The sequence below is a fragment of the Myxine glutinosa genome, chromosome 4 (assembly GCF_964187855.1).
Source record: "Myxine glutinosa chromosome 4, kmMyxGlut1.1, whole genome shotgun sequence".
In the NCBI taxonomy this organism is placed as follows: domain Eukaryota; kingdom Metazoa; phylum Chordata; class Myxini; order Myxiniformes; family Myxinidae; genus Myxine; species Myxine glutinosa.
Window position 1 is genome coordinate 113,687,704 of NC_136264.1, and position 144,179 is coordinate 113,831,882.

At 45.6% G+C, this 144,179-nt stretch overlaps 2 protein-coding genes across 6 annotated transcripts in view; both read left to right on the plus strand.

Annotated features, from left to right (window-relative positions):
* The first annotated feature begins 8,709 nt into the window (after positions 1 to 8,709).
* On the plus strand, positions 8,710 to 58,594 carry NTN4 (netrin 4). The gene is made up of 10 exons (XM_068113123.2): positions 8,710 to 8,861; positions 10,010 to 10,545; positions 25,657 to 25,920; positions 31,136 to 31,262; positions 33,487 to 33,675; positions 43,461 to 43,671; positions 48,083 to 48,225; positions 54,210 to 54,278; positions 55,564 to 55,734; positions 57,230 to 58,594. Exons 1-10 carry the CDS (start codon positions 8,792 to 8,794, stop codon positions 57,364 to 57,366), a joined length of 1,917 nt encoding a protein of 638 aa, XP_067969224.2. The 5' UTR covers positions 8,710 to 8,791; the 3' UTR covers positions 57,367 to 58,594.
* A 36,303-nt stretch (positions 58,595 to 94,897) lies between these two features.
* LOC137425092 (interleukin-17 receptor B-like) overlaps positions 94,898 to 144,179 on the plus strand; it is a 68,619-nt gene continuing 19,337 nt past the window's right edge. Inside the window, exons 1-14 of one of the 5 annotated variants that reach the window (XM_068113124.2) lie at positions 94,899 to 95,176; positions 114,035 to 114,163; positions 115,060 to 115,090; positions 115,318 to 115,452; positions 120,280 to 120,404; positions 121,823 to 121,934; positions 128,823 to 128,864; positions 129,069 to 129,208; positions 129,379 to 129,444; positions 129,806 to 129,860; positions 129,970 to 130,139; positions 132,076 to 132,132; positions 135,677 to 135,734; positions 136,038 to 136,121. In XM_068113124.2, the coding sequence (XP_067969225.2) occupies positions 95,042 to 95,176; positions 114,035 to 114,163; positions 115,060 to 115,090; positions 115,318 to 115,452; positions 120,280 to 120,404; positions 121,823 to 121,934; positions 128,823 to 128,864; positions 129,069 to 129,208; positions 129,379 to 129,444; positions 129,806 to 129,860; positions 129,970 to 130,139; positions 132,076 to 132,132; positions 135,677 to 135,734; positions 136,038 to 136,121 (1,339 nt within the window). In that variant the 5' untranslated portion in view covers positions 94,899 to 95,041. Of the gene's footprint in view, positions 95,177 to 104,497; positions 105,245 to 114,034; positions 114,164 to 115,059; positions 115,091 to 115,317; positions 115,453 to 120,279; positions 120,405 to 121,822; positions 121,935 to 128,822; positions 128,865 to 129,068; positions 129,209 to 129,378; positions 129,445 to 129,805; positions 129,861 to 129,969; positions 130,140 to 132,075; positions 132,133 to 135,676; positions 135,735 to 136,037; positions 136,122 to 144,179 lie in introns of those variants that run through there. The other 4 variants (XM_068113126.2, XM_068113125.2, XM_068113127.2 and 1 more) reach the window with 4 other exon arrangements.

Here is a 144,179-nt window from a genome sequence, read left to right on the forward strand (position 1 = left end):
TTGGCAGCTATATTGAATTTTATCAAAAACCTCTCAAACCGCTGAAATGAATGACGTGAAACCCACCATCTTGTTTGTGTGAAGTTGAGGACCACATGTGCGGTGTGTAATAAATGAAGCCATGGCCCTGCAGGGAATGATTATGGTTGTTGTTGTTGTTGTTGTTGTTGTTGTTGGGTGTGGGGATGTTCCACTCAGTCCTGTGTGACTTGAAATATGCTATGGAGGACAGGTAGCCCATGAAATTGGCTAAGTAGCTTGAAATTGAGTATTTGGGCTCAGCTGACAGCTGGAGCAAGTGACAATTTTTGAATTATTGTTTGAAACTAAGGGGGTAGAATGGTAAGGAGAATAGGTAAGTTAGCTATAACTCGCTTCCCACAGCCCCTCATGATTTTTTGATTTTTTTATTAATGGGATATTGCCCGCCACAAAGCCAACAGGGCCACTCGAGGTGGGGGCTACACAAAGAAAACAAAGGCAGAACAACCAGCCCTTTGGATTGAAACATGACAAATATAGAAAGTTGTCTCTTCACAGAACAAAAAAGGGCTGGGAGCGGTAAACTAGTCTGCTTTGAGACAACTGCGTCTACCCCCATTAAAAGGTTAAGGTGAGGTTAATTAGGTGTGTCTTTAAGTGTTAAGGCTGGAGCTGTTGCACCGGCATTGAACCTTGCAAGAGCTGCATTTCCAGAGGGTGAGGGGGCTGTGTTGCATTTGTGGGGAAGTTTATACATTGCTATAGAACATATAGAAGTGTACAGAGTAGTATGGGCCTTGTACGAGTAGTTAACCAATCTCAATGTAATAAGTAGGGATACGTCATCTTAAGGATTGTTTGTTTGAATATGCGCCATATGGAGGGTGGGGTGATGTAATGAATAGCTATGGATTAAAGTGAGAAAAAATGTGTATAAATCCTCTTGTAATCCCCCAAGTGGGGAGAACTGGTTGTGGCTCAGGAGAGAGAGGCGGAGCAATGAACGCCTTCAAGGGCAGAGTGGTGTCCAGACAGCGAATGGGAGGAGCTTGAGAGGCGTGCAGGAGTGGACACTTCTTTTTTTCTTTTTTTGTATACAAGATCGAGGCTCATGAAAGAGCTAACATTAATCACACAAAAAGTCAAACCGACACATAAAACACAAAAAAATAAGGAGAGCGGCAGACAAGATGGGGAGAGAGGGGGAAGGACACAAACACAACATTTGAGAGCAGGGACATCGGGAGAAATGTGGGAGGGGGAGGGCTTGAGGGGAGGTGGGAGAGGTATAAAACATATGAACACTGCAAGGACATCCAGGAAAGAAGTTGGAATTTCCAAAAAAAAGTGTATCTGGGATGAATTAGCGGGGATAGAAAAGATCAAGGTTTTGGATGAGGGAAGATAAGAGATGGTGGTGAACAGCTGTTTTAAAGACCTGGAGGGAGGAGTGGGATTGAAGGGAGTGGGGGAGTTTGTTCCAGAGGCGGGAGAAAAGGGGAAAATAGGATATTGACGGTAGGGTAGGGTAAAAACTGACGGTAGGGTAAAAAAGAGCGCTCTGAGGAGAATTGGCAGTGTGCTAGATGGAGGAGCCTGTGTCACGTGGGTTTGGGCGCTTAAGTATGGTGCTGGTCTGAGGAGAATTGGCAGTGTGCCAGATGGAGGAGCCTACTGTCACGTGGGTTTGGGCGCTTAAGTATGGTGCTGGTCTGAGGAGAATTGGCAGTGTGCCAGGGGGAGTTTCACCTCTGGAGGAAAGTTCGTTCCCCTGAAGACAACTGTTCATCTGCTTGCTTGCTCGTGTTGTTCCTTTCGCCCTGTGACTGTTTCTGCTGCCTGTTTGTCGTCCTGCCCACCTCCTCATTGCCTACTCGTCCCGCCTACTAGTGGTTGCTGAGTGCCACCACCTCCTTTGACGTGCCCACAACAACAGACAAGCCCAGGCATGTTGTCGTCCCTTAATGCCAGTCTGTGATCGAATCTGGAGTGAGGCGCCTTAGATACCTTTACATTTATTTTACCTCACTGTGTATAGTTATTTATTTGTTGCATTCTCTTCCTTCTATTCCAACCTGCCATCGTATTCTTCCGCCAGGTCAATCTTCCCCTTGTTTGTTGTTTCGGAAATAAACAAGTTGGTTTTAGAAGAGCTGAGGTTTTCATGTTTCTCCTCTCACCCACGCACGTGCAAAGCGGCCATAATTGATGCAATTTGAGGGAGTTAAATCCAGTTGTTTTTGTTTGTATACTTGGCCGAGGCTTGTATGAGAGCTACCACATAGAACATGTAATAAAGGGAGCAGGAGACAAGAGTGGGAGAGAGAGGGAAGCACAATAACAGTAAGGAACAGGTACACCAGGAGATCTGTGGAAAAGAGAGGATTGAGGCGGGCTACCCGGAATAAAGAAGATGGACACTACAGTGGCTTTCAGAAAAGAAAACGGAATTTGAAGGAGGTGCGTTTGGGGTGGATTAATGGGGGTAGAAAAGATCAAGGTTTTGGACGGGGGAAGATAAGAGATGGTGGTGAACAGCTGTTTTAAAGACCTGGAGGGAGGAGAGGGATTGAAGAGAGTGTGGGGGTTTGTTCCAGATGCGGGAGAAAAGAGGAATGAAGGAGTGAAGGTGAATAGAGAGTCTTGATTTTTGGCAGTTTCACCAGAAGACGGTTACTGACAGATCTTGTGTGTCCTGCAGGGATATTTGAGGGACAGAGCACAGACGAAGCAAGGCTAGACAGGGATCGATAGAAGACAGAAAGACCACTAACCTGCCTGCAGTGAGAGAGTGAAAGGCCCTCAGAATAAGCTTCATTGCGGGAGATTCCAATGATTCGAAAAGCTTTGATTTCTACAGTGTGCTGTTGAGCTGGGTGTGAAGAAGGAGGACCAGCCCAGGAGGGAGGGCAGTACTCCATCAAGCTGCTGATGAAAGCTTTGTAAGTGGTGAGGAGCTCAGTTGTTCCAAGGGTGGAAAGACTTCGCACGACGGAGGATGCCCAGTCGGCGACTGGCTTTGGAGGCCAGCTTGGAAATGTGGTTTTCCCAGGAAAGATCATGGCAGATAGTGAGACCCAAAAGCTTGAGTGACAGAACTTCCTGGAGAGGATTATTCAGAAAGTAGATGGGAGGGTTGTCCAGACGGTCTTTTCGGAGAGACAAAGTGAGAGTGTGAGATTTGTCAGGATTTAAAGACATGTTCCACGTGTTTGACCAGCTTATGCTTTTATCCAGGTCTGCAGAGAATGAAGAGGCATACACACATACACATATACATACACACATACATGCATGCATACACACATAAATACATGCATATGCACACAGACACACACACATACATTCATGCACACATACATACACACATACACATATACATACACACATACATGCATGCATACACACATACATACATACATATGCACACAGGCACACACACATACATTCATACACACATACATACACACATATATGCATACATACATACACACATACACACACACATTCATACACACATACATGCATAGATACATGCATAGATACATGCACACACACATACACACATACATGCATACATTCATACACACATACATACACACATACATACACACATACATGCATACATACATGCACACACACATACATTCATACACACATACATACATACATACACACATACATGCATACATACATACATACACACATACACACATAAATACATACATATGCACACAGACACACACACATACATTCATACACACATACATACACACATACACACACACATTCATACACACATACATGCATAGATACATGCATAGATACATGCACACACACATACACACATACATGCATACATTCATACACACATACATACACACATACATACACACATACATGCATACATACATGCACACACACATACATTCATACACACATACATACATACATACACACATACATGCATACATACATACATACACACATACACACATAAATACATACATATGCACACAGACACACACACATACATACATACATGCATACATACATACATGCACACACACATACACACATAAATACATACATATGCACAGACACACACACATACATACATACATGCATGCATACATACATACATGCACACACACATACACATATACATGCATACATACATGCACACACACATACACACATACATGCAAACATATTCCACAGCTCCATTTTAGTATGATGATGATGATTTTTTTTTTTCTAATGTTCGGCATGTCCATTCCTGAGATGTTTGTCCACACCACTTGTGGTTTGCGGTGCGCTGCAAGGCGTATGGACTCAATAAGTGTGCCTGACCGCCGCCCTGAAGCACAGTTCGACAAAGTAGACTAATTTAAACATAACATTTTTTTCTATCCATTTTAACCACAAGTGGATGTTTTTTCTTGATTTTGGATTAGGCCCAAGTTAACCGCACATGTTTCCAAGAGTGTGCACACTCAGATGTTTGTCCGCACACAGATCTACTCTCATCGATGTCATTCATTCTAAAACTATATACATTTGCATCACAAGAACTCAGATTTGCACAGCAATGAAGTTATAATTTAATGAAGTTAAATACAGGGTTTAAACACATTTGCGAAATAATAACAATGTTTTAATATATGTATAAGGGACTTATAGGAAGGACTCAGTGGCTTGTTGTGTGAAAGGCGTCACCCAAACAAATACCCCGGAAAGACTGCATTGTTTAGTGCTCTGTCTTGTTATTCCAGATTCCAGATTTCTATTTCTATGGACTTCACCAAATGGTAGAGTTGGTTATGAGGAGGAAGCCTATTGATTTTGAGGTGAAAATGTCAATAGGCCAAAGGTCAACAACATTGTCGTATATCTAAAATCCACAAGTTTCATCCGATTGACTTGAAATTTGAAGAGGATTTGCATATATGTTCAGTGAATTCCACCACCAACGATTTTTGAGGTCAACACAGGCCAATAGGTCAGCATAGGCCAAAGGTCAACAACCTAGGTGGAATGTCTAAAATTTTCAATTTTCATCCAATTGACTTGAAATTTGAAGAGGATTTGCATATCAGGTTACTGAAGTCACCACCAATTATTTTTAAATTCAACATAGGTCAAAAGGTCTACATAGGCCAAAGGTCAATAACTTGGGTGGAATTTCTAAAATCCTCAATTTTCATTTGATCGACTTGAGATTTGAAGAGGATTTGCCTGTTTGGTCATTGAATTAAACTACCAATTATTTTTGAGGTCAACAGAGGTCAAAAGGTCAGCATAGGCCAAAGGTCAATAACTTGGGTGGAATTTCTAAAATCCTCAATTTTCATCCTATTGACTTGAAATTTGAACAGAACTTGTGTATCAGGTCACTGAATTCAATCATCAATTATTTCTACGGTCAAATTTGTTTTAAGGATTTCACAAGTATCATTCTTTGCACGACATTTCTTGTTACGTGCAAAAATCAAAGATTAAAAAAATATATTGGTTGGTCTTGTGCGTTATCCTGTCTGTTTGTCTGTTTGTCAATCACCTGCAGGTCACAATTTTAAACCGATCTTTACAAACTTCACTAAACGGTGGAGTTGGCAATAGGGAAGAAGCCTATTCATTTTGAGGTCAAAAGGTCAACATAGGCCAAAGGCCAACAACTTTGTCAAATTTCTAAAATCTTCTATTTTCATCCTATTGACTTGAAATTTTGAAGATTTGCATATCAGGTCATTTAATTCAACTACCAATTATTTTTAGGCCAACTTTGGCCAAAAGGTCAACATAGGTGAAAGGTCAACAACTTAGATGAAGTTTCTAAAATCGTCAATTTTCATCCAATTGACTTGAAATTTGAACAGGATTTCCATATCCGGCCACTTAATTCAACCACCAAATATTATTGAGGTCTAAAGGTGAAAAGGTCAACATACACCGAATTTATAAAATCATCAATTTTCATCTGATTGACTTGGAATGTAAGGAGGATTTGCATACTTCATCAATGAATTCACCCACCAATATTTTTTACGTCAACATATGCGGAGAGGTCAACATAGGTCAAAGGTCAACAACTTAGGTGAAATTTCTAAAATCCTCAATTTTCATCTGATTCACTTGAAATTTGAAGAGGATTTGCATATCAGATCACTGAATTGAACCACCAATTTTTTGTGGAGTTAACATAGGCCAAAAGGTCAACATAGGCCAAAGGCATAGAACTTATTTTAGGGATTTCGCAAGTATCATGCTATGCAGGACATATTTCTTGTTTGTTATTTGTCTGTTTGTCTGTCTGTGAGCAGGATATCTCAAAAAGTTGTGGATGTATTCCAGCTAAATCTGGTGGAGAGGTTGGGTGTGTGACAAGAATGAAATGGTTAGATTTTGGTGAAGTTCCGGATCCCGATCCGGATACTAAATTTTTTAAGTGATTCTTCAACATTGAGCGATAGGGCCAAAATCGATATATAGCATGACATCTAAAAATTTTATGGACGGATTTTATGATTTTTAATTTTCATGGACGGATTATGGATTTAATTTTTTATGGAATAAATGTAATTTTATTTATATTTAATTTAATTTTTAATTATAATTTTATTTTTTAATTTAATTTTTATGGAATTTTTATTGAATTTTTTATGGATTAAAAAAATTTTTTATGGACGGACTCAAACGAACCTTGATGGACTGGTTAGGTGTGTGACAAGGAAGAATTTATTCCATTTTGGTGAAGATCCAGATCCGGATCAGATAATTTTTTAAGTGATTTTTAAATTATGATTTTTGAGGGCCTTTCACTCACTTATCTATCTCTGAGGGCCTTTCACTCACTCACCGCAGGCAGGTAGGTGGTCTTTCTGTCTTCTACCGACTCCTCTCCGGCCTTGCTCCCCCAGCTCTCTCTGTGCTCTGTCCCCCAAATATTCCTACAGGTCGCACAAGATCTGCCAGCCACCCTCTGATGGTTAAACTGCCGAAATCTCGGCTCTCTGCTCACCTTCACTCTTTCATTCCTCTTTTCTCCCGCCTCTGGAACAAACTCCCACACTCACTTCAATCACACTCCTCCCTCCAGGTCTTCAAAACAGCTGTTCACCACCATCTCTTATCTTCCCCCATCCAAAACCTTGATCTTTTCTACCCCCACTAATTCACCCCAGATCCACCTTGTTTGAAATTCCAACTTCTTTCCTGGAAGTCTTGGCAGTGTCCATATGTTTTATACGTCTCCCACCCCCCCCCCCCCTTCCCATGCCTCCCCCCCAAAGCCCTCTCCCTCCCACAGTTCTCTCGATGTCTCCATGTCTCTCGGTCCCTGCTCTCAAATGTTGTGTTTGTGTCCTTCCCCCTCTCTCCCCATCTTGTCTACCGCTCCCGATGTTATTTGTTTTGTGTGTCTGTTTGTCTTTCTGTGTGATTAATGTTCGCTCTTTCACGAGCCTCGATCTTGTATACAAAAAAAATAATAATAATAATAATAATAATTCACTATTGAGTGATACGGATAAAACCGATATATATCGGGATATCTCAAAAAGTTGTGGACGAGTTATGACAAAACTTGGTGGATGAGTTAGTTAGGTGACAAGAACAAGCCGATTCGATTTTGGTTCAGGTGCAGATCCAGATCCGTCCTATCGTTGGGATACAAAACGTAAACTGTTCAGCCTGGCGGAAGTATGCTCTCTATCGAGTGCCATTCTGGTTTAGTTTATGAATTGTCCATGTTTTTCGTTTTTGGGGCATCATGAGATTTAACATGTTAAACCTATAACACACATGTCATTGCCCTTGTCATTGTTTTCTATTTTCCATTCAATAGACTTTATTCTTACTTACATTGATTAATGCTCCTGCAGACTGGACCTTTAACAGGGTATAACTACCACATTGCACCACTATTTTGATTCTAGGCCTTCATATCACTCACAACCACTATACAGTATACAGTCTTGTGTTATACAGATGCTTCGTGTTTTTTTTGTTTAAAAAAAAAAAAAAAAAATTGTGCACACGATTAAAAAGAAACCATCATGGTGTCATTTCACACTATACCATGACTTAAAGCCCACCTGCTAAAATCAAGGTACCGTGACTGTCGGGTAACCTTTCCTTGACCCGAATTGAAATTAGTTTTTAACAGCTGCTTTACGAAGTGTAAAAATAGAAGAATTCGCGCCTCTTCCACATTTAAAAGTCTCCATTGCTTGATACAGTTCCTTAGTATCTGATCTCAGGCTGTGACGTCCAAGAAATGGCCGAAGTTGCACGAAAGTCGTGAAAACGCAACTGAGGATCAAAAAGTTGGACTGTAAACCGATGTCGATATTCTTAATCTTCCTGGCATCTTAAGTCCGCAATTCATCAATCGACAACTGTTTAAAATCCAGCGTAAGCCATCATGTGAGACGATGACGTCATCAGAGGCACCCTAATCAATGAGAATATGTCTCCACCTGAATCCCAAAGCACAAAACCACCAAAGGGTTCGAAAATATCAACCTTTTAACGGCACAATTGAAAATATTTTTGCTCACATCAGAAATGAAAGTCACAACGGAAGACTGATAAACGCGCGCTCTCACGTCGTTTACTATCTGAGGTAAACGTGCAAGCGACGGCACTCGGCACCCCGTGCCCCTCCCCTCGCACACGCGCTCCCTCCTCGCCCCTCCCCTCCGGAGCCAGAACCCGCGCACTTCGACCCGCCGAGCACGACGATCAACGGAGAGTCGTCGCCCGGGGCTGCGGATCGAGCGGCGTCGGCCCGGCCCAGGTCTGCGGCATGGCCCGTGGTGCCGCGCTTCTCGTGCTGCTCCTCGTGCTCCAGGACGGAGCCGTGCCCGCGCACGCAGGTCAGGACGCACCGTAAAGAGGGGTCCGCAGGATAACGTTGCGCAGGTCCTCCCTTACCTCTCGCTGCACGCTCTACCTAGTTTGGTACGTTATATTAATCGGACATTTGCCGCAGCACGTACGCTCGCTCTCTAACGTCTGACCTTTAACATGGTAATGAATTTACCTTCCGAACCCAGTGTGTCCCACTTCGACTGCACGATCTGCACACATTTGGAAGCGCGCGTTCCGTACACGAAAGCGCGCGCGCCGGTAGAGGGCGCCGCGACCATGAACGACCGTTACATCGGGACCACCATTGAATCCACAACACAAAAGGAAGCTTGAATGACGTGACATGAGTGGCGTATTCATTGGTTCATAAAGTGCGCCGTCCCTCGGTATCCTCGGAGAAACGTTAAGCCGGGTGTCCGGTTCGCCAGCAAAAGTTGGTGCACATTTTATAAACATCCTCCCATGGTGTCTGTCGCGAAGAGTACGTGAGCTACATCCCCAGTACACTGACCTAATTACAAATTCCCGGCGAAATCACCTTCTGTTTATCTAACATCAGGTCGTGTACGAATCAATTATTATTAATTAATTTATTAATTCTTTCTTTATTTATTATTATTTTATTATTTTATATTATTATATTTAATTATATTTATATTAATATTATATTTAATTACATTATTTATTTATTAAATTATTATTAATTTATTGATTAGTTGAATTAATTATTATTGGGTGTCAGGATTTATTTATTTTCATGATTTATTGCCGTTCTGTTTTATATATATATATATATATAACGTCACATGACGTCACATCATTACATGACGTCACATATATGACGTCACATCATTACAGCTTGACATGTAATATAGTTGCTTTAAAAAATCCAAGCAGGGTCTTGGCTGAGCTTGTGGTGACGTCATAGATGGTCTTGAACAATTATTTAGCCTCCCTTTTTTTGTACCTTTCCGAATTATGTTATATATAATAATGACGTCTTATCTTTACAGCTTGAAATGTAATATAGTTGTTTTTTTAAATCCGCTGCAGGGTCTAGTCTAAGCTTTTGGTGACGTCAGAGATGGTCTTGATCACTCTTGAACAATTTAACCTCCCTTTTTTGTACCTTTCCGAAATCTCATCCCTTTAGATCATCGTTTCAGTACTAAGGAATCACGTTGCAGAGACCAGCCATGTAGTCCTCCAATTGGAAACCTTGCGGCAGGTCGCAAAATCGTCACTCTTACACAGTGTTGGACCAACAGGGTGCAATCGAGGCAGACCTGCAGCTTTCTGTCTGACACAACCACAAACAGGACAACTGGAAGGTGCTTGGCCCATTGCGAGAGGTGCAAAGCTCGAATTCACGGTCCCTGGGCAATGACAGACTCTCCGTTTCACCGACCGTGGACATGGTGGCAGTCAAAAACAGGGGCAAAGCACGAGGTCCTGAGCTTGGACCTCGGAAAACCATTCGTCTTCACACACATGGTCGCCATCTTCCGATCATCGAGGCCGGCGGTTATGGTGCTCGAACGGTCAGCTGATGGTGGCAGATCCTGGCACGTGTATAAGTTTTTCGCCCCAAACTGCCTCCAAGAGTTTGGCCTCGCGGATGATGTTGAAGAGACTGGAGCACCTTGCACGTCACGGTACTCCGACCCCGAACCTTGCACGCAAGGGGAGGTGAGCAAAGCAGGCCCGGTTATTCATAGCACAGCCTAACAGAGCATCTGTACGTGGCTAGAACAATTGTTCTACAATGCCCTCTAATATATAATCTGACCCACAGTTAATGAACAATCCCTTCTAAAAATATTTTGGATGATGACATCATCGCTTAGTTACAACTGGAAATAGTGATAAACAAGAAGCTAAGATCTTCATGATGTTATGAATGTTTGAAAGAGACTTGTAAAACAAGGTTCTTTGAATCCAGCAAGTTTTGAATGTGCAGCTAGATTCAAGGCCGAAATACATTTTTGCTCTCCTCGATTACCGACGATGCAGGGTAGAACTGTGGTGGCGTTGGTAACGAACATTTAAATAAATATTGGGGAAACTGATTTACCTAAAAGTAATTCTGTTGCATTAGGTCCAAGTACCCGGTGCATTGTCGTGGTCCTGATTCAGGAGTTTATGCTGAAGGCTAAACGATGATAATCCAGGCAGTGGAAAATGATTCAGAACCTACGATCCTTGGAGATTAAACACGTCCTGCCATCCACATGACTCACCGGTGCCTTGTCCCTAAAACATGTGTGTATACGAGTCCTGCCAGATGGTGGAGCGTTTGCAGAAACTGCTTGCAGCGGATGCCACAAGCATTAACGTGTAGCCACAACAGAACTAGTAAGTGACCAAACAGGAGAAAAACAATCTTTTCTTTACTCTTTGACCATCCGTACCCATGCGCTCGACTTAATTTTGATGTTGTACTTCGACAAAGGACTTTCCCTTTCTTCCTTTTTCTTTCTGAATTTCCGATGTCTCTTCGACAGAAAGATGCCCTCTGACATCCATGAAAGATTCTTGTGATTTTAGGGCTCCATGATTTTCAACTGCAATATATATATTTTTCATACCTGCCCATCAAGGAACCCTTTGTATTTTACTGTTTATCAAAAGTTCCTTGAGGTGATCTTTCCTGACCCCAAATGCCTCGAAGATTCTGAGTTCCCAGACCATTACTGCGTGTCTCTGTATGGTGCCGCTCACAGCAGTCTAAAAGTGCCAAAGGCTGCAGTCTGATAACACTTGATAAACGTCGCGCCAAGAATTTCCTACTGTGAACCTCAAGTTTATCCTTCAAAGCCATACACTTTGCCACAAGTAAATAATTGCTGTGGTTTGATGAAGGCGTTTCACCACCCCCCCCCACCCCCCGCCCCCCCCCCCCCTCCACCCCATCCCAACCCCCCTCACCCATGCTGCATTCCTGAACATGCCACAACAGCAAAAAAAATACCATGAGGGCAAAATTGCATGCTCATAGCAGAAATGTGTGGAACGCTCAGGATTCCACGTCCCATCAACTGCTTTCCTCTCGATCCGATATCCTTACCCACCGTGATTCCAAGTGTTTTGTAGACTTATACTCCAACTTCCCGAAAGTCGAAATCACGGCACCCCAGCCGCACTTGGCTAGGACTCTACGCCTGTACAGCCTTTTTTACTGGTCCAAAAACAAATACATACAAGTAATAATTGCCATGGGGCTGAAATGTCAAATCACTTGTTTCCAACATTTTAATTTCACATATCTCTTCGCTTTGGATTCCATCCAACTGTGCGGTCTTGCGTTTTTTTTTTTGTTGTTCAATAGCAGCACATTTCTTACTGTGAATGTGTAATGAAGAACTAGTCTTGTTTGTGAAGGCTAGTGCCGATCTGCGTCGGCGGACAAGTACAACGCCGAATGAACTCAACAGGACGTTCATTGAGACATGCCTGTTGTAAGAATCAGATTTACAACATTGTCTCGAATAGTGAGTTTAATTCAGAATCGATCTCTAGCAATACCTGTAAGAAACCAACAAGCCACATATTGTAGCAGCTGCCGCTGAGTTTTCACAATCGCCTTGCACCTATCAAGGACGCGGAGCGATCACCATGCCGGGCTCGTCCAGGACGCCCAGGCCCGCGCTCAACTTGCCAGGCCGCAGCCAGGACGCTGGGCCACGCCCCCTGGCGCCGGGCCTGGGCAAACCCCCTGGCGGAATAGATATATATTGCTGACTGATAAACGGTTTTTCAGAGTGCCTGAGTGTTTGATTTCATTAAAGCAACTCAGATGAATTCTAGCTTTTTGTCGCGTCCATTCTTCCGATCGACGTGGGAGCCCCGGCTCCTTCATTGGTGACCTATCGACATGGACACGGCAGTCGCCCTTAAACTGCCTACCTTCTGGGAGGCTCACGCGGCAGTTTGGTTCGCACAGGCGGAGTCCCTGTTCGCCCTGCGAGGCATCACGGCCGACGACACCCGCTTCCACCATGTGGTAGCTGCGCTCGGGTCGGTTACCGCGGCCCGCGCCCTGAGCCTCCTCGAAAGCCCGCCAGCCGCTGACAAATACGGCGCGATTAAGAAGCTGCTCCTCGATGCTTTCGCCCTCCCATCAGCGGAACGCGCACGGCGCCTGCTCGATCTGCCTGAGCTCGGCGACACGCGCCCTTCCGAGCGCATGGACTACATGCTTTCACTGCTCGGCGAGCACTCTCCGGCATTCCTGTTCCGGGAGCTGTTCTTCCGTCAGCTGCCTAACCCGGTACGCCTCGCCCTGGCAAGCACGACGATCACAGATCCCCGGGCCCTTGCCAGAGAAGCCGACAAGATCTCCGCCGCAGGACAGCGCATCGTAGCGGCGACATGGGACCCACCGCCGTCCGACGCAACACCCAGGGCGCCCGAGCACCCGGCACGGTCGACGGCCGAACTGCCGACGCCATTGGCGGCCGCTCTACCGAGCCGACCACCTCCGGCACGACGACCGAGGCCTCCACCTGACCAAGCGTGGTGTTACTATCATGCCAGGTTCGGACAGAAGGCCCGGACATGCCGACCCCCGTGCACCTTCGGCAGGCCGGGAAACGGCCGGGCCGGCGTTCATTACCAGCCATGAGCGCCGGCCACACGGGCAACTTACTGTTCATCACGGATAAAGCGTCCGGACGGCGCTTCCTGTGCGACACCGGCGCCCAACTGAGCGTCATACCCGCCTCTGACCAGGACAGGCAATCCGCGGTTTGCGGCCCCTCCTTAGTTGCGGCCAACGGATCGACTATCCGCACCTTCGGCCCGCGCAACGTCACCCTCTGCTTCGGCGGCCAACGCTTTGCTTGGACGTTTGTAACCGCCAACGTGCCCGTGGCTCTGCTAGGCGCCGACTTCCTCTGCGCACACGGACTGCTGGTGGACGTCCAACGGCGTCGTTTAATCAACGCTGAAACCTTCAGCTCCCTGGTATGCACATTGAGCAGCTCCGCGCCGACCGAGCTGGCATGCGCCGTCCCGGCGGCGAACGAGTTTGCTCGCCTGCTCACGGAGTTCCCGGCCCTCACGCGGCCGACGTTTTCGGCCGTCGCAGTACGGCATGGGATCGAGCACCACATACCAACCACGGGCCCGCCGGTCTACGCCAGGGCCCGCCGCCTCGACCCAGCCAAGCTCGCCGTAGCGAAGGCCGAATTCGACGCGTTGGAGCACCTCGGCATCGTGCGGCGCTCCGATAGCGCGTGGGCCTCGCCACTGCACATCATGCCAAAGCCGGGGGGTGGATGGCGCCCGTGTGGTGACTACCGCCGTCTCAATGACGCTACCACCCCCGACAGGTACCCGATCCCGCATATCCAAGACTTCTCCGCCCGTCTGGCGGGACGGGTCATTTTTTCGAAAATTGACCTCATACGGGGATATCACCAGGTACCTGTCAGGGCGGCCGACGTCCCTAAAACGGCAGTCATCACGCCGTTCGGCTTATTCGAATTCTTGCGGATGCCGTTTGGTCTCAAGAATGCGGCTCAGGCGTTCCAGCGCTTGATGGACGGCGTGCTGCGTGACCTGCCGTTCCTTTTCGTTTACCTGGACGACATCCTCGTCGCCAGCACGTCCCGGGCCGAGCACCTCCTCCACCTCCGGACGCTGTTCGAGCGCCTCAGCGAGCACGGCCTCATCGTCAACCCGGCCAAATGCCACTTCGGCACGACGGCCGTTGATTTTTTGGGCCATCACATCACCAAGAACGGGGCCGTGCCGCTGCCAACCAAGGTCGAGGCCATCACCACGTTCCCGCGTCCCCGCACCATAAAGGCCCTGCAGGAATTCCTGGGAATGGTGAATTTTTATCACCGCTTCGTGCCCCGCGCTGCTCAGCTCATGCGGCCCCTCTACGAAGCCCTCCGGGGCATGCCGGCCAAGCACGACATCGCCTGGTCCGCAGCAATGGATGCGGCCTTCCAAGGCTCAAAGTGGGCCCTCGCCGACGCAACACTGCTCGCTCACCCGGTGCTCAACGCTCCCATCGCCCTCACCACGGATGCCTCCGACTACGCGGTGGGCGCCGTACATGAGCAATGGGTGAACGGGGTTTGGCAGCCACTCGCTTTTTTCAGCCGGCAGCTCCGGCCGAACGAGCTCAAATACAGCACGTTTGACCGGGAGCTCCTCGGTCTACACCTGGCCGTCCGCCATTTCCGCCACCTCCTGGAGGGCCGACCTTTCACGGCGTTCGTCGACCACAAGCCGTTGGTTTACGCCATGGCCAAGGTCACGGAGCCATGGTCGGCCCGCCAACAGCGCCACCTCTCCGCCGTGTCGGAGTTTACCACGGACATCCGGCACGTCGCCGGCAAAAACAACGCCGTGGCCGACTGTCTTTCCCGGGCCAGCGCGAACGCGGTCCACCTGGGCGTGGATTTTGCGCTTATGGCGGCGGACCAAACCACCGACACCACGGTGCAAGCCCTCCGGGCGGCGGACACGGGCCTCCGCCTGGCCGACATCCCCTGCGCGGACACTGTCCTGCTCTGCGACGTCTCCCAAGGCCAGCCTCGCCCCATCGTGCCCGTCGCCTGGCAACGCCGCATCTTCGCCTCCCTCCACGGCCTTTCCCACCCGGGCCGGAAAGCTTCCCAGAAGCTGGTGTCGGCGCGTTTCGTCTGGCACGGCCTTCGTCAGGACGTCCGCGATTGGACCAGCGCCTGCACGGCCTGCCAACGGGCCAAGGTCCACCGACACACCCAGGCCCCGCTGGCACCTTTCACCGTGCCCGAACGACGTTTCGACCACGTCAACGTGGATCTGGTGGGCCCCCTCCCCCCGTCACGGGGGTTCACACACCTGCTCACCATGGTGGACAGGACCACCAGGTGGCCGGAGGCCGTTCCCCTCGTCTCCACCACCACCGCCGACGTGGCGCAGGCTTTCATCGCCACCTGGGTCGCCCGCTTCGGCGCACCGGCGGACATCTCGTCAGACCGCGGTCCACAGTTCACCTCCGAGCTGTGGGGCGCGGTCGCCCGCAACCTGGGGATCAAGCTCCACCATACTACGGCCTACCACCCCCAAGCAAACGGGTTGTGCGAGCGATTCCACCGCTCCATGAAGGCCGCGCTCATGGCCGGCCTTCAAGACGTCGGGTGGGCCGACCGGCTGCCGTGGGTCCTTTTGGGCCTTCGCACGGCCCCCAAGGAGGACCTCCAGGCATCCACCGCGGAGCTTGTCTATGGCCAGGTGCTACGCGTCCCGGGCGAATTTGTGCCCGACGCTACCAGTCCCTGGTCCGCAGCTCACCAGCGCTCGGACCTCCAGGAGGCCGCCCGACGGTTTGCCCCCGTGCCAACATCCCACCACGGTGACCCCCAGTCCTACGTCCCCCCAGCACTCCGCACAGCGGAGTATGTTTTTGTGCGTCACGACGCACATCGGTGGCCACTCCAGCCGCCGTACGACGGGCCCTTCCGGGTGCTGCGACGGGACGACAAGTCGTTCGTCATCGACATCGGCGGCAGGTCGGACCGGATTGCTGTGGACCGCCTCAAGCCGGCGCACGTGGACGTCGACCACCCACCACGGGTGGCCCTTCCGCCGCGGCGAGGCCGTCCCCCGTCCACGGTGCCCCCCACTCGACCGCCCACCACCTCACCGGACCCCCTCCCACGACCCGCCAGGGGTCGCTTCGGCCGGGTCATCAGGACCCCCCTCAAATTGACCCTGCCGGTGCAAGTCGATTCTGGGGGGACGTGTGTAGCGGCTGCCGCTGAGTTTTCACAATCGCCTTGCACCTATCAAGGACGCGGAGCGATCACCATGCCGGGCTCGTCCAGAACGCCCAGGCCCGCGCTCAACTTGCCAGGCCGCAGCCAGGACGCTGGGCCACGCCCCCTGGCGCCGGGCCTGGGCAAACCCCCTGGCGGAATAGATATATATTGCTGACTGATAAACGGTTTTTCAGAGTGCCTGAGTGTTTGATTTCATTAAAGCAACTCAGATGAATTCTAGCTTTTTGTCGCGTCCATTCTTCCGATCGACGTGGGAGCCCCGGCTCCTTCAATATCAGTATTCAGTAATTATAGAAGTATGTAATTGATTTGCAATTAGTACAAGCAAGCTTAGAACCAAGAGTAACACGCACCATCTGAGTATGCACTACATCACACAGAATAAATGTCACAGGAATGATCGGAGCGCTGTCCGTCCGAATTCTTATAGAATCCCCTCAGTGGACAGAGGCGGCATAACACCTGGGTTCAACTTAGACACAATTTCATTACATTCTCCCCGACGTTAAAACTACACTAACTCTAGTGGCGGAAGTCAAGCTAGCAAGTCATAGCAGCATAGAAACATTAGTTAGCAGCAGAGTAATATCAGGCAGCACCAGTCCATGTCAGTCAGTCCAGCCATAGCGGTCGGGGCGGCGAATTTCTCTCCCGGCACGTGTCTGATAGGCACCAGGTGCCACATCCACGGGACCGAAATCCCCCGCATCGGAATGATCACCAAACTCGGGTGACGGCGGTGGCCCCACAAAGCCATCTGGATCGGGCACATGTGGCGGTGGGATAGCCGGTAAATTCTCCATTGTCGGATTAACCGTGCCGTAGTCTGGCTCAACAGTATCCCCGCATTTGGCAAGATGACGTACCGAGATGGTAGACTCACATCCATTCGGCATCAGCACTCGAGTGTGCTTGGGGTTGGCTTGGAGAATACGAACCTTGTCGACGAGGGGTTCGTACTTACTCAAACGCGCGGTTCGCTCGAGGAAAGCCGGTCCGGGCACAGCCAGCCAGCCCGGCAAAGGACGGCCACCTCCAGAACAACGTGAAAAACGAAACATACGGTCGTGGGGAGTTTGATTAGTAGCGGTGCACAATAAAGTCCTGATCGAGCTGAGCATGGTGGGTACCACCCAGGTCCATCGGTCCAACCCTAGTCCGTTAGACCTAAGGGTCAGAGCAATGGCTTTCCAAATAATGCCATTAAAGCGTTCCACCTGACCGTTCGCCTGGGGCTTATACAGAGTAGTATAGCTTGAAGCGATATTCCGCTGGAGCAAGAATGCTTTCACATCCTGGGACAAGAACACTGCTCCACGATCAGTATGGACATAGCCGGGTTCCGGGTTCCCAAACATAGAAAACAACTCCCGCAGACACCAGATAACTGTGGCAGCGGTGATATCGCCGCACAGGAAGGGAAATCTGGAGAACTCATCAACTATCGTGAGAAAATAACGAGAACTGCCCGAAGCCGGTATGCCCTGACAAGACGGTAGACACGAAGGCGGCAGGGGCCCTTTGAAGTCCATAGCCAATCGCTCCCACGGCCGAGTGGCCTGGACCAGCGTACCCATCCGAGGTTTGTAGAAGCGAGGTTTGAGTTCAGCGCAAACGGAACAAGTCCGACATAGCCGACGAATATCCTCAATGGAATAGGGCAAATTACGACTGCGCACATAATGAGCTAAACGCGTCACGCCGGGATGACACAATGTGTCATGAAGGACGCGCAGATCCTCAAAAGAGGTGAGGCTTGCACACACCGCTGGCCGTGATAATGCATCCGCTACGAGGTTATCCCTCCCGGGCGATACTTGATAGTGTAACAAAAATCGGCCAACTCAATCCGCCAGCGAGTGATTTTCTCATTCTTAATGCGTTGAGCATGGCGTGTGTCATACATAAAGGCAACACTCTGTTGATCCGTGATGATCTGAAAACATCTGCTAAGCAAATATGTTTATGTTTTCAAATACAAATATTGTTTTCGTCAATCGTCGACACAGCGGCGCCAGCTATGTCGGACGTCAGGCCATGGAAAGCAGCCTTAGCAGCGTGAGCCATGGGGAACTCTTTGCAATCCACAAGTGGATGAAGCTTCTCAGAGAAATTTTGTGCCCACTTAGAGTAATGAGCAAAAAGCCCAAGAGCACGCTTCAAAGAAGCACGATCATGGGGTGGGGCCATGTCGAGCAAGGGTCGCAGTCGCTCCTTGTCCGGAGTGATAGTGCCGTGGGTCACGGTGTACCCCAGGAGATCTATCGTTTGAGCGGAATAGCGACATTTAGCCTTGTTCATAGTCAGTCGATACTTGGGCGCAACCTCGAGGAAGCGCTTCAGATTAGCATCATGATGTGCTTTGTCATACCCATAAACCGTGAGTTTATCCAGATAAACGAAGACATCGGTTAAGTTCTCCTTAGCAATGAGGTCGTCCATGGCCCTTTGGAAGCAGGAACCCCATTTGCGACCCCGAAAGGCAGACGGGTGAACTGGTATAACCTTTGTCCGGATTCAAACCTGGTGTAGATGCGATCGGCCTCGGAGATTGGAATCTGATAATACGTGCTACGAAGATATAAAGTACTGTAGACCGAGTACTGTGCAACCTGTTGAACCAGAGAATCCATTCCCCGGAGTGGGTAGGCATCCAATTGTGTAAACCGATTGATCGTCTGCGAGTAGTTGATTACCATGCGTTTGCGGTGCATGGCGGTCTGCACTACCAAAATTTGGGCCCTCCAAGGCGATCGACTAGGTTTGATTATACCCTCCTTTAATAGTTGCGCCGTCTCCTCAGCAACGAATTGCGTGTCAGCCCGGGAATAGCGTCGCAATTTAATGGCAACCGGTGTACAGTCAGTAGTCATATTTGGGAACAGCGACAGCTGTTCAATTTCCATCCCTGCAAGAGCACACACAGCAAGAGTATCAGCACCATCAAATTCCATTTCCAAACGCTCATGCCGTCAGAGAAAATCATGTCCCAGCAACACTTCCGCACATAACGCTGGTAAGACCATTAAATGCACATTTGGAAACATGCGACCATTAATCACAAGCTTTAGTCGGCATTCTCCTCGAGTGCGGAGCCATAGCCCTTGGGATGCCATGAAGATTCGGCGTGTTGTCCTGAGAATCGGCCACCCATGCTTTTGAACGAGTCGTAAATCAACATAGCTATCCATCGATCCCGTGTCGATTAAGGCATTTGCATGTTGCCCCGCAATCAATAGTGGAATAACCGCGCTGGACAAGCCAGGTGGTCCTGCAGTCGTCAAGTCGTCGAGAGGGGGCGCTCGAGCCCCGCGTGTGTAGCCGACACCAGCTAGCGTCTTTCGTGAAGTCAAAGCCGAATGTGCGTCGGTCGAGCCGTCGATAGGTGGCACTCGAGCCACGCGTGTGGAGCCGACGCCAGCTAGCGTCCGCCGTGAGGGCAAAGCCAAACGTGGGTCAGTCGAGCCGTCGATAGGTGGCGCTCGAGCCACGCGTGTGGAGCCGATGCCAGCTGGCATCCTCCATCAGGGCAAATCCGAATGTGGGTCGGTCGAGCCGTCGATAGGTGGCCGCTCGAGCCACGCGTGGGGATCCGACGCCAGCTCGCGTCGATCGTGCCAAAGTCGGACGTAGGCTGGGCGTCGAAACAATTCCAGTCAAGGACGGTCGGGCCGCGAACAGGCATGAGCGCGCCACTTGTTTTGTCGGGGCCTCGGTCACAGTCAAGGTTGCGCGTGCAACACGGGGCCCGCGTGCAGGGGTGATCTCAATCAAAGCCGCGCGTGGCGCCGGTCGTTGTTCGGGCGGAGAGAGAATCACATTCAAAGTCGAGCGAGGTCGCCGGCCCCGTGACGAGCGACAAACCTTCGCAAAATGACCCTTCCGAGAACACGAATGACATTTCGGCTCTCTAGCCGGACAAACTGACCTTAAATGGTTCTGGTTCCTGCAGAAAAAGCACGTAACGTTATTTCTGGCTGAGGGAGTGGCCGCGGCAGTGGCTGTCACACTCGGGTCGAGATCCTCGAGAGTGTCTGTTGTCCCCGATTCCGGTGGAGGGGCAGCATCCGTGTGCTCCATGGTAGCTCTCTCCGGTCATGTCCCGCCGATTAAACCTGCAGTGACGTACGGTCGGTCGTACGTTTCGGCTTGAACTTGAGCTTCTTGGTACAAGAGCGAGAGCTTATGAGCTCTCTCCAGCGTCAACTCTTCTTCTTCAAGCAATCGTTGTCTGATGATTGGGGAATAAATCCCAGAAACAAAAGAATCTCTCATTAAATCATCAGATACTTGTGCAGGGGTTCGTGTCTCAGTAGCACAGTCCTTCTCTAATCGGCGTAGCTTTTGAACGAAATGGTCGATGGTCTCCGATGGATCTTGTCGCTGAGATGCGAGCAGATATCGAGTATAGACCATGCTTCGAGTCTTGATGCAGATGTGTTTCAATTCCTCCATGGCCGCATCGTGCGTAGCGCACTGGGATATGTACGTGTATGCCGTATGGTTCACGTGGGAGTGCAGCACCGCGAGCTTAGTTACATCGACGAGCTCCTCCTGTGCGTCCAGATGGCTGGTCAGTAACTTCAGCCAATGCAGGAGCTGAGCAGACGTGTCCGGCGCCTGAGGGTCCGCTCCAAAGATCGGAACTTGTATCAACTTGTGAGTCATGATGATCCCGTTCAAGACAAGAGAAGATTCTGAATTAATTGTTGTAAAAATCAGATTTACAACATTGTCTCGAATCGTGAGTTTAATTCAGAATCGATCTCTAGCAATACCTGTAAGAAACCAACAAGCCACATATCAGTATTCAGTAATCATAGAAGTAAGTAATGGATTTGCAATTCGTACAAGCAAGCTTAGAACCAAGAGTAACACGCACCATCTGAGTATGCACTACATCACACAGAATAAATGTCACAGGAATGATCGGAGCGCTGTCCGTCCGAATTCTTATAGAAGCCCCTCAGTGGACAGAGGCGGCATAACACCTGGGTTCAACTTAGACACAATTTCATTACAATGCCAACAACATGGGAACGAAGCAGAAGCTGACCTTTCAGGCGTTAACCCTTCAGCTCCGATGAGGGGTTAATGCCCGAAATTTTTCTTAACGCCCCCTTCCCCTCACCTTCCCACTCTCCATAAATTGCAAAGTTTATGGTCAGAAAGCATTTGCTTTTATGTCAAACCTCAACTGATTGTGGTCAATCGCCAGACTACATGGCATACTTACGGGTATCTGCACTACAATATTAGCATTAATGCAGATGCATGTTGGGAATACAGAATGGGACTGATACCATGCCATCTCGTGCCTACACGTGGTTTTTGTTTATTAGATGTTCCCATTTTATTTACAACCTCCACCAATTCCTGTATCATGGAGTATCAGTTCTTCCACATATAGTACCCACTGGATCCTGTCATACCCCTTCAGCAATATTCTTTCCGATTTAGGTGACTCGTTCCTTGATATCAAACATGCTGTGTAGACACAGGACCGGATGTGTAGACGTACCACCTGTGGTAAGACCGTGAGTGTTCAGGGAAGTTCTATCTGCCTCTGGATATGGAATAATCTTACAGTATTGAGCATTTCTAGATATGGAACTATCTTATATTTACGAGAGGAAGGGTCTTTTGTGTATGTTCATTAGCAGTCCATACAAGTGGAAAAGCAGAGCCAAGATCGACTAGAAAGTGAGTCATCAATTGCTTTTCTGTGTGCAGTGCCAACCCAGTGTATTCATGTATCGTTTGTGTTTTATCGTTTGAATAAACACAAGTTTGGACTATGCCTGATTATTGGTTGGACATTGATTCATCAAAGACATTTGGGGGTTCATGTCAGATCGATCTTTTCACTGGCGGCGTTGACTGTGACATGGATTGTATATGAGCGCGACAAGAGTTCCCGCAGCAGCACAGATAGAGCACGATCTTTCATTTCTCCTCGATGGTTCGAGGATTCATTGCAAGCATGTCAAGGCCGGTAGAGCCTTGTGTGTGTTTTGTACTTATGCGAGGGGTGACGGTCTGTGTATGTGGAGGAGAAGGCGAGAGGAGCATTCTAACGGTGGTGGCTGTAGGGCTTATCAAACTGGCACATTGTTTAGTGGAAAGGGTGTGAGCCGTGTGCTGTCCCTGCATCTGCTGACTGTGCAGTGGTGTTTGGGAAAATGTCCATGAAATGAGTGATCAAAACGAACCCTAACAAAACTTTGGAGAGTGAAGGTAACAGGAATGCACTGTTATGAGTGGTCATGGCTATAGTGTAGATTTCCATCTAAGTGTATAAGTTTGTGCTGAGGTTATGTGAAGAGGTTGTTTGCAATCTGAAGCAATTTGGGATTATAAGGCAAATAACTGCTACAGTTTGTGGTTGAACAGCAGGATCTTGAGAGGGAGAAGAGAGCCCTGAAAAGCGACAATGGATGGCTCAGGCTGAAAGAGGCCAAGATTACTGAAGCTGAAAGGCGTGTTGAACGTAAAAGGCTCGAAGCTGAAATGTAGACCAAAAGGTTCAACAGGGAAACAAGATAAAGGGCGTGAGGCAGAAAGAAAAGAAAAAAGGATTGAGGCCGAAATGGAGGCCAGAAGGTTAGAAATCGCATTGGAGATGAAGCCTCTCAAAGTCCAGGTTGCTCAAGTCACCTAGAGAATGTGAATACCTTTAATCACACTAGAGCTCGAAAACTCCCCACCTTTGTTGAGCGGATTAAGGAATTGAAGAACAAATTTCATAAAAGCTGGTTCATGAAAGATTTATGTCAAAAACATTCCCTGCCCGACCCACAATAAGATGGGAATAATTAGAGCTGTTAGTGAAGTAGGAGTAGTAGTAGTGGTAGTAGTAGTATTCCTTCCCAGAACTCAGGCCTTGTTCAGCCCTTGACCACTGTGCTAGCAACAAACCATGCTCTCCTGCTCTGGCACCCACTGTACCCAACTCTGCAAACTATGATGATCTGCCTCCATTATCGGGTGTTTCCCAGTTACATCACACTCGTTTTCTGTTCCATTTGTCATATTCATTGATTGGTGAGCTCATATTCTGTTCTCTCTGCTGTGCACACATCAGGCACTGCTGTGTGCTTTTCGGACACACAATGGTAAATAGGTACCAGTCATATTTCCAATTGAACAGGATATGCAAGTTGATTTTTGAGTGAGATGTTAGTTTCTTTCCTCCCTCTCTTTTGATTGTGGCATCTGGCACAGCAGCACTTGCCTGTCACTTCCTCCTTCATTCACCCAATGCCTATTAAAGGTTTTCCCTTTTTTTCTTTTTCCTTTTACAGTATCCAAGGCTCGTAGTAGAGCTGCCACACATGCACATCTCGCACACATGGATGTATAGACAAATACACGAGACACAACACAGAACTGTTATGTGAGGCAAACACAGCCACTGAGCTTGGGGGAAGTGCCCTCACTTCCCGGGGCACTCTGGGTACCAGCGACGTCACAACACTGGTGCCACATTTCTCACCGCGCTCAGTGGAGCATTTCCTAAGGAAGAATTTCCTCCACCCCATGGATACCAACCTATGGGAATTGTCCGTGCTCTATCATTTTAACTGATGAATCCCAAGCAAGGAAGCAGCACGTACCATTTTAAAGTCTTTCATACCATTCGGCCAGGGTTTGAACCACTGACACCCAGACTCGGAGCGTACGCTCCAACCATTACACCACCGATTCTGGCTTAACTCGAAGTCAGAACAATTGTTTTTAATCTTTGGCATGTGAAATATCTATTGCAATTAAATAAACTGGATTTTGAACATCCTATTTCTACCGAACACAGCAAACAATTAGAGGTAATAAAATGTAATCCTATATCCATTTAAATGCAACAAAGCCCAATTCCATGAACACATCATGCAAATATCGAGACATAACCCAAGAGAATGGATTTTTTTTTGGTTTTCGCCATTCTGCAAAGCAGCATGTCTTTATAAAACTGTGCAGTATCTCTTGAAACGCAACTGCAATACGATGCTACAAGGTAAAGAGATGGATGACCTTCAACATGGAATGGTTAGTAGGTGCCAGAGGTTCAGATAATTGTGCCCTTTCAAGTCACCTATGAGTAATGTTCTTAGAAAATGTAAGACAACCGGTCACGCTGAGAATTAAAATAATACAGGCAGGCCAAAAGTATTGAAAACCTGTGCAATATTGTTCCTGATTTCTCCCACACTTTGATGCAAAGTGATTATGTTAAAGCCATTATTTTGGAAATCAAATGAATAGTTATGAATTGATAACCATGTTTATAAACTGCCAATTAAGGTGGATGGAGGTATTGTTTTCACCCTTGTCTGTGTTGTGTGGTTGTTTGTCTGTGAGCAGGATATCTCGAAAGGTTGTGGACGGATTCAGGCGACATTTTGTGGACAGGTTGGGTGTGTGACGAGGCCAAATTAATTCGATATTGGCGAGGATCCGAATCCAGACATGACATTTTTTAAAATTTTTAAGTGACTCTTCAACATTGAGAGATGGGGCCAAAAACGATATCGAGCAGGATATTTCAAAAAGTTTTCGGCGAGTTATGACAAAACTTGGTGGATGAGTTGGTTAGATGACAAGAACAAGCCAATTAGATTTTGGTCCAGGTCCGGAACCAGATCCGGCCTATCGGTGGGACACAACCCGTAAACTGTTTAGCCCAGCGGAGGTATGCGCTCTACTGAGTGCCGTTCTAGTTTTCTCATTGTCATAATTACTTTGGTAATGTAGTTGCTTCATCACGGCCATCTATCAATAGAAGCAGCGATTTCCATTTGACACAATGGTGTATTTTTTGTGCTCCAACTGTTGCTGTTTGATAACACCATGAGTTATGAGTCTATTCCTCAGGTCAACAACGCCATCTCCTTCCCTTTTCTTCTCTTCACTGCCATTTTTTCTCTTAAAACACAAGGAATTATCTTTGTATAGGCTTCTGAAATGTACTTGTATTTGTCACAATCTTTTGAGTATGGTTCTACAAACTGTCCTTGTGCAGGTGATATATCGTGCAATGATGCCAAACAATCACTTTGAGAACCCATACAGTGATACTGCCCAGAAGCTGCTGGTGGTAACTAACCTCCGTCTACGGGTGCTGCGACCACAACCTCTTCTGCATTGCTTGCAAAAGAAAGGCTGCCAGGACCCTCTTCCTTTTTCACACATTTCCTTGTATGACCTGATGTTCTTCGGGACTTGTTTTTGCAACGGGCATGCCCAACGGTGCATCCCAGCCCCCGGTGAAGGTCATCATATCACGGTATGTATATATTTTTTTCATTGGTTGCCCTTTTAAGGCAACTCATGTTAGATTGTGGAAAAATTTTCTGCTTCTTACTAATACGCGGACAGACCTCGGCCAAGATATACAGAACACTTTCTCATGCTACGTACTATCTTGGGAGATGTCGCGAGATCACGGCGAGGTCACGTCTTTTCGAAGCTGTTCCATGCGCTCACGCTTTCGAAGCTAAGTGATCTTTCACAATTGTGTTTTTGTCGAGACTGTATCTATCTTTCGGTGTATGTACCTATAGCGTATCTTTTGGAAAAATTTCGGTGCTAATTTTTCGTACATGTATACACAATCGTCGGTTAATGCGTATCGAGTATTCTGCGGCCTAGTACTCGTAGGCTTAGGCTACCGTACCGTCTCCGACCTTGTGGTTTTGTTTTTCTCTCAGTGATTCGTCGAATGCGCTGCAATTATTTTCGTTCTCTGTTTCGTCCCAGTCGTTCACCCCATACCTCCTTGTTTAATATCTCTACTCAAAAAAAAAAACCCCCAAAAAAATATTTCCTTCCCAGGTCTTATGCGTTTATTTGTTGTTCTTATTTGTTCGTTCGTTCTTCGTTCACGTTGTTCGCGATCGCACGATCATGTGGTTAGAAATGTATAATCTCTCCCCTGAACAACTATTTTCTCTCATATATTATAACACCCTTTTCTTCTTCTCCTACAAAAGGATGCTTTCGTCTTGCTCACCAAATCTATTCATTCCAAAAAATATATATAATACCATCTCTTACAGTTCCTCCTTTCTACATTCCCTAAACTATCCAGAACTCCACCCCTCCTTCAGTGTCCTCAAACGTATTTTTGACTCGAAGGTCTCAAACTCATTTTGCAAAAAATGTTCGTTTCCCATGAATCATACACTTTTCAAAATCGAATCTCACCCCTCCCCTCCAAATCCTCCCCATCACCCATCCCTTTCAAATTTCCCCCCTTGCCCCTTCCCTCCCCTCCCTCCTAAACTCCCCCCACACCCCTCCCCTCCGAGACTCTCCCTCGCTCCTCCCCTCCTAGACTCCCCTCTCACCCCTCCTCCTCAAAGCATCCTCCCTGCTTCTTCCCCCCTCCAACTTTCACCTTCATCTCCCCCAACCTTCTGCCTCGCTCTTCCCCCTCCTCAAATAACACCTCACTGTGCCTCACCCAATCTCCATCAAACCCTTTGTCCGCCCCATTCTTCCCTTTCTCCAAGCTATTCTGAAATCTCTGAAATCTCTGACACACCTTCAACAGCTCTCCCTACCTCTTCCTCCTCTTCCACATCTTACCCTACCCCCCCCCCCCCCCTGTTCTGGACCCGATGCTCCCCCTTCCTCTTCATTAACGGTATGGACCTCAAACATCCGGGGCCTTCGCTCAAACTTGACTGATCTCTCCATACAGGTTGCTTCTGACAAACCAGATGTGATCTGCTTAACAGAAACTTTCCTCCTTCATGATGTCTCTGATGCCTTGGTATCTCTCCCAGGTTACTCCCTCCTCCGGTATGATAGACCTGAGCCTCGTCCTGGAGGTGGGGTTGCTATCTTTATAAAAAAAACTCTTCCTCACTCGCCCTCCACTGCTCTCTCTCCACCTCACCCCCAGGAATACCTTTGGCTACGGCTTCCCCTTCGCTCCCACCTTTTGTTCATATGTGTGTTGTACCGTCCACCAAACAGCGATGACTCCATCTACATCTCGCTGTCTGATAATATGGACCAACTTCTATCGACCCATCCCAACTCTCTCTTCCTCATATGTGGTGATTTCAATTGTCACCATGCCAGTTGGCTGGGTGTGGGTACCTCTCTCACCAGCCATGGCTCTTCAGCAAAGGACTTCTGCGACTCACTGGGACTGACACAATCTGTCAATTTCCCGACCCGGATCTCAGTCAACGGAGCATCTTCTCTTCTGGATTTGGTTATGACTAACTTCCCTGAAAATGTCTGCTGCTCTTCATCTGCTCCAATCGGCTCATCTGATCATGTGCTTGTCAAAGTGGACATCTCTCTGACCATTCTCAGAGAGCCTCCTCAGCGTCGTCGAGTCTGGCATTTCACTCAGGCCAACTGGCATGGTCTTCAAGCAGCCATCAATCATCTGGACTGGTCTCCCATCTCTACTGCCTCTGACATCAACTCATCCTGGGAATTCTTTCAAAGTAAATTGCTCTCTCTCATGCACAGATTTATCCCATCTCGTCTTCAGTTGTCATACCCTTCCTCCCGTCCATGGTACACGGAATCTTGTGGTGAGGCTGTTGCCCTGAAACAACTTGCTTTCGTCTCCTGGAAAGCAAATCCAACGGAAGGAAATCTCATTTCCTTTCACAAAGCCCGAAACAAGTGTGTGTCCACCCTCAGGAGAGCCAGGAAACAATATCTCACCGTTCTCAAGACCGAACTCTCTTATCTGTCTCCCTCTTCCAAATCCTGGTGGCGTCTGGTCAAATCTGTTTCTGGTGTTTGTTCCCCCTCCATCCCCTCCCTCACCTCAAACGGCGTAATGGCTGACTCCGCAAGTGAAAAAGCTGAATGCCTCAACTCTGTGTTTGCCTCTAAATCTTGTGTCCCAAACCCATCCCTCTCTGTACCCACCGTACCCAGTCGTACCCAGCTGCTCCTGGACTCTGTGTCCTTTCCTCCTGACAAGGTGGAAAAGTTTCTGTCAACCCTCGACTCTGATTCTGCAACTGGTCCTGACGGCATCAGTCCATGGGTCCTAAAATCATGTTCTTCCGCTTTTTCACTCCCTCTTTCTGTTCTCTTCACCCTCTCTTTTGCTCAAGGTCATCTGCCATCTGCTTGGAAATCAGCCAACATCACCGCTTTGCACAAAAAAGGTGCAAAAACAGATCCCAGCAACTACAGACCAATCAGCCTTCTCCCAATTATCAGCAAAGTCATGGAATTCATCATTGCTTCAGATATGAAATCTTTCCTCTTCTCCAATGGCTTGATCTCTGATCATCAATTTGGTTTCAGACCTGATCACTCTACTCTGGACATACTGCTTCTGCTTTCTCAACAATGGATGGAGGTCCTCAACGCCAAACAGGAAATTAGAGCTGTCTCCCTTGACATTTCACGTGCCTTCGATACGGTCTGGCACCCTGCTCTGCTCACCAAACTCTCCTCCTTTGGTATCCATGGAAATCTCCACGTATGGCTGGCGGACTTCCTCTCTGGTCGTAGTCAACGTGTGGCCCTGAATGGGTTTCTCTCATCTCCTCTTCCTGTTCAGGCTGGAGTTCCCCAAGGTAGTGTTCTGGGCCCTGTGCTTTTTCTGGTCTTCATCAATGATCTCTCTGACTCTCTTGAAAATCCTCTCTATCTCTTGGCTGACGACTCTACTCTCTGTCGCTCCATTCCTCATCCCTCAGATCGGCAGTCTGCAGCCTCCTCACTCTGCAGACCTGGACAAAATCACAGACTGGGCAAACAAATGGAACATGTCTTTCAATCCTGATAAATCTCACACTCTTACGATGTCTCTCCGAAAAGACCGACTGGAAAACCCTCCCATCCACTTTCTGAATAATCCTCTCCAAGAAGTTCTGTCACTCAAGTTTTTGGGTCTCACTATTTGCCATGATCTTTCCTGGGAAAACCACATTTCAAATCTGGCCTCCAAAGCCAGTCGCCGACTGGGCATCCTCCGTCGTGTGAAGTCCTTCCTTGGCACACCTGAGCTCCTCACCACATACAAGGCTTTCATCCGCAGCTCTATGGAATACTGCTCTCCCCTCTGGTCTGGTGCTCCTGCCTCACACCTAGCTCGTCTTCACGCTGTTGAAACCAAAGCGTTCAGAATCATTGGAATCTCCCGCGATGAAGCTAACTCCAAGGGCCTTTCACTCACTCACCGCAGGCAGGTTGGTGGTCTTTCCGTCTTCTACAGACTCCTCTCTGGCCTTGCCCCCCCCCCCCCAGCTCTCTCTGGGCTCTGTCCCCGAAATATTCCTACAGGTCGCACAAGATCTGCCTGCAAGCCTCTTATGGTTAAACTGCCAAAATCAAGACTTTGTGCTCACCTTCACTCCTTCATTCCTCTTTTCTCCTGCCTCTGGAACAAACTCCCTCACTCTTCAATCACCTCACTCACCTCACCTCACTCACTCTTCTCTTCAATCCCACTCCACCCTCCAGGTCTTTAAAACAGCTGTTCACCACCATCTCTTATCCTCCCCCATCCAAAACCTTGATCTTTTCTACCCCCGCTAATTTCGGTCCCCTTGTGTTTTATACCTCTCCCCCCCCCCCCTCCCCTTCCCATGCCTCCTGCCCCCAAGCCCTCTCCCTCCCACACTTCTCCCTGCTCTCAAATGTTGTGGTTGTGTGCTTCCCCTTCTCTCCCCATCTTGTCTTCCGCTCCCTCTTTTTGTATATTTTGTTTGTCTGGTTGATTTGTTTGTGAAATAAATGTTAGCTCTTTCACGAGCCTCGATTCAGTATACAAAAAAAAAAAAAAAAAAAAAAAAATTTTGTGGATTACAGTCACTGATGTTCCAAGCCACTTAGCAGGTGTAGATAAAGAAAAGTTGAATGAATGAATGAATGAATGATCGTTTTTTTAAGGCCATTTTCCCTGCTAGAGCAGGGGTTAGCCTTGTGGGCCCCATGACAATCATGGTTTCCTGTTTGAGGAAATGTTTTTATGGTCGGATGCCCTTCCTGGCGCCAACCCTTAGTCGCCTCTTACGATGCGCGGGGATACGGTGTACCTATTCTAAACCGGGGTACACACCGGGAAGATAAAGAAAAGAAGAAAAAAAAGTTGAAGTGGTAAAAATTTCAGTTTACTTCACAATAAGTGAAAGAGAAGAATCAAAGTGGCCACGTGGTGCAGAATGATGTGAACCCAGCCAGCAAAATTGTTCATCAATCTTAGATATACTTTTAATGGGAGAAGTGAGAGACTAATCTTTGGCCTGTCAGATTGTCACATCAGGACTGATCTACATCTTCATCTACTTTGAAGGAAGTAATCCCATCCTCCCTATAGGAATAATATCAAGTGGAATTGATGGCACATCCTTTTGCTGATGTCATTCAGTCCAGAGGTGATCCAACCACCTGTCAGATACATTGTGTAATTTATTTGGCCAATCAATGTGCATGTTTCTCAGCAACCAATGCTTTTTAAATTAAATTATGAATTGAATAACTTCTAAAGATCTCTTTCTCTCTTTTAGGTGCATGGAAGGTGTGAATGCAAACATTACACCACAGGATATCACTGCCAAATGTGCAAATCACTGTATAATGATCGACCATGGCAACCGGCAAATGGAAAGACTGAGGAAGTGAACGCATGCCAAGGTAAAATCTTGGCTGAAGGTTTAGAGAACCAAATTTCTTTCAATTATATTGCAGTTGATTTTATGCGATTAAAACTTTTGATCCAAGCAATATTTATACATTCAGGTATGTGAACCAAGTGTTTTTAAGTGGGCCTGACTAAGTGTGCCTTTTGTGTTGGGTAACTCAACCAGGTTTAGGAAAGGAAAATAGAGCATTGGCATCAGCACCTCAACAAGCAAACATACAGTGCCTATAGAAAGTCTACAACCCGTTTCAAATTTTTCACCTTTTGTTGCCTTATAGCCTGGAATTAGATTGCATTAAATCAGACTTTTCCCACCTTTATTTACACATCGTAAACCACAACTTCCAAGTGAAAAATAAATTCCACAAATTTCAGAAAAGTAATTAAAAATACAAAACTAGATTATCTTGGTTGGATAAGTGTCCATCCCCCGGAGTTAATATTTGGTGGAAGCACCTTTGACAGCAATTACATCTGTGAGACTGTTGGGATAGGTCTCTACCAACTTTGCACACCTTGATTAGGCAATATTTGCCCATTCTTCTGCACAAAACTGTTCAAGCTCAGTCAAGTTGCGTGGGGATTATTGATGGACAGAACTTTTCAAGTCATGCCACCGATTTTGGATTGGATTTAGATCGGGGCTCTGACTGGTCCACTCGAGGACATTTATGTTTTCGTTCCTTAGCCACCCCATTGCAGCTTTAGCTGTGTGCTTCGCGTTGTTGTCATACTGAAAGGTGAACTTCTGTCCAAATTTCAGCTTTCTTGCAGAGGACAGCAGGTTTTCCTCGAGGATTTTACTGTATTTTGCTCTATCAATTTTCCCTTCTATTCTGACAAGTGCCCCAGGCCCTGTTGATGAGCAACATCCCCATAACATGATGCTGCCACCACCATGCTTCACAGTCGGGATGGTGTTCTTTGGTGATGTAACGTTTTGTAACGTTTGCAACGGGGTTGTGCCAAATGTAACGTTTTGCATTTAGGCCAAAAGTTCCATCTTGGTTTCGTTAGACCACAAAACGTTTTGCCAGATGGCTTCAGAATCTATGGAGTGGTTTTTTTTTTCACACCTCAAACGGGACTCAAGGTGGGCTTTTTTGAGTAATGGCTTCCTTCTTGCCACCTTACTGTACAGGTCAGACTTGTGGAGTGCTTGGGATATTGTCACATGCACACAGTGACCAGTCTTTGTCATAAAGGCCTGTAGCTCTTTCAAAGTTGCCATAGGCCTCTTGGTGGCTTCTCTGATCAGTCTCCTTGCTTGGTCATCCAGTTTGGAGGAACGACCTGATCAAGGCAAGGTCTTGGTGGTACCATACGCCTTCCATTTCTTAATGATTGTCTTGACTGTTCTCCAAGGCATACCTAAGGCTTTTGAAATATTTTTTTACCCATACCCTGATGTGCCATTCCACAACTTTATCCCAGAGATTTTTTAAAAGCACCTTTGGTGCTCATGGTTGAGTCTTTGCTGTAAAATGCACTACTCACAGAGGGAACCTACAGGAACAGCTGATTTTATTCTGAAATAATCAGAATCACTACAGTTTATCACAGGTGGAGGTCAATTAACTTTGTGTGTGATTTTGAAGGTGATTGGTTACACCTGAGATAATTTACAATTGCAATTATAAGGGGTGTGGACACTTATTCAACCAAGATATTCTAGTTTTGTATTTTTAATTAATTTGCTGAAATATGTTCAATTTGTTTTTCACTTGTAAGTTGTGGGTTACTATGTATAAAAAGCTCTGTTGTGCTTTCAGCTTGCCAGTCAACAAAACTATCAACTGTATTTACTATTTTTGTGCACATTTGACAACGTGGATACAAGCTCCCCTATCTCCTTCTCCAACATCTCCCCCTACCATATTTTATCTTCAACTCCTTATTGATACGCAGGAAGGAAAAGCACAGCCAGAGTGCGACAAAGAGAACTGACCTTGACAACACCCCCAATACCAATTTTGTTAGTGGAATAATGGCTGTCAATTGATTGGCAGTGATGCCAAGGTGAAATAAGACAGTTTGATCGGCTTGGTATTCATTATTTTGTCACGGCCATCAAGTCAGAACGAGGAATGAGAATGCGTCAAGGCAATTCAGGGAGACTGCATCCTTAGGATGACTTTCAACTGTTTTTTTTCAAAACTTTGACCTGGTAACCCCTTTCACCCACTGCCACATGCCTGGTACCCACCTTCTACCCAGCCTGTCATTGCCACAACCATGCCAGTCTTTGCCACTTTGATCCCGCTCTTTGGCGAGCATCACAAAACCGGAGTGGCGGGGTATGTGACGGCTGCCGAGACAACACTCAAGGACGGCACTGCCATCGATGTCGACCTGGTTTCCACCGTGATCCGTCCCAACCTCTATCCTCGATCCACGTGTGTAAACGTAAGCTTCACATACATTTCTCAGTGGCGAAAAGACCTGGGTTGCTCAATCTGTTTATTCTTCATTCACAAGTAATCCTGCTCATAGTTTTCGTTCATCTTTTTGCATGCTGTATTCACTCTGTGCCTATGTTTTATTCTCTTTCCTGATTTATTCATTTTAGCCAATCAACTCACACAACAATATGGGAGGAAACTTAAGCACAGAAGGAGACCATTCGGCCTATCCCGAGATGTATCCACTTATTAGTGGGGTATGCTTACATATTGTGAAGCAATAAAAAACCGTGCTTCGTACGTAGGTACATAATAAATAGAAATTTTATGATTATAGGCAAGCATCACCAACCTCCTGCCAGATATCAATTTAGGTTTAATTTTATTTTATGGATGCGTTTACTGTTTTTACCTAAATTTTCATTGCGATTTTTATTTCACAGTTTACAGTTATAGAAATTACAATTTTCAAATGCTAGATATCGATTGGTTTTTTTAACGTATGGTTTGTAATTTCATTTACGGAAGCTTTCCGACGGTTCTGGGATTTTCCCAGTGTACCAGCTTTGGTGTCCATCGGCACGCTAAATTTCAGCTTTCTATGACACTCGGAAGGTACCAAACATTAATATCAGCCAGTCAGTGGTTAGAAAAGGCTTTCCATATATGATTATGAACTCTGTCAGTTAATATAACTTACACTTTTACTTAACCCAATTAACATTCCATTACCATAACTTAAGTATACTCACTGTCTCGCTTTTATACTCACTCGAAAAAGAATTAACATCTCCATCCTTTCATTTCAAGCTTGCACATCCCATTTGCAGGTTATTTGAAGTCCACATGGCTGACAGGACAGCTGACTTAAAGTGCCACCCAAAGTATTGTATATTCCGTGATGCGGCGCTACCTTTCACCCTGAACCAGTGTTTGTCGGATTGAACTTCACATGTGTTCAAACGCAAAACCAAGTTGTTTAAAGGTAGACCCACCATTAGATCTTTACCTTTCAATACACAGTCGCATCAGGGTTGGTGTGACACACCAACAAACCATTAAAATGTTTGAGGAAACATTAATATCAAGGATTTGTCATTCTTTTGGAAGAGAAGCTGCAGAATCAAATTATTATGGCATAGGTAAATAACAAGAGAGTTAGACTATGTTAGAGGCTATTCAGATAGGCCTTGCAGCTTGGTATTATGCTTACTTTTTGCATAATGCAAAATCGCACCCCGAGATGGAAATCTCTATACGCATACAGTATATACCCATACATACTTCAGCATTCCCCCAAGTTCGCAGGATGATGTTTCAAGCGTTCCTCCATTCCTGGATCTCACCTTGTAAAGTATTGCACAATTGAGACAAACTTGAGGCATAAATCGTGTTCTGGACTCACCAAGGAAAATCTTTTGGGAAGAAGTAGCCGCTTAAATGCAAAATAAAATGATTTTAAAGTCCTGATTTTCTGCTCATATGCATTGAGGATGCCTGTGGAGTTGTACATACCTCTTCCCTGCTTCGGGTGGAAATATCTTGACATGCAGGCTCGAGAGAATAGCGGAACGCAGGCTAGGCTAACCACGTGAAGGCCTGAGGTCGAGGTATTTAAATCCCATTTTGCAGGATCGATGATCACGCGTGTCAAGAACACCTTGTGATGACCACTTTTTCCTTGCAGTCATGCCAGTTCATCTGTAAGAATAACTATACCTCTATGAGAAAAAAAATGAAAGGAAGAGGGCTTATCCAGAATTCTGTTAAATATACACGTTCCGGGAAACCGGGAGGGTTCCGGGAGGGTTTTTTTTTTTTTTTTTTTTTTTTTATACACGTTCCGGGAAAGTAACCAAATACATACCGGTACTTGGCAGAACATGGAAGTGAAATAAGGAAAACAAACATCGACGGTTTGAGTTACGCATTCTGTAGTCATGGAATTTTCCGTATTGTCGATTGCCTTATGTTAGCAGTATTCACAATTGCATCCACATGTCATCATCTCATGATGATTTCCTCCTCTTTATTAGAATCTTTTATTCTTTAGAATCTCAAAAAATGGATATCCTTCTAACCTCCATTTTTGACATCCCTTCATTGCTTTAATATCAATTGGCAGAACAGGATCAATAAGCATTAAAAACTTTCCTTTTATTATAAACCGACTCAGTGAATAATAAATGTTATTTGAAACACAAATGTCAAAACATCACAAAATAAAACATTGGGGCAATACCCCTGGCGCACACCTTGTAGAATAAACAGTATACTGCACTGACAAAAGGTATTTTAAACCAATTTCAATGGTTGCTAGAAGACAGTGCAGCATGTAGAATCATACTGACATAATCATAAGACTTTAAACAAACAAGCAAAAAATACCTATTCTGGGGGACAATACCTATCCAAACGAAACCAAAAAATCCAAACCAAAAAATACCAATCCCCGCCCGCCCCCTCTCCCCCTCCCACCCCGTGTACCTCCTCAGAACCCAATGTTTCCAATGCCTTGAACAAACATTGGTACATCACGGATGATAAAGGTTGTGGTGAAGTTTCTTCAATATTGTGTGTGTATGTTCTGAGAAAAAAAAACAAATACCTATTTTGGGGGGCAAGCCCCCCCCCCCCCCCCCAATAGACCACCTTAGACCCCGATTTTTTAAATGCCAGGAGCAAACTAAGGTACAACACGGGGGATTAAGGTTGTGGTCAAGTTTCATCAGAATTGCATGTGCAGTTTCTAAGAAGGCAAATACCTATTTTGGGGGGCAACCCCCACGTAGACCCCCAAAGGACCCGATTTTTTTTAATGCCGTGAACAAACTTTGGTACGTCACGGGTGGTGAAGGTTGTGGTGAAGTTTCATCGAAATTGTGTGTGTAGTTTCAGAGAAGAAAGTAAATATCTATTTTGGGCGGTAAAACCTAGATCCACTTTGACCCCGGTAAACCGCCTTAGACTCCGATTATTTTAATGCTGTGAACAAACTTCAGTCACAACGCAAAAACGTCACTTGTGCCAAATTTGGTCGCAATCCCATCAGCGGTTTCAGAGAAGACATTTCAAGTGTTTACGGACTGACGGACGGACGGACGACGCGCCATTGCATTAGCTCCCCTGATCTTCGTTCCAGGTGAGCTAATAATGTATAAATTCCCTACAAATAGGTAACCCGCTACAAGACAATATAGCATTTTGCAAGATAATAAAGTCACAACTGTAGGGGGGAAATAGGATTTAATTGAAGAGGAAACAAACTGGATGAGAAGAGGAAGCAGTTAGACAGCATTTACAACTGGCTGTAAGTACCTTTATGGCATCAACATATTGTAACGGTTTTGAGAAGTGTAACGAATTTGAGAAGTGTAACGGTTTTTGAGAAGTGTAACAATTTTGGAGGAAGTGTAACGAATGTAAAAAGTATGGTTTTGTTATGTGTAACACCCTCGTAATGTAAATAATGGTCGCAGCCGTCCTCCTAGTTAATTCCATGAAACTTACACACAGGCCACGATATATCTTTTTAAATAGTTTATTTCCTTATTCCATGTAGGTTAAATATGTGTTTCCCACTAGATTGACTCTGCATTGTATCAAACGAAATAAGCGTAGGCCCTTTCAATTTCCCCAATCATCTCCGCTCTCCAAAGTTCCTTTCAAAAGCGGTGCGAGTGGTGTTCAATCCCGCAAGCCGCCATTGCCCATGTGCTAATCTCGGAGAAGAAAGGCGTGTCTCCACCTCGTCATAGAGGGGAGGAGTGAGCCAACCCCACTTGGCCAACCAGGACCGCGGTTAGCGACCCGGTAGGCGTGCCCTCGCAGCCGGCGGCTTGATTCCGCCCGGAGTAATAAAAGCGACTGGAAGGGACTGCTTCGGCAGATGAGATGGGAGATGAGCGAAGAGGCGACATAAGAGAGGAGCGGTGAGATGCGAGACGCTCCAAGCCAAAGAGGAGAGGTACTCGGAGAGGAAACCAGCTTTGGAGAGACGCGCTGAAAGGAGGGAGACGGCTCCACCAGAAGGAGAGGAGCAGGTGTGCCCGAGCCAGCGCGTGACGTCTACAGCATCGGCAGCGGATACGCGACGGAGGGTTTTCCCGCCAAAAACGCGAGGAATTGAGAGCTGCTGCCTCCGACCCTGCCTCCCTCTCCAGCAATCCACCTCAAGCCCTACCTGCCTGCAATATCCCCCGTGTAAGTGTGAACGTCGTCTGTCCTACTCGTTGTCCTGGGGTTAAGTAAATTGAATAGGATAAGCTAACGATGCACTGTGTGACTGTTTCTTCCATCCATTGCTGTAAATAATTTTGGTCGCTCTTTCTTTTTGCTTGTGTGTGTATAATAAATCTGTTCTTCCTCCGTACTCTGTCTTCTTCTCTTTTCCTTCTCTTTCGGTCGCTTTAGAGGTTTCCCGATTGAATATCTGTGGGGCGATCTGGTCAACGTCGGGTGGAATCGGGCTAACCGGGGAGTAACTGTTCGGTCGCGGTTGGACCATCCGCTCGGCCCATCATAACATCTAAACCACGTCCGTAACAATATTATGTACTCAAAAATGGTGGGAGTTTCTTCATCCTTCCTCCCTCCCTTCCAGCAGCCCCTCCTCCTTTGCCCTCCAAACCCCTTTCCTTTTACTCGCCAATGCACATAACCTCTATATTGTCTCTTAATCTCCCTTCTCTTCCTCATCTCAATTTAGTTGTTTAGTTCAACTGGAACATAGTTCAGGTGAGCATAGCTCATCAATCCCTCTGTCCACCCATAAACACATGCAACGTCTTCTTCGAAACCATTGATGGGATTGTAACCAAACTTAGTTAACTCAAGTTAACTCAAGAACTCAAGCTTGTTCATGTATTCTCCCAACCCTCCCTCCCCCGTCCCTCACCTCCACCTTATAAGTAAGCCATTGTAAGATTTAAAGGTCCCAAAAGTACTTGAATTTCAACCTAGTTTGGCCGATATTTTGGATTACAGGAAAACCTCCAACAATCTTCTTCTCTCAAACTGCTTAACCAATCAATGTGAAAGTATGGATTTGTGATCAACTAACTAAAGGAAATATATTTTGTTAGCAATGATGTCATCAGTCACATGGTATGGCAGCCATATTGGATAATAAGAAAACCTTTAAAAACCTTCTTCTCTGAAACCACATAACTGATCGATGTGAAACTTAAAAGTTGTCATCGACTTCCAATCATAAAATAATCTCTTGCAATTACATGGCTTGGTCCATTGTTCAACCCTCACTGGTCACAGCACCGATACATTACTGAAATCAAGACGAGGAAAAGTTGGTGTTACTTCTCAACAATGACATATGAGAAGCTGTGGACAGTTTAACATGGCAAGGTCATACAGTAAACCCTGCTAAATGGCCATCTTGGTACAATGGATTTGAGCCTTGGTTCTGACCATCATGAGCCGTTGTATCAATGTGCTACACAGGTCAACCTGGGGTTCTGTGCATGTTTTCCAGTACATGTGCTAATCCAGTTCTCCCTTGTGATGTACAATGGCTATCTTACGAAAGCATTGCCTTCGATCTGGGGTTTTCAAAATAACATGTTATTTACCTTTGAGAATGATGCCCTTCATTTTTCTCATTCTTCAAAAAACATTTTTTGTAGTTCTTGGCAATAAAAATGAAAACGGCACATAATTTTTTTGCCTCTCTGTAATAGCCGGCGAAGCCGGTGTTGTGAATGAACGCATACGTATTATGTTGAAAAGCCAGATTTTGCTGAATCCTTTGAGAATTTCGAAGCTTTGACGCACCAAATCGCTCCATGGAGGCCGCCATCTTGCGGATGCGGAAGTATGCATATAAAATTGCGAAAAAGTTCAATAGGAGTTTGTTTCATCCATCTTTTTTTGATTCACAATCTTATGCACCTCTAATTTGTAATTAAAATACTTTAAGACCAACCTCGTTCCCCGGGCCCGCATGGGCCCTGGTTATCTTCAACGAAAATCGTCACCAAACACCGGAACCAATGAGATTCGAGCATTTGAAAAAATATTTCAAAAACCAAATCGCTCCATGTAGGCCGCCATCTTGCGGATGCGGAAGTATGCATAAAAAATTGAGAAAAAGTTCAAAGAAAATTGATAAAAATTTCCTTCTTGATTAATTCGGTGAATTCCGTCTCAACTTCGGATATTTCCGGCCATGAAAAACTATCCCCTACGGCCGCGAGATTTCTAAAAAATAATTCTTCGTCAATTTTAGAATATTTGATGCCGTTTTCAGCCTCCGAAACGCAGTAATAAGCTTTTTTGAAATATTCTTTCAAATGCTCGAATCTCATTGGTTTCATCGTCTGTTTGGTGACGATTTTCGTTGAAGATAACCAGGGCCCGTGCGGGCCGAGGAAAGAGGTTGGTTTGAAGTATTTTAATTACAAATTAGAGGTGCATAAGATTGTGAATCAAAAAAAGACGGGTGAAACAAACTTATTTTTTCTTAACAAAGCGAGGTTTGGTCATGTGTTGAGGAAGGATGAAAGTGACTGGTTGAGAAGAGTGATGGAAATTAATGTAGAAGGAAGTAGAGGACGGGGAAGACCGAGAAAGACTTGGCTAAAGATGGTGGAAGAAGAAATGCGGTCAAGGGGGTTAACAAGGAGAGATGCAGAAAATAGGGCAAAATGGAGAAGATTGTCATGGGGACCGCAAGGCTAACCCCCACTCTAGCAGTGAAAAAGGCCTTAAAATGCATGTTGTGTTGTTTTAATTCTCCTTCTGGTGTTATTTTTTTAATTTAACTTAATAATAATTTTTTTACTTCATTCATACTTCCATGGGATAGGGTGTCACTCCACTGTACCTGTGATCTGTTTTTGTCCCCCGTCGCACTGCGGAGCGAAAGGGGGACTATGGTTTTCCCCTCCGTCCGTGTGTGCGTCCGTCCGTGCGTGCGTAAGTGAAGGACCGAATTCTAATTTGGTGTGTGGCCGCCGCTCCAAATCCAAGATGGCCGCCGCCATGTATGTCTGAACATTGTGAGCGGAATATCTTGAAAAATAAGCGAAGTACCAACTTATAATCTGGTGTGTGGGTGTGTCTAGGCATAAGGAAGAAGGCTTTTGAAAATTGGGTCGCCACGTCAAAATCCAAGATGGCTACCACCATATATATGTCTGAACCTTGTGAGCGAAATATCTTGAAAAATAAACGAACTACTAACTTCTAATCTGGTGTGTGGGTGTATCTACGCATAAGGAAGAACGCTATTGAAAATTGGGTCGCCACGGCAAAATTCAAGATGGCCGCCTTGCGTCTTCCACTTTGTCAACTCACATCACTTCACCGGCGGGGGACCTAGGCGTAACGCTTGTTAAAATTCCCTCTAGGTCTAGATGGACCCAGATTGCGTATATTTTAAAGTATTTAAGAAGTGGTGTCCTGAACATTTTCGGCCATTTCAACCAGAAGCAATCAGCTTGCTATCGCTTGCCAAGCCAGCCGTTCCTTATCACCCATTTCGTTGGAGTGCTTGCTCGAGTGGTTAAGCTGATTGGCGTGGGCTCTACAAATGAAGTGAGAAATGCCTGTGTACTTAATTAATCACAAGGCTGGGGAAATTTGGGTGTGGTATAACACCCTTTTTGAATATGATTAACGAGGTGAACCACCGCTTGGTGAATGCTATATTCAAGCTGCTTTTGCAAGCCATGGCGTTACAGTAGACAGAGCTCCCTTTTTGTTTTTATGTACTCATTTTTTTATTGACGAACATTTTTGTGCGATATACTTTTATTGTATTAATTGTTATGTGCTCCTCCCCAAACCCCGGTCACGGTGTACCTCCAAGCCCCGAAAGGAGTCATGACAGAAAGATGTGCTATTATGTGTGCCAATGACCAATGGTGAAACCACACCAATCAATCGTTACAAAACCAAAGTATTGTATTAATATCACACAATAATAACAACTTGCACAAGTACAATAAAACCTCAATTGCACAACAAATACCATATAATTCCAATGATGGTACCACCAGTTTCTTAACTCAATAACTCACGGTACTCCACGTGAGCGAACTGTAACACCCCCAAAGTCACTGTCACGACACCAGGCCCAAAGTCGATCCACGCTCCGGTGATCACAAAAAAACAGGTCGTACTGAGACCTGAACCCAGGACAGCTGACAGTCGACGCTGCCGAAGAGCCGCTTAGTGAGGTGTTGGGCCAACGTCGGCCAGGCAAAAGTTCACCCAAAAGGCGACTGGGAATTCACACCTTCAGTTCACCAGACAATGGCGCTGACATGAATGATCAGCGGCTCCCAAGCGGAGAACTGCAAATTCCCAAGCGAAATCCACAACACACACGAGAACCCGGCTAACGGCTGGTGCGAGGTGAAATGGCTGGCGCGAGGTGAAATGGCGGACGAGCCCATAATGGAGGCGTACCGTCTCTCCCGCGATGATTCACTTTTGGAACCAACCGCAAAACCCGTCACGCAGGTTTATCTGCCACAGCGATAACGACACTGTCACAGGAATCCCTTTCCCGGGGAAACCAATATTCGCTCGTGACCAACGTCCACCAGCGTCCGCTCGACACCTCGAAGCAGATCGGCCTTTCTTTCCCGACCTCACTTGAGCCGCTTCAGCCTCCTCTTCTTCTTCTTCCGGTTTCTCCCAATCCATTTCGTTTTTCTTTTGAAACACTAATTTTTACTTTTGAAGACAGTTATCTCCATTTCACTCAAACTGTAGCAATAATAGTACATGAAACTAAAAATGCTTCCAGTGGATGAAAACCACAAAGACGGGAGTGACGAATCCGTAACATAATATATAGTTATAATCAATATACCTATAAAATCAATCAATAAAAATATACTTGTAAAAACAAAAACAAATCAAACGTGTTTGGAACTCAAATGAAACGTCTGCCATGTCGAACTGTATCATTGCAAATGTAAAGTCGACATTTTGTCTGCTCCAAGTGGTTTCCACGTTTCACTGATTTGCTGCGTGATTTCCACATTTATGGAAGACTATTTAAAGGTAAATCTTTGTGGTTGCCGTTTTTGTTTGGTGTACTTCATCTATGCTGTCCACCTGGAGAAAAAATAAACACTTTTTAGCAGTCAGAACTGCTGCTAAGCTCAATTCCGCATCTTTGCACAGAAGGAGACCACTCCTTCCACACACCTCTTGTGCCCACCCTTCTCCTCACTCCCCTCCCTTCTGGAGTTTATAGTGTAGTGACATGTGGTGAGGCATCATTCTCCACCTCTCCCCCCCTCCCGCTTCCTCACTCCACCCTCCTTCCCTTCTCTCTCTCCTCCCTGCTCCTCCCCCTCCTTGCTCCCCCACCCCTCTTTGCCTCCTACCCCCTCTCCCCCTCCCTTCTTCCCCTTCCATCCCTCCCCCTTTCTTCCCTCCCCCTCTCTTTCTCCTCTCCCCCTTCCCTCTCTCTCCTCTCCCTCCCATTCCCTTCCCCCCCCCTCTTCTCCTCCCCCTCTTCTTTCCTCCTCTCCTCTCTTCATATTCGGCAACGCCGGGTACTTTTGCTAGTGTAAAATATATCTTGACAGCTCCATAATGGCACCACCAGGGTATCTCCTGGGTACATGTTCATAGTTGCCTTTTGCCTACTGGCCATCATATTAAGTGTCAAATATCCTACAGTATCCTACATTTTAGTGATTTATCCAATCTGTCGAGAAAATCCATAATTTGCACTCAAAGTATCTACTGCAACTTATACTTAGGTTCATAATAGCTTTTCCCTCTCTTTTTGCCCTATTACATCAACAGCTTGCTCTTGCCATCCTCTGGGTTCTCTCTCTTCTGGTGACCAAGGTTCGACATGCGACCCTATTACTGGAAATTGCTTCTGCCAACCTGGTGTCGGGGGACGTGACTGCCATCAGTGCCTCACTGGTTATTGGGGCTTTGGCCCATCTGGATGCAGGCCTTGTCACTGCCCAAGCTCTTGTGATTCAAACACCGGTTTTTGCACCAGTGGGTGAGTATGTGGCATAATCTCAGTCGAGCTGCTATTGGAACACGATTGGGGGAACTGATCATTGGGGCTGGGTTGAAGTATATGAAGTTTAAAAAGTTCATCAATGAAAGTTTAAAAAGCCACGAGGAGTTTTATTTTGTAGTGAATTTTGATATTACAGGAAAATAATTGCTATTTTTGAATAAATAAATTATTTTTATGTTTTCAAGTTTTAATCAGTTACCCTAACTTGTAAAAAAAAAATCAAGTTTTAATCAGTTACCCTAACTTGTAAAAAAAAAAATCCTCAACAAACAGATATCAATAGGGAAAGAAATGAAAACATCTATATTTGCTAGATTAATATGATATTGTTTTAACACATTCCAAACATCACAATGGTCTTCCTATGATATTATTAAATAATTGTATTTTCACTTTCGGCACTGATAACATCATCATCCACAAACAATCCTTATTGGGATGTTCCTCATTTATGAGAAATTGTATTATTTCAAATATCATCTGACAGAATGGAGATCAGAGGTAGCACACTTACATTTGAGCTGTCTATGTCTGGGTTTGAATCACCGACCCAACCATAAACCTTTGGGTTGGTGCTTCACAGGCAGTTTGTTACACCGCAAAGTACACCATTCCTCAGATGGATAGTAAGCTGAGTGTCCTCTCTGTTAGCATTCGTCAGCGGACGTTAAGGAACCCACGGTATCTTATGCGAAGAGTAAGCAAGTTATTGTCAGTTCCACAGCCGACTCCGCTCGTGAGAAGGCCAAATGCCTCAATTCTGTGTTTACTTTTAAATCTTGTGTCTCCAACCCTCGCTCCCTCTGCCCACCCTACCCAGTCGCACCCAACTGCTCCTAGACCCTGTGTCTTTTTCAACTGGACCTGAAGGCATCAGATCACGTGTCCTAAAAACCTGCTCTACCGCTCTTGAACATCTCTCTGTCTGCCCTTTTCATCCTGGATTTTGCTCAAGGTTATCTTCCATCTGCATGGAAATCCGCCAACATCACTGCATTACATAAGAAGATGCAAAACCAATCCCTTTAAATATAGACCTATCAGCTTACTTCCAATCATCAGCTCGGTCATGGAATCCATCTTCACAGTTTATATTAAATCCTTCCTTTTCACCAACATCCTCACCTCAGGTCAACAATTTGGAGTCAGACCAGGTCACTCTACCTTGGACATGCTGCTTCTACTCTCTCAATAATGGATGGACGCCCTCATTGTCAGACTTGAGATCAGGACTGCCTCTCTGGACATATCTCGAGCTTTTAATACAGTATGGCATCCTGCCACGCTCTCCAAACTCTCAGCCATTGGTATCCAAGGCCAACTCAACTCTTGGGTTACTGACTTCCTCTACTCTCATAGCCAACATGTAACTCTCAACAGGATCCTTTCTTCTTTTCTTCGGATTAAGGATGGACCACCCCCAAGGCGTTGTTCCTGGCCAAGTCCTATTCCTGATCTTCATCAATGATCTCTCTGACTTTATGGAAAACCATCTTTATCTATTTGCTGATGACTCCATCCTCTGCCATGATATCCCTCATTCTTCAGAAAGGCAGGCTGCAGCTTCTTTCCTCTCTTGAGGCCTTGACAAAATCAGAAGCTGGTCAAACACTTGGAATATGTCTTTCAATCCTGACAAACCTCACACTGTCACTCTCCGAAAGGACCGTAATGCAAACCCTCCTGTCTACTTTCTCAAAAACCATCTTGAAGAAGTTGTCACTCAAACTCACACTTGGGCCTCACGCCCTGCTATGATCTTTCTTGGGCAAACCAAATTTCTAAGTTGGCCTCCAAAGCCAGCCGTTGACTGTGCATCCTCCGTCGTGCAAAATCCTTCCTTGGCAAAACCTGAACTCTTATCCAACTGCAAGGCCTTCATCCACAGCTTGATCGAGTACTGCTGTTCCCTCAGTGATGGCTGCCCTGACTCACACCTTGCTCAGCTTGATGCCATGGAAACCAAGGCCTTCGAGATTATTGCAATCTCCCGCAATGAAGCTGAGACTACAGGCCTATCCCTTTCCCATCGTAGACAGATCGGTGGTCTTTGACTTCCGCAACCTCCTTTCTGGTCTTGCACGCTCTACTATTTCCGTGCTTTTTTCTCCCCTCCCCGTGCCCCCCTCCCATGTTTTTGCATGGCACACACAGTCCACCATCAACCCCCTTCTAGTGAAACTACCTAAATCCAGGATCAATGCTCACCTCCACTCATTCGTTTCTTTTTCCCAGCTGTGGAACAAACTTTCACATTCTCTTCAACCTCATTCTTCCCTCCATGTCTCCAAGCCAGCTGTTCACCACCATTTCAGGTCATCCTCAATCCAAAAACCATGATCTTTCCTGCCCTCCCTCACCCACAAGTGTGCCTCCTTCCAATTTTCCAGTTTCTCCTTCCTGAGAATTTGGTTCTGTATCCATCTTGTTCACCTCATGCATCCTTTCCTTCACCCCCCACACCCCCTCAATTCCTCCCCACTTCCCTTATTTGTCCAAGTCTTTCTCTATACTTTATCCTTCAACTCAGCTGTTGGTGTCCCTCCTCCTCTTTCTACTATTGCTTTTGTCCGGTTTTGTTCTGATCCGTTCATTGTTGTCGCTCTTCCAATACCCTTGACTTCATATACAAAAATAAGCATTCTGGACAAATTCCAAATTTCAGTTGTTTCCAATCAAATTCCAGGTTTGTGATCGACAGGTTAAACTTATCTCTCAGCTGATCCCACAATATAGCATAATTTTATCTCCGCCGCCGAAGATATACTGTATGGATCAAGTTATGTTTTAATCTCTGTTTGTCTGTGGCAGGATATCTCAAAAAGATATGGACGAATTCAGACAAAACTGGGTGGACAGGTGTGTGGCAAGGACAAGTTGCTTCGATTTTGTTGACGATTCGGATCCGGATACAATAATCTATTTTTTTTCACCTCCACCAACTAAGGTGGATGGAGGTTATGTTTTCACCAGTCTGTTTGTCTGTGTATGTGTCTGTCTATGAGCAGGATGTCTCAAAAAGTTATGGACAGTTTCGTGCGAAATTTGGTGGAAAGGTTGGGTGCGTGACAAGGACGACGATTCAATTTTGGTCGAGATCCAGATTTGGATGCACATGCTTGAATTTCTTGAATGATTTTTCACCATTCAAAGATAGGACCAAAACAAGAAAAATCACTATATCTCAAACAGTTAAGGACGGATTCAAATGAAACTCGGTGGACAGGTTGCGTGTGCGACACGGACGAATTGATTTGATTTTGGTGAATCCAGATCCAAAGATATTTCAAATGATTCTTCACCATTGAGAGATGGAGCAAAAACGATATACATTACATTATCGCAAAAAGTTATGGACCGATTATGCCAAAACTAGGTGGATGAGTTGGGTAGGTGACAAGGTCCTGATGGTCCTGATGCAGATCCGGCCTATTGGTGATATACAAAACGTAAACTGTTTAGTCTGGCAGAGTTATGCGCTCTACCAAATGGCATTGTAGTTGTGGCTGTTAATCTCTCAAACAAGTTAATCTCAAATAGCATCAAAATACAGCAGCTTTATTCATACTAGAGAAGCATATGAAATGCTTAAAATAACACATTTCTTGCACATGCTCCTCATGAGCCATCACTGGCCATTACTACTTAAATTATTGCATTCTCTCTCCCTTTCTTCTTTACAAATGCTAAGCCTCATGTAAGAGCTGCACAATAGTAAATGAAGGGTTTACAGCGATAAACAGTAATGTCATCGTCGTCGTTTGTATGCAGTATGTGGCTGCGGATTGGCATCAGTTCTTGAAGGGCTGTGCCACTGATGCTGTGCCCTCTATAGGTTGGAACAGGAATGTTGAATTTGGCCAGGGTGCTGGCGATAGCTTGCCTACTCTTTGCAAAGGACACCATAGGATCTTTAACGTCCACTATCCAATGCCGGCAGGTGGGACGCCCAGCTTAACGTCTTTAAGGGCCGGTTTTCGGGTGACGAATTTCTGCTAAAGCAAGTCTGGTAGTCTCGCTGCATAATCCGCTAGCCGTTTAGGTATTGGATAAGCATACTTTCATTGTGAAACCACTGTTATGTAAGTGAGCTTGGCTGCCTAAAGTTTAAAAAAAAAAAATTCTTTATCTTGCTTGATAAAATTATTTATCTGTTCGTATGTGGGACATTAAACGTTTATATTATTAGATTTTATCGTTCCAATGCAGAAATCATGCAATTGAAGTCATGACATCATGCTCCCAAGCAACATACCACACTAGAAATTTCACTCCCAATATTTTGGGAGCATTGGAACAGACATGTAATCGCTTGTAGTTTTGAGAATAATGATGGCTTTCCCTCACCTTACGGGTGCAATCTGATGAGTGGGATGTCTCAACGCAGCACTCAAACTCATGGAAACACAACCTGGCTTGATGTACCCATTGGAGGAGCTGTGCCAGGGCTGAGCCATCACCAACCACTTATCTCCCCTCAGGCTGAAGAATGGGATGAAGTGCAGGGGTTTTCAGCTGCCTTATACCCAGGTGAGCCTTATACCCTTATACCCTCGTCATAAAACCATCATCGAAATTCTAGACAATTTTGTCAGAAGTGTAGGCACATAGAAATATAAATATATATATATACATACATACAGTCACGTGAAAAAGTAAGTACACCCCATGTAAAGTTTTGACTTTTTCAACATATTTCAACGTACAGCGATTTGATCTTCATTTCAACAATATTGATAGATAAAGGTGATGTAATATAACAAATATCATGAAACATTTACATTTTGTAGTCCATTGTACAATTTAAATAAACATAAATGCAAATTTTGCATGTGGAAAAAGAAAGTACACCCTTGGCTAAAATCAGTGGTGTTGCCCCCTTTGGCAGAAATAACCTCAAGTAGGCATTTCTTATAACTGTCTACCAGTCTCTGACATCGACTGGGAGAAATTTTTGCCCACTCCTCCATGCAGAATTATTTCAGCTGTGCGATGTTTGAGGGGTTTCTTGCATGCACAGCTCGTTTCAAATCCCCCCACAACATCTCGATGGGATTTAGATCCGGGCTTTGACTTGGCCATTCCAGAACCCTCCATTTCTTTCTTTTCAGCCATTCCTTGGTGGATTTACTGGTATGTTTGGGGTCATTGTCATGTTGCAAAGTCCACCTTCAGTTGAGCTTCAACTTTCCGACAGATGGCCTCACATTATCCTCAAGCACCCTCTGGTACAATGAAGAATTCATAGTGGATTCGATGATGGTGAGCTGCCCAGGCCCTGATGCAGCAAAGCTGCCCCAAACCATAATATTTCCACCACCATGCTTTACAGTTGGTATCAGGTTCTTGTGGTCAAATGCTGTCTTTGGTTTTCGCCAAACATGTCTTCTGGTACTGTGGCCAAATAGCTCTACCTTTGACTCATCTGTCCAGAGCACATTGTTCCAGAAGTGCTGGTCTTTGCCTAGGTGTTCATTGGCAAACTTTAGTCTTGCCCTGATGCTCGTTCTGGACAGCAAAGGTTTCCTCCTGGCACACTTTTTTTTTTTGTGTTTTTTTGTATACAAGATCGAGGCTCGTGAAAGAGCGAACATTTATCACACAGAAAGACAAACCGACACATACCGACAAACCGACACATAAAACAAATAACATCGGGAGCGGTAGACAAGATGGGGAGAGAGGGGGAAGGACACAAACACAACATTTGAGAGCAGGAACCGAGAGACATGGAGACATCGAGAGATCTGTGGGAGGGAGAGGGCTTTGGGGGGGAGGCATGGGAAAGGGGGTGGGAGAGGCATAAAACATATGGACACTGCCAGGACTACCAGGAAAGAAGTTGGAATTACAAACAAGGTGGATCTGGGGTGAATTAGTAGGGGTAGAAAAGATCAAGGTTTTGGATGGGGGAAGTTAAGAGATGGTGGTGAACAGCTGTTTTAAAGACCTGGAGGGAGGAGTGGGATTGAAGGGAGTGTGGGAGTTTGTTCCAGAGGCGGGAGAAAAGAGGAATGAAGGAGTGATGGTGAGCAGAGAGCCGAGATTTCGGCAGTTTAACCATCAGAGGCTTGCTGGCAGATCTTGTGCGACCAGTAGGAATATTTGGGGGGCAGAGCACAGAGAGAGCTGGGGGAGCAAGGCCGGAGAGGAGTCGGTAGAAGACAGAAAGACCACCTACCTGCCTGCGGTCAGTGAGTGAAAGGCCCTCACAGATAGCTTCATCGCGGGAGATTCCAATGATTCTGAAAGCTTTGGTTTCAACAGCATGAAGCCGAGCTAGGTGTGAGGCAGGAGCACCTCCCATGTAGATCAAATTTGTGCAGCCTCTTTCTAATGGTAGACTCGTGCACTTTGACATCAACAGTGGCAAGCGCTACCTGTAGGTCCCGTGATGACATTCTGGGGTTCTTAGAGACTTCTTTCAGCATCTTGCGGTCTGCTCTCGGGCTGAACTTGCTGAGGCGGCCTGGCCTGAACAAGTTGGTAGTTGTTTGGAATCTTCTCCACTTGTAGATGATCTTCCGGACAGTCGAATGATCGATTTCAAATTGTTTGGAGATCTTTTTAAATCCCTTCCCAGACTCGTCGGCATCTATAACCTTCTTTCTGAAGGCCTCAGAGAGCTCTTTTGATCTCGGCATGGTGACGTCGCACACTTCAACAACAAAGAGAAAACCAAACTAAATGTCTGAGGTTTAAATAAGACAGGTTCCTCCAAGATCCTCTCTAACGATGTTCTAATCATTGCACCTGAGCTGGTGCACCTGATTCTAATTTTAGGTATTGGAAGTAGTGATAAATGTCGGGGTGCACTTACTTTTTCAACACGCGAAATTTGCATTTATGTTTATTTAAATTATACAATGGACTACAAAATGTAAATGTTTCATGATATTTGTTATATTATATCACCTTTATCTGTCAATAGTGTTAAAATGAAGATCAAATAGCTGTATGTTGAAATATGTTGAAAAAGTCAAAACTTTACATGGGGTGTACTTACTTTTTCACAGGACTGTATACATTAAAGCTCTATGGTCACAAATAAACAAAGGCAGAGATGTGGATATACATTTCGCCCTCATTATGAGCCTTATGAGGCCTGCCTTTCTTATAATAAAAAAGGTTTAAAAATCAAACATTTAAACAGCCTTGGACGTGCACCTTGACCCCACGGCCAAGGCACACCGTCTATCAAGACTGTCCCATTGGCATACACATGCACTTCAACCCAAAGGCTGAAGTGCATGGTCATTCAAAACACATGCATCCTGACCCCGAAGGGCCAGAATTCATGGTCATACAATTGGATCTCTCCTCCATAGGAGTGAGTCCCCACGACTTCAACACCATGCCGTCCCGACGAGGGCTTATTTTTCCCTCGTCAGGACAACACACTGCAAATTGTTTATTTGTGACCAATCTAAGCCGTTAATATACGTGGCGCGCCACGTAAAAAGGGGGCTTACGGGTGGTCAGAAAACGATGAAAATTTAGTTTACCCAAGGAACACCCATAAGCCCCCTTTTCCCCTTTTCACGTGGCCCACCACGTACACAGATTGAACCCCGTAACACGACTGGGAAGCAAGGCACAGATTGAGTCTCACCCCAGCAATTGCTGCACAACCTGTTAGCAACAACAAGTGTCGCCTGCCATGCTGACCCATTGTCTCTGCACTGCTCATCATTTGTGACCTGTGCCTTGCTTCCTAGTCAAGTTAGGGGGTGACCATAGAGCTTTAATCTCAGTCTGCAATGACTTGAGTACCACGCGGATGCCTCTGAGTTTGGAGGTGATGTGTTGGTATAATTTATGCACATTATGTCAGCATCATTTCATCGGGTTAGTGTGCTTCCTCAGTTAAATTTAATGTTCCTGACTGCAAACCTCCTAATTGTTGATGATAAATGAGATATGCAAGTATATGCAAGGTGCCTGAATACGTCTGATTGGGGTAAACGTCATAACCACAGCACGTACATTTTTTTTTTTTTTTTTTTGTATACAAGATCGAGGCTCGTGAAAGAGCTAACATTAATCACACAAAAAGTCAAACCGACACATAAAACACAAAATAAGGCGAGCGGTAGACAAGATGGGGAGAGAGGGGGAAGGATGGACACAAACACAACATTTGAGAGCAAGGACATCAAGAGACCTGTGGGAGGGAGAGGGTTTGGGGGGAGGTGGGAGAGTTATAAAACATATGGACACTGCAAGGACTTCCAGGAAAGAAGTTGGAATTTCGAAAAAGTGGATCTGGGGTGAATTAGCGGGGGTAGAAAAGATCAAGGTTTTGGATGGGGGAGGATAAGAGATGGTGGTGAACAGCTGTTTTAAAGACCTGGAGGGGGGGGGGGTGGGATTGAAGGGAGTGAGGGAGTTTGTTCCAGAGGCGGGAGAAAAGAGGAATGAAGGAGTGAAGGTGAGCAGAGAGAGTAGATTTTGGCAGTTTAACCATAAGAGGGATGCTGGCAGATCTTGTGCGACCTGTAGAATATTCGGGGGACAGAGCACAGAGAGAGCTGGGGGAGCAAGGCCGGAGAGGAGTCGGTAGCTGAATGATGCATCATTTAAGAGTCTTTGGTCCATACAGTGCAAAGGAAGTTTACAAATATCAAAATTCATGCAGTTCCAAGTTATTTGCATTTTTGTTGCGCACCTGTTGTATCTTTTCAGTCATTTGTTTGGACACGTAACCAAAGTCTTAAAAAAAACTTTTCTGTCATTGGGAACTAATTCCCTTAGAATGGCTCGGAGGAACAGGGTTTTCTGCAAATAAGAAATATGCAGAATTATGAATTTATAACGATGTGATTATCAGAGGGTGTCACTGTCAGCGCCATTTTATTCCATATTTTGGTAGATATCTCATGGTAATATTGCAACATTGTGTATTTGAAGGTTTTTTTTTACCCTATCAGTCAAAAACTTTAGTGTGTCTATCCTATTTTCTACCCATTGGCACAAACTTTTGTCTTCCATTGTGTAAGGATAGTACCTGCAGTGTGCCTTCGGAAATAGGCCCAATCTGATAGATATGTCACAAGCATCTAGCATCCAATAACAACCCCACGCTGAAGGTTAGTCTACTCTTCAGTAAGTTTCAACTTTATTCAGCACATGCTGCTTTGCATTGTGGGAAAGCATGCACATGCAGGTTGGGATGGTTCATTTCGAGTTTGGGGATACTGTCCTAATGCATTTGGTAATAGAATGGCAACTACTCACACTAGTTTATACAATGGAATACGAGTCTTCATGAAGTCTCGTGTCAGTACGTGTCAGCAGGTAAGGTTGCCTTCATTAGAACAAAATACCTTTTCAAAAGGATAACACTAAAACTTTCCATGGCGGTTAACATTACTCACATCATCGGCTTTCATTTGAAAATATCAATAATGCAGTTTATGATCTGTCGACTGTCTCATAAATATGAGAATTACAAACAATGTATGTTTATCTTTTGAAATACTTTGTGATATTTACTTTAAGCAAAGAGGCAGGGCAGTTCCTAAGTACTTTTTTTTTTCTTTTTTTTTTGTATATACAGAATCGAGGCTCGTGAAAGAGCCATCATTTATTTCACAAACAAATCAACCAGACAAACAAAATATATAAAAAGAGGGAGCGGAAGACAAGATGGGGAGAGAAGGGGAAGCACACAAACACAACATTTGAGAGTAGGGAGATGTGTGGGAGGGAGAGGGCTTGGGGGGAGGAGGCATGGGAAGGGGGCGGGTGGGAGAAGTATAAAACACAAGGACACCAAGGACTTCCAGGACAGAAGTTGGTATTTCAAAAAAGTGGATTTGGGGTGAAATTAGCGGGGGTAGAAAAGATCAAGGTTTTGGATGGGGGAAGATAAGAGATGGTGGTGAACAGCTGCTTTAAAGACCTGGAGGGTGGAGTGGGATTGAAGAGAGTGAGGGAGTTTGTTCCAGAGGTGGGAGAAAAGAGGAATGAAGGAGTGAAGGTGAGCAGAGAGTCTTGATTTTGGCAGTTTAACCATAAGAGGGTTGCTGGCAGATCTTGTGCGAACTGTAGGAATATTTGGGGGACAGAGCCCAGAGAGGGCTGGGGGGGGCAAGGCCAGAGAGGAGTCGGTAGAAGACGGAAAAACCACCAACCTGCCTGCGGTGAGTGAGTGAAAGGCCCTTGGAGTTAGCTTCATCGCGGGAGATTCCAATGATTCTGAAAAATTTTGATTTTGATTCTTGATTTGAATTTTTTTTTGATTCCAATGACATTATTCTAAAGTGACACTCCTGTAATTTTAGTGATATTCATATTATGGTAAATAGACCACCAGACTCAGTGGCTGCCTACTTGCTTACCACTCAGAATTTAAAAAAGATAGAGCATGGACAAACAACCATTGTGCAGGCTTTGATGGGTTTAATGGCCTTGTAAAGGGAACTCATGGCTAAAATGAAGAACACCAAAAAGAAACTTGATGTATATTACTTGAGACATTTGTTTAAGTTCTTGCTGTTCACTTATGCCAGGGAAGTGCGTTTGCAAGGAACTGAAGTTGGGAAGCCGTGAGGAATTCTGCAGCAAGAAATATACTTATGGTAGGTACGCATGTGAAGAGCATTTTGCCTTTGAATCGATGAAATGGAAATGTTGCACGAATGCTCACATCCAAATTGTTTTATGGAGATCCAGGATGATTTGAGGTGGAGTCAAAATATTTTTCCTGCAAGCTGGAAGGAATCTTCTTATTCCTCTTTCGTATACAGTACATGGCAGCAGAAAACATCATTGGTTGGGGAAGGGGGCAGCTGTGCCACTGATACAGTGCCCCCTTGTATATTAGAGCAGGAATTTGGAATTTTGTCAGTGCGCCAGTGATAGCTCGTCTACACTTTGCTAAAGACATCATGGGATCTTCAACATCCATCGTGATGGAATGGTACTGCTTCAGTGAAACTCGTTTTGACTCTCCTTTCCACAAAGCGCAGCAAAGAAAAATGTTTTATTTTATTTTATTATATTGCTAAGCTTATAAGCCAGTCTGCTTCTCCATCACAGGTTAAAAGAACCAAAGGGCCATCTAGATATTACGTACTTCATAAAGGGATGGTGGGAATAAAGGATAATTTGCAGTTGGGAAGGAGTTAGAGAAAAGAGATTTTGGGAAGCAGGGAGTGAAGGGAAACATGTCAGGAAGGAAGAAGGTTCCTCCAAAATCCCACCATTTTGTGGACATAATATTTAGATGACCCTGACCAACCAACCCCTGATTATCATGGTATTGTTTTGTCATCACCGCAGCCAAGAATGATTACAAGTAGGGAAACTCCACCTTTTCTGTTCTGAGACAAAGGTTAACTGCTTGGAGAACTTTATTCCTCTTTCTGATTCTGCTTTGATTGCTCAACACCTTGAAGAATTTTCAGAATCGAGTTGATGATCTAAAGATGGTTGTGTTGATATTATTTTCCCCTTTTTACAGTGATAATTCAAGCTGTGAAAAACCTTTTCGATTTTATTTTTCACCTGATATTTTTATTTTTATTTTTCATTCAATTTTATGTGCAACTTCCCTTTCTTCCTGGCAAACTCACCCATGCATCTGCAGCCTCATACACATATGGTATATACTGCACATACAAATATATACATACAGGCAAATGTAATATATATATATATATATATATATATATATATATATATATATATATATATATATATATATATATATATATATATATATATATGTAATAAAGACGTGCTCTGTTGTGGTGTGTCTGCACATGTGTGCTGTTTTACAACAAATAGGGCAAAGTTCTGAAAAACTATACAAATCCTTTTTCTCTTCCTTTCTCTTTATCTACGTTCTCTCCTGGTCCTTAGTTATCAGAGTACAAGTCCTCTCTGCACACGACCTTGGCAGCCACGTGGAAGTCATTATCCGTGTGAAGAAGATTTTAAAGAGGACACACCTCAAGTTGGCACGAGGGAAGGCAATTCTCTTCCCAGAGTCGTGGACCCACCTAGGCTGTACTTGTCCAGTTCTCAACCCAGGTCCGCCAAAACAACTTTTCACACTCGATGCATGTGTCTTAATGGGATGTAGGTTAATTGAGATTATTGGTACAAAAATGACGGAGCTCAAACAGGGATTATGCCTACCGTACTTATAATCCACGCAAAATGGTGGATTTTTCTCCCCACCCTCATATTCCACATTCTTCCCTTCACCTTCCTTCCTTCCTTCTCCTCCCAAGCATATATTGCCTTTCTCTCCTCACCTCTCATATTCTCTTTTCTTCCCATCCCTTTTCTTTTCTAAATTGCCATTTTACAATCCCTCTTTGCCTTCCTAACCTCATCGCATATTACTTTCCCACGCATTCTTATGTAACAAGTAAATACAGCCTCAAGGAAAAACAAATGCATACAGCTTAAAAGTATTTTAAAGTGATTTTTTTATATACATTTTTGTAAAGTTCAATGTGAATGTGTCAAATACAGGTGTCTGTGCCAAAATGGTGCATTTCTTATCGTAGAAATGTAATGAATGAAACCGCAAATATTTGCTTCATCTCACTTGCATTCTAGTCAAAACACCGTCCAAGTTTTCCGGCACCTTGCCAAACACCAAATTCCATTGATAGATCCACAAATACAGGCAAAATGAGTCAACAGACACCCATACACACACAAAAAAAATTAAAGCCAGCTTTCAAGTTTCCGAGAAGCAGAAATGAATACAACTGCCCTTAAGTGAAACTATTAGGCATTGCATATATATGTATGTATGTATGTATGTGTATATGTATGTATATATATATATATATATATATATATATATATATATATATATATATATATATATATATATATATATATATATATGTTGGCCAGAGATATACATATTGTTATGGATTTGGGAACCCCCTTCACTTGTAAATATCCCCCTTGTGTAATATAACCCCCTTTTATTAATTATTAAATATCGCACCCTAGGCCATCGCAACACGCAGCCAATCTTAGAATCATCTTGCTAATTATTTCCTATTCTATGTTTAATTAAGGCTCTGTGTCCACTAGATTGACACGACGTTGCATTAACAAATAAGGATAGCTCCCCTTCAATAATTCCATACCCCAGCAAACTCTCTATCTCTCTGCAAAGCAGCTCGACAAGCGTGGGGTGCGCGCCCTCTCAACTGGCCTTGGTTTGGAAGCGGCGTTCGCCGCCATTTTGCACATGTGCTCCGTGCTCTGTTTGGTCAAGAAGGGCGGGGTCGCAGATAAGGTTCGCAGAGACGAACCTTATCCGATGAACACGAAACTTCACAAATGTGATCCCCTACCCATACATATGCAGAGTGATGGCATCTACCCATTGTGGGACTATGCGGAGGCATATTTGCGACACAGTCACATTGTTCTAGTTGTTTGTGTATCTATCTCCTATATAAATAAGCATTTGAATTCATCCGAACTATTTTTTGTTGTTAACTGTTTGGAAAACAACATGACCAACATGTTCCATCCTTGATACATGGTGCAGGTACTCAGTACTTGGTGGCTGGACATGAAGACGTACATAGACGAAGACTGCTTGTTGACTTGCAAAGCTATGTCAGACCATGGCGGCGCCGAAGAGCAAAGCTCATCACTTCCTTCCTGGCTGGAGGCTGCAAGTGATGGCTTTCAATGTTGAGAAAACCCAATGAAGACATTTGCTGCAGATGCAGAGGATAACTGTATATTATGGTCAATGAAACACTAGAAGACATTGTCTGTGTACTTGGCTTTTTACAAATGTGCTGCCTATGAATGAAATGGAATGCAATCAAAATTCAGCTTTTGCAATATCAAGGGGGTAGGACCATTATTTGTAGGTCTGAAAGGACATCCTTGTGGCCACAACAGCAGTCAGTCAATGAGGGTAAAGGTCATGTAGTAGTTATTTATATGATGTGTTCAATAATAGTAATAAAACTTAGGAAGTAACATGTAATTCATACTTTAAGAAAATATCACTTCCTAAATAATTTTACTTGCAGATGCAGAAGAGGCTTTTGTGGTTGGTGTTGGTGAAAGGTAGTTTCTGGTTCAAAGAAGTTTAGCGAGTCTTTTAAATGTGTTGCACTAAGGTGCTGAGCCAGACATGTTCAAGCTTTGAACAGTTTATAAAACCACAACAGGTTCAGGTTGCCCTCCACCCAGCATCTCTATTTTCATTTTTTTCTGCACTACCTGCCTTAAAGGCTAAACACACATCTCAGGCCCTCATAGATACATGGAAACGAGATAATTAATAACTTATACCAGCTTTCTCTGGACATGTCGCCCTCATCCCTCAAGCATTGACTAAAATGGTTTTTCTTTTTTTCCAAATTCACCTCCAAGCATTTGGTCGCCATCTTTTTTTAAAAATAAGTTCCATATTCATCACTTGTAAGCAGTGTGTACCAAAACTTGTTGAAATAGATGCTCGTCACTGACCAACCATAAGGATAAAAATAGAAGCAAATCATATAAACACAGGCATAACCTGGAATGGTATTTGGTAGAGCGCATACCTCCACCAGGCTGAACAGCTTCTGTTTTGGATCCCATTGATAGGCCGGATCTGCATCAGACCTGAACCAAAATCGAGTCGGCTTATTATTGTCACCTACCCAACTCATCCACCTAGTTTTGTCATGATCTGTCCAAACCTTTTTGAGATATCGTGCTATATATTGTTGTGGCCGGGTCTCTCAATTGTGAAGAATCACTTAAAAATTATTCTATCTGGATCCGGATCTTCACCAAAATCTAATCAATTCATGCTTGTCACATACCCAATCTATCCACCAAGTTTCTTCCGAATCTGTCCATACCTTTGTGAGATATCATGCTATCTCTCAATGGTGAACAATCACTCAAAAATTATAGTATCGAGATCCCGATCCTCACCGAAATCGAACCAATTTGTCATTGTCACACACCCAGCTTGTCCAAATTTCGTCTGAATCCGTTCATAACATTTTGAGACATCCTGCTCACAGACAAACAGGGGTGAAAACATAACCTTCGGTGGCGGATGTAGCAAGACAGCATTTAATGCAGAACTTTGCTGGGGTATATAGATTACAGTAGATCTGTGGTGGGGTATATAGATTACAGTAGATATGTGGACGAACGATCCACATCAAGGTAGATCTGCATGCAGAATCATGCACTCATACACTCGCTGACTGACACACAGTCACGTGAAAAAGTGAGTACAGTACACCCCATGTAAAGTTTTGACTTTTTCAACATATTTCAACATACAGCTATTTGATCTTCATTTCAACAATATTGATAGATAAAGGTGATATAATATAACAAATATCATGAAACATTTACATTTTGTAGCCCATTGTATAATTTGTATGAACATAAATGCAAATTTTGCATGTGGAAAAAGTAAGTACACCCCATGAAATGTTTTTTAAATCTTTTTAACATATGTGGACATATCAATATTTGATCTTCATTTAAACAGTATCTATGGATAAAGGTGATCTAATTGAACAAAAAACAATGTAAAATTGACTCTGCAATAATTTATTCAACAAAAAATTGTTGCACAGCATGCACAATTGCATGCACAGCTCGTTTCAAATCCCCCCACAACATAACGAGGGGATTTATATCCGGGATTTGACTTGGCCATTCCAGAACCCTCCATTTCTTTCTTTTCAGCCATTCCTTGGTGGATTTAATGGTATGTTTAGGGTCATTGTCATGTTGCAAGGTCCACATTCGGTTGAGCTTCAACTCTCCAATAGATGGCCTCACATTATCCTCAAGCACCCTCTGGTTCAATGAAGAATTCATCGTGGATTCTATGATGGTGAGCTGCCCAGGCCCTGACGCAGCAAAGCTGCCCCAAACCATAATATTTCCACCACCATGCTTTACAGTTGGTATCAGGTTCTTGTGGTCAAATGCTGTCTTTGGTTTTCGCCAAACATGTCTTCTGGCTCTGTGACCAAATAGCTCCACCTTTGACTCATCTGTCCAGAGCACATTGTTCCAGAAGCGCTGGTCTTTGCCGAGGTGTTCATTGGCAAACTTTAGTCTTGCCCTGATGTTCTTTCTGGACAGCAAAGGTTTCCTCCTGGCACACCTACCATGTAGATCAAATTTGTGCAGCCTCTTTCTAATGGTAGACTCGTGCACTTTGACATCAACAGTGGCAAAAGCTACCTGTAGGTCCCATGATGACATTCTGGGGTTCTTCGAGACTTCTTTCAACATCTTGAGGTCTGCTCTCGGGCTGAACTTGCTGGGGCGGCTGGGCCTGAACAAGTTGGGAGTTGTTTGGAATCTTCCCCACTTGTAGATGATCTTCCGGACAGTCGAATGATTGATTTCAAATTGTTTGGAGATCTTTTTAAATCCTTTCCCAGACTCGTAGGCATCTATAACCTTTTTTCGAAGGCCTCGGAGAGCTCTTTTGATCTCGACATGGTGATGCCGTACACTTCAACAACAAAGAGCAAACCAAACTAAATGTCTGAGGTTTAAATAAGACAGGTTCCTCCAAGATCCTCTCTAACGATCTTCTAATCATTTGCACCTGAGCTGGTGCACCTGATTCTAATTTTAGGTATTTGAAGTTGTGATAAATGTAGGGGTGTACTTACTTTTTCCACATGCGAAATTTGCATTTATGTTTATTTAAATTATACAATGGACTACAAAATGTAAATGTTTCATGATATTTGTTATATTATATCACCTTTATCTATCAATATTGCTGAAATGAAGATCAAATAGCTGTATGTTGAAATATGTTGAAAAAGTCAAAACTTTACATGGGGTGTACTTACTTTTTCACGTGACTGTACATACCGATTACAACAGTCTATCCCATCCCTCCGGGAAGGGCCGAGGCCAAATAAGCAATCCTAACAATAAGGAAGTGAATCATATATACTGAAACGCAAAAGAAACTTACCACCTTTGAAACCTTTAAATATCAACAATAACACTGCGTGTAGTAAATGTGTGAACTTATTTGTGGACAATAGTGTCCTCACTGTCAGACAAAACGGTCACGGATGGTCACTTGAACCTTCAATGGTCACTTCATAGCACAGCTGTTGAACAGCCGTTTTGACTGTCAGTGATTAGCCAAGGGGTACGGGATGATTTTAATGAGCTGCACGTGATGTCTTGATATTGGCTTTAAAAAGGCCAGTGCAAAATGGGCATTTTGACCGAAAAATTTGACCATTTTGACCAACTTCAAAAAGACCGAAAACACAAAAGAAACTTACCACCTTTGAAACCTTTAAATATCAACAATAACACTGCGTATAGTAAATGTGTGAACTTATTTGTGGACAACAGTGTCCTCACTGTCAGACAAAACGGTCACGGATAGTCACTTGAACCTTCAATGGTCACTTCATAGCACAGCTGTTGAACAGCCGTTTTGACTGTCAGTGATTAGCCAAGGGGTACGGGATGATTTTAATGAGCTGCACGTGATGTTTTGATATTGGCTTTAAAAAGGCCAGTGCAAAATGGGCATTTTGACCGAAAAATTTGACCATTTTGACCATTTTGACCAACTTCAAAAAGACCGAAAACGCAAAAGAAATTTACCACTTGTTTGAAATGTAATAAAATTGTAACAGTTCAAAATAAAACAAACCAACAATTGCTAATTGAAACATTGGCATTTTATTGATGACATGTCAAGTTTTTGACCAAGATACACCATCTCATCAGTTTGTTCTATAGTACAGAACAGCACAGGGTGCAATGTCAGTCCCCTTTCAATAGCGTGTATGGCCACCATTGTTTTGGATACAGGCAGTGCATCGTCGGCGTATACTGCCTACCAGTCTTTGGATGGATTGCTGCTGGATTCTGTCCCACTCAGTCCTCAATGTCTGAAGCAGCTCTGCCCGTGTCCTGGCCCTGCCAACTACGCGTCTCCCAAGCTCATCCCACAGGTGCTCTATGGGATTCAGGTCAGGGGAGAGCGCAGGCCACTGCATGGTGTTGATGTTCTCGCCTTGGAGAAATGCAGTGGTAAAGCGAGCAGCATGGGGACGAGCGTTGTCATGCTGAAAGGTTCTCAGTTCTGGGTGGTCTAGCAGGAATGGCAGCAGATGAGGTCGCAGGATGTTATCCACATACCGCTGGGCATTAAGATTCCCATCCACAACCACCAGTGGCGACCTGTACCGGCCTGATATGGCTGCCCACACCATCACACTTGGGCCACCCCACCTGTTGGCTTGACGCACGCAACAATCGGCATATCGCTCGCCAGTTCTTCTCCAGACACACTCACGCCCATCAGGACTGTCCACACAGAACCTTGACTCATCGCTGAAAGCGACCTCGTTCCACTGCACCAAGGTCCACCGCTGATGCTGCTGGCACCATCTCTGACGGTTGCGGCGATGGGCAACCGTCATCACGGGGCCTCTGTATGGTCTTCTGGCAGTCAGACCATAGTCATGCAGTCGTCTTCGTGCAGTATCATTGGAGATCCGTGGGGTTGCACGCCCCGGAGTTTCTGCCGCAGTGCGGGATGCTGGACGGAATCGATCCCGCAGGTGACTTCGGACCATCTGCCTGTCCTGCCTTGCAGTGGTGACTCTTGGCCTCCCTGATCGAGGTCTGTCATCTGCAGAGTTGTGGAGGGTGTCTCTGTCCACCAGGGCCGATATCGTCTGGTGTGAACAGCCAAGGCGACGTGCCACCTCACGGTAGCTCAGTCCACCTTGCAGCATGCCCAGGGCACGCTGCCGTTGATCCCTTGACAATCGTGGCATGTTGATTGAAATGCCCATTTTGCACTGGCCTTTTTAAAGCCAATATCAAGACATCACGTGCAGCTCATTAAAATCATCCCGTACCCCTTGGCTAATCACTGACAGTCAAAACGGCTGTTCAACAGCTGTGCTATGAAGTGACCATTGAAGGTTCAAGTGACTATCCGTGACCGTTTTGTCTGACAGTGAGGACACTATTGTCCACAAATAAGTTCACACATTTACTATACGCAGTGTTATTGTTGATATTTAAAGGTTTCAAAGGTGGTAAGTTTCTTTTGTGTTTTCGGTCTTTTTGAAGTTGGTCAAAATGGTCAAATTTTTCGGTCAAAATGCCCATTTTGCACTGGCCTTTTTAAAGCCAATATCAAGACATCATGTGCAGCTCATTAAAATCATCCCGTACCCCTTGGCTAATCACTGACAGTCAAAACGGCTGTTCAACAGCTGTGCTATGAAGTGACCATTGAAGGTTCAAGTGACCATCCGTGGCCGTTTTGTCTGACAGCGAGGACACTATTGTCCACAAATAAGTTCACACATTTACTACACGCAGTGTTATTGTTGATATTTAAAGGTTTCAAAGGTGGTAAGTTTCTTTTGCGTTTCAGTATACATACAGTGTATATATACGTATATACACACACAGAAATATACACATACAAATACAAGTATAAGTAATAATAAATTAAAACGTGCGCATAAAGCAGCTGTACATGCACTCCAACCATCCTCCACCAACCATCCTCCACTAACCATCCACGGGATTCGACATTCCTTGCGCGGGCTTATTCGCGGTTTTTTTGACCTGCTTTGACATTCGTGGCTCGATTTAATAAATACGTAAAATTTGAGTATTAACTGTAATTAAACACTATTTTAAAGCTACCGCACAGTATAAACAAAGTACTTGTAGATAAAAGGTTTAATAGAGGTAAGAAAATATTGTCCATCCAATAGCGATAACATTTCTGTTTTATCTGCTTCAATGAGCACATAAAAGCACCCCAAGCTTTTCAACTTTTACGGTGAAAGTTTGCCATTTTTGTCGTCGATTTCATAACAGTCGTAAATTTTAAAGCGGCTCTTATAAATGCTTGCCTTGGCCTAGAACTTAAGACTTGCCTTTTGCACAAATGACAAGTGAGCACTTATAAAGGTGCCTTTAGTTTTTAAAATACGACACCTATTTATACATTATCAGAAAAGAAGTTCTGTTTTTTACTTTTGTATAAAGCTCGCCACTCGGCTTTGTACAATATATTGTTTGTGATGTTGGTTTGAATGCACTTGTTTGTACTTTTTGCCTTTTTTCTGTTAATGCTGAATATTTTACACTTCCAATGAGGTATTTTATTTTTTAATTCTTAAGTGATATTTTGTACTCTTCCAATACAAATCACACTGATTTTATTTTATTTTATCACTTTAGAAAGTTTTCTTAAATGTGTCAGTCAAATGTGGTGAAATTAATTTTGCAGGGAAACCTGTACTGATGTTTCAATAATGGAGAGAAACTTCGTCTGGTCTTTATTGAAATTTTCATTTTACATTGTTATATGAGAAAATGACCAATTATGTAGGAAATGTAACCTCGTTGATTTTTTTTTAGTAATTTCTATAGAAGCTGCTATGTTTTTCCTTTGTGGGTTCCTCATTGGCTGTGACGTGCATGCCCATTTGTGTCACATGCATTCCACAACCAATCGAAGACCCTCAATATCAAGAGTGCCATCACGTAAATTACTGTGAAATTCAATGAGCAGCATTCACTGTTCTCTGGAGCATTATTCATATAATTGTGTGAAGTGAAAATTCTCTTAGAAATTCCGCATAAGGTTTGTGACTGAGCAACCATGAGGATAAAATGGTTTGGCAAGTTAGTGTTCAATTCTGAACCCTAATTTCCCTTTAATTGTTAACTCTGTTTGTTAAGTTAAAAATCCTATTAACCCCTGCTTGGCAGTGTACAATGAAGAGGACTGGAAATTGGGTGTTAAAATGTTTCCAAGCTGCATCATTTCTATAATCTGACATATTGCATGCTGAGGACAGGAATTATGTGGAAAAAAATGAGTTTACAAGACACTGCCAAAATACATCGACTTATCCCCATGTAATGTGTTTAAAAAATAAATCACCAGACAATCAGTGTTTTTACATGTATATTAAAAGAAATTTGACGAAAGTATTTTCCTTCATGTTCCAAAAAAGGTACTTCTGTATATGTTGGTTTAAATGAATGGACTGAGTGAAAACTATGATTTTTCAGACATTCTGTCATAAAAAACAACGTTGCCTTTGTTCAAGGAAACAGTTAATATGAAATAACTGTATGGCAGTGTATTCAAATTAGGGACCATCTACATTGTCCATATACAGACACAGACACAGACACAGACACACATATATATATATATATATATATATATATATATAATTATATATATATATATATATATAATATATATATATATATATATATATATATATATATATATATATATATATATATATATATATATACAGTGGAACCTTGACTTACGAGTGCCCCAACTTACGAGTTTTTCGAGATACGAGCCGTCGCTCGGGCGGTTTATTGCTTTGAGATGCGAGCCGAGATCCGAGTTACGAGCTTTCGCCACCCGGTCACGTGGTTATCTTGCCGTGCACGTACAGTATCTCTGACGTATAGCGCTGCATTTTTGTTTTCGCATGTTGGTTATTTTGAGTTTTGCCGCCAGGTGGGTTCCGGTCACGTGGTTATCTTGCCGTGCACGTACAGTATCTCTGTCGTATAGCGCTGCATTTTTGTTTTCGCATGTTGGTTATTTTGAGTTTTGCCGCCAGGTGGGTTCCGGTCACGTGGTTATCTTGCCGTGCACGTACAGTATCTCTGTCGTATAGCGCTGCATTTTTGTTTTCGCATGTTGGTTATTTTGAGTTTTGCCGCCAGGTGGGTTCCGGTCACGTGGTTATCTTGCCGTGCACGTACAGTATCTCTGTCGTATAGCGCTGCATTTTTGTTTTCGCATGTTGGTTATTTTGAGTTTTGCCGCCAGGTGGGTTCCGGTCACGTGGTTATCTTGCCGTGCACGTACAGTATCTCTGTCGTATAGCGCTGCATTTTTGTTTTCGCATTTTGGTTATTTTGGAAAATTTCATGTTCATATCGAACATTTCATGTTCATGTTCATGTTTTCATGTTCATGCCATGCCAGGCCACAACTTGTTCAGAGTGCCGGCGATAGCTCGCCTTCTCTTTGTGGAAAACACGGTGAGATCCTTAACATCCAACAACTAATGGGACGCAAACGGGGCGCCCAGTTTAGCGGTACACACATTGATGAATCACCCTGCCTGTGATTCACCCATGACAGGTTATAGCTGGGTCGGGATTCAAACCCAGGCTGGACAGTTTAGACTTTAGAGTCAAGTGTGCGTACCTCCAGTCCAGGCCATCCTGCCAACTTGTATGCTGCATACAGGTGAAATATAAAGCGCGAGATATTTTTATATATACTGTATATTTTAAAAAAAATTGGTGTGGTTTTTGGCGGGCTGGAACGGATTAATAGCATTTCAATGCATTTCAATGGGGAAATTTGATTTGAGATACGAGCAATTTGAGTTACGAGCTCGGTCACAGAACGAATTAAACTCGTAAGTCAAGGTTCCACTGTATATATATATATACACACATATATATATATATACACACATATATATATATACATATATATATTGTTATGGATCTCAGATCACGGCACTCCCCTTACCGAGGGGGGTTTAATCCCCCCGTCTATTACACTGGCCATCCGAGTCCTAGAAGATATCGCGCTCCTTTGCGGGGTTGAGGTTGACCAGGGTGACTGGTCAATGGAGTCCCAGATACCTTCGCCAACCTCACCGCAAAGCAGGGCACTACTTCTGCCCGAGCCACGGACAAGATGGAATTTTGCCGAGCGGTTTAGCAATCCGCAGCTCGAGCCGTTAGCAGAAAGACTAACCCGATTCTGAGAGGTTCCTATATCGTGCCACCGATATTCAATTGGGGACAGGACGCAAGCGATCGGATGAGAGGGAACCAAAGAATAAGAAGGGTGAAGGAAGAACAAATATGATTTATTAACTACACTAAAAGAGGAAACGAAAGAAGGGAATATACAAGAAGAAGGAAATAAAAGGACATAGGGCAAGCTTATCTAAACAGTCTTAACTTATCACGACCCCAGGACAAACAGACAGACTCACACGGAATGGTAGCTGGTAGGGGAGGAAGGTCTAGGCAGATGGTTCCAGGCGATGGGATCCGTCCAGGCTCCAGGTCCGCAGGCGAAGAACGGCAGGCAGCTTCGCGTATCGTTGGCGCGCGACCGGACCTTACATATGCGAGGGGCTGGAATGCTGCGTACGTATCGCGTGCCGAACGCTCTCAAAACCAAACGGCAGTTCGATCAAACGATCCTCTGCGCAGTTCCTCATCAAAGGACTTCCCTCGTGCAGTTCTCTTGGTGTCTGCCGATCATTCGCTCATCTCTCCCGCATCTGCCGATCATCTGCCTCATCTGCCGAAGACCGAAGTAGTCCGCGGCGGTGCTTTTATTACAAGCCTCGCATATCAAGCCGTGTCTGCTTCGCTCCGCCTACCCGTGAACATGCCTCTGCCCGGATTGGTTGCGAGGGTTCATTGGTACCTCCCCCCGTGACGTGTTGATGGGGCGACGCCTATGTTCCAGGCCACTCCTCCCTTCTTCTCCCACTCTGCCACGTGGCTTATGGCGGCGGGCAGGAACAAACCAAAAGGCAGCGATGACGGCAATACGATTATGTGGCAGCATTGGGAAGGACAAGCCCCGTTGAAGGTGCTACCGGCACTTTGGAGAGAGAGAGAGATTGGGGATAATTGAAGGGGCCTAGGTTATTTGATTAATACAACGCAGATTCAACTATTGGAAACAGATCCTTACCTGAAACACATACTAATGAAATAACTAAAGAAGAAGCCTATGGTGTGCTACGTGTCGCTCGTGGCCTAACTAGGGTGCGACCTTTGACCTTTACAGCAAAAATGGGAATATTTACAGGGGATTATTTATAAGGGAATATTACAGATATTTACAAAGTGGAGGGTTCTAAAAACCAGAACAACATATATAATATATATATATATATATATATATATATACACAAAGAATTAAGTTAAGCACCCCCCCCCGTTTTTTTACAACCTCGCACATTACAAGTTTGTTGTCGTCAAAACAGTGTAATATACCCATGATATTGCTATATTTTCTGGAGAAGTGATATTATGGTCACATAAAAACATAACAATCATGCCGTTTTCAATATTTTATTCTGAATAATTTAAGGTGAAATTTTTTGGGAATTTTAGGCATATTTTCACCTCAATTTAAGTATGGAGCTATAGGTCCATCACGGACAGTGTGGATGACGTTTATGTTTTCTAACGTACAGTCATTGTTCTGAGAAGACCTCTAGCGATCTTTGCGTCAATAACGTGTGTAGGACCCACGTGATCGGATCACTGACTCAACCAATCACTTTTTTTCACTTTGATCACTCAATTTCATCAATGGATAATTGCTAATGTCATACCAATCATTATTTGATCTCACATACCTTAGAATATATGCCAATGTATACATATACACAAAGAATATATATTAGGGGGTGCTTACCTTAATTCGTTGTGTAGGGGTGCTTAACTTAATTATTTGTGTATATATATATATATTGTTGCGGAGATGAGGACTGTATTTTTTTGATTGTGTGCTGTATTATTATTATTATTGTTTATTCTGCGCCCCCCTACCTCCGGAGCTGTGTAAAGGTGAAAGGGCATCCCATAATTAGTCCACAAGCATACACGTCAGCCAAGTAATAGAATACCCCTGTTGATAGTTATCTCTTATTCTGTGTTCTAGGGTAAGGCTGTGTCTCCCATTAATTGAAGTACTCCATTGCACCAGTGAAAGAGAATAGATCCCCTTTCATTCCCATCCCCAAAAACCTCCATTTCCTATCACATCCCCTTTCGTCATTGCCGAGCCTCGATTGCCCATATTACATCCCCTCTCGTCATTGCTGAGCCCTCGATTCTCAATCACCTCCCCTCCAATAACCGCCATTGACCACGAGGCATGGTCGGAGAAGAAAGGCGTGTCTCCACCTCGTCATAGAGGGGAGGAGGGGCGTACCCGCCCGTCGTCATCGAGGGCGGAGCCCGAGGGTCGCGCGACCAACCAGGGCCGAGGTGAGCACCCCGATGGGCGTGTCCAAAACGCCGGCGGCTTAATCGCCGGAGGCGTTATAAAGGCGCGCACGCAGGAAGCAAGTGGGTTGGTCACAAAGAGTTGGTCGTCAAGAGAGAGTCGTGAAGAGTCAGGCAGTGGAGTCGGTGGTCAGTTGGTTGCGGTGAGGAGTCGGTGGTGGCGGTCAGTGGTTGCGTTGGTTGCGGTGAGGAGTCGAGGAGGGAGGAGATCAGAAGACAGGAAGGCCTTGAGTTGGACTAAGCAAGAGAGGAAGTTGTTGGACTGGGTGGGACTAAGAAAGAGAGAGAAAGAGTCCTGAAGCTTGTGAGGGAAGGAGAGAGAACCCGCCACACCAACGCCCCAAGCTCTGCGTTGGCTCCACCAAGCGTTCAGCTCCACCAAGCTCCGCGTTGGCTCCACCAAGTGTTCACCTCCACCAAAGCTCCACCAAGCGTTCAGCTCCACCAAGCTCCGCGTTGGCTCCACCAAGCGTTCACCTCCACCAAAGCTCCACCAAGCTCCGCGTTGGCTCCACCAAGCGTTCACCTCCAGCCATCCACCTCCTGCCATTCCTGTCATTCCCCGCGTGAGTCTGTCTTTTGTTTGTTCTGTCCTGGGTTAATTAAGACTGTAGGTAAGCTAGTATTTTCCCTGTGTCACCTGCGTCTTATGTGCTTGTAAATAAACGTGACTGCTTTCTTTTTGCTTGTGTGTAAATAGTCAATAAATTCAGTAGTATTTCCAAACCTTTCTTTGCCTTCGTTTTCCTCTTTGCATTGCGTCGTTTTCGTCTTTTCCCTCATTGAGCAGCTGCGGTGCGATACGGCCAAAGTTCTGGGTGAATCGGGTGAGTCAGGGATCCTGTTAGGTCGCGGTAATACACCACCGCTCGGTCATCATAACATCTAAACCGCGATCTGTAACAATTGGTGTCTGGGAGTGAGATTCGGGGCCCGAACCAAATTTTTTAAAATAAAAAAAAAACATCTAGAAAAAATTTGGTCTAAATTTGGAGCGGACGAAATTTGTTTTGTTTTAAAGCAAAACCCGAATTTTGAAATCGCGCCATGGCTGGTCAAGGCGACGGGATGCCGGTGGGAGAGATAGAGGGGTTAGGAGTAACCCAGGATCAAATGGAGGGGAGCAATGAGGAGGCGGTTGAGGGAGTATCAGGCACGCAAAATGGCGTCCTCGCGCACGTGGGTGGAGCGGCACCAAATTTTGCCGCGCCCGCGACCGCAGCAGCGCCGCTCGTGGATTTGAACCTTTTTATGATGCAAATGAAGGCCCTTATGGAAAAGAATAGTGAGCAATTGGGAGACCAAATTAGAGGTTTGAAAAGCAGTATGGGAGAGATGGGGGGCCAAATGGGGGTAATGGGGAACCGGATGGATGCTCAGAGTGAGCAATTGGGGGTAATGAGGGACGAAGCGAGGGGTACCGGTGAGGAGTTAGACAAGAAATTTGGGAAGTTCGACAATAATTTTGAGGGGTTAGACAACGGGATAAAAGAGGTAAAGAATGGGTTAATGGGGTTAGAAAATAGTATGGAGGACAAATTGCGGGAGATAGGGGAGCAATCCGCCCGAGAAATTAAACAGATGGGAGAGCAGATAGAGGAGGTAAAAATCGGGGTAGAAACCAAACTGGATGCTCAGAGGGATGAATTGGGACAGATGAGGGCGGCATCTACAAAAGAAAGGGAGGAGATGAAGGAGGAGATACGACGAGGTGTGAGTGAGGAGGTTTCGGGGCTACACGAGGAGGTAAAGCGAGGTGAGAAGCGTATGGAGAAAGAGGTGAGGAATAATACGGCAAAGTTACAAGGGGGAATAGAAGATCTGACGGAGGAGTTGGAACAGCTGACGGAGGGACAAAAAGAACTAGTGGAGCAGGTTCAAAAGAACACTGCGGTACTAGGAGGGTTAAAGGCGACACAAAAAGAAATTAAAAACGAATTAATAGCGACGCAGAGGCAATGTCAGATGGTACGTGAGGAACTGACAATGAGGGTGGACGAGGTGACAGAGATAATGGAGACAAAGGACCGAGTGGTGAGGATGCACATAGAGACGGTCACGGTAGCCTTAGAGGACGAACTTGAGGAGACGCACCGAGAAATAAAAGAGGTTAAACAAAAATTAGAGGAAGTGGAAGAAGAGGTGAGTGAAATTAAGAAGAGACGGACAGAAACTAAGAGAGAAATCCAGGAGGAGGTAATGGAATTGGTACAAGGTCGGTGCTCAACTCATAATGTGCTGCTCACTAACCAAATAAAGAGTTTGCAGGTGGCAAAGGAGGTGCGACGACGAGGTACGGAGGTGAGTGGCAATGTATATAATAATAATAATAATATAATAATAATAATTCATTTATTTTGTATAGCGCTTTTCCAGAAGCCCAAAGAAGCCCAAACCTCGCATATGATGTGAGGAAAGCTTCAGTCGGCTTGGGGATTGGTTTGGATCCGGGTGTTCGTGAAAGGCCGTTGGTGAAGTGTGCGACAGGTCTGGTGTGTGAAAAAAGAGGTGTGCGAGAATGTCCGACCATGGGGTGTGTGAGGAAAAAGTGCACGCCGAGGAGTGAGTGTGCCGTCAAGAGTGAGTTGGTCGAAGCGCGTGTGCGAGGGGGTACATGGAAGCGCGGTGTGGTGAGTGTTACGGAGGAAGTAACGGGAGAGTGTGCGCGAGAAAGGTGTGTAACGGACAGGTGCATGGGGAAAGAGTGTGCTGTCGAGAGTAAGGGTGAGTGCGTTGTCAAGAGTGGTGGTGAGAGTAGTGAGAGTGACACGGAGCGTGAGTTGGTTGTGACAGGTGAGCGAGGATGTACACCTGGAATGAAAGGATGCACACCTGGAATGGTAGAGCGTGAGTGGGAATGCACGCTGGAATTGGTAGTGAGGCACGTGGTTGGGTGTGCGGGTGAGAGCACACCTGTGATTGTCACAAAGGAGGTGACCGAGGAGGGGGCGCGAAGAGGTGTGTTGGTGAGGTGTGCGAGCGACGAATGTGTGCCAAGGTGTTCGGTGGTCAGGTGTGTGACCAAGTCGGTGAGCGGAATGAGTGTACCGAGGTGTGTAAGAAGAGGTACGACGAGGAGCATGGAAACGGCTGCATGTATGAGCAAGAAAGGGGTAGCGTATGCATGTAAGCGTGCAGGTGAAGCATCGACGGTAACCAGGTTAGAGGTTAGAACGACTTATAGCCGAATCGGGCCCTCGGTGCGCGTCGGGCAGCTTCGCGTGCCGCGAGAACCAGCGGGGATCTGAACCACGGCGGTTTCGAAAGAACCGCCGTACGCGATCCACGCTGTGCCTCGCTTGGAACGGCCGCGTCCGGGCTCCACTAGGCGGAGCGGGCAGCCCGATAGGAAGGGTCGTCATGGCGACCACTTCTTATTGAGACGTGCCGGCAGGTCGAGATCGGGACATTGGATGGCTCCACGCCGAGGTGGTGCGTGGAATCTCGGCCCGGGTGAGCCCCCGTCCCTGCCACGAATGCGGGACGTATCCAGCCGCTGGCACAAAACAACCCGTATTCATTGTTTGGCTGTACGAAGCCGGGCTGTAGACGTGAATTGGCGCACCGAGAGGATGTAATAAGTAGACGGGTGATGAGGATAGTGGTTTGGACTCAAAATTAGAAAAAGGCGAAATTTGATGATTGGTACGGTGATTGGCAGATGATTGGCAGATGATTGGCAGAATTTTTGATTTATTGAATTTGGACGAACAAAATTTATAGTGAGAGACCCCCGATGTGGTGGGATGGCAAATCCACCATCCCTCACAGACGTGGGGCAAATGCGCTATAGTTTATGGGGTGTATGGCAGTGAAAACTAGCCCGGGTGGGTTAGGTTATATTGTAGGGATCTAGCGAAGTTGACATTAGGTGACGTTAAGATTAGTTAGTGACAATGATACCTGTAGTGGGGACGCAGGTAGATTAGTGTGGATTATAATGACGAGGGAGCGCAATAGTTTAAAGGGACGACTGGGAAGCGCAAGTTTCAGAGGGGAGTAGTTAGCTGAGATGATGCCGTGTGTTTGAGAATTGAACAGGTGTGATTGCACAGGTGTGCAACTGAACAGGTGTGTGGAGCAGTGTATGAGGGAGTAGTGGTGATTGCGTGTTGTGTTGACCAACTGGTCCAGGAAGAGGAGGAGGGTGCAGGTGGCACCAGGTATGATTGCACAGGTGTGCAACGACAGGTGAATGGAGGACAGGTGTATGGAATAAATGGTATGGAGTATTGGAATGGATGGTCGTGGAGTGAGTATGGTGGAAATTGTGGAGTGGAGTGGATGGTGCGAAGGTGTGAATGGGGGAAGAGTGGACCCCATCACGGATACCCGGGGCGGGTAGTGTAAGTGTTAGGTAGAGGGTACAGGTAAATTGTGGTTGGATATTGGCATCTGTGGTGCGGGTGAAAGAATGGTCTTTGGATGGGTGCATTAGTGTTGTGGAAATGGCTGGGCGTGTAGCCTGTTAGTGTGTGTAGTTGGTTTGGGCACTCCACCACTGTGAGGATGTCGGCCAGGTGAGGCCGCAGGTGGGCTCTGGGAGCCGGTAGTTGTGGATGGGGCCCGAGGATCCGGAGGACGGACCCGGGTAGCCCAGTGCCAGAGGGCACCAAGGGGTGACAGAGCCAGGAGAGGGCCTTCCCCAGTTAGTTAGGTTAAGGTGAGGAGCTAGGTAAGCTCGGGTGGCAACTACAGTGGTGGAGGTGTGCAGGTGGGTAGACCTGCTGGGAGAGCTACACGTCGCAGCCCAGAAATTGTGCGAGAGCACCGGGAGATGAATCGGGGGAGTGAGACCCCAAATTGAGAAGCACCACAGATTGGTCAATGGGAATTGGTTTTTAGAACCCATAGTGTAAGTTGGCCAATGGATTGGCAGGGAAAGACCCCGGGTAGTGTAAAGTGTATTAAAGTCATTTAGAGGATAGTTAGGATGAAGGATCTCCTCGCACCATCTGCATCCACTCACCTGAGGTGACAGGTACTCCACACCATGCCATGGTTTGATTATTTTTTACTGTGCAAATGTTTGGATTGTGAGACGCATCATGACGTGGGTGTGACATTGTGCTTTGTGTTCCATCTCTTCCTCCTTATGAGGATTGATGATAAATTTGGTGATGGCAAATTTTGAAGTAGAGGGATTGTGGAGACGAATTTGGTATAGGGGAACTATGGGGAAGACGTGACAGTAGTGACGAATTTGTAAATGTGTAGATTTTTGTACATATGGGGTAAGGGCAAGGGTAGGGTAGGTGACAGGGGGGTGACGTACGGTAGGGACGAGCTTTCTCACTTCGCCCTCCGTATGCATTTCGCCTTGCATTGCCTTATTGATGTGTACCCTTGTGACCTTACCCCTCGCTCAATTGTCTTTCCCTTTTTGTCTCCCACATGACCTGTGCGCCATTGGGTGCCGAGGGGAGCGTGCGTGGGTCGGCCATTGTGCGCCCGAAATTCCCAGAACCAGCTGTCTGCATCGATGCACCACATTATGGACCACATGTCTGTGGCCGAGCACCACTTATGGACCCCATGGGTTGGGGCATGGCCCCTCTGCTGGAACCGGCCATGAGGGCCCGAAATCTTGCTGGCGGACCTTGGCCACAGGGCACCGATGCCCCACAGGTGAACCACACTAGTCGGCCCTGTGGGCTATAAATAAAATCAAATAAAAACGGACACGTTAGGTGCATTCTTTTATTGCAAATAGGCCGCCAGCAAGGGAAGATGACAACACCAGGAAAATAATAATAACCAGCAGAGGGAGCCGAAGAGCAAGAGACACCTGCAGGGTTAGGGGTTGTTGTTTTTATTTTCATGAACAATGGTGACTGCACCGATTGGTGCCTGGGTGTGTATTGGTGCGTTTTTGGGTGCTTTAATGGTGCGTCGATGCAGAGCAGACTGTCTCCCCCCCCAGAAAGAACAATCACAGGTCCTGGGTTAGTCTTGTAAATAAAGTAGCATCAATTGTAAATAATGTTTCCCACCGTCAGTGTATAGTTTGAAGACCATTCCGCAATTCGGTTAACTGTGGGCGTAAGTCTGTTAGGCAGGGTGCAATGGAGCAGCGGGACACATTTATTTATGTTTTAAAACTGTCGCACTCAGGGTCAGGTTAAAAGTAGAGGGAACTACACCTACGTGTCACACTAAAAATAAAAGTTGTAGGCCTGGGCCGTGCCTAAGAGGAGGAGGGTGCAGTGTTGCGGAGATGTGGACTGTATTTTTTTGATTGTGTGCTGTATTATTATTATTATTGTTTATTCTGCGCCCCCCTACCTCCGGAGCTGTGTAAAGGTGAAAGGGCATCCCATAATTAGTCCACAAGCATACACGTCAGCCAAGTAATAGAATACCCCTGTTGATAGTTATCTCTTATTCTGTGTTCTAGGGTAAGGCTGTGTCTCCCATTAATTGAAGTACTCCATTGCACCAGTGAAAGAGAATAGATCCCCTTTCATTCCCATCCCCAAAAACCTCCATTTCCTATCACATCCCCTTTCGTCATTGCCGAGCCTCGATTGCCCATATTACATCCCCTCTCGTCATTGCTGAGCCCTCGATTCTCAATCACCTCCCCTCCAATAACCGCCATTGACCACGAGGCAGGGTCGGAGAAGAAAGGCGTGTCTCCACCTCGTCATAGAGGGGAGGAGGGGCGTACCCGCCCGTCGTCATCGAGGGCGGAGCCCGAGGGTCGCGCGACCAACCAGGGCCGAGGTGAGCACCCCAATGGGCGTGTCCAAAATGCCGGCGGCTTAATCGCCGGAGGCGTTATAAAGGCGCGCACGCAGGAAGCAAGTGGGTTGGTCACAAAGAGTTGGTCGTCAAGAGAGAGTCGTGAAGAGTCAGGCAGTGGAGTCAGTGGTCAGTTGGTTGTGGTGAGGAGTCGGTGGTGGCGGTCAGTGGTTGCGTTGGTTGCGGTGAGGAGTCGAGGAGGGAGGAGATCAGAAGACAGGAAGGCCTTGAGTTGGACTAAGCAAGAGAGGAAGTTGTTGGACTGGGTGGGACTAAGAAAGAGAGAGAAAGAGTCCTGAAGCTTGTGAGGGAAGGAGAGAGAACCCGTCACACCAACCCCCCAAGCTCCGCGTTGGCTCCACCAAGCGTTCAGCTCCACCAAGCTCCACGTTGGCTCCACCAAGCGTTCACCTCCACCAAAGCTCCACCAAGCGTTCAGCTCCACCAAGCTCCGCGTTGGCTCCACCAAGCGTTCACCTCCACCAAAGCTCCACCAAGCTCCGCGTTGGCTCCACCAAGCGTTCACCTCCAGCCATCCACCTCCTGCCATTCCTGTCATTCCCCGCGTGAGTCTGTCTTTTGTTTGTTCTGTCCTGGGTTAATTAAGACTGTAGGTAAGCTAGTATTTTCCCTGTGTCACCTGCGTCTTATGTGCTTGTAAATAAACGTGACTGCTTTCTTTTTGCTTGTGTGTAAATAGTCAATAAATTCAGTAGTATTTCCAAACCTTTCTTTGCCTTCGTTTTCCTATTTGCATTGCGTCGTTTTCGTCTTTTCCCTCATTGAGCAGCTGCGGTGCGATACGGCCAAAGTTCTGGGTGAATCGGGTGAGTCAGGGATCCTGTAACGGTCGCGGCAATACCACCGCTCGGTAAATAACATCTTAATCCGCGATCAGTAACAATATATATATATATATAAGTTCAAAACACACCTGGTCACAAGTGTGCCGCACTGACCGGGTCCTCAGTCGAGGTCCTCAGCATCATCCCGTTTCGGCCCTTCAACCTCGATACGGTCAAAGATGGGCCAGCAGGGCCCCCCACTTCTCAATGTCAAAAATATGGGCTTTGTTTGCAGTTATTAGAGATTTATTTCTGAGTTAACATGTATTGTTGTTTTCGTTTTATGATGGGTCCAGCAAACCAGCTATGATTAAACATGGCATGGATGTCCAGAGACAAGCGGTCGAATATCTGAATCCAGGACAAATCCCTGTCACTACATTTGACCAGCCTCTTTTTGCTTTGGCAAAGTGTTGTGTGCAATGGAAATGGTCAGAGACCCATGGTGAGAATATGCATGTGGTTATGCTAGGAGGCGTGCACACAGAAATGGCCCTCTGGAGTACTCTTGGCGATCTCTTAGATAGCTCAGGTTGGACAACAGCAGTAACAGAAGCTCAAGTAGCATCTGCTGGCACAGCTGATTCGTTCTTGAAGGCAGCACACCTAACTCGAACTCGACATGCTCATCAAGTCACACTTTTGACTTTGCATAATTTGCAGGATGAGGCATTCAAATTCAGCCCTGGTCCAAAAGACGAAGACTCGTGGGGAGTGTGGAGAGAGAAAATGCTGAAGAAGAGCCCAACTTTCATTCACTGGGGCCAGATCATAAAGTACGAAAAGCTCATCCTCATCTTCATCAGGGCTCAAAGAGAGAAAAACTTTCCATTGTATGTGAAAGTCCTGGAAGAACTAACTCCTCTATTCTTTGCTTTTGATCATGTGAACTACACCAGATGGATGCCTGTCCACATCAGGGATGTGAAGTCTTTGCCAGACACAATCAGGGACGAGTATGAGCATGCTGGTCGCTGGGTTCTCTCCAAAACTTCCAACATGTTTTCTTCAATCCCCTTCGATCAGGCACATGAGCACTCCGTGAGCAGGTAGAACAGTCGCTAGCACTCTTCAGGAAAGTTCAATACAAGACAATGCAGAAGAAGGAGAAGAAGATCAAAGTGCTTCAGAATAATGTAGCTCTCTTTGGCCAACTATACATCGCCATGCAGAGCCGTGAGAGTGACTTGGATGAATTATTTGCACATGAGATACAGTCATTTCCTCCTTCTCTGTCAGATTTTGGTAAACTTTATCTGCCAGGTACCAAGTCAGATCTGTTGCAATGTCTTGAGCAGCCAGAGCAACGAGAGCCACCTTCAACATTTTGTTGCAAGATTATGGATGGAGCCGTTATTGTCCATTGTCTACCTGTGATTGATGTCAGCACCTTTGACAATTATGCAGATGAAGTCTTTATTCCATACCTAGAGAAGCAGCTGCAACATACAAAGAGGTTAGACCTGGTATGGGACACATACATCGAAGGCAGTTTGAAAGAGAGTACACGGGAAAAGAGGGGAGCTGGTGTGCGCAGAAAAGTGTCTGGCCAAACTAAATTATCACACAACTGGATGGAATTTCTTCGTGATCCAGTCAACAAGAAGGAGCTGTTTGCCTTTCTTACAGCCAAGATCGAAAGATTCAACTGGCCACAGGGCAAAAATATCAATGTTACTTCAGAGGAAAGTGTGTCATCTTCAGGATCAGACAACATGGAAAAATGCAATCACGAGGAAGCCGACACCAGGATCGTTGTCCACATTGTCCATGCTCTTCAACAAGGAGAAAAGCAAGTGTTAGTGCGAACAGTAGATACAGATGTTGTAGTAATCATTGTAGGCCAATTCCATGAGCTCCTCAAGACCCAACAGTCGACTGATATCTGGGTGGCCTTTGGAATGGGAAGGAAATACAGATATTACCACATCAATTCAATCTGCCAGAGTCTTGGGACATCGAAATCACAATCCCTGCCTGTGTTTCATTCATTCTCTGGATGTGACACAACATCAGCATTCCGTGGCAAGGGCAAAAAGTTAGCCTGGCGGGCTTGGCAGGCGTATGACGATGCTACAGAGGCATTCACCTACCTAGCAAAGCATCCTTTCCAAAAGCTGCATGTTGGCTCTGAGATATTCCAAATCTTGCAGAGACTGACTGTAATCCTATATGACAAATCCAGTCCACTGAGTTCTGTCAATGAGACGAGGAGAAAACTCTTCTGCCACGAGAATCGAACAATGGAGAACCTGCCCCCAACACAGGATGCACTGCTGCAGCACGTAAGAAGGGCAATATATCAGGCAGGAATCTGGACAACAAGTACTCAGTCTCTGCAAGTGATTCCATCTCCAGAAGACTATGGCTGGACCAAGGAATCAGGATCCTGGGTGCCGGTGTGGATGACAGTTCCAGAGGTCTCCAGAGCATGCCGAGAACTGATCAAATGTTCCTGCAGAGGAAACTGTTCTACCTGCAAATGTAGCAATGCAAATCTGGATTGCTCTCCACTCTGCAAGTGCAGCTGTAAGAAATAGACTATGAACTACTGCATTGCAAGATACATCTGTCTCATTTCTGCTTCTTCTTTTTTTGCTAGAAAATTGGGGGGGCTGCAGCCCCCAGCCCCCTCCCCCCGTTTCCAGGGCCCATGCTGAAGATCTCGCATGTGCTTTATTTCAAAAATAGGAAAATCTAAAATCAAAAGTTGGGACACAAGATGAACTCTGCCAAAATGTGCCTCATAATTATCACAAGCAAAGAAAAATAATATTATGGTGTCGGGGGGGGGGCTCCCCACCCCAATCGCCCGACCATTTGCCCCTGTTCCCAGGAGCCTCACATTCTAAAATGAAATGTAGTGCTTAAAAATGTTATGTACCAAAAAATTGTGCTCATAGACAATATAAGATTGGGTGTAAAACCCGTATTTCAGCAATATGGGAGGGGGTAGTGCCCCGGATCCATGACCCCGTTCAGGTGGCACCCCTTCTAAAATCAAACGTTAGGCTAAAAGGAAGGTCTGTACCAAAAATGGCGCTTTTATCCAACCTGTAACGATATTTCCACTAAGCCACCTAACTATTATGATTGGGTTGGGGAGGGTGGGGGGAGTGAGGGGGGGACCAATCGGAATGGGGTTTGGGATAAATTTAATAAAGAGATTGGGACAAGGGGATGGGTCTGCTTCCGGTTCGGGTGTCTGGGTCATTGATTATGTTTCCTGTGTTTAATGTTTGCCTTGGTCTTGGGTATCGGGTGTGACCATCGCGGGTGATTAGTGGGTGATTACATGATCCTAGAAAGGTCGACATGGGTCCATGTGGCCAGAAGCCATGCTTCGAGGATTTCCCGACTTGCCCGACCGGGTGCTGAGGCTTTGATAACCGTGGTTTCTCATGCGAAGTTGTGTTGTTGCTTGCGACAGTGTGGTGCTGCTATCAGTGAAAGTTTGTTTCCGCGTGCTACTGCTTGCTGGTGTTGCACCAACCGTGTCGCGAGTTGCTTGGACGTCTGGCCCACATCATTGGCATCACAGTCATGGACAGTGATGGTGTGACTGTGAGGTTCTCCTGCCCTCTTCTCAGTTTTGTCCCACCTTGGCGGTTCTCCTGCCCCCCTGGCTCGCCACCTGTCCTGTCCTCAGCCCCCGTGAGCTCTCTTGTCCCCAGCTCTCCTGCCTCCTATCCCGTCGGCAGTCCTGTCCTCCAGACAGACAGGCAGCAGCCTCTTCCCTCTACAGGCATTGACAGAATCAGGAGCTGCTCCAACAGTTGGAATGTCACAAAATCACCCTGTCTCTCCGAAAGGACCGTCTGTCAACCCCTCCCATCAACTTCCTAAAAAAAACACTTAAAGAGGTCAAGTCACTCAAAATTTTGCACCTTATCATCAGCAATAATTTTTCTTGGGCAGACCATATTTCCCAGATGGACTCCAAAGACAACCGCTGACTTGGCATCATTCGTCGTGCAAAGTCCTTAGCTTGTCTGAACTTTTGACAACCTACCTGGCGTACGCCCTTGCTTCACACTTTGCCCTTCTGTACGGCATGAAAAGCAAGTCCTTCAAAATCGTTGGGATCTTCCACGACAAAACTGAGTGTCTCGACCTGGCACTTTCACATCACAGACAGGTTGGTGGCATTTGTATTATACTGCCTCCTTTTTGGTGTTGCACACTCTGCCATCTCTCGACTCCCTACCTGGTTTCTGCACGAAGCACATGGTCTGCCAATAACCCTCCTTTTGTTAAACTCCCCAAATCCAGGATTCGTCTGTTCAGTCCCATTCTTTCCTCCAGGGCTGCAAGACAGATGTTCACCACGACCTCAGGTCATCGCCCATCCATACGCAGAATCTCTTCCATCCAAAATGACCCAAATCTCAAGCACTCCTTTTTCCAAGTCATTGTGATTTTCTTTCCCCCTCTCCCTACCTGTTTTCATTTGTTAGTTGTCATTTGGTTTGTTCCTTTTTTTTGTTTCATATCAGCTTTCTCCTTTCTCTACTCGCTGTTTCATTCACCTTGTGTGTGTAGCTTGTTCACCTAAATGTGTCCTTCAACCTCCCCATGATCACAATCTCACTTTTACTCTGCTGTTGGTGTTTCCCCCTTTGCAATGTGTTGCCTTCCATTCTGCCCTCGCTCTTCGACGAGCCTCGGCCATGTACACAAAAAAAAATTAATGACCTGCATGTGTCGAATCCAAGACCAGTGAATGTTGGATCAAATCATAAATCAACTGTTCATCCCATCTTCAGTTATTCCCCCTCTCTTTCTGCTGTTCCTTTTGTTCTGTTGCTTCCTGATCCGTTCAGTGTTCTCGCTCTTCCACGAGCCTCGACTTTGTATACAAAAAAAAACCTCAGCTTTCATGATACCTCATGCATTATTTATTTATTTTTAAGTGGAAAGTACTGAAGCATTCTCCCTCATTCATTCCTCTTTTGTGTCATTCAAAACAACCTTCTTAAGCAAGGACATTGAATAAATTAGTTTGACTCTACAGTGTATAAAATACCGTTTGCAAACAATCTGCTTTTTATTTTTAAACACTTGGTTAACACCGAAATGGTTTCTTTTATACAACAAAAGAATGGCTGTGTTTATCCCATGAAAATATTACATCAATCTGCTGAAAGGCCAAGTTAACCTTTTTATAGTAAAATATTTGAAGGATGCACTTGTCGGGGTTACCCCATTGGGACATAATCCACAGGCACGGGACCAGTGGGGCTATTGATTGTATGGGCGTGGCGTGCGCTCGGTTGTTGGAGCCACGCCCCCCTGAAGAGTGAGTTGCGTTATACAAGATGCGTGAGTTCCGGTATGTTTAGTTCTGTTGGAATAAAGGAGCTTTGATCAAGCTACAAAGCGACTCGCCCTCTCGTTGTCCGCAACTCCTGCACACTTAAATTAACCACTCTTGTTGCAGATATTCCTATGATGTAAATCCTTAATGGTATGCAGGGTTGGAATGACTCACAATTATACAGCTCTACGTTTGGAACCCCCACATCCCCAGGCATTGGGTGTGAACCGAATGGCATTGGGTGTGAACCTGATGGCATGTAGGGGTGTGACAGACTATGACGTCTGGCTTGTGTCACTGTGTCAGTATCGACTGTGTGAAGTGTATCAAGTTGAAAGATTTGTTATGAACTATGGACACATTATTTGTATATATGTCCCATATAAACCATCATGTCCCGTGTGCAATCTCTGACATAATGTACACACGATACACAGGCAAGGTAAATGCTGGAAGCAGAATACAAGTCATAAAAACATCAGGCTGAGTAATCCTTTAAGACTGAATAAATAACCTAGGTGTTTGTTTGTAAAGTTTGAACTGCCTACGCTTGCTTCGACTGAAGTATTTGAAAACATGTTCGGTGTTGTTGTTGCAGTAGCCTGTGGCATTCTGGGTCTGTGATGATGTCACAGCTATCTGTGTACACCAGTGGCCTATTGGTGAGGACACCAGACTGGGCTCACAGAAGGTATGGCTTCAAATCCAAGCTCATTTGGATTGTAATCTTCAGGACGTCGAGCTACTGACTCAGGAAAATTGCTACATCACGATTGGATTGTCAGTAAAAACCGAGCTGGCTCACGAACAACCTTCATGGTAGAATAATCTGCCTGGCCCAACTGATCTGGTCTACATGTGATGCTAGTCCACTCATTGTTACCCCCATTAACCCTTCCAAACCCAATTCAATGTTTCCTCACCTACGCTCGATCTTCCTCTCCTGTTCATTCATTCCCCTGCTGCTTGTGCCCAATCGTTGCCTCGCTTCCCCACCGTCCAAATTCAACCTTGCTCTTACATGACAGTCGTTCCTGTAGAAAGGAAGAAAAACCCTGTTTATGAGGACCAGTCTTGCTGTACTGGACATGGGGATTGCATAACTGGCTTGTGGCGGCTGAGTATCCAAAACAAACTCCTCATTTGATTCTTTGATGTCGGCTCTTCACATCATTGCGAAGGACAATTCATAAAGCGTTGATCCTTCACCCACCAACAGGGAACATTTGCTGCGTAATTATAGTCATGGCCAAAAATATTGGCACTCTTGCACTTTTTTCGAATGACTCACAATTTTCTCTAAAAAGAAGTTGAAATTGACAAAAGTATTTGGTCTCCACAATTCTTTATTTCACTGTTAATATTACAGAACCTTTGTCTTTGATTCAGAACTTAATATATCCTTTTAAATAAGAAAATAAATTCAAGGCACTCAGTGCCAGAGGTAGCACAACAACCCCAAAACATCACTGAACCTGCTCCATGTTTGACTGTAGGGAAGGTGTTCTTTTCTTTGAAGGCTTCATCTTGTTTTCTGTAAACATAGAGATGATGTGCTTTACCAAAAAGCTCTAATTTGGTCTCATCTGTCCACAGGACATTCTCCCAGAAGGATTTTGGTTTGTTCAGGTATGTTTTGGCAAACTCTAGTCGGGCTTTCTTATGTCCCTCTCAGCAGTGGGGTCCTCCTGGGTCTCCGACCATAGAACCCCCTTTCATTGAGTTGGTGACGGACGGTGCAAGTTGAAACTGTCGTACGTTGTGTCTGAAGGTCAGCTTGAATCTGTTTTTGCAGTTGATCGAGGTGCTTTCTCCACCATTTGAACAATCCTTCGCTGCAATCTACGATCAAGTTTTCTCTTGCAGCCACATCCAGGGAGGTTGGCTAGAGTGCCATGGGGCTTAAACTTCCTGATAACATTGCGTACAATGGACACAGGCACATCAAGGTCTCTGAAGATGGACTTGTTGCCTTGAGATTGTCCATGCTTGGCTACAATCCTGCGTCTGACCTCCTCAGACAATTCTCTGGTTTTCTTTCTTTTCTCCATGCTCATTGCGGTACACACACTGACACAAAACAGCAGAATGACTCCTTTTCTCCATTCAAACTGGTTGAATGAGTGGTTTTTATATTGCAGGCACCTGCAACTCACCACCGGTGAGTTCAATTCCAAAATAAAGGAGAATCACCTGCTTGAAATCTAATTACTTCTAACAACTTCTAAAAGGTGCCAATAATATTGTCCGGCCCATTTTAGGATTTCTGTGTAGAATAAGCTAAGATTTAACAATTTTTTCACCTTTTTTGTTTTGTTCCGCTGCAAACCAAAGAAATACATTTGTGGATACCAAAATATTTTTTAATTTCAACAATTTTCTGGAAGAAATGGTGCATTATTTGAAAAAGTGCAAGGGTGCCAATATTTTTGGCCACTACTGTATACCGTCCTGACTGTGATACAGGTTAGTTTCACCCTATTGATGCCTTGTTATGACAGCAACTTGTGTAAGTACAAGACGAACATGTAAGGGAGATACTGTAATTGGCAGAGCACCTGGCTAATGATGTTGCCACACTACTCATGAGGATTATTGGCTGACCGCATATAAGCCTTGAACCCTTCTGAAAATGGATGATAACTTGTGCAGAAGAAGCAACATTGAGCCGAGTATACATGTGGTTTTAAAGTCTGGAGACCAAACACTGATGAAATGTTGTGATGTTCGAAATGTGCTTGCTTGTTCCGATACATTCAACCCAAGCACACATTTGTTTTTGATCTCCCAGGGAATAACTCAAATACGCCCTGGTTACACAGCCAGGGAAATGATGTGGGAGATAACAGAAACTTCAACCTCACCGTTTCCATGGCAAGCCTCTGCGCAACTACAGAGCTGAACTTCACCAGAGCTGAATGGTAAAGCACTTAATTGAGGAAAATGCGACTGATAGGTGTCGATTTCCTGTTAATACAATTGAGTGGCCACAGTGGATAAAACACACCTACACACACACCTTTTGGCAATAGATGCAAAAATGCAGTATATTTTGTCGTGTGGCCCTGGAACTAAACAACCAATATATTTATAACAGCCCTTACAGCTCACATAGCTCTCACCCACTCCCAACATGATTCATACTAAATATCATCATTTTAAACTTACCGTGTGCATTCACAAGCCCCAGATATGTACTTCCCATTGGTGTTCAGAATCACACAAACCAATCTCCTGTCATTGAATTGGATCAGCCGCTGTTTGCAATCGCAAAAGAGATTCAATGGGATACAACAAGTCCATACAATGAGGGCAACTACATCATAATGTTAGGTGGTCTTCATATAGAGATGGGAGTGTTGAAAATTCTTAATTATGAGTGAACAGTTAGCCAATAGTGGATGGGTAGGAGTAATTGGGCAAGCTGTCTTAACGACCCCCGGGGAAGGCAATGCAATCTTGAGAGCCAGCCATGTTACTCGTCCACAATATGCATACCAGGTCACTGCTGCTGCATTGTACATCTTGCAAAAGATGGCTTACCAAAGTAGTGAGAGTGATGAAAATGAAGGACATGCAGATATGGTTGGATTCCAGGCACGGTGTGAAGAAAAATGTGAACAGCATTCACAATTTAAGTACTGGGCAATGGTTTTGGAACTCGAACTGTTGCTTATGAATTACGTACTGTATTTGCTCTTCATGTGGGTTACCAAAAGTTTCTATTCCACATGTAATAACTAGATGGTATTCATAGAATACTTACCCTGCGCAGTCAACTTGTTGCGAGACAACTCTTCTGTTTTTGAAAAAAAAAAAATCTGTGAACCAATATGGCTGTCAAACCACGTGAGCGATGACATCATACATTTATATTCTCCAATATAATTGTTGCATAGGTCACGCTCAATACATTTCAAACTGATCAGAAGCAGCGTTTTCCCTGTAGAATTATGACGTCATAACTATAGCACCAATGACGTCATCGTTAACAACACCTATTCCCCATATAATATGGAGTTCTTTACAATAAGCCATGTTTCAATTTTTTCCATGCAGCGGTTTTGGAGATATAGAGGTGCAACATTTTTCGGTTTTTCCAAGATGGCGCCTGTAACACATGACATATGACGTCATGATTATCATTAAAATATTCTAAACGAGGAGGCGCTCCTATGGTGAAAATTTCGTGTCCATCAGACCAACAGTTGCTGAAAAAAAATTAATAATGATCGGATGGATAAGTGTTGTATTTGTCGAATTATGACGTCATAATGAAGGCACCGGTGACATAATCATTAACATATCTTATTCCCCATGGGGTGTGCTTGACAATGAGCCAGGTCTCAATTTTTCCATGGAGTGGTTTCAGAGATATAGAGGTGCGAAGTTTTTCCAATATGGCGCCTGTACCACGTGATCTATGACGTCATAATAATCATCAAAATATTCTACAGGAGGAGGCCCTCCTATGGTGAAAATTGAATGTTAATCGGACCAACAGTTGCCGAGAAAATTAATTTTTAAAATGCAGACACGCACGACACACAGCACATGGCACACGCACGGCACACGGCACAAGCACGGCACACGTACATATAATGAATGCTTAACCCCGCTTTTCGCTTTGCGAGCGCAGGGTAATATGTTACATGTCCACCAAATCGCATGTTTCTGTCAACATGAGAACATAACTCTATAATGATTGTAAATTAGCTAGTTGTTATACATTTACTGGCCATCTTGGAAATGGTGGCCATTTTGATGGAGTTCTCATGAACAATTAAGGTAAATTTTGCCGGTTAACTGATGTACTATGATGAGAAAACTTTCTAGGCTTTCCACTAGATGTTGGAACATTGCTGAGGAGATTTGCTTCCATTCAGCCACATGAGCATTAGTGAGTTCGGGCACTGATGTTTGGCGATCAGGCCTGGCTTGCAGTCAGCGTTCCAATTAATCCCAAAGGTGTTCAATGGGGTTGTGGTCAGGGCTCTGTGCAGGCCAGTCAAGTTCTTCCACACCGATCTCAACAAAAACCATTTCTGTATGGACCTTGCTTTGTGCACGGGGGCATTGTCATGATGAAACAGGTAAGGGCCTTTCCCAAACTGTTGCCACAAAGTTGGAAGCACACAATTATCTAGAATGTCATTGTATGCTGTAGCATTAAGATTTCCCTTCACTGGAACTAAGGGGCCTAGCCCGAATTATGAAAAACAGTCCCACACCATTATTCCTCCTCCACCAAACTTGACAGTTGCCACTATGCATTCGGGCAGGTAGCGTTCTCTTGGCATCCACCAAACCCAGATTCGTCCGTCGGACTGCCAAATGGTGAAGCGTGATTCATCACTCCAGAGAAGGTGTTTCTACTGTTGCAGAGTCCAATGGCAGCGAGCTTTACACCTCTCCAGCCAACGCTTGGCATTGCGCATGGTGATCTTAGGCTTGTGTGCGGCTGCTCGGCCATGGAAACCCATTTCATGAAGCTCCCGACGAACAGTTGTTGTGCTGACGATGCTTCCAGAGGCAGATTGGAACTCGGTAGTGAGTGTTGCAACCAAGGTGAGACGATTTTTACGTGCTACGTGCTTCAGCACTCGGCGAGCCCGTTCTGTGAGCTTGTGTGGCCTACCACTTTGCGGCTGAGCTGTTGTTGCTCCTAGACGTTTTCACTTCACAATAACAGCACTTACAGTTGACCGGGACAACTCTAGCAGGGCATAAATTTAACGATCTGACTTGTTGGAAAGGTGACATCCCATGACGGTGCCACGTTGAAAGTCACTGAGCTCTTCAGAATGACCCATTCTACTGCCAATGTTAGTCTATGGAGATTGCATGGCTGTGTGCTTGATTATATGTACCTGTCAGCAATAACTGTGGCTGAAACAGCCGAATGTGACTAATTAGAAGGTGTGTCCGCATACTTTTGGTCATGTCGTGTATCGTCAGACTATAAACTTGAAACTTCTTAATACCATAAACATTGCAGTGTTAACTTTTGGATAATCTTCTGTTATTATTTTTTCATATGCGGCCTTTTTTTCCATTTCTTTATATATATTTTAAGTACGCTGGTACTCATTTTGCTGACCTCGGGAGGATGACGGGCTGAGTCAACCCACCTAGTGTTATTTAATGACACGAAAGGTGCTCTAACTCAAGATCATAAAGATTTTAAGCCAGCCACCTTAACTGGTAAAACAACACCAGGCTTAATAAATTCTCCTGGATTCTCACTATTGATGAAACCTCATGACGCTTCTGCGAACAAGAAGAAAAAGACATAAAATATCATAGCCTCCGTGGTTTTAGTAATGTTACTGTACAGAGATAAGACCGCCCATCAGCCACCTTTGGTCAGGTTACAAAACAAAATATTCTGCATATGTCTACTCTCATGTGTTGTCTTTGACCCTTTGTACCAATAGTGAACAAAATCGGACCATGCATGTCCGAGAAATGGTTGGGGACACGTTTATGTAACAAAATGGCCGCCAGTTGACAATCTTGGATCTGATCTCGAAAAGAAATGACGTGCATATGTAGCCCATCATTCATTATCTGTGTGCCAAGTTTCAATAAGACCGGTAAATGCATGTCCGAGACATGGGGACGTGGTCAACATCAGGTTTTTTACAACTAAAATGGCCGCCAGTCGGCCATCTTTTATCGCATCGCGAAACAAAATGATGTGCATATGTGTACCATCAGGTATTATATTTGTGCCAAGTATACACAAAATCGGTCCATACATGTCCAAGATATGGTTGCCGACGGAAGGACGGACGGACGAGACCCAATCCATAAGCCCCCGTTTCGGACTAAGTCCAACGGGGGCTAAAAAGGTTGATTAGGAATCCCTCAATAAGGCATAAGGAATGTGTAAATCAATATAGGGCATGAGGAATGTGGCTCAAGGCAAGTTCTGCCATACTCTCGGAACTACAATTATACATAGCTCGATGAATTTTTCAACACTTGTGATGTTTTCTGTTCTCACCAGTTGATATCCACATATGTTGACCAAAGTGTTTGTGTTATCTCTTCCTGAACCTGCTGCATCGTGCTCTTCCCTCCATCCAGATTCTTCAGGTCTGCTGCCCCTTTCCACCTGTGAGATTCACTACAACCTTTGACACCTAGCTGTGCCCTTTTCATCTACAACTCCTCCTCATGCTGTGGTGCATCTCTAAGCTCTTGTCCTCATGTTTCACCTTCTCTCGATTTTGTCTGTTCACCCTAGGTCTGTCTTCAACCACATTCAAGCTGAGAACGTTGAGGATGCCATTCCACTGTCCTCACCTCTTGGCCACCAGGCTCACCTGCTTATCTGACTAAATTCCCCCAACCCCTGGACATACCCATAAATCTTGATCATTCACTCCCTCAGACCTCTTACTGTTCCCTTCCCCCAAATGACCATCCTTTCTTTTATAAATATACCACAGGTGGACCACAGGTGGACTCCAATCAAGGTGTAGAAACATCTCAAAGATGATCAAGAGAAATGGGAGGCACCTGAGATAAATTTGAAGTGTCATAGCAAAGGGTCTGAATACTTATGTCAATGTGATATTTCAGTTTTTTCTTTTTAATACATTTGCAAAACTTTCTAAAATCCTGTTTTCTCTTTGTCATTATGGGGTATTGAGTGTAGATTGATGAGGGAAAAAATGAATTTAAACGATTTCAGCATAAGGCTGCAACATAACAAAATGTGAAAAAAGTGAAGGGGTCTGAATACTTCTCTGAATGCACTGTGTACACACAAACACACACACACACACAACTTATTTTTAAAAATGTATTTGGCTTTTCTGATACCACTGGAGAATCCAGTCAATGTTGTTTTGAGCAAATAATGAGTGAATGCATTTTTAACGAATTATTTTTGCAAACTGCACCATCAAAGTGTGTTTTCGGCAATGTTCATGTGGAGTATTTCCATCATGCTCTCAACATGGTTCAGGATTGCAGCTTTTTGTGTTGTTACAAGTGGTGAGAATGCTGGAACATTCTCCAAAACGACTCACTCCCATCAGAGTGCTAAAGTTTTTTATATATATATTTAAAGACACACTTGAGACAAACTAAACATTTGTTATATGAATTGAGCAGAGAAGGATGTCTCAGTTCGGTAATGGTAATGGTAATGGTAATGGTAATGCTAATGGTAATGGTAATGCTAATGGTAATGGTAATGTAATGAACTGCCTTGTCTTTGATTTGCCTAATCCTGGGTACAATGCCTGGTGGTCACATCCCCCACAGGTTACCACTGCTGTCCAGTGCAGTTTCAGCAGGGGGCACCGCATTGTGGAGCAAACCATTATTTGGAGGGAGCTCAAAGCTGACCATCCCATCTGCATTTCAGAAGTTGGAGACAAGACTTCAGTACAGGTTGGTGCACAAAATGGTGGCATATTATGTGGAAAGGGGGGTGGGGGGAGGTGGTAAATATCTCGACTGTGGTAAGAATAGTATGTACCGTTCAAGCACATAGCATATCTATGCACATAGCACATAGCACATAGCATATTCTTGTATCAGGGAAATTGTCAGAGTAAGTAACCTTGTAAAATATGCACTGTGGAGGCAGGGATTGGTAAAGTTAATGCAGCGTAGAGTACGTTTGTTGTGTAAAACCCTCCTGCTTTCGAGCGAGGCCGGGTGAGGACTTTGGCACAAGAATCAAAGGCACATGCGAAAGCGCAATGAGCTTTTAAAAGGGCAACATCTGCATTATAAACAATCCTCTTGAAGAAGTTCTGTCACTAAAGCTTTTTGGGTCTCACTATCTGCCATGGTCTTTCCTGGGAAAACCACATTTCAAATCTGGCCTCCAAAGCCAGTCGCCGACTGGGCATCCTCCGTCGTGCGAAGTCCTTCCTTGGCACACCTGAGCTCCTCACTACATACAAAACCTTCATCTACAGCTCAATGGAATACTGTTCCCCCCTCTGGGCAGGTGCTCCTGCCTCACACCTGGCTCGGCTTCACGCTGTTGAAACCAAAGCTTTCAGAATCATTGGAATCTCCCGCGATGAAGTTGATTCTGAAGGCCTTTCACTCACTCACTGCAGGCAGATTGGTGGTCTTTCTGTCTCCCTACGACTCCTCTCTGGCCTTGCTCCCCCAGCTCTATCTGTGCTCTGTCCCCCAAATATTCCTACAGGTCGCACAAGATCTGCCTGCAACCCTCTTATGGTGAAACTGCCGAAATCTCGGCTCTCTGCTCACCTTCACTCTTCCATTCCTCTTTTTTCCGCCTCTGGAACAAACTCCCTCACTCTCTTCAATCCCACTCCTTCCTCCAGGTCTTCAAAACAGCTGTTCACCACCATCTCTTGTCTTCCCCCATCCAAAACCTTGATTTTTTTGTACCCCTGATAATCCACCCTAAATTTACCTCCTTCAAATTCCCTGTTTTCTTCCCTGAAATCCCCTGTAGTGTCCATTTGTTGTATACTGTGTAATCCGCCCAAGCGCTCTACCTTCCACAGATCTCCCGATGTCCCTGTTCTCAACTGTTGTTGTACTTACCTCTCTTCCCCACCCCCTCTCATCTCCTGCTCCATTTATTATATATTATATGTGTTAGGTCTTACACAAGTCTCGACTTAGTAGCCAAAAAAAAAAAAAAAAAAACTTTACAGACTGTTTGACCTTTGCACCATGGGCCATGATGGCGAGGTCGGCTATGGAGCCTTGGAGAGGGGCGTAAGACTTTATATTGGGCCGCCGCATTAGAGGGGGGGGGGGGCTGGAAGGTGGCACTCCCACAGTTGTGCGGTGGGCGGACGATGATACAGTCTCGTGTGCATGAAGGTAGTCTTAAAGTTTACGAAGGCTATAGCTGCGCTGTGTGCGACAGTTGGACTTGGAATCAGACCTTTGGAGAGGCAGCATTCCTCTCCTCTCCTCTCCTCTCCTCTCCTCTCTTTGTGTTTGTTGTCATACAGAGCAGGAGGACTCATACAGAGCACGTGCAGAGAGGAGTAACGCAATTCTTGAGAGGTGAAGCCGTTTCACTATTTGGCTATATCCATCGAAAAATGAAGAAGTAGAACCTTCCTACCTACTGTGTTTAGTTCTAAATGGTCATTCTAATGGATTCTAAAGGGTAATTCTAATGGATTATAAGGGGTAATTATAATGGGTTGTAAAGGGTAATTCTAAAGAGTAATTCTGAAGGGTAATTCTAATGGATTCTAAAGGGTAATTCTAATGGGTTCTAAGAGGTAATTATAATGGGTTGTAAAGGGTTATTCCAATGGCTCCTAAAGGGTAATTCTAATGGGTTCTAAGGGGTAATTATAATGGGTTGTAAAGGGTAATTCTAAAGAGTAATTCTGAAGGGTAATTCTAAAGGGTAATTCTAAAGGGTAATTCTAAAGGGTAATTCTAAAGGGTAATTCTGAAGGGTAATTCTAAAGGGTAATTCTAAAGCGTAATTCTAAAGCGTAATTCTAAAGCGTAATTCTAAAGGGTAATTCTAAAGGGCAATTCTAAAGGGTAATTCCAAAGGGTAATTCCAAAGGGTAATTCAAAAGGGTAATTCGAAGAATCTAAAGGGTCATTCTGAAGGATCATTCTAAAAGGTGATTCTAAAGGTTCAATCTGAGGGATAATTCCAAAGAATACTTCTAAAAGTTGATTCTAATTCTTAATTTTAAAGGGCGATTCTAAAGTGCAATTCCAAAGGGTAATTTTAAAGGGTAATTCTAAAGAGTAATTCTAAAGGGTAATTCTAAAGGGTAATTTTAAAGGGTAATTCTAAAGGGTAATCCTAAAGAGTAATTCTAAAGAGTAATTCTAAAGGGTAATTCTAGAGGGTAATTCTAAAGAGTAATTCTAAAGGGTAATTCTAAAGGGTAATTCTAAAGGGTAATTCTAAAGGGTAATTCTAGAGGGTAATTCTAAAGAGTAATTCTAAAGGGTAATTCTAAAGGGTAATTCTAAAGGGTAATTCTAAAGGGTAATTCTAAGGAGTAATTCGAAAGAGTAATTCTAAAGAGTAATTCTAAAGGGTAATTCTAAAGGGTAATTCTAAAGGGTAATTCCAAAGAGTGATTCTAAACGGTAATTCTAAAAGTTAATTCTAAACGGTAATTCTAAAAGTTAATTCTAAAGGGTAATTCTAAAGAGTAATTCTAAAGGGTAATTCTAAAGGGTAATTCTGAAGGATAATTCTAATGGGTTTCGTTCATTTCTCGGCTTTGCCTATTTCATATAAAAATGCCAAACTGAACCGCTTCCTTCGGACACCGTGCAATTTTTCAGTTCGTCTGCCTGCCTAGCAGTCAAACAAAATTGAAAATCATTCCAAACAGGAAACGTACTGGTTGTAGCGATGTCATAAAAGATAAAGAAAACAGTCACGAATAACTAATTTAATGTGTTAACTATATAAGGCGGTGTAAAAGACTGTGTCAAGTGGCGAATTTGTTTTTTCACCGGAGACAATCTAATACTGCCTTTGTTCAGGCTAGTGTTGGTCTGCAGTGCTAAGCAACATAAACAATGGATTTATGCACTGAAAACTGATGTGAGTGTGTTAACCGCTGGATGCAATAAAGTGTGATGGTTGACATACTCTTATCAGCTTTAAGTTGATAAAATCCATTTCTTCATCCCCAAGAGCATTAATGATACCGATTCCTCATTGAAAACTCATAATTCATCGTGTCGTAGACCGACTGCGGAATGTGTTCTATAATGAGTCAGCTAATCAACCATACACTTAACACGTAACAGAGTTTTGTCAGGTTGCAGCCGAAAGGTTTCCTCTTGCAAACTATACTGTCACATATAATGTCTAATATATCACTTATGTGATATGCCTCATTTGATCTTTCATCCAGGTCACAGGATTTTTCATCCCAAAAATGATCAAATGGCTTCTAACCTACTGTGATTATTTTAATTAATCTACTCTTTACCGTTCCCCAAGGTCTCCAAAATAAACCAAAATTTACGGCACACGCATAGGAGGCAGAGAGATTGAACACGGGTCTTACCCTTTTAAAGGTTTGTTTGTAAAGAATACGGGGTAAAATGTGGACGGGATAAGTAGGTCGGAACAAACCATGTGAATCAACAGACACAAAGATGGAGTAGGGAATACCGTACGCAAACTTGTGTGCAAGGATCGGAAATACACATATAAAACATAACCCACACTAGGTGCTACAGAACGCACTTATACAAACATAGAATAATCCAGGTGAGGCCCCGCCCGCAAACAAGAGGGTAATTACATACAATATTACTCTGACTATCCTGTCTATAAAGTACATATGCTGCCTTCTCAGCATCACCTGTAATAAAGCGTCTTACTCTGACAGGTCCCTGATGTATCACAATCTAATCTACTCAAAACACACATACCAAGGAGCACAGCACCAGATGGAAGTTTTAGTCAAACTCTCATTTGCTGGTTATTTAAACCCAAGACCATACAGCTCAGAAGTCAGAAGTTAACTCCTCTGTAAACTATTTTTTCCCCAAAAGTATAATCGTATAATTATTTAATGTTGCGTTTTTCTTTTGTCATTTTACCAGCTGGTTGGACAGCATGTGGATTTATGCTCAGTGATGACAGACCATAGTTATAATGATCTTTTTGGTCATTATTTAGTCTCATCAGGAGCAACCACGAAGAAACATAAACTGAAGCTCCAACCAGACAGCCTGTCTCCACTCTTGCACCCCAGTGATAGAATCAACTGGAAAAGTTATTTTCTTGAATAACTCCTGTTGCAGCATTTTTCTGATGACTGTTGACATCAATTCATGGATACAACATCGAGGTCGTGCAAATAGAAAGCCAGAGCTTGAGAGCAGTCAAAATGACCTTGTAACTCTTACTTTATAACTTTACTTTTGTAAAGTAACTTTACAAACTCTTCTTTGTGAGCTTCACAATGCACCTTAATAACCTAATATGTTATTAACTCATATGGTAAAATAATACAAATGTCAATGGTCTGATACTAGCTCTACTACATTTAACCACTAAAATGGGATCCACCTTCTTATGGGATCCACCAAGGGGGGAGGTACGCACTTTTGTGTTACCACCTGTGTACGTACACAAGCTCGACCATCCTGTCGGACCACAATGTTCAAATAACAATTGCCATTATTATAAAGCTCGTCATAATGTCCCGAAGACACAAAGAACGAGTTTTCCGAGATGTTTTCATCATTAAAGTAAAGTCAGAATGCTATTGACGTTTTCGGGGTTGGCAGGTTTATAGATGAGGAACATAAGAAAACCAGGTGAGAGCCGTGAACAGTGCGATTAGTCTTGGCTAAGGGTGGAAATGCCATGAAGACTTTGGTTTCCTCGCTTCACCTCCTGTGCACCTGGTACTTGACTTCCTTTGCTGTGGTCTTAGCCACACCTTGCACTACCTACAAGATACCTGCTCATCGAACCTGCATAGCTACCTGCACTCAACCGGTAATCGTTTTCTTACCAACATGTTTATGTAATCCTGATGCGACACATGATATTGCATCCTGTTTATAGAGGTAAGAGTAAAACTCCTATGTTCGGTGATGCTTTATAGTTTATACGATATTCAGATATTTGCAACTTAATTCATAGGGAAGTTCTAGCAATAAGGGTAAGAGAACAGCAATAGATGAGTGAGCAACAACATGTGATTCTTTTCCTGGATTATTCTGTCTTCTTTACCGGCCCCAATTATTCCCACTTTTTTGTGGGGTTGGTCGAATAATGTTTTTGGCAAACTATTTCATGAACCAACAGGACAGATATATAACTGAAGGTGATTTTTTGTGGTAATTATAATGTACAATTCAGGGTAATGGCAATAACTCACCTACTCTGCGAAAGACATTGCTGTATTTTAACGTCCCGACTGATGCTAGAGACAGCAGCACCCAGGTTAACGTCCATCTGAGAGACGCCATACTTTGAATTGAAACATCACCCAGTATATATATATATATACACAAGTTGGATGAATGATGTCTGAACGGGGTAAACGTCGTAATCACAGCACGTATAGTGCTGGATGATACCTGATTTGAGAGCTCTTCTGTCCTCCGCAGGGTGCATGTGGAGGTCTATAACTATCGATGTTCATGCAATTTAGAGTTATGTGCATTTTTGTTGCGCACCCTGGTGGTGTATAGGTTCAGAGTCGTTGGTTTGCACAACTGACCACCTTCAGAGGCCATTTTCCCCCGCAGAGCAGGGGTTGGCCTTTTTCAGGCACCGTGGTCCCCTTTTTGAATCAATGTTTTATGGCCGGATGCCCTTCCTGCCGCCAACCCTGTTGGTCGCCTCTTGCGACACACAGAGAATTACCAGTGAACTGGTACTCAATTTGCCGACCTCGGAAGGATGACAGGCTGAGTCAACCCCCATGGTGTTAATTCAGCGATCGACCGGGATTCGAACCCAGGATCCTAGGATCCCAAGCCGCCACCCTAACCGCTAACACCAGGCTACAACTGCCGGAAATAAAATAAAATAATACAACCACAAACTATTCAGTCTATTCTGTTCACGTATACTTACCTTACTTACTGTCGATTTACAACACCGAAAAGCCCAAGCAGTCTTAACAGTTAGTGACTATTATGCTGTCGAAGGACATTTCTAGCAATATGTATTCGCTATAATATTCTCCGCCAGTCTGTCTGAAGCTCTGTCCATATAGAGTGGAGCTTGATTTACTGGCCTGACTCCACCCACAATTGAAACCTGAAAAATCAAATCATACGTCTGCCATTTTGGTACTATGGTAGGCCATAGACATCTTCGGATGTGTCATATAAACATTCACAATCGCCATGCCCTCCCGATAAATTTTCCGTTCAGTTTAAACCAACCAAGACGTCTAAGGTATCATCAAATATCGAAAGGTTGAAGGCGATAGGCATCATGGTCCTCGTGAATGTGACACAACGTGGCTTCAGGCCTCTGGTATCAGCCAACAGGCTTTTGCAATAATTGGAATCTGTCCGAGTTATATAACCATGATTATTTTTATTCTAGGGAGCGATCAAAGCAGCAGTCTGTTGACTATACACTGCCCAAAGTTATTTGCCTGAACAAGTCTTGTGGGTACCTGAAACACTTCCCTACACCCACTGAGGAATGGGGTTGGGGATCATTCAATATGACCTTTCACATTGCAATAAAGAATAAAGATTTAGATTTTTTTAAAAAATGCAAAAAAAAATTAACTTCTTTTTTGAAATGTTACAAATATATATTTTTGCCTAAAACACTCCACAACACTCTCTCATGAATCTCTGGAAGTTTGACAAATATCTGTTTGGCCATCTCTGATGAAATGGTGACACACTGACACAAAGACAGTCAGAAAGACAGACAAACATATTTCTTATAGTATAGACTGGAATATAAGCCTGGTTGCTTTATTGATGGGAATACCAATCTTTGCGTAATTGCAAAAAAAAACAGATTTTGTTAATGGGGAAAAAATCAAATTAGGCAGTGTATAGATATTGGCCGAGCCATACACTCGGGGAGCAAGGAGATTCTCGGATATTCATCACAGCCTTTTTAGATGCTGAATTGCGAATAATATACAACACACTAAGAGTAAGATCAAAATAAAAACAATTTCTTGCCCTCCCCCTCTCTTCCTTCTTTTGATCAAACTGTCTGGGGTGCGTATTAGGCGCAGGCCATGGCAGGTAACAAAATCTGAGGTCTCCTTGTCTCTGCATTTGCGTAAATGAGTCTTGTGGAAACAGAAAGCCGAAAAAACCCCCAGAAAGCCTACACACACACACACACATATATATATATATATATATATATATATATATATATATATATATATATATATATATATATATATATATATATATATATACTAGGGCATGCCCGTACTATATCTATATCTAAAATTATATCCCCCCCTCTATTTACATGAAATGGTTTGGGTCATGAAATGTTTTGGTCCATTCGCAACGCCAAAGCGAACGGCGAACGCTTTACATGAAATGGTTTGGTCCATGAAATGTTTTGGTTCATTCGCAACGCCAAAGCGAACGGCGAACGGCTTGCGAGTACAGTGACAATCCCCCCGGGGTTTTAATTAGTTTTAAAACATCGTTTAACGCCAACATAGCGCCAACATAGTTTGCCGACGGGAAATAAATGAATACGCTCTCAAATGTGCCATCCGAGGCAGAGTGTGTTCGCCACGTTCGGCACACGCGATAGCTCGCTGCTCTCTGATTGGTTGAATCGTTTTTTGGACATAGCTCGGTAAGTAATTGTCCGATTAATATGAAACCTTGAAAAGGCACATCCTCGGGTCCCCAGCAATATACCTGGCAAGTTTAAAGTATATCGGACCCGTGGTTGTCGAGAAACAGCGGTCACAGACAAACAAACAAACAAACACACAGAGATTACTGGAATTATAGATAGATATACGTATATGAAGGGCAGTCAATAAGTAACCTTAAAATATTTTTCACAACTTGTTTATTGTGTGTACATGTGTAACAACTCATTTTTCAACATAATTCCATTGTGTTCAATGCATTTTTTCCAGCGCTTTACTAAGGCCTGGATTCCTCGAGAAAAAAAGTATTTTGGCTGTTTGTGTAGCCATCCGTGCACTGCCTCTTGAACCTCTTCGTCGGATCGGAAAGTGTGTCCACCAAGCGCCCCATTAAGTAGCCCAAAGATGTAGTAATCCGAAGGGACGAGGTATGGCGAGGAGGGTGGATGAGACATCTCACTCAAAATGCAGGTCCTCGATTGTTGCAGATGTAGCGCGGGCAGTATGGGGCCAAGCATCGTCATGCAGCAGCAAAATACCGCTAGTGAGTAGTCCACGACGTTTTGATCTGATTGCTGGTTTCAGATGATTTTTGAGGAGGTCGCAGTATGATGCACTGGTGACTGTGGTCCCTCTGGGCATGTAGTGCTCTACAAGTGGGCCTCGGATATCCCAGAAGAGCATCAGCATCACTTTTACAGCGGACGGCTGTGTGTGGAATTTTTGGGCTTCGGTGAAGTTGAATGGTGCCACTCTTTGCCCTCTTCGTTTCTGGCTGAAAGTAGTGGACCAAGCTTTCATCCCCAGTCACTACGCGCTGTAAGATTGCCTTTTGTTTCGTAATGTCGCAGAAGTTCTTCACATGCGTCCAATCGCCGTTCTTTCAGTTTGGGTGAGAGTTGTCTAGGCACCCAACTTGCAGACACTTTGCGGAACCCCAGCACGTTGTGAATGATATGGTGTGCTGATCCATGGCTAATGTTCAATTTGGAGACCACTTCATGCAGCACAATATGACGGTTTTCCCTTAGCACGCGCTCAACTCCTGCAACGTTTTATGGTGTGTCGGCTGTGTGAGGCCGGCCCGAGCGAGCAGCGTCAGCCACACTGGACACTCCACTTTTAAACTTCCTGTCCCAGTCGTACACCTGCTGCAGCGATAAACATGCGTCACCATATTGCATCTTCATTCTGTGATGGATTTCACTGGGATTCACACCCTCACTTCCCAAGAAATGGATGACAGAACGTTGCTCCTCCCTGGTGCATGCTTCTAAGGGAGCCGCAATCTTGGAACTGCTCTACTGATGTCATACACTCAATGTTGCCAGATCTAAAACAGGCAAAACATGACTCTTACCAATAGATATAACATATGTCGTCCACAACTACACACAATACATTCTCGAATTTATATCACCATTTTAAGGTTATTATTGATCGGCCCTCGTGTGTATATATATATGTGTACAAAAGTTATTGCCGCTTCCTTTGGAGATGGTCCATCAACTTGAAAATGCTGTTTGTCATGGAGTGGTGGCTTTACGAAATTCTGGCATGAAACAGCATGCTATTGCTCAGCAGTATGGCATCACTCAAGGTCAGGTGTCAAAGATCCTGAAACAAAATGCTCAGAGGGGTGTCCCTACTCCAATACCGAGGCCAGGACGTCCACGCAGAACCACAAGGAGAGATGATCGCCAGCTGCACCGGTTAGTCTGCAATGGCCGTACCAAGTCAGCGAATCAGCTTAGGGCTGAGTGGCAGCAATAACCAAATGTGCCTGTATCCAGAAGGCTAGTCAACCAACGACTGGTTCAAGCAGGCTATCGTGCCAGACATCCCCTGAGAAAGCCACGCCTGACCAGACAACACCGCCAGCGCCGATTGCAGTGAGCCAGAGAGCACCGTCAATGGCAGCCAGGACACTGGAATCACGTGACCTTCAGTGACGAGTCTAGCTTTCTGGTCTATCGTCAAGATGGCCGCGTCCGAGTGCGCAGACAAGTGCATGAAGCCCACAACGAAGATTGTATAGTGCCAAGAGTCCAAGCTGGAGGTGGTGGGGTGACCGTTTGGGCTGCTTTTCATGCAGGGGGCAAAACTGACCTGGTTGTTCTGAATGGAAACCTGAACCAGTTCAAGTACAGGGTCATTCTGGAAGAAACATTGCTTCCATTTACTTGTGCAGCCTTTCAAGGAAACTTTGTCTTCCAAGATGACAATGCACGGCCTCATCGTGCTCGCATGATCCAACACTTTCTTGCTGACCGTGGTGTAGAGCATATGGAGTGGCCTGCCATGTCCCCGGATATGAATCCGATAGAGAACTTGTGGGCAGAATTAACGCGTCAAATCGACAACTTGGACCAGCAGCCAACCTCTGTGCGTGAATTGCAGCAGGCTATTGTCACTGCATGGCAAGCGATTCCTGTCCAAACCTTGGCAAATCTCGTGAACAGCATGCCTCAACGTGTACGAGGTCTCCTGAATGCTCGTGGGGGTTACACGAAGTACTGAACTGTAATTTTACTGTCCGTAATCCCAGTCATAATTTAGCTTTTGTTTTTGTTGAAAATTTTTGGGCTAATGTGCAAAATAAAGAGATACTTCTGGAAAATGTACAGAAGCTTAACACAGTACTGTCCGTGAATTGAGTTCGATATCAGTTTACATCACTTTCAAGGATCAATTTATTTGCTTAGAAATGTCAAATGTGGTTTTTGTTTCTTTTAAAGGTCACATTAACAAAATCTCGAATAATTTCAACATAATTCCAATGAACTTTTGGTTCTAAGTCATCTTGAAAAGTAAGTTCACCCCCACAAAAAAATATTCCATATTAAATGCCAAGTCTGTATATAGATATTGTTATGGTTTTTAGAACCTTCACTTTGTAAATAATAATAAGCCTTGTAAATATCCCCCTTTGTAAAGGTTGCACCCTAGTTAGGCCATGTACAACACGTAGGACACCATAGGAACCTCTCTAGTTATTTCATTAGTCTATGTTTCAGTTAAGGATCTGTTCCCAATAGTTGAATCTGCGTTGTATTAATTAAATAAGAGTAGGCCCCAAAGTTCCTTTCAACAGCGGTGCGATGGTTTTCTATCCTGCAAGCTGCCATAAGCCATGCGGCCGAATTGGAGAAGAAGGGGGAGGAGCGCCAGGAACGAAGGCATGGCCCATCAACGCACCATCAAGGGGCGGAGTCTGGGAGCCCCCGCGATCAATCAGGGCCGAGGCGAGCTCACCGGTGGGCGGACCTAAAGAGCGGGCGGCTTGATATGCGAGCGTGCGATAAAAGCGCTCACTTGGGACTACTTTGCCAGTTGGGAGTTGGGAGTTGACAGTTGGGAGTTGGGAGTGAGAGGTCGTTGCACAGGGAGGAGAAAGAGCCCCCCCCCCCCCCGCCACGTACAAGGTCCGATCGCGCGCCAACGGTACGTGCTTGCTGCTGCCGGGTGCTCGCTACGGCACGAGTCAACACCGGAGCCGGACTCGACTGGACCTGAGCCGGACCTCAACGCCCAACCATCCCTGCCATTCCATCCTTTCATGTAAGTGTGTTTGTTCTGTCCTGGGAGTGTTATATAAGACTGTATAAGGCTGCCCTGTGTTACTGCTTCTTCCTCTTCAACTGTACATTACCTTTCATTTCCTCTTCTAGTACTGTATAAATAAACCATATTTGTTCTTTCTTTACCCCTTAGTTTCTTCTCATCCGAACGCTTTCGTCCTGTCCCCAATTGATATACGTGGCACGATTTGGCAGAACCGCTCAGAATCGGGTTAGTGTTATTAACGGCTCGGATTTCGGACTGCTAACCGCTCGGCAAACTCCATCTTGTCCGGGTCCAAGCAGGGAATTATATCCATGCTTTGCGGAGGGATTGGCAAAGGTATTTGGGAACCCGTTGACCAATCACCCTGGCCAAACTCACCCCGCGAAGGAGCGTGTAATTTCCAGGACTGGGGAAAATCGGACAGTGTAACAGACAAGGGCATTAACCCCCCCCCCCCCCCTTGGTAAGGGGAGCACCGACCCCCGGATCCGCAACAATATATATATATATAGATATATATAGATATATATAGATATATATATATATGTATATACTGTCGTGCGACTCCGGTTAACACCAGAGACCGCGGATAGGACTAAACGGTTTTACTGGAGGCAGCGACCAAACACGAATTCGGCTATAAAACGCAGGAGGTAGAAGGAAAAAGGGAGGCTGCGGCAAAAGCTTACCTTGGTGAAACGACGGCAGCTGCAGGGAAATTAATGCACACGATAAACAGGCTTTCAAATGTACAAAAATAAAGATTTATTAACGGAACCTGAAACAATGAAACGCGACGGCAATGAAATAAAAGTAACTAATTTGGGATCCCACATACCGACTTCAGAAACAAGACGAGGGAAGAATAAATAAAAGAACACTTTCGTCATGTAATTGGGGAATGTGGGGTGCGAGCTTATCTGTCTGCAGTCTTGTAGTCGTGTCCGCCGACGTCCCACGCGGCCCTCTCTGTCCACCTCCGAGCACCACCAGGCCTCGCTCCAAGCGCCACAAGGCCTCGCTCCAAGCTCCAAAGCACTGAGCACCACTCCAAGCACCACGAGGTCCCACAGCAGGAAAAGCACCGCGTGTCCAACGCAGGCTAGCGGATCCAAGCGAGGTCGATCTTCACACACGATCGGCCTGCCACGTCCCAGTCAGCTCTCCCGAAGCAAACGTGCAAGACACAAGCGAACTCCACTCGGGCTATATCTCAACTCAACTCGGGCTGCGCAAGACGAAGCGCCGGATGTCCAAAAAGGCTAGCTGCGCAAACAAGAGCACGAACCGCAAGAGACGCTCCAGACCAACTCAAATGGCGCAAGACTCAAAAATGGCGTTCGGCGCTCTTAAATAACCTTTTCGGCGATGTCAGCCTTGGCGCGCCACCAACCAGCGACTTCCACCGAACCTTCCAGCTTCGCGCCTCTCGCACTCGTTGGCTGGAGGTTCGCACCCAGCGCGCCGACCAATCACAGGACCGTAGCATGGCGATAGCTCGTAGCATGTAGCGTGGTGATTGCACATAGCATGTAGCGTGGTGATAGCGCTTGGCACTCGATGTGGTTAGGCCTGTCGGAGGTATAATTGGCGGCGGCCATCATCAGCGGTGCCCCGGCCTGGTTTCTTTGCCTGTTCCTTCCGAAGTCACTGTCAGGGAAGGGAGTCATTTAATGTTGCACTAAGGAGATCCTAACCAAGTGTCTACAGGTGTGCATTGCCATATGGGACAAAGGTTTGGCTACCAGATGTGGACACACAGGGGCTTTATTCTTTAATCCCTAACTCTACTTATCACACGAACATCCTGGTATGTCCACAGGTATACATCTTAGCCAACAAATCGCCTAAACATGAAACTTATTACAACGTAGATTCCTTACCGCGACAGACGAAGCACGTTACCTGCACAGATCTATCTGGCTCTACATATCACTACCCTACTGACATAACACAGCCCCCCACCTGGAACCGTAGCTCCTGCTAGGTTCACTGCAGGCGCTACCATCCCAGCCTTAACACTTACTGTCTCACACTTAATTAATCTATGAAATAAATCAGAAGGGCTGTGGGAAGTGAGTCGGGATTCCTACCTGTGCTTCTTAACATTCTAATCCCCTTAACATCATGCAATCAAATATTTACAATCGTTTCATTGGTCGTTCCTGCGGAGGGAGGAAACAACAACACTCAAAAATCCTACCTTCACCACAACACTTACCCTTAACTAAAATTCACAACTCTATAAAACATTTGTACATACCCCGGTCTACAGACCGTGTCCCCCGGTGGATGCCACAAGATGCAACCTTACCTGCGGGGCCATCCCCAATGCGCCCCTAAATTTCCACGGGCCCTGTCCAGGTGTTACAGGTGAGTGACATGGCTCGGTGGATTTCGCCCTCATTCATACAACACAAACCCCTTAACCACTCATACACATTCCATAAGTCATTAACAACACAAAATCATTACAAGCACTTATTTCACCCCCCCCCCCCCCCCCGGCAGGACCGTGGCATTAATGTCATTCGTGTGTGCATGCCATTTCTACTACTAGGCAGCAGGGAGGTACCGCAAAAAAAGATGGTGGGGGCCCTTCAGGCTCTGGTGCCCACAGTCCCAAAACAAGTCAACCGACTTACAAGTTTATTGCCACCCAGCCTTTACCTCTTGGCCCCGTGACAGCCCAACAGCCCCTTTCCGCCATTACCTCGCCGGTGAGGGTCTCCACACACCAGGATCCGTTGCCTCCTGCTGCCGCGCAGCTACCCGGGTTGCCGGGGGTCTCCTTTACCCCAGGGCACCCACCCAGACCCTCCACCGACGAGCTCCAATTTCCAGATACCACTGGCTGCCAGGGGTAATTGCCGCAGAGGGGGGCCGCAGGCATCGCTCCTCAGAGCTTGATATGTACCTGCGGACACACACACCTTCCCCACCCACAAGACCCCAAAACACATTTCCTCCCCCGCTGCCATTCAATTCTCAACACAATTCAGCACAATTCCAAGCAGATGTTACAAAAGAATTGCCATGGCCTGCCACATGTGAAATCCCAGTTCACATTTAAATCCATATTTCCAAAACACATTTCACAATAATCACCACTCACTCATTTTCTCCAATCTCACGACCACATAGAAACACATAACCACTACACAAAAACATATGCCACCCACAAGACACTGTGTGGCCCCAATTCCATCCCCCTCACCAACCATGTCATCACTCTCACCCGCCTCCCAACTCGAAATTACATGTCCCCAATTTCCATAGCAAGTCCTGAAGCCTGGGACAGTAACCATTAAGGCCTTAACTCTACCTTGATGTACAGGTAACTTCCGGTTGGTCAGGTTCAAAGTGCAGTCCACCCACAAAATCCCAAAATTTCTCATTTGACCAATCAAATTTTCCAAATTTCTCTTTTGTCCCCACCACACTGGCAGGTATGTGGATCCGCATCCAACGGTGATCATCACTACACAACTACCTGTGGCCACGACAGCTCTGCACCTCTACCGTGCAAGGGTCATCGGGACAAGGCGAGCAGTCAAAACGCCAACATGGCCCATGAGTGTCCACAAGGGTGCGACACACCATCCATCCTTAGGCCCCCCTGTGAAGGAACACAACTGCACCAGCCCCAGCTGGCCAATGTGGTGAGCACCTGCTGCCAAAAACACACTGCCGCAAGCACAACCTCGGCCCTAGGGGGCACGGTCACAGTGCGTGGCATCCCTACAGCCACGTCCCCTGCACCTCCACATCATCCCCCAGTCCGACCACAGAACTGCAGCCCCCCCAGTGCTCACCCACACTTGACCGCACCAAGGTCCAGTCAACAGCCATGCTCCACCAGGAGATCCACCCAGAAGACATGGTCCACACACCTCGGACACGCACAGCACCACGTTGACCGTCAACTACACAACTGCATCCCCATGACTCCGCATCCCAAATATGGGCGCAGTCGCCCCCGCAACCAGTTGAAGGCTGTCTTGCTAACCTATGAATTTTTATTCCAGCCTCCAACACTCTGGTCGAGCACACCTGTATCAATAATGGTGTCAATATACAGTGTCCACCATTTATCTTCACAAAATTCACCCTTAAATTTGCATCTAACCCACAGATTACCCATGCCAAACATTTTCCACAATTCACTCATTTCACCAAAGAAATATGCTTTGCCATACACATGCCAGCCGAGCATGGCCCATATGCTCGGCTCGTTACAAATTCCCATTCACATTAACCCCATGGCTCTCTTCCCAAACCGAGAGTCCATAAATCATAACGGGACATCTGTGGAAGGTCACTCTCACACCATCACGTTCCACAGATGCCCCAATGGTTGTCCGGTAGGCTATCTCCATCCCTGTCCATGCGGTTCGACCCACGTCCATAGCCCAGCACGGCATGGCAGGTCACCACATGCCGGCTGTCCCAGAGTCTCAGGAGGAGGGTGTCATGCCGCATGCCCGGGTGGTCACTACATCAGGCCCAAGTTGGCCGTCCACAGTGCCACCACCAAAGCACGACCCACAACACCTCCCCCTAGTGGTCCTCAATATTTGCCATCCCAGGCTTGAGAAACTACCCCTCCCCCCCCCCCCCCCCGGAGGTCTTAACCCCCACCAGGGTCCGGTGACCCTGCCGGCCCGAGCCACACACCGGACGGCGCCCCGACGGACAAGGGACGCCACACTCCATCAGACCCCCCGTGGGGCCCAGGTCGTACCATGACACCCATGGCTGGACCCCACGTCCAAATCTCGCCAGCACAGCCCCCCAGCTGCTTGGCATCACCAAATTTCGAAAGGGGAAAATTTCCCCCGAGGCCATCCCCAATGACCTCTCCATGTCCAAATCCCGCAGCCCGGGGACCAACTCCAACCAAGGCTGTGCCAAATCCATTTCCCATTTAAATCTAAATTTATTTTTCCTTTTAAAAATTTTGGCCCCAGGTGTCCAATCACCGCAGCTGCAAGTAACAACCTCTATCACAGGTTGTTCCGCCTCTCCCTGCAGCTGATCCACATTCCCTACGGGGACCAAATCTCCCGAGGCTCGACCTCCCGACTCCCCAAGGTCCGAATCCAGCCCGGAGTCAACACGCTCCCCCATCTAGGTATCCAATTTCGGAGACTCCTGTTCCCAATTGTTATGCACGGTGAGGGTCCCCACGGTCACCACAACCACCTCCTCGGACCGACTCACCTCAGCCCCCAAACTCCTTCGGGCCTGGTCAACCCCTACCTCCATGGGACTTTCAGGTCCCCAGCTGCCGTATCACATCATCCTCGTCATCCTCATTACAAATCATTTGCGGCCCCGACAGGCTTTGATCAATAAATACATGGTCCGGCTCCATCACACGGACCCCCAATAACTCTACCCCCTGTTGCTTTGAACCACCGCCCTGGCACAGCAAGGATTCAAATCCATCCCCGGTTGATGTGTTGGGGCATCCACCCGGTCCCGATAAACCTCCAGGCCACCAGGTATCAAACATGTTCCATTTACCTCCAATTGTTCATTCACTTCCCTCATTTCATTCCCCTGTTCACTCATGCGTTCGTTCATTCCACATAGGGTTTTTGTTTCTTTAATCCGTGCATCCAATCTTTCACTACCAGCATCACTTTCCTCTTTCATTTCATCGATTTCTTTACTCATTCCCCTCATAATTTCACTCATGCCCCTTATTAAATTCAACATGGCCTGGAAAGACATAGGACATGTCTTCTGGCTCGATCGCTCCGAGACAGGGAACCCTCCACTTCCCCATTTATTTAAATTGCCATTCCCGGTGCAATTCCCAATTTTGCCATTCCCGGCTCCTGGGCCCCATTGGCACCATTCGTTCGTCCTTCTTTCAATTGTTCACCCCGGGCCTTCAATTCCCCCTCTAACCCATCAATTTTATTTTCTAGTCGCTCACTGCGCTCACTCTGAGCCTCTATTTTGTTATCCAATCCCTGAATGTCCCCCTTCATTCCCCGCATAAATTCCATTAAGGCCTGGTAATCTATCGGGACCTCTTCCGTAGAGAGGGAAGTTCCAATACTATGCTCCACTCCAACTACTTCCGACCCCAAGAATTCCCGCATCTTCCATCCCTTCTTCCATACTGCTCACCTCCTCCTCCGTAAAGGAGGTCGCTTTCCCGCACGGCTTTTCCAACCAGACTAAAATTAAATTTAATGACGCGCAGTCAGTGTCTCACGCACCGATTGCCGATGCAAATGTATCGCCTCTGACTAAAAAAATTTGCGTTCAAATTCTCCACACTCTGACACGATTTTTTTTTAGGGTTCGATCCCACTACTGACCAGTTTTTTTTAGGGTTCAATCGCTCTCCTGACTCTAGTTGTCGTACGACTCCGGTTAACACCAGAGACCGCGAATAGGCCTAAACGGTTTTATTGGAGGCGGCGACCAAACAAGGATTCGGCTATATCGTGGGAGGAAGAAGGAAAATGGAAGGCTGCGGCAAAAGTTTACCTTGGTGAAACGACGGCAGCTGCAGGGAAATGAATGCACGCGATAAACAGGATTTCAAATGTACAAAAATAAAGATTTATTAACAGAACCCGTAACAATGAAATGCGATGGCAATGAAATAAAAGTAACTAATTTGGGATCCCACACTTCAGAAACAAGACAAGGGAAAAATTAATAAAAGAACACGTTCGACGTGTAATTGGGGAATGTGGGGTGCGAGCTTATCTGTATGCAGTCTTGTAGTCGTGTCCGCCGATGTCCCACGCGGCCCTCTCCGTCCGCCTCCGAGCACCACCAGGCCTCGCTCTAAGCGCCACAAGGCCTTGTTCCAAGCTCCAAAGAACCGAGCACCGCTCCAAGTACCACGAGGTCCCACAGCAGGAAAAGCAGCGCGCGTCCAACGCAGGCTAGCGGCTCCAAGCGAGGTCAATCTTCACACACGATCGGCCTGCCACGTCCCAGCCAGCTCTCCCGAAGCAAACATGCAAGACGCAAGTGAACTCCACTCGGGCTATATCTCAACTCAACTCGGGCTGCGCAAGACGAAGCGCCGGATGTCCAAAAAGACTAGCTGCACAAACAAGAGCACGAACCGCAAGAGACGCTCCAGACCAACTCAAATGGCGCAAGACTCGAAAATGGCGTTCGGCGCTCTCTTAAATAACATTTTCGGCAACGTCAGCCTTGGCGCGCCACCAACCAGCGACATTCACCGAACCTTCCAGCTTCGCGCCTCTCGCACTCGTCGGCTGGAGGTTCGCGCCCAGCGCGCCGACCAATCACAGGACCGTAGCATGGCGATAGCTCGTAGCATGTAGCGTGGTGATAGCATGTAGCGTGTAGCGTGGTGATAGTGCATGGCACTCGATGTGGTTAGGCCTGTCAGAGGTGTAATTGGCGGCAGTCATCATCGGCCGTGCCCCGGCCTGGTTTCTTTGCCTGTTCCTTCCGAAGTCACTGTCAGGGAAGGGAGTCATTTAATGTTGCACTAAGGAGATCCTAACTAAGTGTCTACAGGTGTGCGTTGCCATACGGGACAAAGGTTTGGCTACCAGGTGTGGACACACAGGGGCTTTATTCTTTAATCCCTAACTCTACTTATCACACGAACATCCTGGTATGTCCACAGGTATACATCTTAGCCGACAAATCGCCTAAACATGAAACTTATTACAAGGTAGATTTCTTACCGCAACAGACGAAGCACGTTACCTACACAGATCTATCTGGCTCTTCATACCACTACCCTTCCGACATAGCAATACATACGTATATATAATATATGTCTGTCCGTCCCAAAACTACTCCCTCAATTTTGGGGTTAGCCCTGCCAAACCTTCTGTAGAACGTTTTGGGGTCCCAGCGGATGTTGTAATGTAGGTAGGAGGTTTCAGAAATTCCTCAATAAAATTATGATTTTGATATTGTCTTGATAAGAACTTGCTTCTAAATCTGTAAGTGAACAGATGATGTCAATGAGGGCAAAATAAGTTTGTCGGTCGTTTATTATTGCCAACTTTGTGCTACTGGAGACGACAGCATTGATATTCATCATCTCTTTGTTGCTCAACCATCTCAACTGAGTCATCGACAACAATTCTCCCCTGTTGTTGTGTTGAGCAAGTTTGTTTGTCACATTTCCGGTTCTTCTTTCTGGCCGCTCTGAACTATCATTATCTAAAAGTGTCTGGACATGCCAGGTTGCCAGGGTCATCTTTTTGCTGTTTTTATTTATATTCGTATCGCATAAGAGAAAGGTCGTTGACTGCAGACAGTGGCGTCACTAGGGTTGGTGTCACCCAGTGCGGTAACTCATGGTGTCATCCCCCCCACCCCCCATGGCCCTCTTCCCGTACCAGACCATACAGAATCCTTCGTAATGTTTTTTGTGCTTATGTTACTCGTAAATCGTAATTCCCGTATATCACTGAATGTAATGACAATAGTTGTGACATAAACAACTAGCAAAATTAAAATTACACCTTTAAATTACAATATCATAGGCACAGCCTAAATGTATTTACAATTACATAGTTTCATGTGGTTAAAGTGAAAATTCGGTAAGAAAACAATATAATTCGAAGTAAAAACGTTTAAGAACTACATCAAAATTATGTTGATTTTAACGTGAAACTTTATTGTTACATGAGATACATTAATGGATTAGGTTTGCATAAGCAACAACGGCCCAAATAATGTCGAACTTATAGACAAATGCATATGGAAATATACTCATAAATGAAATAATACCATAAAAATAAACAGGAACAAATACACAAGCATTTCAGCACTTAGTGAACATCTCGACGAATTCAATACTTTCCTTTCCTGGCCTTCAAAGCTGCGAACTTGCGAATCACTTCATCGAAATCAATGCCTTTCGCCAAATCACTTTCAATTGATAATATCGCAAGATCGGAAAGCCATGACTGTCCCATGGTAGATCGCAAATAGTTCTTTATAAGTTTCAGCTTTGAAAAGCTCCTCTCACATGAAGCCACAGACACAGATCGTCAGAAATAATTTTAGGCTTAGCGAAAGGGTTGGGAGAGATTCTACGTAGTCCCATTCAGCTACGAATGTCAAAACGTCTAATGTTGCCCAATCTTTGGCTTCTTCCAGATCAATCTCTGCTGCTTTCAGGTGCCTTCTCAGCCTTGGTATTTCTATTAAAAGCTCACTCTCGGATACCTCATCATAGAAAGTGGTCAATTCTGGAATGGACACCTTTAACTCTTCTTCAGTGGCAGATATGAGACTCTTCACTTGAACAGCCTCAAACATGGCTGCTACTTCCCTGATGGCTCTTCGTCTGATCTGGAATCCCGATCGATCGCTAAATTAACGCCAGGGTGGTAAAGGAAAATTCCGAGGTCGACAAATTGAGTACCAGCTTGCTGGGATGAATGATCACGGTGTGAACCCCGATTTAGAATAGGTACACCGTATCCCTGCGCATCGTAAGAGGCGACCAAGGGTTGGCGTCAGGAAGAGCATCCGGCCATAAAAAACATTGCCTCAAACAGGGAACCATGATTGTCATGGGGCCCGCAAGGCTATAACCCCCGCTCCAGCGGGGAAAATGGCCTTAAAACGATCATTCATTCATTCATTCATAGAGTGCGTCCAGCATCGCTTGCCTACTCCCCTGCCATCCTCTTCTTGAACCTGGCTCTTCTCTCTGCTGCAATTCCATATTCGTCTGATTTTAAAAGCGCCTGTTCAATTCCATGCTCCACTAGGTAACTGCACTCCTCGTGCAGAAAAAGTCTTAGCACCTCCAGCTTTGCCACCACCTTGTCGAGAGTTAAGCCCTTAGTCTGCAGGTACTGCTGTGTAAGATTCACTTCCTGAAGTACATCACACCAGAAGTACAGGTAGCACAGAAAAGTGAAATCACAGACAGCAGGCAAAAGACCTTGTGCTGCTCCTCTTGTGTCCAAATTTTCATGTGGATCACAAAGATCTTCAATCGCAGCCACAAACTTATCAAACTTTTCTTTAACTGGCTTAACTGCATCATGATGAGCACTCCAGCATGTTGTTGATAGTCTTTTCAATGACACTCCAGTATGGTCAATTAACACATCCAATCGATTGGTGGAAGCAGCAAAGAAAGAAAACATTGTCTCAAGAGTTCCAAAAAATGTCACACACGATGCATCTTCAGCAAAAGAGTGCTGACGCACAAGTTAAGCGAATAGTCCACACATCCATTAAAAACACCTCCATGGATTCCAGCCATAGTGGCAGCATTATCATAACCTTGAGTGCGGCACATCATTATGTCCAGTCCATCACTTTCCAGTTTTTTAAAAGAATGTCAGAACTGAGGTCAGCAGCTTTTTCCCCCTTTAAAGGAAAAAAATCCTAGAAATACTTCTTTCACTTCAACTTTCCTATTGTTGATTTTTACATATCTGATCACTTCGGACATCTGGTCAGTATGTGATATGTCAGGTGTGCTGTCGAACATGATCCCAAAGTACTTTGCAGACTTTATGTCCATGACAAGCTTCTCCTTCACATGATTAGCCAGGGCACTTATAAACTCGTTCTGAGTGTTTGGTGCAAGATAAGAGACTGATACTTTAAGTTTACATGTGCTGCGCTTTAATCTCATTAGGTGCTCTTTCAGCACTGGATCATATTTTGAAAGCATCTCAACCATCTCAAGAAAGTTCCCTTTATTCAATGAAGATTCATCTTCCTTGTGAAGATTCATGTGAAATTACCGACAGATCTCATTACAAGCTACAAAAATTGCAATTCACAAATTCGGCTTTGATACAAACAATTACACTTCTTGTCGTTCTGTACGAGAAAACAGCAATGGCGAACACGGACCGTTAACAATGATTACACATCAAATCGAATTCTTCCAGCTAAAGAAACAAATGTCCTATAAACGACCAAAGTGATAAACGTTTTAAGTATCACGGACACGAATGAGATTACCGATTACATACCAACTATGGATCCTTAATTAATCTCTCGCAAGACTTCAGTGTTTACTCTCAGCACGATGTTCTCCGGTTCGTAGAACAAACATGGCCGCTACAAATCGCGTCACCACATGATCGCCTCTCGCGCTTGCAGACGAAACCACGTGATTCGAAGCGTCATTGTAATTGGGTAATAATGACCGCTCTGACCGGAGCGCATTAGAAGGTTCAAAAAGTAAATTAGCATAGAGTTTTAGCCTTGTGGGTATATTGATACATGTAAGCTGGGCTTATGGAAAATGTTTGTTGTTATAACTAATGCTTCAGTCACATTTGGCTCGGCGGCCGTAGGGTCTAAAAAATCTACGGCCACTAGCAATTATAGGGCGGCCGCAGTATTTCCACGGTCACACAATGTAGCAGTCACATATGTTTTTATTTTTCGGGTAGCCGCACGGGGTATTTAGAAATTGTGGAGACCGAAAACATGGGGGTGCCGTACGGTCTTTGATTTGATGTCGCACGGTGACCTTAGGGCATCCCTGCGGCGGCCATAGAATTTTCAAGGCAGACGCAAGGTAGCCTCAAGGTGCCCGCAAGGCGACCGCAGGGGGGCCCTAAGGCAAACGTGCGGCCAGACGGACGGTAACGAGTGGGTATATATACCAGTTCTGTTTCATATGTATTATATATCATATCTCATATCGTCATGGCTACGGCTTGTCGAATTGCTACGGCCACCCTAGAAATGAAAAAAGTTATAACTCCGCGCTATAATTCCACGGCGACCCCTACGGCCTGTAAAAGATAGCCATATGCCCTAGGGCCACCCTGAGGCCACCTCAGAAACTCTGCGGCCGCCGCACGTTTCTGTCAATTTAGGGGGGGTACGGCCGCCGTATCCTAGCCTTAGAGCAAATGTGACTGAGGAGTAACTACCGAGATATTTTTATAATAATTAATAAAGTTCTGCTGATACACTGCAAAAATTTGGTGTCACCCCCTCTGATAGTGTCACCCGGTGCGGTCCGCACCCCCCGCACCGCCCAGTGACGCCAGTGACTGCAGATAGCCAATCAGGTTGATGTTGAGTGAGCTTTCTTTACCACACCTTTTCTAGGAGCTTCACTTGCGAGGGCAGGCAATGCTATCCCTAAATAGGGTTGCCTCTACACATAGACAGCTGCCACATGCTGTTGTCACTCATTCAACAAGCACGCGACCATCACGCTTAGTCTGTCTATGTGCAGAGCTTCAGTTAGCAACTCCCAGCTCCTCAAGCATACTGCCATCACGTTCCCTCTGTCGCCATAGGGCTTACCCAACACCTCCATGTCTTGCACAGTACTAAAGAACAACTGCTGTTGTGCCACCAGCAGTTGCTCTCTCTGGTCTCCTGGTATCTGGATCCAGTGGCACACTAAAGTGTCATGACTGGGAAGTACAGGAGCTGCCCCGCAGTAACCACACTCGTGGCTTAGTTGCTGCCACCCGTAGACTTCAAAATGTTATTCCGCGTGCCAGCAAGTATCTTCGCCACTGACTAAGAAGTTCATCTGCAGGAGGGAACATCCAACGTCTTGCTGCCGACCTCTTCGCTGTAACCCAGGCAAGGAAGGCCTGCAGGTACTCGGCCTTGTCCAAAGGCCTCTTGCAAGCTAGCACACGAAAGAGGTGCTCTAATGTTCCATTTACAGACCTTCACTCTTTGCCACTATATGTATATACATTCTACATTAAGTTGAATCATGATATAACAGGGGCACTCCGAAGTTTGGTAATATATTCAAATTTGCTATCTTCTTCCTGTTATGTTGCTGCTAGTATAATAAATGTGAGCGAAAGCCTGTCCCTTACCCATTTTCAAAAGTTATTGTTGTGCTAAGGTTACACTCAATTTATCAATAACTGCCATTATTGTATGAGGTTCACTTTATCAAAACTACTGATGAATTGGGAAGGAAAAAAATGGACATAGGTCATTTGTGTTCTCTGGAAAATCTCAAAAACCATTCAACGTCAAATAGCATTTGGAGGTCATGGGAATACACTGACTGTTTGCATTGATGGATGAGTACTTCACCTCAAGAGGTCTTTGTTGGAGATGTTCATGTATTATGCTGTGATGTACAACAACTAACCCCTTTTAACTTCGCTGTGATTAATTGTCATGGAAGGAAGAAAAGCACAGCCAGAAGTTTGTTTCCCTATGTTCAGACTCATGTGGATATAAACCTTTTCATCCTGAAGCTTCAAATCAAGACTTAAGTTGACTGTCATAATATACACTTCCTGTGCACATTATTAGGACCTGTACCAGATAACTTTTACGCAACTGCTACTTGGACTTTGCAACAAATCACGGAAGTGAGATTTCTCGAAATGGGGATTAATGTAGATGCTGACATTTAAAACCGAAAACTCTCCCAGCAAATATAATAGCTGTTGTTCTAATATCCTGACATTTTGCTTTTGAAATGTTGTGATCTTAATGGTTCCATTTTTGCCTGTCTCCTGCGCAGGGACTTGGCTGTGAAGTCATCGCAGATCCAGGTGCACAATACATTTCATGATTTCCACGTGAAGCAATGCGTTGGAGTACTGTAGTTTATTTTGTTTTTATCGATAGCTTTCATATTTTTTTCAGTGATGCTAAATGTTGCCATAGAAGAGCTGTGCAATGGGTGATCACGTGGGTTGGCACAAGTTTTTTTTGGCAGGTCACGTGATCGCTCCTTGTAATCGCAGTGAGCAATGATTGTCCTCTTGTGTGCTTGCAGCATGCACCCAAGCACACCGTGAAATATCTCCATGGGACGAGCGCCCCCCTAGCGCCCCTCGGAACCTCAACATATCCACGCGTCAGCGGGATGGCCACCTCTGGCTCAGGATATCCTGGCAGCTCTCGGTGGATGGTACGTTGGACCCTCATTTCACATTTAACGGAACATTGCCTCTTCAAACTCGGACAATTCTGTGAAGGAGTAAAAGCAGCAGCTGGTATATATATACATCCCTTTGTAGATGAAGTCCAGTCCGATAAAGCAGTCTTTGTCATCAAAAATAAAGGTGGCCGAAGGGTCATCAGCCCAGTACATACAAATGCAGTAATACAGACATTTTGTATAACTATTTTAATGTGGGCACGATTGTGGAGGCTTCATGGCCCAAATGGCATCCTCCTGCAGTGAAGTTCCTTGTAAAAGTTCAAATGGTCAACTGGAATGGTACTTGGTAGAACACACACCTCCACCTGGCTTAACTGTTTACGTTTTGTATCCTACTGATTGGCCAGATCTGCATCTACACCTGAACCAAAATCGAATCGGCTTCTTCTTTCACCTACCCAACTCATCCCCCAAGTTTAGTTGAATCCGTCCACAACTTTTTGAGATTTCATGCTATATATCTGGGCATGCATAATATTAAGGGAGATGAAGTGGGCAGAGGCTGATTAACATTTTTGGGGCCCTGGGCACAAAAAATATTTAGACCCAAAACATCCCCCAAAAACACAAATACTGTACATGAAAATGCATTAATACATGGACTCCATTCAATGTTACACCGAGTTAATAAAGAATACACTAGGACGAGGTACATCTACTAGGATTAGGACTAGCTGATTGGTAATGAACACACCCCAGCACTTTCATTGGTGTGTTCATTACCAAGTTTTTATTACTCGCAAAATCGAAGATTTCTCAAGTACCTGTATATTGGTTGGTCTTGCTTTATTACTTGCCAGAAAAAATTCCGGCAAGTATGTTGCTTGGTTTGTCTGTCTGTCTGTCTGTCTGTCTGTTTGTCTGTTTGTGCGCAGTACTACGTCTACATCGTTACACATAGCATCGCCATACTTTACACACATATTTGCCTTGCCCTGAAATAGACTGTGCCCAATTTTTAACTCTCTCGGCCCAAGGTCAAGCTCAAGGTCACCCAAAACGTGAAATCAGGGGGGTCGAGTTTTCATTTAAAATATATTTCAAACCATTATAACTCTAAAAGTACAAGAGATATGCATACACTTACTGTTACCGAGATATAGGAAGTCACGTACGACATTTCATTTGGCACCATGACCTTTGACCTTGAGTGACCTTGAAAGGTCAAACTCAAGGCCAATAAAAAAAAAGTACATTCCGGCAAATCCTCGGTCTCTGACCGATTTCTAGTTCTGTTTGTTTGTTTGTCCGCTTGGTCTGTTTGTCTGTATGTCAGTCGCCTACAGGTCAGAATTTTAAACCGATCTTCACAAAACATCACCAAGTGGTACAGTTAGTTGGTCATAAGGAAGAATCCTATTGATTTTCAGATCAAAAGGTCAACATAGGCCAAAGGTCAACATAGGCCAACGGTCAACATTGGCCAAAGGTCAACAACATCATGAAATGTCTAAAATCCTCAATTTTCATCGGATTTATTTGGAATTTGAAGAGGATTTGCATATCTGGTCACTGAATTCAACCAACAATTATTTTTGAGGTCAACATAGACCAAAGGTAGACCAAAAATAGGCCAAAGGTCAACAACTTTGTGAAATGTCTAAAATCCTCAATTTTCATCTGATTGACTTGAAATTTGAAGAGGATTTGCATATCAGGTCACAAATGATTTTTGAGGTCAACATCAGCCAAAAGGTAAACAACTTATTTTAGGGATTTTGCAGGTATCGTGATATGCATGACAGATTTCTTGTTTGTCTGTATGTCAATCACCTACAGGTCACAGTTATAAACTGATCGTCATGAAACTTTACCAAGTTGTGTAGGTAGTCTTAACTGAGAAGCCTATTGATTTTGAGGTCAAATTTCTTAAATCGTCATATTTCATCCGATGGCTGTGAAAGTTGAACACCATTTGCGAATTGAGTCACTGAATTGGAAAATAATTTATTTTTTAGGTCAAAAGGTCAAATGTCAACTCAATGTCAAACTTCAAAATCATCAATTTAATTGATTTTGATAAATATTTGAATCCGGATCCGGATACAATAATTTTTAAGTGATTCTTCACCATTGAGCTGTTGTAGCCAAAAATATAGGGTCAAAAACGATATACAGTCACGTGAAAAAGTAAGTACACCCCATGTAAAGTTTTGACTTTTTAAACATATTTCAACATAAAGCTATTTGATCTTCATTTCAACAACATTGATAGATAAAGGTGATATAATATAACAAATATCATGATACAGTTACATTTTGTAGTCCATTGTATAATTTAAATAAACATAAATGCAAATTTTGCATGTGGAAAAAGTAAGTACACGCTTGGCTCTAATGGGTGGTATTGGCCCCTTTGGCAGAAACAACATCAAGTAGGCGTTTCTTATAACTGTCTATCAGTCTCTGACACCGACTGGGATAAATGTTTGCCCACTCCTCCATGCAGAATTCTTTCAGCTGTGCGATGTTTGGGGGGTTTCTTGCATGCACAGCTCGTTTCAAATCCCCCCACAACATCTCGATGGGATTTAGATCCGGGCTTTGACTTGGCCATTCCAGAACCCTCCATTTCTTTCTTTTCAGCCATTCCTTGGTGGATTTACTGGTATGTTTAGGGTCATTGTCATGTTGCAAGGTCCACCTTCGGTTGAGCTTCAACTTTCCGACAGATGGCCTCAAATTATCCTCAAGCACCCTCTAGTACAATGAAGAACTCATAGTGCAATCTATGATGGTGAGCTGCCCAGGCCCTGATGCAGCAAAGCTGCCCCAAACCATAATATTTCCACCACCATGCTTTACAGTTGGTATCAGGTTCTTGTGGTCAAATGCTGTCTTTGGTTTTCGCCAAACATGTCTTCTGTTGCTGTGGCCAAATAGCTCTACCTTTGACTCATCTGTCCAGAGCACATTGTTCCAGAAGTGCTGGTCTTTGCCTAGGTGTTCTTTAGCAAACTTTTGTCTTGCCCTGATGTTCTTTCTGGACAGCAAAGGTTTCCTCCTGGCACACCTCCCACGTAGATCAAATTTGTACAGCCTCTTTCTAATGGTAGACTCGTGCACTTTTGAGATCAACAGTGGCAAGAGCTACCTGTAGGTCCCGTGATGACATTCTGGGGTTCTTGGAGACTTCTTTCAGCATCTTGCGGTCTGCTCTCGTGCTGAACTTGCTGGGGCGGCCTGGCCTGAACAAGTTGGCAGTTGTTTGGAATCTTCTCCACTTGTAGATGATCTTCTGGACAGTGGAATGATTGATTTCAAATTGTTTGGAGATCTTTTTAAATCCCTTCCCAGACTCGTAGGCATAGATAACCTTCTTTATGAAGGCCTCAGAGCTCTTTTGATCTAGGCATGGTGACGCCACACACTTCAACAACAAAGAGCAAACCAAACTAAATGTCTGCGGTTTAAATAAGACAGGTTCCTCCAAGATCCTCTCTAACGATGTTCTAATCATTTGCACCTGAGCTGGTGCACCTGATTCTCATTTTAGGTATTTGAAGTAGTGATAAATGTGGGGGTGTACTTACTTTTTCCACATGCGAAATTTGCATTTATGTTTATTTAAATTATACAATGGACTACAAAATGTAAATGTTTCATGACATTTGTTATATTATATCACTTTTATCTATCAATATTGTTGAAATAAAGATCAAATAGCTGTATGTTAAAATATGTTGAAAAAGTCAAAACCCTACATGGGGTGTACTTACTTTTTCATGTGACTGTATGGCATGATATTTCAAAAAGTTGTGGACGACTTATAACAAAACTTGGTGGATGGGTTGGGTAAGCGACAAAAACAAGCCGATTAGATATGGGCTCAGGTCCGGATCCACATCCGACCTATCAGTGGGATATCAAATGCAAATTGTTCAGCCAGGCCAAGGGTATGCTCTCTACCAAGTACCGTTCTCATTGGTTCATGGTTTGCCATTCACCGTTTTTTGCCCAAGGCCTTCACGAACCGGCTGTCCACGCCTAACATTCCACTGAAGGCGGCACAGGAATGTGGAATTTATTGGTTCATCGTTTGGCATTCACCGTTTCTGCATTTTCTGTTTGCATTTGGGCTCTCGCCCGTGTGAGGCATGGGTACCTCGCTAGTTGTTAGTAAAACTATTTAGAACTTGCAACAACCCTGCAAAATGTACCTGTACTTCTTCTTCTTCATCATTTGTATGCAGTACAAGGCTGTGGGGTGGCATCATTGGCTGTGGCTGTGGCTGTGCCGCCGATGCAGTGCCCTCTGCTGGTTATGGCAGGAATTTATAATATACAATTGAACCATTTTCTAATTTTGAAAATGCAACAATTCCCCAACCAAGATGAATTCGGGATGAATTTTTTTTTAAAGTTATTTAGCGTCGGATATGAAACATATGGTTATTGATTACTAAATGTCAGGGTTATCGTCAACTTCGACAAAATTCAGAAACTAGTTGGATAATCAAGTGGGAGTGGGAAAAGAAAATGTTGAACTTGAGTGTGTTCACATGGAGGCTGGAGGCTTGGGAAGTCATCATCACAAAGGGAATGCGAGTGGAATATGGCATGTTGATGATGAAGCTTCAAACAGACGGGATCTGATGAGCATCCATATGGCTTCGCTCGTCACGCCCGTCGACCTATACACGAGCAAGGAAGAACCATCTGAAGCGACAGTGTCGAGCACAGCAGCTGGATGCCATTGTCAGCATGCTACATGTGCGGTTATGAGACACTTTGAAGGAGGAATTCCTTTGAACGTACCGTAACCTACTTGCTCTCCGTCCGTCCCTCTCGCAGCGAGTGTGCAGCTCGTCAATTCCACGATGGTGCAGATGCTTCGCCAAGACCTCACGTCCACGTGTGTACGGCTGCGCTTTGAGCACCCCATTCACTCACAGAGCAGCGCAAGCGACGGAAAGCCGGTAAGTGTGTGTGCGTCGACCAGGTGCACGTCCATCCGGCATATGTTACACTTTATAGGGAGGGGTGGGGAAATCATCTCGTCGGACCATCCATTTATTACGTACACGCGGGAGGCGGAAGCCAAAGGACCTTCTGAATGGAATCATTTAAAATTGAGAGGACGAATGAGAGTAGGGAGAGAATGGGAACAATTGTTACGATGAGACTGGAGTAAGGGGATGGCAAGGATGTACAGGGTGAAGCACTTAGTAAATGGAGGACAAGAGAATGTCACACTTTTTCCAGCCGTATTTGCGTACGTAATAAATAGATGGCTCCTCCAATTTTGTTTTATTGCTTACTTAGCCATATTTATTATTGTTTATTGCGATTGAAGCTCCAAATGAATAGCTACTATTAACTGACACTTTTACAGAACGTGTATAAGGATCATGCACCGTACTTCAACTATTATGATGTATACTGAGTATATGACGTAATGGGGCATTAATATACGTTTGAGTAACATAAAGATGGGTTGGCAGCTCTCATCTACCTCTAAGCTGTCTAGTCTGTATTCGAATCTCAGTCTAGCTGTAAACTGCCATAACTACTGCTGGGAAGGCAATGGCAAACCACCCCTTGCCAAGAAACTGCTTTGTGGCAAAGTATGGCACATCAGAATCAAATATAAACACCTTATGGATTCGTTGGACAGGTTGCATTACCTTGGTGATGGACAATCATCATCAGGAAAAAATTAAATCATCAAATTCCTCTTTACAGTGCCTTGAGAAGGTATTTTGTGTTGAATTGAATACGTCATATTTATATTTCATTACATGTCATATGTTAATACATTTCACACAGGTTTATGTCGATTCAATAAGCACTTGAATTGTAGTGGAAGGAAATCCCCAATACACAGACACATGGCCATACATGACGTCATGTTTTATTTTCTAACGAAAACGAGCAAATTCATGAGACTCTTGAAATTGTTGCACAGGTATCTTGCTGAACACACGACAGATTGCTCTTTACCTGTATTCTCAGTTTTGCCCACTGATGGCATCACCCGCTAACAACATGTAGAGGGAGTTTCTCACGAACTGGAGGTCAGATTTAAAACCACGAAACATTAAAGTTAAAATTTGAAAAAAAAGAAACAGTCAAGAGATGGACTGCTGTAAGTGCCGTTCCTGCCAGGTAAAAACAATTGGAGTAGTTATCTACTATTTTTGGTCACTTTTCTCTTGCATGAGCCTCGATCTTGTAAAAAAAAAAAATTGCTGATATGAGCTTCAACTGACATTATTAGCTGTAGGTGATAATATGAGCTATAACCAGGTGAATTGACCAGTAAGTATCTGCCAGCCACACGTGAGAGACCTGATTGTGGTTATATGCGGTTGTCTGTGCTATTTATTGTCTGCAGTGGAGCTTCATGTATGATTGCTTCTCCGTGAACGTTGGAGAAACTGTTACAGTCAATGTGTACAACATGCCACATGGGAACGGTGCCCTGCACACCCTCTATACAGCACCAGGTACGTTCCAATGTCGCTGTTTCACTTGCTATCTGAGGCCTAGTCCAAAAGTAATGCCTCATTTTTTTCTTTTTTTTTGTATACAAGATCGAGGCTCGTGTAAGAACTAACATCAATCACAAAAAAGACAAACGGACACACAAAACATACAATAAAGGGAGCAGGAGACGAGATGGGGAGAGAGAGGGAAGCACACAAATACAACAGCAGAGAACAGGGACATCAGGAGATCTGTGGGAGGGAGAGGGCTTGGGGGGAGGAGGCATGGGAAGGGGGTGAAGAAGGTGAAGAAACATGGGGGTGAAGTAAAATGGGGGTAATGGGGGTAACTAAAATGAAGTAAAATGGGGGTAAAAAAAACATGGGGGTAACCCTTCATGGGGGTGAAGAAAAATTTATGAATATTTTTAAAATATATATATTTATGAATATTTATGTTATATTATATGTTATATTTATGAATATTTTACTGTTATATTTATATTTACTAGCAACGGTACCCACCCTATGGGCGGGGCTTCAATTGGGGGGCCCAATTGAAAAGACAAAATATCAGAAATTGAAGGGTTTTTTTAATTTTAAACGATATATATAAACATCCGTTAAATCATATCACACGCAAATCATCAAAATCGAAACGGTATTTGTAGAATTTCAATAAAAGCCACATCACTGTTCATATCGATAAATATTATTCCATCGTGTTTCAAATCGTGATCGCGATCTGTTAATGTATACACCGCCCAAATAGCTGTGTGGAATTCTCTCATGTAGAGATTAAACGTCGTTTGAACTTTGGCCGTGGTCATTATTTACTTTTAATGATGTTTATATACGAATGATGTTTAATGATGTTTATATTGGTTTTGGGTCGTCCTTTCCACATATCTCGTGGGATTGTGCGTTGGAGAGACGGCCGTGATGGCGGGGAGGGGGCTGGAATTCTCTCAAGCAGAGATTCAATCCATGTCCTTATAAAAGGTCTTTGTCCGAGGTCACCGAGTCCAATCGGTGCAGCCGTTTGTGCGGCACTCGGCAAAACAACATCGTCACAATTAACGTTATGCGAACGCGAATGTTATGCGGGAGTCAAAACCTGAGAATGCTGGAGACCAAAGCTGAAGTTGGAAAAACTAAATAGCCTATTTTACTCCTGGAGATCCCAGGATTACCCACCCAAAATATCGTTGCGATCGGTTCAGCAGTTTTTACGGTACCTTTGAACGGACAGACAGACGGACGGACATTTGGTGAATTATAGTAATGTGGCGGACACGAAAGCCCACTGGCGTGGTGACATCATTCCGCGCACCAAGTGGGCGGCGGCCACGCCCGAGAGAGAGGCGTGGCCTCAAGATATACACGGGCCGCGCAGCCCGGAGCAGCTCAGTGCTGCAGTTTGAGTACTTTCAATAAAGACTCTTTTATGAACCGCATTGTCCGCTTGCTCCTTGCGTAAGCATTAGCACGCGCAGCATCGCGCTTCATATGGTGACCTCGACGTTGGATCTGCCGTAGCGATCCTTCCGAACACGACGCCATTGCAATGGCAAACAACAACGCAATGTCGATTAAACTTCCCGAATTTTTGGAGGCCCAGGCCGAAGTCTGGTTCGTCCAAGCCAAAGCCCAATTTCAGCTTCGGCGCCTCACCGGCGACGGCACGCGCTACTGCCACGTCGTCGCCTCCCTCGGGCCCGGCACGGCCGCTCGAGTTGTGTCCGTCCTTCGCCACCCACCGGACGGCCACAAGTAAGAGGCACTCAAGCGGCTACTCCTAGCCACGTTCGGCCTCACGGACGACGCACGGGCCGACCGCCTCCTGGATCTCCCCGAGCTCGGCGACACGCACCCGTCGGTCCGAATGGACCATATGCTGTCACTGTTGGGCAACAAAGCCCCCGGTTCTCTATTCCGGGCGCTTTTCCGTCGCCAACTTCCAGCGCAGGTTCGCCTCGCGTTGGCCGGGACCGTGCTAACGGAACCCCGAGCATTGGCAGCCGAGGCGGACAGGTACTTCGTGGCTTCGGATACGCGGGCGAGAGTCGGTGCGGCCGTCACGGACCTCGAGGCTGATGCTGCTGATCCACAGCATCAGCTTACACAGCATACGCAGCATGCTGATACGCACCTCGTGACCGCCGCCATGCCCCGCCCACCGCCGCGGCGAAAACCGCCACCGCGGGGAAAACCGCCAACTCCACCGGCCTGGCAGAGCCAGCCGCACTCCTCCAGCTCCACCACCTGGTGCTGGTTCCACGCCAAGTTTGGCCACGAGGCTCGGCAGTGTCATCCGCCATGCTCCTTCAACAGGTCGGGAAACACCTGGGCCGGCGCTCAATAGTGGCGATGAGCGCCGGCCGTTCGAGCAGCCTGCTGTTCATAACGGACACCTTATCCGGGCGCCGTTACCTGTGCGACACGGGAGCACAGGTGAGTGTCGTTCCCGCCGGTACGTCAGACAAGCACACCGCGGGCGGGGGCCCCGCCCTGCTTGCCGCGAACGGGACGCCCATCCGTACATACGGAAAACGCTGCCTCTCTCTGCAGTTCGGAGGGCAGGTTTTCCGATGGACGTTCGTCACCGCCGACGTGCCCATGGCACTGCTTGGCGCGGACTTCCTGTGCGCTAATGGGCTCCTGGTCGACGTAAAGCGCAGACGTCTTGTCCAGGCCGAGACGTTCAGCTCGCTCGCTTGTGCGCTGCCCAGCTCGTCGAGCAGCTCAACGAGCGGCTCGCCGAGCGGCTTGCCAAGCGGCTTGCCGAACGGTTCGGTTCCGGCCACGTTGATCTGTAGGCTTCCGGCAGCGGACGAATTCACCCACCTCCTCGCCGGCTTCCCGGCCCTCACGCGGCCCACCTTCTCGGCGGGGGCCGTCAAGCACGGGGTGGCCCATCACATCCCCACCGTCGGGCCACCGGTCTACGCCCGGGCATGCCGCCTCGAGCCGACGAAGCTGGCGGTGGCAAAAGCGGGGTTCGCTACCCTGGAGCGACTCGGCATCGTTCGGCGCTCGGAGAGTGCTTGGGCGTCGCCGCTGCACATCGTGCCGAAGCCCGGCGGGGGATGGCGACCGTGCGGGGACTATCGCCGTCTCAATGACGCCACCACTCCCGACCGCTACCCCGTCCCCCACATTCAGGACTTTTCTGCCCGTTTGGCGGGCATGTCCTTCTTCTCGAAGGTGGACCTCATACGCGGCTACCATCAGGTCCCCGTCAGGCCGGAGGACGTCCCGAAGACGGCGGTCATCACGCCATTCGGACTCTTCGAGTTCCTGCGGATGCCCTTCGGTCTGAAGAATGCGGCTCAGGCGTTCCAGCGACTGATGGACAGCGTCCTGCGCGACTTGGATTTTGTCTACGTCTACCTGGACGATATCCTCGTCGCCAGCGCGTCCCGCAAAGAGCACCTACGCCACCTCCACATGCTCTTCGAACGCCTGGGCCAGCATGGCCTGATTGTGAACCCCGCAAAGTGCCGGTTCGGCATCGCCGTAATCGATTTTCTGGGGCACCGTGTCACCAGGCACGGAGCCGTCCCCCTGCCGGCCAAGGTGGAGGCGGTGAAGGGGTTTCCGCGCCCCCGCATGATCAGAGGGCTGCAGGAGTTCCTGGGCATGGTGAACCTTTACCATCGGTTCCTGCCCCGTATCGCCCAGCTCCTGCGCCCCCTGCACGAAGCTCTCCGAGGTACGCCGGGCAAAGGCGACGTTACCTGGACCGAGCAGATGGACACGGTGTTCACGGCGTGAAGCTCGCCTTGGCTAATGCCACCATGCTCACGCACCCGGCGCCCGATGCACCGATCGCCCTCACCACCGACGCCTCGGACTACGCGGTGGGCACGGTGCACGAGCAATGGGTGCGTGGAGCTTGGCAACCGCTGGCGTTCTTTAGCCGGCAGCTTCGCCCGCCCGAACGCCGTTACAGTACCTTCGACCGCGAGTTGCTCGGGCTTCACTTGGTGGTCAGGCACTTCCGCCATCTGCTCGAGGGCCGTGCGTTCACGGCCTTCGTCGACCACAAGCCGCTGATCTTCGCGATGGGCAAGGTCACCGAGCCGTGGTCGGCCCGGCAGCAGCGTCACCTTTCGGCCGTGTCCGAGTACACGACGGACATCCGGCACGTCGCGGGGAAGGACAACCCGGTGGCGGATTGCCTTTCCCGGGCCGTCGCCCACGCAGTCCACCTCGGCATCGACTATGCCCGGATGGCAGCGGACCAGGCCGTTGACCCCAACGTCCAGGCCTTGCGGACCGCCGTCACGGGCCTCCGCGTCACCGAGGTGCCGTTCGACGGCGCGGGCGCGGCCCTCTTGTGCGACGTCTCCCTCGGGCGGCCTCGCCCCATCGTGCCCGCGGGCTGGCAGCGCCAGGTGTTTGACGCCATCCACGGCCTGTCCCACCCGGGCGCGAGGGCCTCCCAAAGGTTGATCGCCGACAAGTTCGTCTGGCTTGGCCTCCGGAAGGCCGTCCGCGGCTGGGCCAGGACGTGCCTCGCGTGCCAGCGCGCCAAGGTGCACCGGCACACCCAGGCCCCGTTGGCCCCATTCACGGTGCCGGAACGCCGGTTTGACCACGTCCACGTGGACCTGGTGGGACCTCTGCCTCCCTCGCGGGGTTTCACCCACGTCCTCACCATGGTGGACCGCACCACCCGGTGGCCGGAGGCCGTGCCCTTGGCGTCGACGACGGCGGCGGACATCGCTCAAGCTTTCATCGCCACCTGGGTCGCCCGGTTCGGCGCCCCCTCAGACATCTCGTCCGACCGCGGCCCCCAGTTCACCTCGGAGCTCTGGGGGGCGGTCGCGCAGGGGCTCGGGGTCCGGCTGCACCGAACCACGGCCTACCACCCCCAGGCTAACGGCCTGTGTGAGCGATTTCACCGCTCATTGAAGGCCGTGCTCCGGGCCACCCTCCGTGACGGCGGCTGGGTCGACAGGCTCCCCTGGGTCCTGCTGGGCCTCCGGACGGCGCCCAAGGAGGACCTGCGCGCATCCGCGGTGGAGTTGGTCTTCGGGCAACCGCTGCGGGTGCCGGGCGAGTTCCTCCCCGACTCCACCGCACCATGGTCCGCGGCACAGCAGCGCTCCGCTCTGCAAGAGACCGCCCAGAGGTTCGCCCCGGTGCCAACGGCATGCCACAGGCACCCACCGATGCACGTCGCCCCGGAGCTTCGCACGGCAGAGTACGTCTTCGTCCGCCACGATGCCCACAGGACACCACTGCGGCCCCCGTACGACGGGCCTTTCCGCGTGCTGGAGACCGGGGCGAAGCACTTCACCCTGGACATCGGCGGTACTCCTGACCGCGTTACTGTAGACCGCCTCAAGCCGGCCCACCTCGACGTGGACCATCCACCGCCAGTGGCCCGACCCCCGCGTCGGGGCCGCCCCCCTGCGGGCGGACCCCCGGCACCGCCCAGCCCCGCCACCACGCCGCCCCCCGGTCCTGCACCCATCCCAGGGGCAGCCAGAGGCATCCCACCTGGCATCCCTGCACCCCGAACGCCGCCGATCGCCAGGGGGCGCTTCGGCCGGGTCATCCGTTTGCCCCGCAAACTGGCCCTCCAGGTGCGCGGGAATTCTGGGGGGGCGCGTGTGGCGGACACGAAAGCCCACTGGCGTGGTGACATCATTCCGCGCACCAAGTGGGCGGCGGCCACGCCCGAGAGAGAGGCGTGGCCTCAAGATATACACGGGGCGCGCAGCCCGGAGCAGCTCAGTGCTGCAGTTTGAGTACTTTCAATAAAGACTCTTTTATGAACCGCGTTGTCCGCTTGCTCCTTGCGTAAGCATTAGCGCGCGCAGCATCGCGCTTCAGTAAGATATTTATATTTATATTTATGACTCCTGTTATATTTATGAATATTTGGTTTCACCGATTCAAAAAACAACCTTTATCGACATGAACAAAGATTGTGGAACATGCATTCGATGTGCCGCTTATGAAAATTTAAGAATATTTCCATATTTCGATAACCTGCAGCTTTATTGCACTAATTGTTGAAGAAGAAGAAGAAGAAGAAGAAGAGGAAGAAGAAGAAGCGGAAGCAGAAGAAGAAGAAGAAGAAGAGGAGGAAGAAGAAGAAAAAGAAGTCATTATTTTTGAGGTCGACAATGGTCCATTACTTTTTGTATTACCCTCATACCTTACCCAAGACTATGAAGTGTTGTGAGGGTTACAGATCAATTTGATAGTCGATCAAGTTCGACGCACATAGGATAATACTATAAATACTAGAGTAGGTGATTAAACGAGCCAACGAACACCTTCGAGAAACATCTGAGATTGTCAGGCAGTTTCACCTTCCAGACTGAAAAAAGGTAAGCTTAAAAATCCTGATAATTAAGTTTCGCTTCCATCCTCCCACCTCTGGAACAAACTCCCCCACTCCCTTCAATCCCACTGCTCCCTCCAGGTCTTTAAAACAGCTGTTCACCACCATTTCTTATCTTCCCCCATCCAAAACCTTGATCTTTTCTACCCCCATTAATTCACCCCAGATACACTTTTTTGAAATACCAACTTCTTTCCTGGAAGTTCTAGCAATGTCCATGTGTTTTATACTTCTCCCACCCTCCCCTCCCACCCCCCCCCCCCCCCACCTCCGCCTTCCCATGCCTCATCTCCCCAAGCCCTCTCCCTCCCACAGATCTCCCGATGTCCCTGTTCTCTACTGTTGTACTTGTGTGCTTCCCTCTCTCTCCCCATCTTGTCTCCCGTTCCCTTTATTATATGTTTTATTATATGTTTTATGTGTCCGTTTATGTTTTTTGTGATTGATGTTAGCTCTTACACGAGCCTTGATCTTGTATACAACAAAAAAAAATCCTGATGGTAACTTTAGAGACGTTTGGAAGATGATTCCTTTCTCTCTTCCAGGTTGCAACAATGCCGAGGTTCAAGGACTGCCGGAATGTACAGGTGGGTGTTAAATGAATGTTCAACTTTGCTAGTTTGTCGTCTAAAAATCTCAGCGATCATGTATTGCAACTCCAAAGATGGTTTGCAATTCCAGGAAAGAATGCCGTGTTTTTTCCTGGTTTGGATTAACCCGCTTTAACCAAACAAGCTGCTGAAAGTGCACGGAGTATAAAGTTATGGCAACGCTCCCACTGTGCGCTGCAGGTCAGACTGGCATAGCGGTCAACGTGGACACAGGCCGGGAAAATGTACTTCGGGTCTCCTACTCCAGCTCTATTCCCTATACAGAATACACCGTTGTTACTTGCAGCCTCTTCCTCGTGTGCAAACCTTTGCACAGACAGGTATGCAAGTCCCTTTGACTATCGGCCCTATGAGGCCACTGGGTGTATCTTGTGAAAGATGTGAGATCTCTTATGTCACTTGCAATGATTATCATGGGAATGTGAATTTAAGTAAACAAAACGATGTACATGAGGATGCAGTGATCATTAAAAACAATCGACATTTGCAGCGTGTACCTGGAAAAGAAAACGTTGTCGAGTTCAACATACAGCGATCGCCTTGTCTTTGCGTAGAGGTGAGCCAAGATACAACTTTTTTTTTTGTTTGTTTTTTGTATGCAAGATCGAGGCTCGTGAAAGAGCTAAAATGCAGAATGGAAATAAGTTTGGCAGCTGGGATTGCGGTCTGAGCTGCACCCACAGATAGCATTAATTAAATAATGTGAGGTGTGCTCGTGCATGATACAGGTTAAATTGACTGTCTGGGACTTTTAATTTAAAGTTGCATTTTCTTTATGCTGTAATTTGTCCCTTTTTGTACTTCGAGTAATATATTTAATATATTTACAAGCACCTATATGAGACGGCTTACGGACTGCAGAAAAGGTATACGGAAGAGGGATATCAAGTCACTGCCAATACCTTTTCCATTTCCAGGTGTACGCAGTCGAAATGCATGACTGCCGAGTCCGCACTTGTCCCTTCAGAGAAGGTGAGAAAATGCATCTGTTTGTATACGTTGTGCAACACCTTTTCCACTTAGTACAATGTGTACTGCGTTGTCCCAATTGCATACCTGACTGTCTCTAGGTCTCTTGCAGATCCAATAAAGCCCAATATTATGCTGAATAAGGATGGAGACAGCCTGGAGGTGTTTATCACAATGCTTCCAGCAGGATGCAGCTTCTCCTTAGAGCTGACCCTCCTAACGGACCGCAACCTGGGCAAATCACGGGTCCTCAGCAAAACGGTGATTCATCATCGGCATCAGGTGAGACTCTTGGCTTCAATCTTCCCTTGTATGGTCTGAATTTCATCCCTTTCTTTTAAAAACAAAACTTTCCTTCGTTTTTAATTAGCTTGTCATAATTCGACAAGCTAAATTTAGTAAAAATTTGATTTTTTTTTTTACAATCATACCAACTATAAATCGAATGACATATAAGGGATCCTCCACCTACTGTATTTATAGGAGTACAGCAGAGGAAGGGAGAGGGAAAATTGGGATGATGGAAATTGAGAGAAGGAAGACAATTGGGGAAGATAGGAGAAGAAAATGAGTGTATCAGGCAGTGATTATAAAATAGGAAGAGAAGGGTAAAAAGGTTGTAAGAAAATGTAGTACAGGTGATTGTAAGGAAGGAATGGGGTATATATAGTGAGGATGGGAGGAGGGTGGTGGTGGATTTCCACCATATTTGTCGATGTAATAAATATATGGCTGCATAATGAACTCTTATGAATTTGGGGTAGGGGAATATCTAGATCTAGGTAGATCTGTGTAGGTATCATGCTTCGTCTGTCGTGGGTAGCTAGAACCACCTCGATGTAAGTAAGTCAGGGACCTGTAGCCTGTATGTCGGAATAAGTGCGTATCTTTGTCCCCGCCACGAGGGGGGCGGGGCATGTTAAGTAGTTGTCGGGAATATGCTAACTCCATTGTGTGTCGTTCCCTCTGTGAACATACTTGTGTCCCTTATGGCAACACACTCTTATAGACACTTAGATAGGCCCTTGGTGCACACACTAATTAACCCCCCCCCCCCCCCCTGACAATGACTAACCGGAAAAACCAACAGGCAGCGGCCGCACAGTACACCACCATGGCGACAAACATCATGCAAGGCAGGCAATAGCCACGCTCAGAAGGGCTCTTGATTGAAGGGGGGAAGGGCAAACAAGGAGCATGGCGCCAAGTGCTCGGCCAATAAGAGGACACCAACGCGGTGAGAAGATTCAGGAAGGTGAAGGAGCGCCACACTGATTGGCCACCGACCGATGACACCTCGGCCAATCAGTGCGGAAGGCGCGAACATTCGGCCAGTCGGTGTGGAGGGCGCGAAGGAGGACGTAACAAGCGACACGCTGGTTGGTGGAGAGGCCCGGATGGCGTCAGAGCATGCCGAGCAAGAGACTGGGAGCGGCGGACATTTTGTCACTTTGGTCTGGACTTTGCTGGTGAACGTTGGTGTGCCAACATTGTCCCTTCTCGTTCCTGGTTCCTCCCTGCCCAGCTCTTCCCTTTGCCTTTTGCCTTCCCGTGACTGTCCCTTCGTGCTGGACCTGTTCTTGCCTTTGAATTTTGGTGGAGAGACCAGCGCCGACGATTCTCTTCCCCTGTGTTTGCATACGAACGACGAGCGAGGCTTGCGGTTGGAGCACTGACGAGCCAATGCCCGAGCGGTTCACGCCAACCGGAGCCGCGTCCGGACGTGAGCTTGGGGCCTGGACGACAGAGACAGATAAGACACACCACATTCCACAACACGACGAGACATTTATTTTATTATCCTTCCATTTGTCTCGTATCTGAAATCTGTGCGGGGACATCCCAATTTAGGATTTAGTTTCTTCCATCGCGTTTCCTTGTTCTTGGGTGTGTAATAAATATTCCTTTTGTACATTTTACATCTGTTTTTGGTTGATTTATTAATTGATTTCAGGTTGAAGATGCCTGCGGCCGTGAAGATAAATCGGCATAGTTCATCCCGGCTCGTGTATTGGTCCTCCATTGATTGGATAAACGCCTCCAAGTAAGCTCGAGTCCATCCGCGACCCCCCGGTCTTAACCAAGGGGCAATTGCGCGGCAGTACTGTATACTGGTAGATTAATCGATAAATCTCCTTTTTCGTGACAAGCTCAACTTCTGTATTTCAATAACTTTGAGAAATGTGAAATGATATTTAAAATAACTTTTTCCCCATAGGAAAACCTGAAACATACATTCAAAAACCTGTTGTCGGAACAGGTTCATTGTGTCCAGGTAAGTTTTGCTTTAAATTTTTCTTTTATTTTTGTTTTTGTAAATACATATCTTTGGTACATCACGTACAACAAACTTTGGTACATCACGGGTGGTGAAGGTTGTGGTCAAGTTTCATCGAAATTGCGTGTGTAGTTTCAGAAAAGAAAGCAAATTCCTATTTTGGGGAGTCAAACCTGGATCCACTTTGACCCCTTGGATCCCGATTTTTTTTTTTATCCCGTGAACAAACTTTAGTCACAACACAACAAATATCATTTGTGCCAAATTTGGTCGCAATTCCATCAGCGGTTTCGGAGAAGAGATTTTAAGTGTTTATGGACTGACGGATGGACGGATTGATGGACGGACAGCACGCCATCGCATAAGCTCCCCTGAACTTCGTTCCAGGTGAGCTATAAATGAGCCTGATGTGTCCTTAATGTAGAAATTGCCCACCTCGTAAAAAAAAAAAATTATTGATCACGTTTTACAATATGCAGGTAAACAGTGAACTCTTTAAATGACATTGTTCTGTACTTCAAGTTACTGTTTTCATGCTTAAGAGGATGATACAGGTTGATATTTTCCTTTCGAGATTAAAAAGACCAGGTCATACCACGTGTTCTATATTCAAACATCCCGTCTAACCTGTTGGAGTTGTACATCAAAGCCTGTCTAGCGTTCCCCTCTGAAAACTGCTCACTGTACATACCAACATTGTAAAGATAAACTAGAAGATAGGGCAGCATGTAGAATCATACTAACATAATCATAAGACTTTAAAGTTTAAACAAACAAAGAAAAAAATACCTATTTTAGGGGGCAACCTCTCTTCCCACAACCCCATATACCTCCTAGGACCCCAATTTTTCTAATGCCTTGAACAAACATTGGTACATCATGGGTGATGAAGGTTGTGGTCAAGTTTCATCGAAATTGTGTGTGTAGTTTCTGAGAAGAAAGCAAATACCTATTTTGGGGGGCAACCTCCCATACACTCCCAAAGGGGCAGATTTTTTTTAATGTCATGAACAAACTTTGGTACATCATGGGTTATGAAGGTTGTGGTCAAGTACATCAAAATTGTGTGTGGAGTTTCAGAGGAAAAAGCAAATTCCTATTTTGGGGGGGTCAAACCTGGATCCACTTTGACCCCGGTAAACCCCTGTAGACCCCGAATTTTTTAATACCGTGAACAAACTTTAGTCACAACACAACGAATATCATTTGTGCCAAATTTGGTCGCAATCCCATCAGCGGTTTCGGAGAAGTTTACGGACTCACGGACTGATGGACGGACGGACTGATGGACGGACTGATGGACGGATTGACTGACAGACGGACTGACGGACGGACAATTGATGAACAGTTTTTTTGTTTGTTGGTTTAAAGTCTTATGATTATGTTAGTATGGTTCTACATGCTGCCCTGTCTTCTAGCAGCCATTGAAATTGGTTGAAAATACCTTTAGTCAGTGTAGTATACCGTTTATTATACCAGGTGAGCACCAGGGGTATTGCACCTATGTTGACAAAGGGGATTAGGATGTATTTTTAGATATGTGTAGCAGAGTGACAGTAGGTGTCAACTATGGGTACTTTTGCCCATGGATTAACACTATACATAGCACAGCGTAATGCAGGTGACTGAACTGCGTACATAATACCTCACCGTTCACTTCACATTACCACGTCGCTCACTCGGCACTGCCACGTCGTAAAAGACGTGTATGAACACTATGGGCCGCACCGCAGGTCTCTCTCAAAATACCACCTGTCGCTAGCAAATACCACCTGTTGCTTCGCTGATGAGAATACCAAGGGACGATGGGAGCAAGGATGATGTGGGAGTGAGGGGAAGAAGTGGGGAGGGGAAGGGGGTGTTCTCAACTTCCCCCTTCACCTCCATGCAACTCTCTGGGCATCTCAGGGTGGTGTTCACGCCTTTATTTATTTAAACCTAAAATGTGATAAGCTCGAGAATCTCTTAACCTGGGCCGAATTTCAAAATATAAACTGGTCAATTTAGCTTAGCAGCATTTCCCATTGCCAAAAAAGTGTTCTTTTGCCAACAGAAAAAGTGTCCCCAAATGCCTCCAGCCAGTGTTTAGTATGACCGGGCATATCATAAGCACCATTTCAACCATGCGATTACTTAAAGAGAATAAATGATACAAACACAGCGCTTACCTCAATCTTCTCAGGAAACACTCTCCAAATGATGTAGGCAAACGGTCCAAACCCCGCTCATGTTCCCTGATGGTGGGTGAACAATCCGACGATTGGCGAATACACTTAGTTATAAGAATCAGTAATTTCTTAACATTTTCAGATTTCACTCCAGATTTCGACAGTTATTTAGTCCATCAGCTCTGATCCTCAAATATAAAGACAGATTTTGATCATATACTTTTTAATTAGTCTGTGAGAGTCCATCGTGGTTCCAAGGCGACATGTTTGAATAGGCCGAATCAAAATGGTGTCTAGGTCCCCTGCGAGGTGAAGTTGGGCTGACCAAGGATAAGCCTTTCATCAGAAGAAGCCAATAATTATCTTCGAAAGGGGTGTTTACATTGACTCAGATACCCAGTCTTCATTCATACACTCCCTTGGAGTTCCCTCAGTATGTATGCAAAGTTTAGGGCTGCTAGGTTTCATGGTTTTGGAGTTATGGAGGAGACACACACACTTACACACACACTGACATTTATTATTATCGATTGGGGTGGTTGTGTAATACGGAAGGAATTGTTTGTTATATATATGACAGTGTAATGTTTGTTTATTCTAAAGGTTGAGGTGTGTAGAAAAAAGTAACACGTTATAATGATGTAGTTAGACTTTAACATGTGGAGAAAGATCGCTATGGTTTGAGAAATTACCCGATATAGAATTGTTTATCAAGTATGAGCAGTTTGTAGAGGGAGGGACGTTCGTGAATGTTCTCTCTTTGAGGACCATATATGCCGAGTGAGAAGGAGAGACGTCGAGCTTTGTTGTGCTGTATGTGTACTGTGCGGTGCCGGAGTGTTGTGTTTACCTTTTTAAAATTATTGTAAAATTATCTTCCCCCATCCAAAACCATGATCTTTTCTACCCCCGTTAATTCACCTCAGATCCACTTTTTTGAAATACCGACTTCTTTCCTGGAAGTCCTAGCAGTGTCCATTTTTACCTCTCTCTCCCCCCCCCCTCCCCCCTTCCCATGCCTCCTCCCCCCAAGCCCTCTCCCTCCCACAGATCTCCCGATGTCCCTGCTCTCCATCTTCTTCTTCCGCTCCCTTTATCATGTGTTTTATGTTTTATGTGCCAGTTTGTCTTTTTGTGATCAATGTTAGCACTTACACGAGCCTCGATCTTGTATACAAAAAAAAATAAAAATAAAATAAACTCCAAGTTTGGAGTTATCTCTCTTACCGGGTTGGATATCGATTGAGAAGAAAACCTTAGAGTTGTGTGACCATGGTTATCACTCCATGACACCATGTACCTTGTATCGTGTGAGAGGTATAAATGCGTAAAGTGAACTTCTCACAAGAACACTGCCTCTCATTTCTGTCCAGGTGGTGGCTGACAATTACCTCCTCAATGAAACAATGTGCACTCCTTCTCCCCCTACAAGTAAGCAACTCTTCCATCCCCTCTCCTCCCCCAACCTCACTCCCCATCTGTAGTTTTGTAAAACGACTTATGATCTTCCAGTCCATCAATGTTCTGATTTGATGTCTTGAGACTTTTATACCGTAATTCATTATAATAATTGGAGCACCGGTCATACCGGACTCGGAAGGAGGCCAAAAGTGGAATGACAACATGACATTATCAGAAATTGTTTCAAGCTGGTTACTTGCGAGGACATTGTATTGAAATACTGTTCATTCAGTTATAGGGAATTTAGCAATGTTTTTGGTGTGCACGTTGCAGGCCGTGTTGCTATGATTGGTGCAGTGGTTATCATTGTATTCATCCTGGTGTCTCTTTTTCTCATACTTGTCTGCTGGAAGCGCAGTGAGTATAAACATTTTGTTTTGGTGTTGACTAAACAAGTGGAGAGCTTGTAAAGGGAAATTATATTCGAGATCTCACATGGGAGTTTGAATTGTTATTTGGACTGATCTACTGTGAGAGCAAAAAACAAAGTATGTTAATTTTTTGATGAACAGAAGTTGGAAAGCCCTTCTGGGTGAATTTACAGCTTATGTTGTGTATGTGAGCCTGACATGTTTGTCGTGTGCATGCATTAATGTGGCCTACATTCGATTGTGCTTGTCATGTAATCCTGCAGAATATACAACGATATACATTTATTTTATTTTTTTTGTATACAAGATCGAGGCTCGTGTAAGAGCTAACAGTAATCACACAAAAAGTCAAACCGACACATAGAACACAAAATAAGGGGAGCGGTAGACAAGATGGGGAGGGAGGGGGAAGGACACAAACACAACATTTGAGAGCAGGGACATCGAGAGAACTGTGGGAGGGAGAGGGCTTGGGGGGGGGGGGGTGGGAGAGGTATAAAACATATGGACACTGCAGGGACTTCAAGGAAAGAAGTTGGAATTTCAAAAAAGTGTATCTGGGGTGCATTGGCGGGGGAAGAAAAGATCAAGGTTTTGGATGGGGGAAGATAAGAGATGGTGGTGAACAGCTGTTTTAAAGACCTGGAGGGTAGAGTGGGATTGAAGAGAGTGAGGGAGTTTGTTCCAGAGGTGGGAGAAAAGGGGAATGAAAGAGTGAAGGTGAGCAGAGAGCCTAGATGTTGGCAGTTTAACCATAAGAGGGTTGCTGGCAGATCTTGTGCGACCTGCAGGAATATTTGGGGGACAGAGCACAGAGAGAGTTGGGGGAGCAAGGCCGGAGAGGAGTCGGTAGAAGACAGAAAGACCACCAACCTGCCTGCAGTGAGTGAGTGAAACGCCCTCAGAGTTAGCTTCATCGCAGGAGATTCCAATGATTCTGAAAGCTTTGGTTTCAACAGCGTGAAGACGAGCTAGGTGTGAGGCAGGAGCACCAGCCCAGAGGGGAGAGCAGTATTCCATTGAGCTGCGGATGAAAGCCTTGTATGTGGTGAGGAGCTCAGGTGTGCCAAGGAAGGACTTCGCACGATGGAGGATGCCCAGTCGGCGACTGGTTTTGGAGGCCAGCTTGGAAATGTGGTTTTCCCAAGAAAGATCATGGCAGATAGTGAGACCCAAAAGCTTGAGCGACAGAACTTCTTGGAGAGGATTGTTGAGAAAGTAGATGGGACAGTTTTCCAGTTGGTCTTTTCGGAGAGACATAGTAAGAGTGTGAGATTTGTCAGGATTGAAAGACATGTTCCACTTGTTTGACCAGTCTGTGATTTTGTCCAGGTCTGCAGAGAGTGAGGAGGCTGCAGACTGCCGATCTGAGGGATGAGGAATGGAGCTGCAGAGAGTGGAGTCATCAGCAAAGAGATAGAGAGGATTTTTCAGAGAGTCGGAGAGATCATTGATGAAGACCAGAAATAGCACAGGGCCCAGAACACTACCTTGGGGAACTCCAGCCTGAACAGGAAGGGGGAGATGAGAGAACCCCATTCAGGGCCACACGTTGACTACGACCAGAGAGAAAGTCCGCAAGCCATGCGTGGAGATTTCCATGGATACCATAGGATGAGATTTTGGTGAGCAGAGCTGGGTGCCAGACCGTATCGAAGGCACGTGATATGTCAAGGGAGACAGCTCTGATTTCCTGTTTGGCATTGAGGACCTCCATCCATTGTTGAGACAGCAGAAGCAACATGTCCAGAGTAGAATGACCTGGTCTGAATCCAAATTGATGATCAGAGATCAAGCCATTGGAGAAGAGGAAGGATTTGATATCCGAAACAATGATGGATTCCATGACTTTGCTGATAATTGGGAGCAGGCTGATTGGTCTGTAGTTGCAAGGATCTGTTTTTGCACATTTTTGGTGTAAAGCGGTAATGTTGGCTGATTTCCAAGATGCTGGCAGATGACCTTGAGCAAAAGAGAGGGTGAAAAGAACAGAGAGAGGGTGAGATAGAGTGGCAGAGCATGATTTTGGGACCCGTGGGCTGATGCCGTCTGGTCCAGTTGCAGAATCAGAGTCGAGGTTTGACAAAAACTTCTCCACCTTGTCAGGAGAGAAGGACACAGATTCCAGGAGCATTTGGGTTCGACTGGGAAAGGTGGGAACAGAGAGAGATGGGTTTGGGACACAAGATTTTGAGGCAAACACAGAGTTGAGGCATTCGGCTTTGTCACGTGCGGTGTCAACTGTGTTTGAGGTCAGGGAGGGGATGGAGGGGGAACAAACACCAGAAACGGATTTGACCAGATGCCACCAGGATTTGGAGGAAGGAGACAGGTTTGAGAGTTCATTCTTGAGTGTGGAGAGATAGTGCTTCCTGGTACTCCTGAGGGTAGACACACACTTGTTCCGAGCTTGGTGGAAGGAATTGAGATTGCCTTCAGTTGGATTTGCCTTCCAAGAGGCAAAGGCAAGTTGTTTCAGGGCAACTGCCTCACCACAAGATTCCGTGTACCATGGACAGGAGGAAGGGTGTGACAACTGAAGACGAGATGGGATAAATCAGTGCATGAGAGAGAGCAATTTACTTTGGAAGAATTCCCAGGAAGAATTGATGTCAGAGGCAGTAGAGATGGGAGACCAGTCCAGATGACTGATGGCTGCTTGAAGACCGTGCCAGTCGGCCTGAGTGAAATGCCAGACTCGTCGACGCTGAGGAGGCTCTCTGAGAATGGTCAGAGAGATGTCCACTTTAACAAGCACATGATCAGATGAGCCAATTGGAGCAGAAGAAGAGCAGCAGATATTTGCAGGCAAGTTAGTCATAACCAAGTCTAGAAGAGGAGATGCTCCGTTGACTGAGATCCGGGTCGGGAAATTGACAGATTGTGTCAGTCCCAGTGAGTCGCAGAAGTCCTTTGCTGAGGAGCCATGGCTGGTGAGAGAGGAACCCACACCCAGCCAACTGGCATGGTGACAATTGAAATCACCACATATGAGGAAGAGAGAGTTTGGATGAGTCGATAGAAGTTGGTCCATATTATCAGACAGCGAGATGTAGATGGAGTCATCACTGTTTGGTGGACGGTACAACACACATATGAACAAAAGGTGGGAGCGAAGGGGAAGCCGTAGCCAGAGGTACTCCTGGGGGGTGAGGTGGAGAGAGGGCAGTGCAGGGAGAGTGAGGAAGAGAGTTGTTCATAAAGATAGCAACCCCACCTCCAGGACGAGGCTCAGGTCTATCATACCGGAGGAGGGAGTAACCTGGGAGAGATATTAAGGAATCGGAGACATCATGAAGGAGGAGAGTTTCTGTTAAGCAGATCAAGTCTGGTTTGTCAGAAGCAACCTGTATGGAGAGATCAGTCAAGTTTGAGCGAAGGCCCTGGATGTTTGAGGTCCATACCGTTAAATAAGAGGAAGGGGGAGCATCGGATACAGAACAGGGGGGGGGGGGAGGGGTAGGGTAAGATGTGGAAGAGGAGGAAGAGGTAGGGAGAGGTAGAGAGAGCTGTTGAAAGTGTGTCAGAGATTTCAGAATAGCTAGGAGAAAGGGAAGGATGGGGTGGACAAAAGGTTTGATGGTGATTGGGTGAGGCACAGTGAGGTGTTATTCGAGGGGGAGGGGGGGCAGAGCAAGGCAGAAGGTTGGGGGAGATGGAGGTGAGAGTTGGAAGGGGGAAGAAGCGGGGAGGAAGCTTTGAGGAGTGGTGAGATGGGGGAAATGGAGAAAACATGAGGGTGGGGAGATTTGAAGGGGAGGGGCGAGGGGGGAGTTTATGAGGGAAGGGACAAGGGGGGGATTTGAAAGGGATGGGAGATGGTGGAGATTTGGAGGAGAGGGGTGAGTTTGGATTTTAGAAAGTGTTGTATGATTAATGGGAAACGAACATTTATTGCAAAATGAGTTTCCTGTGACCTTCGAGTCAGAGATACGTTTAAGGATGCTGGAGGGGGGGGGAGGGGGGGGGGTGTGCAGGTGAATTTAGGGAATGTAGGAAAGAGGAACTGTAAGAGATGGAATTTTTTTTTGGAATGAATAGATTTGGTGAGCAAGTCGAAAGCACCCTTTTAAAGAAGAAGAAGAAAAAGGTGTTATAATATACGACAGAATATAGCACTTCAGGTGAAAGTTTAAACATTTTAAAATTGAACAGTGAAAACTATCTGGGGAAATGGGGGTGAAACACGTGATCGAAGAACGAACGAACGAATAAGAACAACGAATAAACGAATAAGAACAACGAATAAGAACAGAGAAGGAAATGTTTTTTTGTTTTTTTGAGTTAGGATTTTAAACAAGGAAGTATGGGGTGAAAAGACTGGGAAAAACTGAGAGAACGAAAGTAAATGGACCACAATCGACCGCTGAGAGATAACAAAGCCTCAACATAGGAAACAAGGTACTAGGCCGCAAAAAACGCGGCACGAAATAACCGATGATTTTTTATACAGGTATGAAAGACTAACACCGAGAATCTTCCGAGGATCACACTATAGGTACACACACGGAAAGATAAATACAGTTTCGACAAAAATACAATTGTGAACAATTACTTAACTTCAAAAGCGTGGAGAGCATGTGCAGCTTCGAAAAACCGTGCCCTCGCCGACTTATTAGGAATATCTGATTGATTGCAACACATGCTTTCAAAATTCTCTCTGGCGGGGCCTGACATAAGAAAGAACAAGGAATCGTTGAGCACTAACTGATACTGGGCTCGCGTCAGACCTATGTACAGAAGATTAAATTCATTCAAAAAGAACCCGGGCAATGCTGGGTGCATTCAGCTAGTATATATATATACAGACTTGGCATTTAATATGGAATATTTTTTTTGTGGGGGTGAACTTACTTTTCAAGATGACTTAGAACCAAAAGTTCATTGGAATTATGTTGAAATTATTCTAGATTTTGTTAATGTGACCTTTAAAAGAAACAAAAACCACATTTGACATTTCGAAGCAAATAAATTGATCCTTGAAAGTGATGTAAACTGATATCAAACTCAATTCACGGACAGTACTGTGTTAAACTTCTGTACGTTTTCCAGAAGTATCTCTTTATTTTGCACATTAGCCAAAAAAATTTTCAACAAAAACAAAAGCTAAATTATGACTGGGATTACGGACAGTAAAATTACAGTTCAGTACTTCGTGTAACCCCCACGAGCATTCAGGAGAGCACGTACACGTTGAGGCATGCTGTTCACGAGATTTGCCAAGGTATGGACAGGAATCGCTTGCCATGCAGTGACAATAGTCTGCTGCAATTTACGCACAGAGGGAGGCTGCTTGTCCAAGTTGTTGATTTGACGCGTTAATTCTGCCCACAAGTTCTCTATCGGATTCATATCCGGGGACATGGCAGGCCACTCCATATGCTCTACACCACGGTCAGCAAGAAAGTGTTGGATCATGCGAGCACGATGAGGCCGTGCATTGTCATCTTGGAGACAAAGTTTCCTCGAAAGTCTGCACGAGCAAATGGAAGCAATGTTTCTTCCAGAATGATCCTGTACATGAATTGGTTCAGGTTTCCATTCAGAACAACCAGGTCAGTTTTGCCCCCTGCATGAAAAGCAGTCCAAACGGTCACCCCACCACCTCCAGCTTGGACTCTTGGCACTATACAATCTTCGTTGTGGGCTTCATGCACTTGTCTGCGCACTCGGACGCGGCCATCTTGACGATAGACCAGAAATCTAGACTCGTCACTGAAGGTCACGTGATTCCAGTGTCCTGGCTGCCATTGACGGTGCTCTCTGGCCCACTGCAATCGGCGCTGGCTGTTTTGTCTGGTCAGGCGTGGTTTTCTCAGGGGACGCCTGGCACGATAGCCTGCTTGAACCAGTCGTTGGTTGACTCGCCTTCTGGATACAGGCACATTTGTCAGTTGCTGCCACTTAGCCCTAAGCCGATTAGCTGACTTGGTACGGCCATTGCAGACTAACCGGTGCAGCTGGCGATCATCTCTCCTTGTGGTTCTGCGTGGACATCCTGGCCTCGGTATTGGAGGAGGGACACCCCTCTGAGCATTTCGTTTCAGGATCTTTGACACCTGACCTTGAGTGATGCCATACTGCCGAGCAATAGCACGCTGTTTCATGCCAGAATTTCATAAAGCCACCACTCCATGACAAACAGCATTGTCAAGTTGACGGACCATCTCCAGAGGAAGCGGCAATCACTTTTGTAGACGTGCAGCAGTTGTTTTCCAATAATACAGAACGCAAAAACCCTTATATACCCGATTGTGAAGCCAATCGTCAAATGTACCTGTCCTTACATTTTGTCATGCCACCTGTGATATAAACCTGTTATTGACTTCTTGCTGCGAAAGACAATCAGTGACATGGTTCTTTCAACAAAGACATCACCGAAGGGTAAAAGAAACTCACCAGATTGATATACTGAGGTCAGAAAGTAAACCCAAGTCAAGAAGAAAAAAAAAATTCCATATTAAATGCCAAGTCTGCATATATATATATATATATATATATATATATATATATATATATATATATATTTCTGTTACGTGCTCCTCCCCAAACCCCGGTCACGGTGTACCTCCGAGCCCCGAAAGGAGTCACGGCAGAAAGATGTGCTATTATGTGCGCCAATGACCAATGGTGAAACCACACCAATCAGTTGTTACCAAAAAACAAGTATTGTATTAGTATCGCACAATAATAACAGCACAAGTACAATATACTTCAATTGCACAACAAAAATACCATATAATTCCTATGATGGTACCATCAGTTTCTTAACTCGATAACTCACGGTGCTCCACGTGAGCGAAATGTAACACCCCCAAAGTCACTGTCCCAGCACCAGGCCAAAGTCGATCCACGCTCCGGGGATCACAAGAAAAAGGTCGTATCGAGACCAGAATCCAAGTCGGCTGACAGTCGACGCTGCCGAAGAGCCGCTGGGTAGGGTGTCCGCCCGATGTCGGTCAGGCAAAGGTTCACCCAAAAGGCGACTGGGAATTCACACCTTCGGTTCACCAGACAATGATGCTGGGATGAACGTTCAGCGGCTCCCAAACGGAGAACCGCGAATTCCCAATCGAAATCCACGTTACACATGCGAACCAGGCTAATGGCTGGGCACGGTGAAATGGCTGGAGCGAGGTGAAATGGCTGGAGCGAGGTGAAATGGTGGACGGGCCCATAATGGAGGCGTACCTGCTCTCCAACAATGATTCACTTCAGAACCAAAAAACCCGTCACGCAGGTTTATCTGCCACAGCGATAACGACTCTGTCACAGGAATCCCTTTCCCGGGAAAACCAATATTCACTCGTGACCAACGTTCGCCAGCGTCTGCTCGATACCTCAAAGCAGCTCGGCCTTTCTCTCCCGACCTCACTTGCTCCGCCTCTTTCCTCCGCTTCTTCTTTTGCCGGTTTCTCCCGATCCATTTCGTTTTTCTTTTAAAACACTAATTTTTCCTTTTGAAGACAGTTATCTCCATTTCACTCAAACTATAACAATAATAATACGTGGAACTAAAAATTCTCCCAGTGGATGAAAACCACAAGATGGAAGTGACGAATCCGTAACACTCCCCACCCTCAAGAAAGAAAGTTTGAACATCGTGAAAACTTTATTTTCATGCAAAAACCCTTTTTAACAAACAAAAGTAAAACTCACAACCAAACGATCAACTCACGTGAGCAACAATAATTAATATTCCCCAGAAGAAAGCAACAACACTTTCAAACAACCGACAGGAATTTTCAAAGTTAGTTCACTCTGGATAAAGCATCAGCAACGACATTGTCCCTGCCCTTTACATGCTCAATTTCCAAGTTGAACTCCTGCAAAGACAAACTCCATCTCATCAACCTCTGATTTTTATTTTTCATTTTTTGAATGAAGGTTAAGGGGTTGTGATCAGTGAAGAATTTTAACTCTGGATTCTCTTGCACCCCGACTACAGGCATGACAGGTGAGACAGGAACCATTTTTTCCACAGGCTTCCTCTCATAATATCTCTTCAGTCGGTTGACATGACACAGCTGCCGCTTTTTCCGTC

Bases quoted from the DNA above. Each gene is read 5' to 3' on its own strand.
- NTN4 (XM_068113123.2), top strand. From the start codon at position 8,792: ATGGCCCGTGGTGCCGCGCTTCTCGTGCTGCTCCTCGTGCTCCAGGAC. The intron at 25,921-31,135 runs GTATGTATATAT...TCTCTCTTTTAG, and splicing joins GTGAAGGTCATCATATCACG to GTGCATGGAAGGTGTGAATG. The intron at 48,226-54,209 runs GTGAGCCTTATA...CACTTATGCCAG, and splicing joins TTCAGCTGCCTTATACCCAG to GGAAGTGCGTTTGCAAGGAA.